The sequence below is a fragment of the Aulonocara stuartgranti genome (genome assembly GCF_965226115.1).
Source record: "Aulonocara stuartgranti genome assembly, chromosome: 20".
Lineage (NCBI taxonomy): Eukaryota > Metazoa > Chordata > Actinopteri > Cichliformes > Cichlidae > Aulonocara > Aulonocara stuartgranti.
This window is the reverse complement of record NC_138956.1, coordinates 20,098,326-20,232,189: the sequence shown is the minus strand read 5'-3', so window position 1 is coordinate 20,232,189 and position 133,864 is coordinate 20,098,326. Positions and strand designations below refer to the sequence as shown.

At 39.0% G+C, this 133,864-nt stretch overlaps 10 protein-coding genes and 1 long non-coding RNA gene across 14 annotated transcripts; 7 read left to right on the top strand and 4 right to left on the bottom strand.

Annotated features, from left to right (window-relative positions):
- The first annotated feature begins 8,432 nt into the window (after nt 1-8,432).
- Nucleotides 8,433-9,916, top strand: tcf15 (transcription factor 15). The gene is made up of 2 exons (XM_082517733.1): nt 8,433-9,215; nt 9,616-9,916. The coding sequence occupies exons 1-2, from the start codon at nt 8,736-8,738 to the stop codon at nt 9,676-9,678; spliced, it is 543 nt and encodes a 180-aa protein (XP_082373859.1). The 5' UTR covers nt 8,433-8,735; the 3' UTR covers nt 9,679-9,916.
- Nucleotides 9,917-20,936: 11,020 nt separating this feature from the next.
- LOC309697542 (uncharacterized protein) lies at nt 20,937-25,958 on the top strand. The gene is made up of 5 exons (XM_082519516.1): nt 20,937-21,036; nt 21,145-21,264; nt 21,359-21,569; nt 22,409-22,581; nt 25,703-25,958. Exons 1-5 carry the CDS (start codon nt 21,010-21,012, stop codon nt 25,751-25,753), a joined length of 582 nt encoding a protein of 193 aa, XP_082375642.1. The 5' UTR covers nt 20,937-21,009; the 3' UTR covers nt 25,754-25,958.
- Nucleotides 25,959-38,229: 12,271 nt separating this feature from the next.
- slc13a3 (solute carrier family 13 member 3) lies at nt 38,230-50,826 on the top strand. Its single transcript, XM_082519952.1, has 13 exons — nt 38,230-38,741; nt 39,345-39,610; nt 39,956-40,134; nt 40,756-40,825; nt 44,569-44,748; nt 44,849-44,974; nt 45,109-45,201; nt 45,306-45,410; nt 45,522-45,619; nt 46,885-46,997; nt 47,369-47,530; nt 48,987-49,124; nt 49,203-50,826. The coding sequence occupies exons 1-13, from the start codon at nt 38,634-38,636 to the stop codon at nt 49,383-49,385; spliced, it is 1,821 nt and encodes a 606-aa protein (XP_082376078.1). The 5' UTR covers nt 38,230-38,633; the 3' UTR covers nt 49,386-50,826.
- Nucleotides 50,827-52,862: 2,036 nt separating this feature from the next.
- ocstamp (osteoclast stimulatory transmembrane protein) lies at nt 52,863-56,202 on the top strand. Its single transcript, XM_082517732.1, has 3 exons — nt 52,863-52,909; nt 53,640-54,648; nt 54,732-56,202. The coding sequence occupies exons 1-3, from the start codon at nt 52,872-52,874 to the stop codon at nt 55,080-55,082; spliced, it is 1,398 nt and encodes a 465-aa protein (XP_082373858.1). The 5' UTR covers nt 52,863-52,871; the 3' UTR covers nt 55,083-56,202.
- Nucleotides 56,203-57,157: 955 nt separating this feature from the next.
- LOC309696330 (thyrotropin-releasing hormone receptor) lies at nt 57,158-62,096 on the top strand. 3 transcript variants are annotated; one of them, XM_082517517.1, is made up of 4 exons: nt 57,158-57,257; nt 57,728-57,825; nt 58,314-59,146; nt 60,009-62,096. In XM_082517517.1, exons 3-4 carry the CDS (start codon nt 58,370-58,372, stop codon nt 60,396-60,398), a joined length of 1,167 nt encoding a protein of 388 aa, XP_082373643.1. In that variant the 5' UTR covers nt 57,158-57,257; nt 57,728-57,825; nt 58,314-58,369; the 3' UTR covers nt 60,399-62,096. The 3 variants fall into 3 exon arrangements, with proteins under 3 accessions (XP_082373643.1, XP_082373644.1, XP_082373642.1); XM_082517518.1 differs by lacking the exon at nt 57,728-57,825 and having other exon boundaries at nt 58,336-59,146; XM_082517516.1 differs by lacking the exon at nt 57,728-57,825.
- A 14,289-nt stretch (nt 62,097-76,385) lies between these two features.
- Nucleotides 76,386-77,828, bottom strand: LOC309697716 (uncharacterized protein; the record flags this gene model as incomplete). Its single annotated transcript, XM_082519833.1, has 4 exons — nt 76,386-76,514; nt 77,306-77,398; nt 77,483-77,638; nt 77,790-77,828. The coding sequence occupies 4 exons, from the start codon at nt 77,826-77,828 to the stop codon at nt 76,386-76,388; spliced, it is 417 nt and encodes a 138-aa protein (XP_082375959.1).
- Nucleotides 77,829-85,868: 8,040 nt separating this feature from the next.
- Nucleotides 85,869-89,326, bottom strand: LOC309697898. The gene is made up of 4 exons (XR_014273956.1): nt 89,147-89,326; nt 88,096-88,129; nt 87,493-87,593; nt 85,869-86,935 (listed from the first exon to the last, which is right to left on the bottom strand). It is a non-coding gene; the product is annotated as an uncharacterized lncRNA (long non-coding RNA).
- Nucleotides 89,327-89,982: 656 nt separating this feature from the next.
- On the top strand, nt 89,983-97,241 carry LOC309696627 (transmembrane protein 198-like). The gene is made up of 5 exons (XM_082517921.1): nt 89,983-90,287; nt 91,546-91,857; nt 93,899-94,474; nt 94,582-94,709; nt 96,358-97,241. Exons 2-5 carry the CDS (start codon nt 91,704-91,706, stop codon nt 96,505-96,507), a joined length of 1,008 nt encoding a protein of 335 aa, XP_082374047.1. The 5' UTR covers nt 89,983-90,287; nt 91,546-91,703; the 3' UTR covers nt 96,508-97,241.
- Nucleotides 97,242-98,319: 1,078 nt separating this feature from the next.
- On the bottom strand, nt 98,320-102,305 carry LOC309696626 (matrix metalloproteinase-19-like). Its single transcript, XM_082517920.1, has 9 exons — nt 102,083-102,305; nt 101,559-101,647; nt 101,341-101,471; nt 101,050-101,262; nt 100,715-100,960; nt 100,529-100,630; nt 100,244-100,408; nt 100,003-100,130; nt 98,320-99,931 (listed from the first exon to the last, which is right to left on the bottom strand). The coding sequence occupies exons 1-9, from the start codon at nt 102,197-102,199 to the stop codon at nt 99,692-99,694; spliced, it is 1,431 nt and encodes a 476-aa protein (XP_082374046.1). The 5' UTR covers nt 102,200-102,305; the 3' UTR covers nt 98,320-99,691.
- Nucleotides 102,306-106,161: 3,856 nt separating this feature from the next.
- On the bottom strand, nt 106,162-109,307 carry pym1 (PYM homolog 1, exon junction complex associated factor). The gene is made up of 3 exons (XM_082520162.1): nt 109,034-109,307; nt 107,323-107,416; nt 106,162-107,202 (listed from the first exon to the last, which is right to left on the bottom strand). The coding sequence occupies exons 1-3, from the start codon at nt 109,062-109,064 to the stop codon at nt 106,692-106,694; spliced, it is 636 nt and encodes a 211-aa protein (XP_082376288.1). The 5' UTR covers nt 109,065-109,307; the 3' UTR covers nt 106,162-106,691.
- A 2,005-nt stretch (nt 109,308-111,312) lies between these two features.
- On the top strand, nt 111,313-133,123 carry spats2 (spermatogenesis associated serine rich 2). 2 transcript variants are annotated; one of them, XM_082519678.1, is made up of 13 exons: nt 111,313-111,422; nt 113,791-114,070; nt 116,401-116,480; nt 118,006-118,114; nt 118,624-118,673; nt 118,970-119,192; nt 120,003-120,182; nt 120,333-120,468; nt 122,907-122,965; nt 125,841-125,950; nt 126,183-126,285; nt 128,283-128,431; nt 128,515-133,123. In XM_082519678.1, the coding sequence occupies exons 2-13, from the start codon at nt 114,046-114,048 to the stop codon at nt 128,764-128,766; spliced, it is 1,476 nt and encodes a 491-aa protein (XP_082375804.1). In that variant the 5' UTR covers nt 111,313-111,422; nt 113,791-114,045; the 3' UTR covers nt 128,767-133,123. The 2 variants fall into 2 exon arrangements, with proteins under 2 accessions (XP_082375804.1, XP_082375805.1); XM_082519679.1 differs by lacking the exon at nt 113,791-114,070 and having other exon boundaries at nt 111,317-111,422.
- The last annotated feature ends 741 nt before the right edge of the window (nt 133,124-133,864 follow it).

Below are 133,864 nucleotides of genomic sequence, written 5' to 3'. Positions count from 1 at the left end.
TTTTCTTCAAATTCACCTCTTGAGGTGCTTCTGAGTACTGAGGAAGATTTAAATACACCTTCCCGGTCGCTGGTTGAAGTTATTTTTGTCTGAATTGTATCAGAAGGTCCCCGTGGATCTAGTTATAATTTTAGAATCAAATAGATGACTTTATGTTGCAGCTGCATATTTTCTTTTCAATAACTAAGAGACAATTACTGCAAACTGCTGTTTTTCCCTTTTTTATAAATCCCTGTAGCTCTGGTGTCACACAACCCTGCAGTTTTTCAGTCATATTCACCCACGTTGTTCATGCACAGTCAACTTTGATTTTGATGTTCCAGACAGCATAAGACAACGAGTTAATAGAAAGGAGCCTATAGACCAGATGGCTTGCCGAAGGAGTGAGGTGTTATGAGAACATCAAGCTGACAAAATGCAAGATGTTAAGTCTTGCTGAATCTGCTCATTGTGCTTGCCGTCAGTCTGTCTCTTTCTGTTGTTTCTTTTTTTTTTTTTTTTTTTTTGCCTGTCCCATTTGGTTCTTTAGCCATCAGAATTGTTGTCTGAAGACCAACAAGGATACCCAATGGATTTACTTTGCCAAATGGATCTTCGTGGCATTGCCGTATTGGTCCATTTGGTCGATCTTTGTTTTTATTATTTATTATATTTTATTTTCAGATGTTACAGATGGGACAGACATGAGTGAGGGATAGGAAAGGGAGAAAGAAAGAGGAAGGAAAGGAAAAACAGAAGGGGAGAGGGACAGTGAGAAAGGGGGGAGAAAAAAAATAAGAATCTCCTGGATCACCTGTTGAGAGAAGAATAAAAAACAAGCAAAAAAACAAAAAAAAACAAAGCAACATACTAAACACAACACCATCGCATTAATCTAGCTAAGTGTAAACAGCAGTAAATACTAAATATTCAATGTTGTTGTGCAGTACGCAGGACAGATGTGCTTCGAAGTAGTAGCCAAGAAAGGTGTAATTTAAGTCTACGAGCAGTGAACACCCGTGTGCATACCTGTGTGGATCAGCGTTCTTGTATTCCAAAGGTTTCTCCATGTAACGATCTGCTAGGGAGTGTGGGGGGGGGCATAGCCCCGTCCTCCAGGGTATGAAGCAGGTATGGAGGAGATCAAAACTCCAGACATCCAGAGGCCCCCAGAACACAAGAGACCAAAGTGATCCCCAGTGTTGTTTCAAAGTGATCCCCAGTGTAACCATCCAGATTGTGTTTTGACAAAGAAAGCGGAGGATCCTTCAACGTACTGGTCAGCTCGTATCAAATACTTTAACCAAGGCGATCTCAGATGCATACGAAAAATAACCCTGATTAGTTGCTCGCTCTTCAGGCTATGGTTCAGACTACAAATGTTTCTGTCTTGCCCTGCCTCACATAAATAAATGCACACCTCTTTTAACCACACAAACAAACAAAACCCAAAGAAAGAAACAAAAAAAGCAACATTTTACAACTTCAACCTAAAGTGCTCTATCTATGCAAGATAGCATGGGTGCTGTGTTTATTGTTGTGGTTGACCTTCAGGCAGGCCTTGCTTACTAAATCAAGCCAGACAGCAGTTCCTTTGCCTCAGTCTTAGAGGAAGGAACTGTCGTCTTACAGAATAATATAAGTACGCTATACATTGAGTCGTGGCCTTTCCAACATCAGCTGAGAGCAACCTGCTGATCTCCCTTTGTGGCCATCGAGGAAGTGAAGGGAGACCCGGTGCAGCTTTTACCGAGAGGCCCCTAAAGGACTCTAAATTTCACCTTTGAATCGTCGCGTGTGAGAAGATTTCCTGTGGCTCCCTCACTGTCTGGAAGTAACCGTATCCTCAAAGGGGTTTTGACACGCAATACTGGTATGAAAAAATACATTGCACCTGTTGCTTCAGGGGAGCGGTTTCCATGGGTGGTTCTGCACACTTTATCTTTGAGGATTTAAACAGATCAAGGGGATTTGAGGGTTAAGAAGAGGAACTGTTTGAGGCAAATGGATGGATTCTAACACACACACACAACTCACAAATGAATTTTGTTTTTGGGAGAGGTGGTTGGTGACGTTCTTGCCAATTGTTTGCCCGACTTGTGTTTCAGCCAATTTCCTGTTTCCGGGCTTAATCACATGTTGAAGGCTGTCATTATTCAGAAAGAGAGAGAAACGCCTACAGTTTATGAGTATTTAAAGAGCCTGCTCCTGTACCTGAGGAAATTGTTTTATTGATAAAAACAGTGCAACACATTGATCAATAAAACATTATGTGACCACAGCAGCGTGACGAGGCACCAGGATAGCACACGGATAAATTGAGGCCACGCCACTTCCATAGACTGGATTTCCATTTCTCATTTACTTTTTGGCTGTTTGCTGATGTATTGCTTTTACTGGTATTTACTTCATGTTTACAAGCCTTTTATTTGGTGGTGCTTTTTTGCACTGAACAGGGTTTGATGTAGTTACAAATATTTTAAAAAAGAAACACCGAAACAAATACACAGAAGTGGACAAATGAAACAAAAACTGGCTATTTTTGTATCAAACATCAGCATGAATAATAATGGAAGACTATAAAACAAACTGACTGATATTAAAATTGATGTTTTTGATGTGCACACTTATAAAATAGTTCTGACAGTATCTTAACTGTCTTTCCTTTTTTGTGCTATTTTGAGGGAACCCATGCAGATTGTGGGGCTCTAAGCAATAACTTTTATAATGAGGAGGTTAGGAAGAGTTAATAAGCATGTTGGACTTTAAAAGCTCTATTCACATTAAAAGCACTAATTAAGGAAAAGGTCATTAGATGAGTATCTTGTTTATGTAGCTGTTAGAGTGGCTTCTGCTTTAAAAATAAAAAATAAAAACGTTAGACTTCAGTAATGAATGGCTTTTGAACCTTTTCTGATTACAGCAGGCTTTGTGTCTGCAACACATAGACATCAAATATCTTGAATTCAATAAAAAAAACAAAACAACAACAACCAAAAAACATCAGAACATGTCTTTCATCTTCACTTTGTTTTCGTCATATCTGCTGGAAAAGAACTGGAGTATCATCTTCAGCATCCAAATCCTATTGAAAAACATTTTTATCATTGTTGAAATTATATGCCTGTAATGGTATAGAACTGTATGAATTAAAATGATGCAATTTTCTACAATACTAACCAGCTTATTGTTGTGTCAGATATTCCAGTAAAAATCTGTGTAGAAATCAATTTTTCTCCATGTTTGTGGATTTCATTTTTGTGGCAGATTCATCTTGAAATGCATTATAAAGTCATCAATCTTTATCTAGAAAGTGACTCAGTGGCGCAGTCAAACTGCTTACATACTATTAAGTTGATTCTGGCTTCCTTGTTTAGTTTGTCCACATTTTAAAATGAAGCTGAAAAATGATCTCTGGTTAGCCAGCTCACCCATTTGTTCCACTTGGGGAGGCATTACAGCCAAACCCTCTTGAAAGAGTTTAGGTTTAACTCCGTTTAAGTCGATGAGGACTTCTCACAGCTTCCTATCCGGAATTCCCTCAGACTGCTGGTGGCTGCAGGCGTGTAATTTGTGCCAGATTTGCAACGCCGTATCCACCCTCTGACCTAAAAACAGAGACACATTGTGCACAAACCTTCTACTCTATGTAGCTTTGTGAAAGTGTTCATGTGGCTTAATGACAATAGGCTGTATTTCACTCAGCCTGCAGAACTGTGATGTGGCTCTTTTGGAGAGTTTCCACTATAAATGATGATCAAAGTAATTGGAAAGCATTGTCAGTGATCAATTATCGGGTATTTAACATCTGCTTACTTCTCAAGAATTGCTCTGTAGACTTTAGTTGGAGGTGTAGGAAAAAGCCCAAGACGCCTGTTGTGGCATCGGCTAAATATGATACAGCCAGGGGACAAACAAAAACTCTATACAACATTTTTGCTCAGCTTGCATGTAATAACTTTAATGCAAAACAGAACTATTGTTAAAGGGAACAGAGTCTTTTCATTTTCAAAACCATATTTGCATTATTGGACTTCCTTAGAAAACCTACACTTTGGTACAGCCCCTCCATTCATTCACTTATGGAAACTTACTTTTGATTGGCTGCCCCTCATAAACTAACGATTGTGAAAAGGAAAGTGTGCGTTAATGAAAGTATGAATAGCAAGACTCATCTTCTCAAAACTTATTCATAAACCTATAATCTGTAACAATTTTATTTATACAGCGCCAAATAACAGCAACAGTTGCCTCAAGGCACCTTATATTGAAAGGTAAAGACCCTACAGTAATATATAGAAAACAGGGAAAACCCTAACAATTAGATGAGACCCTATAAACAAGCACTTTGGTGACAGCGGGAAGGAAAAATTCCCTTAGAAGAAATCTCCGGCAGAACCAGGTTGAGTAAGTCCCTTCTGAGGTTAGGGGAGGAAAACAGGACAAAGACACACAAAACTCAACGCATCATGGGAAGCCGCTGGCAGCCTCGGGGTATTGCAGTATAACGAAGGGAGGATTCAGGGTCACCTGATCCAGCCCTAACTATATGCTTTAGGAAAGGAAGCTTTAAGCCTAACCATAAAAATTAGAGATGGTGTCTGTCTCTTAAATTTGAGAGTTGGTTCCAAACAAGACAGGTCTGAAAACTGAAGGCTCTACCTCCCATTGTGCTTTTATATACCCTAAGAACCAGCAGTCTGAGAGCAAAGTGCTCTATAGGGGTAATACAGTACTATGAGCTCTTATGTGTGAACTACAATTTCAAAAGATCTTTGAATGGGAGGAAGAAGCACGATGGTAAGTGACACAAGAGAAACGAAACAGACATTTAGAAACCTCTTGAGGTGGGTGATGCACCCAAAATCTAAGGTCAAATGACCGTGAGCATCTTTTTCCAATGAATCTTTACCTAGCCTTAGTGCTGCTGAAAGAAAAAGTCCCCAAATCCTAAAAGACCCACAATAAATAAGTCCCTTCTACTGATATTTTAATTTTTTCCAGCCTGTCTGTGGCTGCAAGCCTTGAGCTACTGATGATGTAATTTGATCACAAATGCAATACATCATCTGTAAAATGGCTAGTTTCTTTCAGTGTACCCAACATCACTAAACCGGACAAAATACTGCATTTACTGGAATCTCTTTGAGCTCCAGATTTAGTGTTAAAATGTGTATTTAGCACAGCAGGAAAGTGTGTCCAAGGTCAGCTCAAAATAAACTTCAGAGCCCATGCTGATTGTAAAAAAAGAAACGTGTCACATTGTGCAATAGTGTTGAGCCCACTGATGTCTTTTTAATAGCTTTTGAACAACAATGGAGCTTGATGTCACAGAGGAATAAACTATAATTGCTAATACACATGCAACACTGGTTAGTAGGAACTATCCATTGTTGATTTTCTAGCATATGAGTGGATTTCTTGACAGCAGAACAAACACAGTATCACCAGACATGCCCTTTGAAGGGATGTATTCATTAAAAAGGGCATTAATCATCTGTTTTGTGTCAGCAGCACAGGACATCAAAGGAATGGGGCAGAGCACCAAAGTGGTGTTGTCATGCTCTGCACAGCCGTCAGTGACATAAATCAGAATTTAAAGATAGAAGACTGGACAATACTGTGCCTTTGCCACCTCAGAAAGAAATAGAGTGAATTTCTTTCAACTTTTTTTTATCCGCTCTAATTGTGGAGTTAATTAGACACTAGCTCTTTGAAGTTGCACTTGAGCAAATATCTGTTTTGATCTAAATGTTCATGTCAGCGTATTCAACTACTCAGAAATGTCCATTTTTGATGTACAGTGCTTAACAAATTTATTAGACCACCACCCAATGTAAGGTCTATGCCACAGCCGCCCTACAGTTACAGTACTGATAATTAACCAGTTCATTTTTCATGGTTCTGTAATGGTTAACTCACCAGTAGGCACACCTACCTAAAACATTTTTTTTAAATGCTGAAATGTAATTATTGTAATTATTGATTAATTTTCAAATATATTGTTTTACAAGAAGCAGAACAAGATAGTAAAGTACTTCATTATCATTATTATTATAAGTATTATTAAAGCCACTTTTAAATGACTAACCATTTTATGCTTTAGTAAATTTACATCTATTTCACAAAGTATATTTTCTAAGTTTTGTTGCAGTAGAAGTGCTTTTGTACAGGAAAAAAAATGCATGGTGTGACTGTAAGTAGCAGTTCCTGCACCAACCTTCTTAAAATGTCGGTGTGTGGCATTAATAACAGATGCAGCCTGGTCCTTGGTAAAGGAAAATCAATGGTTTATTTCTGTTTATCCCAAGAGTGTGTACTAAATGTCATGAAAGTCCAATCAGACGCTGTTTTAACTTAGCACCAGACTCATTAGACTAGATACCTCATAGAAAAAGAGAACTTGAATGCAGGACACCAGCAAAAGAAAAAAAGTTCAAATAATTTTAATTCAAGGATAGAATCATACAGGAAAGCGTAAGTCATTAAGATAAAAAAAAGGAACTGGCAAGAGGAAGACATGAGAAACACCTGGAAGGACTAGAAAGCTACGCTACAGGAAACAACAATCTGGCCTAAAACAAAGGCGTTGGTTACCTGGCATATCAGTTGTACCTAAAGCCAGAAATGTCAGCCTCACCAGACAAAAATCACAGGATCTTAGTCCCGATTCTCATCCTCTTTAAAGACCACAAATTTATATACAGAATTCTGCACCCCTGACAGCCATCAACAGAACAGCAAAATGTGCAACAGCTCACACAGAAAACCTTCATCTGTGTGATCTGCTGTTCTCAGAGATATCTAAAGCGCAATGATACAGACCTCAGTGGGTGGCAAACACAACATGCTTTTACTTCATCACTCTAGATAATTTGAGCTTCTCCTTTTTGCAAAGGCACAAAAGTCTATCACAGTTCCATGAAATGCGAGAGTTGTTCTCAGAAAGCTTAATCTTGGTGCCAAGTCAGAATTCTCACAAACTACTGTAGGGCACGCGAACCGGAGCAGCTGCAAATTCACATACTGCACAAAGATAATAAATTCCCGGCAAGACTTCCTGATAGATGTAATTAACCGTACAGCAATCTAATTTGTTGGTTAATAGTTGAGCGGCTTCGTTGACCTTTAATGTGTTATTACTGGATCATCAGATTTCAAAACAAATTAAAATCGTTTGGCGTGTCTTCTTCTAGCTCATAATATTTTTAATTAATTCAGATGAAGTTGAATCTCTGGAGAGAGTATCTTAATTCTGAAGCTGAACATTCACACAGCCTTTAGCTCTGCGGGGTCCTGTGTTTGATTCATTTTGTTTTGTAAGCCCTCCCTCAGCAGACAGTTTGGGTGTCTGACTGTTGATGCAGCTGAGACACACTGAAGTGGCTGAATGTGCTGCCGACTTGCCTCTGCTCATGTGGCTTCAGAGACACTGAATCATCCGTTTTGCACCACTTTGTTTTTATAAACTATGGGCAGCAACTGATTAAATTCTTGTGATTCCAGGATCATCTGTTCATTGTTTGTTTACTCTTACTTAACTTTCTCCCACTGTGACCTGTGATCCTCAGTAAGAGCTAAAAACAGCTTTCAATATGGGGACACAACAGTATTTACTCAAGCTAGTCTAAGTCTGTTGCTGTGCAGTAGATATAGTTAATGTATTCTCCCAAAGAAGAAATAAAAATAAAAATACTTTATTCTTGTTATCATTGTTACTACTAGTACTACTACTACCAAATATGACAGTGGAGAAATCACTTTATAAACTGCATGTGTATGCTTTAAGTTAATTTCGTCTTAGTGTTTACCGATGTGCTTCACCAGCACACAGAAACAGACCTTGGTGGGCGGCAGAAACAAATTTACTGTAAAATAACTAGAGAGCAAACTTCAGTACCTAAATGCCTTTAAAGCTTTACACATTGATCAGTGCTTTGAATTTTGAACATTTCTAATCATGCAACTTCTAATGAAGCATTTATTATATATTAATTAAGAATGGTTGCATCTCATGCACTGGAATGTAGTAGATTTAGTTCAGTACTACACCTTGTACTTTGAATGCTTCTGTGTGATGCTACTTTACAGTTAAAATAAGTACAAATAAAATAAAACAAAAATAAATAGAGCAAAAGAAGTAAAGTGTTTTTTTTTACCCCACTTCCCCTTTACTAACAGTTATTAGTTTGGTTTTACATACAAGGCAAATCAGGAAATTAAAAACTTTAATATTTTTAGACTTAATGAATAATTTAAAGTGGTTTAAAGTAAATAAATACAACATTGCCATGCCACTTAATAAATTCTACTATTCCTACTAGCTACTACTGCTATTACATTAGATGTCATATTCCCATATGCTCCACCTTTTTGGTGACCACACTGTGTTTGTGAGTCTCCAGAGATCCCTTTTTCTTCTAACAACTCTCTCTTGAGTCTCTCCTAACGTTTCCCCTTTAAGTGGAAATGACCACAGTTTATTGAGTCCGTTTCACTGGAGAGGCTAGTGTAACTGTAAATGTTGCTGTCAGCTCCTCCCATCCAGCTATAAGAGCCCAGCTGACCAGGTAGTCTGTGTCCATCCCTGAATAGGCCCTGCAAAACGGACTTATGAGAAATTGGTGAGCTTTATTAGAGCCGTACGTTTTTGGTTGTACGTAACAGACTTTTGAGATGTAGGTAGGGACGGTCCCTGAGGTTGTTTTCCGACTGGTTGCACAGCGGATCTGGAGTAAGGACTGGTAACTTTTTCAATGATGACTTTTGCCATGCTGCGGCCTGTGGCGACGCACATGATCTACTCGGACTTCACTGTCACCTCCGAGGACGATGAGAACCGCAGCGAGAGCGATGGCAGTTCGGAGCAAAGTTACTGTAGCTCCACCGACAAACGAAGACGGATTTCCAGCAAACTGGAAGGAGACTCCGCGGTGGTCGTGAAACAGAGGAGCGCGGCTAACGCCAGGGAGAGAGGCAGGACGCAGAGTGTCAACACTGCTTTCACGGCTCTCCGGACTCTCATACCCACAGAGCCCGTGGACAGAAAGCTCTCCAAGATTGAAACTCTTCGACTGGCATCCAGCTACATTTCTCATCTGGCCAACGTGCTTCTGATTGGAGACGGTGGCGCAGATGGGCAGCCGTGCCTCGGCGGGGTCCATGCGCAAGGAGAGTTTGGGGAAAAGCTGCCGCGGACCATCTGCACCTTCTGTTTGAGCAACCAGAGAAAAGGGGTAAATGTTTTATATGTCAGAGCTCGATTTAAAAGGCTTAGATTTAACTGCTGGGTTAAAAATGCCAACAATTTTATGTCAATAATCGTGCGCAATGAAATGCACCATGCCTATTACTTAGCAGTGCAGCTCATTTTTTAACCTATGTATTTTTTATGCTGATGTTTGTTCGCAGTATAACACAGTGTATTTCTTAACCATCACTTTAAATTCCTCACACATAGTGTCTTTTTAATTCTGCAAGAAAACCAGAGCTACGCAAAACACTTAGTTGTTGATAGGAACTACATTTATTCACGTGACATCGCTTTTGTAAGCCTTTATGGCGCAGATTTTTTGTTTTTTTGTTTTTGTTTTTTTGGAGTGCTTATATATGACCCAAGAATGTCTTTCTTTCCAGATCAAAGATGGAAAAGACTGTTTGAAAATGCGAGGGCTTGGTCCGCTGCGAATGACGCGCTGACTGAAGACCAGTGAATGACTGACAGCCTGAAAACCCTCAAAGACTTTCTCAGGGAAGAGTCGAAGCTGGTTTTGGAGAGCGTGCTCATCTACATGTACACATGCTGGATCAAATAATGGAACCAAAGAAAGGAATATTTATACTTGACTGGAAATTTACGCATAAGCCTTTCAAAGATGCAGTGCATTTAAAAAAAAAAAAAAGTTGTGGATTATTTTTTGTTTGGTGTCTTTTTTGTTGGCAACATTTTAAATAAAATATATTTTATAAAACAAAAACAATTCCCGTCTTTAAAAGAAAAAAAACAACAACAACACATTTGACTCAAACAAAATGATTTGAATCATATCATAATGTAGTTCAGATTTCCTGCACTAAAGAGGAGATTAATGGAGTGTATATATCTGAGACCAACAATCTGTTGAGGTCTTCTATTTCACCACCCACTTTAAAAAAAAAAAAAAGAGTACTTCCAATATACAATAAGCAGCTGCAGTTTGCAAAATTGCTGCTCTTTTCTAATAAACATTTGAAAACATTGACTCTAATAGCAAATTTGGAGGTATAAATGTTTTTTTATGTCTTTGCTGAAAGATGTCAGACATACAAACATTTCCACTGTTTACAGTGATGGTGCCAGTGTGTTGTTTATGAAGCCTTGCAGACCCACGGCAAAAGGTTCGGGGTTTCCAGTGTCACTGAGTGGTGTGTTTTTCCCAAAACTCATGATTGGTGTTTTTTTGAAGTCTGTTATCGATTAGTCACGGCAAATAGTAGCCCACACTCTGTTCAGAGCCCCCAACACAGCTGTTGGTATGTCAGAGGGATAAATCACTGCTGTGGGCCCAAAAGACAGGGAGATGGGGTGAGAGGTCAGAGGTCACAGTGTAGTATTGAAGTGAAAGCTAAGTGACACTTAGTGACTGCAAATGATGCAAATTTAATCTCAGAGCAGATTTTCAAGATATGTATCTTTTTATCATGTCATTTCTTATTAGTAGGAAACATCGCTGTATTTGATATTCAGGTTCTCACATCGCTATCAGCATGACAAATGATTACTGTTTTATTTATTTTCAGCTGCAAAAGAGAACTTTCTCTTGTGCTTGCCATCTTTTCGTGCACTCTGGTTTCTGTAGCACATAGCAAATTCAGATAGCTTTCACTGACAAATGCAGATAAAGTAAATGCTATCATAAAATGTCCCAGTAAAGTGTTCAGGCACCACATGCTGTCAGAAAAGCTCCAGTGTCCCTTGGCACTTGTTCTCTGAGCCCCTGAAAATCTACTGGAGGGAAGGAAGACCAGTCTTCCAAAAGATTTTCCCTCATTTGACATTTTGAGGATGATGATGATAATGATGATTATGATGATGGTGATGATGTTGGAGACCACTGTCTAACATGTTCGTCCACAATCTCCATAGCTATGCCAATATCAATCACATATCTATCACATTATCCCTTTTCAAGCATTCCAGTAGATATCATAATACTCCAGTGGAGGGGGCATTATCCTCCCAAAGGATACCTTTCCATGAGGATAAACAAGCTTTAAATGGATAAAGGTGATAATTCAGAACTGTAACTTGATTTGTAGTGCAGCTTTTCTCTAAGACACATACATGCACATCAGATAACTGGCAAGATGAAGAGTAGTTCAAATGCTTATTAAGTATTTAGTTTGATTTATGTTTGCAGTGCTTTTATTACCTATAAACACTTTTGGATTAATTTTTCCAATGCGTGGCCTTCAATAACTTTATCTAAACCAGTATGATCCCCTGAAAGATAACTAACTAACTAACTAACTAACTAACTAACTAACTAACTAACTAACTAACTAAATAAATAAATAAATAAATAAATAAATAAATAAATAAATCAAAATACAACCAGACTCAAATAGTGGCTGTGAAATGCTCCCCACAGCACAAAAAAGATCCCCTACCTGTAGGGGTCAAGGGTTCAACTTTTTCCTTTAATTTGCCATGTGTCTGTATTTCATAATGCTGCAAAGCAAAAGCCGCCCAGTCTCTGTGGGCTTCTTCTCCAGTCTGTAATGAAAGCTGTAACAGGCAGATTGCAGCTCAGCGACACACAGCTGAGCCCAAGTTCCCTTCTGGCATCTCTTTGAATAAGACTGCAAACTCAGTCCTCTGAATGACAGAAGAAAGCTCCCTGGTGAAACAGGAGGCTGTATGGAAAGTTAATTTTAAGGCAGCTAAAGGTGCATGCTGGGGGTCTGAGTTTCCTTTGCCGTCCCTCCCCCACCTGCTGTGTCAGGATAAGTCGAATTTGTCCTCCTCACCCAGGGACTGGGCCTCCTCAGATGGCTCCCTGAGGCTCCCCCCGGCAGGAAGATGTCACGTAGGCAGAGGAAGGGAAAACAACACGCAGCCGACCTCTCTGAGGAACTCTCTGTGCGGCGGGGCTTTGGGTCATCGCCAGTCTTGACATCATCCGGCACTGGGACCCAGATGTACGGATCTCTAGTGATGCTTTTCAGAGTGAGCGAACAAAATACTGAGTGTTCAATCAAATCAACAATTTTTTAGTTTTTACTAAGATGAAAGATTAAAAAAAACATGACGGAGATGATCAGAAGGAAAGGGCGGGAACAAAGAACCCAAGTAAAGTCAGTAAAAATCAGTCTGGATCTGTTTAACATGTCTGACAGGCGAGCGTCCAGAGGATCCACCTGGAGATCACTGCAAAGGTTTACCGCTTCACTTTGGTAAGTTTTTCCTCCTCCTCGGACATCCCAGTCCCAGCAGAGAATTTTAGCGGAGCTTAAATGAAGCCAGACGGCAGTTCCACCTCCTCCTGCCAGTTTTATGTTCTGTGACATGACGATAATAGATGGAGCTCTGCTGTCTTACCTAAAACTACTAGAAACAGAGCATTTTCTACTAAATTAGGTAAATTATTTCTGCTGTATCATGTATCTTCATCAAAGGAAGGTTTTATATTTTTCTTCTCTTTTTTTTTGTATGTATAGCCAACTGGATACTGGATTTTTCACATATTGCTCATTGCTTATTTTTCCAAACTTTCAAGCAAAAGCGTTTTGGACTTCCCCAAATAAGTGTTGCATGACTTGGGTATGAGATGCTACAATAATGTTTAATTGTGCAATAAAATGCAAAGCTCCAACTGCACTGTGTGTGCACAATGTGTTTCTTTGTAATTCTCATTGAGAAGCTCAGCGCTTTATTGTACACTACAGATTTATGGTACAGAGTTATTCATGAATAAAAGTAGAGAAAAACTGGTGTCATTTTAGATCTCGTTGTTCTTCTTGGTGATTGACAGTTACTTAAGAAGAGGAAGTGGCACATTTTGGAAGCACAATTTAATGAGTACAACTGAGCTCGGTCTATGAAAACACCTTTGCAAATGAGACACAAATCACGGTTCCGGCAGCTCAAAGTGTTCCTGTCCTTGCCTCACTAACATAAAATAGAAAAAAGTTAAAATAGATGATCCAGAAACAGGAAGGATGTAAAGCATTTTTCAGCATCATCTGGGAGCCCAGGACTGATTCCCACATGGGTGCTTAGCTTCATCATTTTGTAGTCTTGCCAGAGAGCTGTTGTTAGACATAAACCTGCACATGGTAATATTTTAATGGCTTTTGCTCTCAGAGTCTGCTTCAGCATGTTTCAAACACTCGCTGGCTGGAGAGATGGCCCCTGGCTCCACCTGCATGTCAAAGATATTGATAGTTGTGAGTCACTTAGTGGTTCCAGGCTGAGATGCCTTTCTTCTGATTTTACTGAACATGAATGCTTTCCCAAAAAGGAGGAAGAGGAGGTAGAGGAAGTCTGTCTGTTTGACCGTCAGCTGAGCTTCGGCGGGGGAGAAGCTCGCCAATGCAAGGAGACAGTTGTGTCTCCTCAAACATGCAAGAACAATTGTTTTCATGTGCCAGACAACTTGGCAAGGCCTTCAGAAGGAGAGGGAGGATGATGGAGAGTGAAGGGTGGGCGGGGAGAGCTGGTAAAAGGAAATCCCAGAGAAGAAATTAGGGAACAATGCACACCGTCTTAACACTGCTCTGTTCTGTTTCAGGCTCGGACAATCAAGCTTTAGGAGTCAGCAGGCTGCCAAAGCCCAGGGCTTGAGGTGAGAATCCAGCAGCACAGACTTGAGGGGTTTTTTCTTCCTTAAATAAACAATTGAACAGGCAGCATGATGCATCTCTGCAGCGTGTTGTGCCTCACAAAGACAGGATTTATTTCAGTCAGTTTCAAATGAACTGACCAAAAAAAAACAAGACATTATCCAGATCAAATGGGAGGGGAAAAAAAATCTTCCCCACCATGTGGAAGCATTCATTATTGGATGTTTAGAGGAAGTGTTTGTGTTCATGTAGATACATTTTCTCAGTTTCCCGCAATAAATTCTGTCCCACTATTTCACTATCTTCCCTTTTAAGTTTGGTTTTATTGCTTTTTCCTTGTGATTTTTTCTTGTTGGTATGTTTTCCTAGTTTATCCTGTTTTTATTATCCCATACTTGCTGTTAAATTTGTGGTTATCATGACATATGTTTAATTTTATCACTGATTTTAATTTGTTCTTTTTGTCATATGATCCCTGATGATTTTCTTCACATGGAAAGGACAGAGGATCAACTTCTGTCATGTTGCACCTATGAAACTTTATATAAATAAAGGCAACTTGACTAAATGAAAGAATTGTACAGAATGATTTTTTTTTCCTATTTAGAGGCTGCAAAAGGTAGCTGAAAACATGACAAACTGCAGAGTTTTTAGTTTCAAATTTTACCTCTGTTAATCACTTTGGAGCAGACAACCTGAGCTACACTAGAATGGCTGTAGGAACTTCATTCTTACTAATGTCAAGCGGGGGGGGCAATAACTGGAAATAATGTAACTGTACAGACATCTACAGGAAAATGGACCTTTAGCTCTCTTCATCTTTGACCTCAGTGAATACCTTTCTGATGAGTTTATGGTCTCATTTGCTAGTTTCAAGTCCTACTGAGCACAACATAGGGCTAATTTCATAAATTGTGGTCAAAATTACAGTCATAAAAGACAATGAAGCAGTCACATTTGGTTCTAAAAACTGTGTTTAAAACACAATTCATGTAGAATTAATATAATGATTATTTTCTTGATTTTAGGACCTAGAATTGTGAAATATTTGTTGCATATTTTCATGCTAGAGACAACCATAAGGCAAGAGGCAGAGTACACCCTGGACAATTTGCCAGCCTGTCACATGGCTAAAACAGTGAGGCAGACCATTTAAAATCACTAAATAACCTCATAACTGCATAAATTAATGGCTGTTTTTTAGGTGCAAGTTTTCAAAATACAATGTATTTAATAATTTTTGTTGTTTTTACATATAAACCTTGTTTTGTAATATGTATTCGGTTGTCCTGCTGTGTTTTATTGTGTTTATGTTTCAGTGTTTTCCCTCCTGTTGGACAATAAAATGAATTGAACTAAGAATAATATGATTGGTTTTAAGTGTCTTTCTCTTTCTTAATTACTGTTTCAGGAACAATGTTATCATGGAATAAATTAAAACAGGGTATTAGATCAGTCTATAACGTGACCCCCTGCTAGCACAGGATCACCGGTACTGTTATGGCCCATCAAAGAGCTATATATCTGTCAAACCCTAGTAAACATGCATGGTCTTCATGGGAAAGTCTCTGTGTACAGGGCCTGTGGGAGAGATGGCGGAACCATTGGGATGTTTCATTTCAGCAAACAGAGCAAACAGTCAGAGGATTTCCTCAATCAGAGGCGAAAGAGTTTGCAGTGAACAACCTCGCTGACAGAAACATGGAGACCTGCACAAGCAGCTGGGCGTGCTAACAACCTCTGGGATTTACTGTGGCGTGCAACACCCTTTAACAACAGGACTAAGAGGCAGAATCAGACACACACACACACACCATACATTCACTCACTCACATTTACACCAGCAATTAAACCTTCAGAGAATCACAACTTCGATGAATCTTACAAGTTTTTGTCACTGACTTTTATGACTGCACTATTTCCTTATAACACATAGTTTGCATGAACTTTAAGACTCCCTTGAGCTTGGTTATGACGCTTTTCTTAATCCAGCACAGGAATATCAGCACATCTGCAGCGCAGAGATATTTAAGAAATGTGGAGTAGCATGTTTTTGTATAAGCTATTTATTTCTCATGCTGGGATTATTCCCTGTCACAGATCTGAAACCGCTCGCAGCTGCACTTAATGGTGTCCAATAGGAAGTGGCCAAAAAAAAAGAAAGAAAAAAAAGAGAAAATCCTCATTTCCACCAATGTTCTGCCTTAACATCAGTAAATGTCTATGTCCCTTTGCCAGCTGCTGCTGAATGAGGTATTGTTTAATGCAGATGGTGGAATCCAAAGACCTCACGCTTCCCTTTTCCATAAAGCGAGCCTGCTATTAATAACCATATATCGACCTCCTTTGTCAACAAGAGCGACGCGTACAAATAATATGCTTCAAGGAAGACAATGGGGAGTTCCCTGTGTTAAAAACAACAGGATGAGCCAGACTCATAAGAGTGTGTGTGTGTGTGTGTGTGATTAATGTGAGACAATCTGTCTGTGGGAGAAAGATCTTACTGACAGACTTAAGATCTGTTTCATATCTAACATGTTTTGCATTCTTCCCTCTGGTCAGTGATACATTTTTCTCAAGGTGCAGCTGTACTGACCAACAAGACATTAGGTCCTGCACACATCTTTTACAGTTACGGCCACAATTGTTAGACAAAGACAATTTTTGTAATTTTGCCTCTGTGCACCACCACAGTGGATTTTAAAGCGAACAACCAATATGTGATTGAAGTGCAGATTTTCAACATTAAAACATTTTATATAAAAAATCTTGCATTACCTGTTTAAGTATCACACCCATTTTTATATATAGTTCCCCCATTTTCAGAGGCTCAAGGTTAACTGGACAGACAACATTTTACATATGAGCATTGTTTTGAACGCTGCAGTCAGAAGTCTGAAGTCTAGAACCACTGACATGATAAAATGCTCTGTTCGTTGAGATGCTCTGCTCAGCTTTTACTGCAGTAACCTTCAGCTGCTGCTTGTTTGTAGTTCTTTGTGGATTTAATCTGTATTTAATAACTAAAAAGCATGCTCAGTTGGGTTGAGATATGTTACCTTGATTCCTGGGTTGTTTTTGGAGTATACTTTAGGTCTTTCCCCATTTGCATTGTGCAGAGCTGTCTGGTCAGTTTTGTAGCATTTGGCTGGATCTGAGCAGTACAGCCCTGTGAATTCATTCTGCTACTCCTATCAGCAGTTGCATCACCAGTAAAACACTAGTGACCTGGTTCTACTGGCAGCCTTATATGCCTATGCCATAACATTGCCTATATGTGGCATGTTTCAGATCATGAGCTTTTTTTCTTCTTCTTCATACTGTACTTTTTTATCTCCATCATTCTGATAAAGATTCTCTTTTTTTTCATTTGTCCAAAGTTTTTGTTGTTGTTTCGTTTTATTTCTGAACTGTGCAGACTCTTCTGTAATTTGGCCTTCCAGTTCTTGAGTTTAACAACTGGTTTGGACCTCATCGTAAATACTCAGTAATTCCATTCATGAAGGCGTCTCTTGATTCTGTGGTCTTTCAGGTTTTTTGGGGTTGCTGAGCTGACCGGCCCATTCATTTATTTTGGCTACTCCTAGTAGTCCTAGTTCTTGCTCTCTGTCTCTCTGACAGGTTTATCTCATTTTTTTCATGTGACAGCCTTTTTTACTTACCTTAATTCTAATACTTTAATGCTTTAATACATTTTTTAAAATAAAAACTTTATGAATCAAAGCTGATTTAAGATCACCTTTAGTGGTGTCTAAAGGCAAATTGACAAAAACTGTCCCTTTGTCCAACAAGTTATGCACCAAACCTTTTTATGTTTTGTACTGTGAATGTTGTAATTACACATATAATGCTCATAAATTGGTTTCCTTTGTCTTATTGTATTATTGTTTGCTGTGTTTTCAGGTGGGAAAGCTGGTCAACCACAAATCCTTGTGTCCGCGTTTCAAAGTGTTTAAAGACAAACAGTGAAAGGAAACAAGAAAGGGTCTTACATGGTAGTTAGCTGCAGCAAAGTGTGAATCATGGAAAGTATAAAAGATTATCATGGCTTCTGCGTCTGAAACATGAAGCCGAGCAGGAGTACCCTAAATCTCTCTTTTTTTAAACAACCAGCAGGGGAGACACCTGGCCTGCAGCAGCTAGATTTCTTACTAAAATGAAACAAAACAAAATGAATAAAGTCTTTGGCTAATTACTTGTGTTTGACAACTCATAAACTCAACAGGAAAGTGTTAACAGTAGTCAAATCAGACATTTTACCACTGCTTTATGACTGAACATCTTTTTCCAGCCAGAATTATTGCCATCTGGTACCTTCATATAGAGTGCTTGTTTTTATGCACTCCTGCATTGTCCTAATTTTTCCGACCTGGACCTAATATTTTTCATGTCAGTTTTCTGAGACATGGATGAACACATCTGGCTTAACTAGAAAACACTTTGGAGCAACTCCTGTCGTTTTACGTCTACTAGATAAATAGAGATCAATAAATCTTTTTGTTTTGTTTTGTTTTGTTTTTTTGCCTGTCCCATTTGGCTCTTTTGCCATCAGAATTATTGTCTAAAGGCAAAGAAAGATGCCCAACGGATTTACTTTACCAACTTGACCATCCCAGCCTTGCCATAATGGTCCATTTGATTCACCTTTTATTGTTTATTTTATTTTCACTTGTTGAATACGGGACAGACTTGACTGGGGGAAAGAAGGGGAGAAAGAAAGAGGGAAAGAGAAACAGCTGAGAAGAGGGACGGGGGAGAAGGGCAAAAACCAAAAACCAACAGAATGAGCAGAAAAAAAAGAAAAGAAAAAAAAATGCATATATCAATCACCTGGATCACATGCTGAGAAAGAAAAAAGAAAACAAGCAGACGAGAACAAGAGTAATAGAATAAACAACATCACAATGATATATGGGAATATGACAGTAAATACTAAATATTAAACATTATTGTGCAGCACATAAGATCAACAGAACACAGTGTGCTTTGAGGTAGGAGCCAAAAAGGGTGTAGTTTGTGGGTGTGATCACCCGTGTGTACACCTGTGAGCATGGACGCGCTTGTTTTTTTTAAAAGGTTCCTTCATGTAATGATCTGCTAGAGGGTGTGTGTGTGTGTGTGTGTGTGGGGGGGGGGGGGGGCACAACCCCATCCTCCAGGGCATGAAGCAGGTATGGAAGAGATCAAAACTCCAGACATCCAGAGGCCCCCAGAACACAAGAGACCAAGGAAGACTAACAGAGGGGCAGCCGCGCCACTGTCCCAGAGAGAGCTGAGGAGAGTCCCAGATGAGGGCTCTCCTCAGCTCTCGGCCCCCGGCCGAGAGGCCGGGGGCACCCCACCTCCGAAGTGGCCCAAGCGAGCCCCAGGCTCCAGGCCCCGATATGCGGCCGCCAAGGAGTGAGCCGGTGTGTACCTGGACGCCCATCCCCGGACACAAAGAACCACCAACGCACCGATGTCTGAGGGAGTCCGCCACTGGCAGGGGAAGTGGTGGTAGGGGGAGATCAATAAATCTGCTAAACTTGACATAAAAATGCCCCACATTGCCTCAAATTATACACCTGGTATTTTCTTAAAAATTGCATCATCAAAAATGTATTTTATTCTAAAATGACTTGATCTGACATGAGAAGCTGGACTTTATATTTATCTCTGACGCAGGACAGCGTGAGAACAAAGTCTCACAATTTTTACAACCTTGTCCCCGACGCTGCTCTTTTTTCGGTACTGTTCAGATTTCTGGCCGAGGAGGTGGTGCTGCTGCTATTTTTAAAAATTCATTTTTATCTCAGATGATCTCTTTAAACTCCATTCAGATGGTGAAAACCAAAATTGGATGACTTAACCCTTTGTATGGTATTTTAACATATCATCCACTTGTGTCTGCTGCACTTTTTATCTTAGACTTTCAGGACTTTTTATCTTTGACTATTAAGTGAGGCAGCATTATCATTGTCTGGACTTTAACAGACAGCGATACCGAGTGTGAATGTGCTTGGCTCCATTCACCTTGCAGGACATGCTTTGGACTCTGCCTTCATAAATGCAGTCGCTTTCAGTGACCATAAAATCAGTCAAACACATTTTAATGTTACACAGAGATAAAACAATTAAGTACAAAATGCAGGTTTTGAACTGGCCTGGCCCTATCTGAAAAAGTAATTGCCCCCTAGCTGGTTGTGCCACTCTTGGCAGCAGAGAACTCCAATCAAGCTTTTGTGATAATTGGCAATGAGTCTTTCACATCACTGTGGAGACATTTTGACCCACACTTTAAAGAATTGCTTTAAATTATCCACCTGGGAGGTTTTTGAGCATGAACGGCCTGTTTAAGGTTATGCCAAAACAACTTAATAGGTTTTAAGTCCAGACTTGGGCCACTTCAGAACCTTCATTTTATTTATTCATTTATTATTATTTTTGTGCTGGTGTGTGTTGGATCATTGTCCTACTGCATGATCCAGGTGTGCGTGAGTTTCAGGGTGCAAACAGTCAGCTGGACACGTTTTTCCTGGTAGAGAGCAGAATTCAGGCTTCAATCAGTTCTTTAGTTCTGGCCACTCATAGGAAGGCTTACCACTTATCAAAGTTTTCTCCATCTATTAGTCATGGCTCTCTGCATGGTTCACTGAAGTCTCAAAGCCTTATAAGTGGCATTGAGACTGATAGACATCAATGACTTTGTTTCATATATGTTCTTGAGTTTCTTCAGATGGTGGCGTGATGTGCAGCTTTTTCCTTTTCCTTGAGTCAGAAGTTCTCTCATTAATCATACCTGGACATGGCTACTGAAACTGAACTCAGCTTTTCTAAAAAACAGTTAATCTACGATTTAACGAGAGTGGAAAAAACCATGTGTGCTTTTTCATAAAGGGCAAAATTTTTGGACAGCCTCTTTTCTTCAATAAATGAACTGTATTTACTGAGGTTATCTCTGTCTGATATTAATTTTGTTTTATGATCTAAAACATGTTAGTGTGACAAATGTGCAAAAAATAAGAAATCAGGAAGGCAGCAAAGACTGTGGTACACACACACACTGCACCACATGGGGGCATGCTTTTCCACTCAGTAAATACCTCCCATCAACATGCTCGGCTTAAAAAGCCCCTTTTACAGGAAACTGGTAAACTATGACTCACTTTCAAGGAAAATGAGAAACACTTGTTACAGTGAACTTAAGTGTTGACTGACTTGTAAAAGATGTGCAGGCTGACATTGGTCATCAAGGTGAGTTAAATCTGAATTTTAGAGCATCATCAAAACTTTTTGCAGGTGCTTCCAAATATTCAAACTGTAGCTCTCTTCTCTCTGAACGCCGTGGTTTGTTTATCTCAGCTGTTGCTGTTGCATTATGCGAGCCAGAGTAAAATCGATAGAAGCTGCAATGAAGATGTCTCACTTGAGTGTCCACTTTCTGAAAAGGACAGCAGTTTCCTCTCTGTGACATGGTACAAGGTTAGTCATTTACTTCAGGCTTAAAAGTGTAGATTGTATTTTGTAGATGCAAATTTTGTAAACATCAAAACTGCTTGTGTTTGTTATTTAACAGGTAAACAATGGGAATAAACATGGCATTATCAGGAGGAGTAATGGTGAGGATCCAGTGTACTACAACTTTTCTCGTGAGGTCACATTTGGGGAGAAGCAGAATCTACTTCTGCGTAAGGTTTCACCTGCCGATTCAGGCGATTACGAGTGTACCATCAGCGCAAATGTAGGGGGTCAAAACCGGAATCACAAAGTCAGCCTGATCGTTAATGGTAAGCTTTCAATTAAATATCGCTGGCAGAAATATGAGTTTTCGCTACCTCAGGTAGCGCACTGGAACTGAGCTACATATGAGCCTAGACAATGTATTGACATATTTGTTGATCCTGAGAGACAGAGTCAGACTTTATGATTAACGAGTTTATTATGGCAAAGCATCGTCTTCGTACAGGGCAATTAAAGCTCTGTAGGATATACAGAATGTTAAAGGTTTATCAGGAAATGTGAATATTGAACAAATGTTTGCTAATTTAAATTTATTTATTGATAAATGTACAGTGAGGTGTTAATGAAACTGTATATGATAAACCTAAATATACTGTAAAATATATATACAAATATGTCCTCATATGGGACAATGATTTTATAACACAATAAAGCCATCATTGCTTAACAAAGTATAAAACACCACTGAGCAGACCTGTAAGTGTAAGTGGCATCAAAGCCAGTGCATCATATAATTCTCACACAAGTATCAGGAAGTTAAATCTATCTAACAGTCTTACATAATTTAACCCCCGCCTTACCTCTGCAAACTGTCATGATGCCACATCAAAAGGCACGAAAAGCATTTCCAGAAATCACATTTTTTCCATTTCCACTGTGACATTTAAAGAGCATATTTTCCATCCAGGCTCTTTTATTAATTCAAGCAAACAAATTTCTAATGGGAAAATGTTTAATTAAACCACATTTGTAACCCAAATGCAGAAATTCTGCATAACTGATATCACAGTTTTTCAGGAAGTAATTTGAAATCAATTCAAACTGATATGTAAATAACCTCACTTTGTGCTATAGTGATTTTTTATTTTATGTCGTCTAAATACAGAGTGCGTGCCCACAGCTCCACTGACAACACTGAATTATTTGAACACAACAATGACAACTCCGACCAGTCCGCCATGCCCAACACAACTCGTGGACCTGCCGGTCACGTGGAGCATAGCTGGCTATGCAGCAGTGGCCCTGGCCAAAATAGTTCTGTCTCTAATCGTCATCTGGGTAAATATAGTCTTTTATTTTTCTGCACACAGAGGAGAAATTAATCAAAACATTTAGGGGATATTTTGGTACATGCAGCACTTCAGATACTTAAATAGTTCTAAGCCTATTTCACTAGCGCCTGATCACAGACACCATGGGGTAAATAGATTCAAAGATGACTTCTAAAGTCACAGCCACTTAATAATTTGACAGTTGCTAAGTCTTCTAAGTAACAGCTGAACCAAAAACATTTGTTCATGACCTCTTAATGACACATTAAACCGTTTCACATTGTTCATTTGGGGAATTTTCCTCAGTGTTTCCAGTAATGTGGCTTTTGATTTTTGGGGAAAAGAACAACCGTTGTTGGTAGTTTAAAAAACAAACAAACAGTGTTTTGTTGGTGCATACATCCCTGCTCCTTCATAAATAATAAAAATAAAGTTATTAATTTCCCCCCATTTCCTAGGTCACAGTCAGCAACCTGACCCCTTGCCCCTAAAATTGACCACATTTTGGTCTTGCAGTGCCTACCAGAATGACTAGTACTGTCTTTTTTATTGAGAAGACAGTTTCCAAATGTAAAGTAAACAAATTGAAACGAAAGCAAACAGAGAATTACACAGGACTCCAACTGTAATTTACAGGCTCATGATTGCTACCATAAATTGTTGCCTTTCAAAAAATCATCATAGACAGTTTAGAAAGGAACTATTGGTTAAGTTAGCTAAGTTTAATCAAAACAGATAGAAAAGGGATAAGACTTGATTTTCAACGCACTTGCAAAAATCAAACATCACGGTCTTTTCTGGTTTCAAAACAGAATCAGCGGTGAAGCTAAAATTTCTTCCATGTAAACTGATATTTAAAGTAGGATGTGTAGCCTGAGCTGAGGGAGCAAAACAATTAAAACATCTATGTCTTATCAGTTTTTATCAAGAAACATTCACGCATTCTGTCTGAAAACGTTGTGGTTTTAGGGACCTAGAAACACATCTGGTGGAAACATATGTAGGTAAAAACAGATAAGGCTGAAACTAGAACTGTGTGGAAAAAACACAGAGACAAGTAAAGAAGAAATTCAACTTTTTAACTTTGAAACTCAGATATGTTTTTAAGTGTCCTTACTTTTATTTACCAGCCCTAGAAAAGTTCAAGATGTGGTTAAAGTGAAGGCTTTCAGGTTCAATTCAAAGGGTTTAGCTGTTTCCTAATACCCCATTTCCAGAGGCTCACAAATCATGATGCAAAATAACAATGTCAAATATAAGGAATTCCTCTAATTATTGGATGAACAATTTTTTGTAGTCAACGACTGACAGAAGTATAGAAGCCACATCACTAAATCCTTGTCTTTCCACTCGCCATCATCTGCATTAAATGCTCTGCGTGGCCTTTACTCAAGCCGCCTTCAGTTGCTGCTCTCTGCGAGTCTTTTGGGGTTTGGTTTTGTATTAAATGACAGGTGTATTTAATCAGGTGACTGACTCGGCTCTTGAGTAATATCCAATTTCAAATTAAAAAACTCTTGGGGGTATTTTTTTGTATATGTTGGGTTTTAATCCATTTGCACTGTGGACCACAGTGAATCAGTTTTGCAGCATTTGGCTGATTCTGAGGGGAGAGTGTAGCTACGTACACTTACCAGTTACATCATCAATAAACACCCTGGCTCCACTGGCAGCTGTAGACTTTAACAATAATACGCCTACATTCTCAAGAGTGTTATTCACTTAGTTCATGTGAAGTTGCTCATCTTACCTAGAAAACGATTCTGCGATTTTTTACTTTAGTTGTCTTCATTGTCATTCTTCTTAAGAATGTACCAGATTTTTCCGTTTTGTCCTTTTCTTACTTTTTTTGCTGTCTTTTTTATTTTAATTTATTCAGAGGCCTAATGATGGCCTCCCTGCTCTGACATCTCTTTGGAACTCAGATTTTAAATTACAGTGAAAAACTCTATAAACATAAATTCAACACTTTAAATCTGCTTTAGATGATAGGTCTGCTTCATTTTGCAATGAAATATCAGGGGAACAGAGCTCACCTGTACATGAAACTTGTGCCAGTTGTGCAATTAATTTTGAGCCTCTGAAAATGGGAGATTATCTATAAAAATAATTAATCCCTAATCAGTTAATACAATGCTTTTGTTAAACCCCTTGAATTTAACATAGAAGGCGCCACTTCAATCTTGACTGTTTGATTTAAAAGCATGGTAGTATACAGATTTAGAGTATATTTCCCAGACTTTGTAGAAGTAAAAATAAAGAATTTGTATACAAGTCAAGAGAGCCTAAACAGACATTTTCAAGAATATATTTATGTTTGTGATTACGTGAACACAACAATGTAAACACCGCAACAGAAGAAACGACTGTGTATGGTATGATCACGCCCGCCGTGTTAAAAACACAGGGAAGAAGGGGTTGTTGGGTATTGTGGTGTGTTGCATGTGCGGCTGGCAGCTTGTGAGCTGCAGCCGGGCCAAATAAAAATGGTCTTTACCTTGCAACTTTATTGCAAGGTAAAGAGCAAGTACTTCATGAGAATCAGAAGGAAAAATTCCCCTTTAACAGGAAGAAACCACAAAACCACAAAACCAGGCTCACAAAGCCAGGGAAGTTTGATAATGACTAATGATTAAATGTGGAGTGGTGTATAAACATGAGAGTGAAAAGAGGTGAGTGAAGAAGAAACTAATAATGCCTAATTTCATTTAGTACAAAAATCAAACTAACTAATGAAGAAGTCCAGGAGCATATCTTTTAGTAGAGGACAGACATTACAGAGATAATTAGAGTAATGGCTTAACGTCACTGTTGACATTACCTCTAATATTCTAAATACTATGTAAATAACCCAGTTAGTGTGAAAACCCCATTTCCTGTTAGTCAAAAATGTCACTGCCTTCCTCCAGTTAATAATGTGCACCCATGCAACAGTTTGGTTGATGTGGTTCATGTTGTTGAGAAAATGTAGGCAAACACCCTCTTTCTCTGCACTGCATTTCCTGTTTAACTCTGATGGTATTTCTTCCTACAATCAAAGCTGACAGTCTTGTTTCCAGCATAATTCCCTCAATGTATCTTGTACGTACATATATATATTTTTTGTGTGTGTTTCTTTGAAAATCCAGGTTATTCGTCTCAGATCTTCAAGGCAACGATATAATAAGTGGCATAACTGAACCAACAATACAGACCCTCTACACACAGCCTTCCACGTGAGCGGGGAATTTTTTTCTTTTTAATTTATTCTATTTCTAAATGAGTTTTGTAAGACTCATGTATTATTTTTTTTACATGTAAATTGTAACACAGTTTTTGAGACCTCTACATAATGAATGTAAATTTTCAAATGTAATAAATAATAAACACTCCGGTTTTAACAAATTCGTATTTTCTGGCAGTTATTTCATGTTTCGGGCGTTACAGGTTTAAAAACACGCCTCGTCTTTTTATTGGTAACAAGGAGGTCAACGTTAACAGGCAAAGGTACACGATTCGTTTTGTTTCCTGTGTCCTAGTTCTTTTCGTCCACCACAATTAGTTTCAGAAATCAAACGTCCACAGAAAGCAAAAGTATTGTATCAACTCTTTAAGAAGTATAATCATTTTTATGCATAGTCCTTTATTTTACAAAAGCTCAGAAGTATTTCTAGCCTAGTATATTCTAAACTAGTATATGTTTTTCATCTTCAGATGAAAACCTTTGCAGCCTGCCTGAAATCTAAGACCTACAGACTTCTAGGGTTGCTTTTGCAGTATGCTTTGAATCATTATCGATTTGCACTGTGAAGCACTCTCTGATGATCTGAGCAAAGCCCTGTGCACTTCAGAATTCCACTTGCTGCTTCCATCAACAATCTATCCTCAATAAACACTAGTGACACAGTACTTCTGGTAGCCTTACATGCCCACACTATGACACTGCCTCCTCTGTGTTCAATAATGTTGTTTGGCTTGGGGTGCTGTTTCTCTCCTTCTTCATACTGATTTCTTCCTGTCCTTCTGCTACAAGTTAATCTTGGTTACATCTGACCAAATGTTTTTTTCCTAGAACTCTTGAGGTTCTTTTAGATGCTTTGTGGTGAAGTGTGATTTAGCCTTCCTGTTCTTGTGTGTGACCAGTGGTTTGTTCCTTGTTCTAAACCCTCTGCACGAAGATGTCTCTTGATTTTAAACTTTGATGATGATAAAACTGGAGAGTTCTTGACTTCATTAGATTTGTTTTTCTTAACCATGGAAATAACTCTGTCAGCATGCACAGTGGTCTTGGGGCTTTTGTGGTTGCTGAGCTTGCAATTGCATTCATTCTTTTTAAGTATGTACCAGACTGTTGATTTGGCCACTCCTGACAAATTATCTAATAGTTTTTTTCTGCTTTTCAACCTAATCATGGCGTCTTTCACTTGCATCAACATCTTTTAGGACGTCAATGTTAGAGTTCCAAATGCATGTTTAACACTTGGAATCAACTCCTGATGTTCCAGTTTCTCTTAGTTTGTCATGAAATAGCGAGAGAACAGACCTCCGTTGTTCAATTCCTCCTGAAAATGTGGCACTATACATAAAATTAGCTGGACATATAAAACTACTGCTATAGTCAGTAGTTTTATAGTTTCAGTTTCAGTAACGTACAAGAGGAAACCATTTTCTCTATTTTTTAAGTCTTGTTTATAAAAAGTTAAACACACCCTTACTGCTTCCATAGGAATTAAGAGGCCAAGTAACATTGAGGGGTGCTAATCACATTCACATGATTAACTGATCATCAGTAGGTGTAACCACCTTTATAAATGCAAAACATTTGGCAGTTTTCTGGTCTGGAGCATTCAGGTGTGTGTTAACACAATGCTACAACCTTCCCCTGAGTGGAGTTTTGTGCATATTGATCGATCATTATACAGTTTTGTTTGAAGAGAGAGAAAGACCAGAAAACAAGCTGGTGCTCTTTTATGAGGAAGTAACACCTATAACTAAACTTAGCACAAAAGGTAAGGAAACTTGTTCTTTGTTGTAACAATGCTTCTTGGCAAAAAATCTTATACTTTTGGAAAGCTTGTTTATTTCCCATCAAGTAGGTTGAGTTGAGTATGTGGGCTGCACCCATGAAAAGCTTCCCAGATCTTTTCTGCCAATGCCAAACAGGTTATGCTGTAATTAACTCTTGTTTGGTGTCATTTATTGACATGACTGAAGTCTGAAGAAACAAGATATATCATAATTTCACAATGTATTAATTTAATGAAAGCATGTAGCATGTGGAAAGCCATACACAGCCACAACAGCCTTGTTGTAAAGCACAGGCGTCGAACTCCAGGCCTCGAGGGCCGGTGCCCTGCAGGTTTTAGATGTGTCTTTGATTTAAATGGTTAAATTACCTCCTTAATATGTCTTGAAGTTCTACAGAGGTCTGGTAATTAACTAATCATTTGATTCAGGTGTGTTGACCCAGGGTGAGATCTAAAACCTGCAGGACACGGGCCCTCGAGGCCTGGAGTTCGACACCCCTGTTGTAAAGGCTCACCTTTCAGCACACTCACTTCACCAGATGCACCTTGTTTCTTTTCCTCACCTTTGATTGGGTGTGGTGCTTGCCCTTAATTGCATTCACCTGTCACCCGTTATAAAAGGACTGCACCTTATACTGCTGAGTTCATGTATTATTTTGAGTTACTTAAATCACACTTTATGTCTTTTCAGAAACAGCAGTCCATGTGTGTCTTTTCTTTTGCTCATTATTCAATAAAATGAGAAACTTGCAAGTGATTGCTGACTGTGCCAGTATTTGTCTCAACTCAGCCAGCGTGGTTTCATTGGTCAGTCTGGCAAGAACAGCACATCCAAGCAAATCCCACAAGTGTTCAGTGGGGTTCAGGTCAGAACTGCAGGTAAGCCATTACATGGACTCCCAAATTCCAGAGGTAGTCTCTGATAAACCCCACCCTGTGGGGGTGAGCGTTGTCATCTTGGAGGACAGAGCTTGTTCCTAGACTGTGGCGATATGGAATTTCCTCTGGTTGCAGAATTCCATCTCGATATTGCTCTACAAAGAGATTGCCTCCAGTCATAACGTGGAAAACAGGCCTGGCTGTGAAGGGCAGTCGTGGCAGGTCTACTGGAATGAGACCTATGAGACCAGAGATTAGCTGTCTTCAGTCTATTCCAGACTGTCTGGGTAGAGAGCTGCCAGCCATATCATCCTACAAACTTTGACTGAAAATCTGCAGGACAGCCTACAGTTTCCAAATCTTGACAGGGTGGTGAAGTTGCCCTATGGCATTGACCCTATCCAGATCAGTCAAATGTGGGCTGCTAGGTGAAGACACCAATTGACCACCGTAGCAGGTCCATGCTCATGGGTGCTGCTAATCAGGCACTTGGCTGTCAGCACCTCAGGTACCAGGGGGTCAAAACAAGAGTCAATAGCAGAATAACCAGTTTGGCATTGGCAGAAAACATTTGTCAAGTTTTTCATGGTTTAACCCACATACTCAACTCTGCTGCTCAAGCCACAAATGTACTTTCCTTACGAACATGGAATTGGTTAAGGGGGGAAATAAACAGGATTTCCAACATGTAATATTTATTGCCAAGAAACATTATTACATCAAAGAAATAAATCAGCCAAATAGAAATTTCCTTACTTTAAAGTTTTCAAAATTAAAATTTCAAAATTAATAGCATTCATTTTCACCCCCACAGAGCAGCTTCTTTTCGGTGTTATGACTGCAGTTTAAGTTGCAGATAATAAATATTTTAAACTTAGACACAGACTGAATGCTTTCTCCTTACATTATTTTTATCATAAACTCTGATAAAAAGCTCTACTGCTCCACTACAGATTCACATTTTAAAAACATGCTTAACTGCTTTCTTGCTGAAGATCAATACCCATCATGTCTGCCTGTATCATTATGATTAACTCATCCATTTTCTGGATCAGTAGCACAAAATATATATTTTTACAAAAACAGAAATGAGACTTCTGTGTTAAGAGGAACTAAACAGATTTACTGGCATTTCACAACACCGAGCTCTTCCTGTGTGTACCACCTTTAATTCCTGTTTAAGAAGTGAAAGTGTAGCATAAGCTTGTGCTCTACAGTCTGCACAGACTTGGACTATTGTTGGTGCAGGATTCTAGCAGCTAGAATAAATGGTTCACTCGGTAGAGTGGAGTAAATACCTACCTCTGAGTTCTCCTCCTGCTTTACAAAGTCAGACACAGGATACACGTCATTGTGTTTGTAAATACGGATTAGAGATTTTACAAGAGGTGAGGTGTCTCACTGGGAGCAGCATGTACAGTGTGGAAAATAATGTGCAGAGGCCACCATCTACTGGCAAATCCTCAGAAAACATCACAGTCTGGCAAACCGGCACATCAGCTGACTTTTTTTTTGTGTCCCGTTTGGATCTTTAGCCATCAGAATTGTTGTCTTAAGGACAAGAAAGATGCCAAGCGGATTTATTTTACTAAGTGGATCATCATGGCCTTGCCATATTGGTCCATTTGATTGACCTTTATTACAATTGTGAATTTATTTTATTTTCAGTTGCTACAAACGGGACAGACATGACTGGGGGATAGGACAGGGAGAAAGAATGAAAGAAAGAGAGGGAGAGAAAGAAAACCAAAGGGGAGAAGAGACGGTGAGAAGGGGGGGAAGAAAGAAAAAAAAAACACCTGGGTCACCTGTATGGAGAAAAAAAACAGAAGAGAAAGCAAACAACAAAGAGCAACATAATAAAAAAAACGGCACCATCACAATAAACTAGCTAGCAGTAGATATCAGTAGATACTAAATAATAAACGATATTGTGCAGCACGCAAGATAGACAGCGCACAATGTGCTTTGAGGCAGCAGCCAAGAAAGGTGTAGTCCGCGTCTGTGAACACCCGTGTGTACACCTGTGTGCATACCTGTGTGGATCAGCACGCTTGTATTCCAAAGGTTTCTCCATGTAACGATCTGCTAGGGAGTGTGGGGAGCCACAGCCCCGTCCACCAGGGTATGAAGCAGGTATGGAGGAGATCCAGGCCCCAGATATCCAGAGGCCCCAGAGTACAAGGACCCGAGGAGGACCACCTAACCCTAACCCACCAAAGGGGGGGGGGGGGGGGGGGGGGGGGGGGAACCGTGCCACCCTCCTGGGAAGAGCTGAGTAGAGCCCCAAGAGAGAGGTCACCCCGCAGCTACGGAGCAGAGGCCAGAGGGGGTTGCAGTGGCGTGCCTGCGGGCTCTGCCGGCAACCAGCTGTGCCAGAGAGGACCGAGCTTTTAAATAATGTATGATGTGGTCTAATAATACAATGGCATAATGGCCTATGATTACAAAATGTTTGGATGCACTTTCAAATTGTGCATATGTGCTGTGTTTAATGCACCTGAAGAGCATTCAACATGAAAATAGAGTCAGGGGCCACTAGTGCAATGCTACCATTACACTACCATTAACAAAAGTTATATACTGAACAGGGTGTTCAGTATATAAGTAAGTACATTTTTCCAGCTCCAAATTAGGTTAAACGGAGCAGAACATTTTACAAAGCAATGATAATGAAATTACTTTAGTCAACCAGTTGGGTGCTTAGTCAAGAAAGTAACTTAAAAAAAATAAACTTCAATGAATCTTCTAAAACAGACCCCAACAGCACATGCTGACTCACAAAAAATAGCACTGGAAAGAGGGTTCAAATGTAGGACACTGAAGCCAGTTAAATACACAAACAAAAAGGCAAGCCTTTGATGGCCAATGGAAAAACCAAAGATACAAATTCCAACAGGTGAGTAAATAAAACAGAAATTCACACACGGGGCACAAGAAGCTAGGGAAGGCCAGCCAGAGAGCAAACAGTGAACCAGTGTTATAAATGTGGAGAGCTAATTAGGGAATTATGTGAATGCAGGCACAAGTAGGTGGGTTTTAAGTTTTGTGTCTTAATGGAATAAAATGATTTCTATTTTTATGTTGTCATCACATGTAGTGGTTAGAAAACATTTCAAGAGTCTGCAGGGCGAAGAAGGAAACGGTTAACAATGTTTCTGTCTTCTACCCTTTAAAAGCCGGCAACCTTTGACAACTTCTGCACATTTCAGCCCATTTTGACCTTTAAAACCTCTCATTTTTATAATAGGGTTAATGCATAGAGGACTCAGACGACCTTCAAAAGGTGTTTACTTAGTTTAAAACCACAAATCTCTCAGGCAATGGAAGAAAGGGTTATGTCCTTTATGTTTCCTCATATTTATACTCTAATGGTATTCTTTGTGTGGCAGCATCATGAAGTAGTCACAAAGTTCTAGGGAAAACAAACTTACCCATGGATGCTGACACAGTAAACACTAAATACAACACAAGTGGATGATTTTTGCAGCAAATACATAGCAGCAAAATAAGTTTTATTTGATCTTTTTCAAGTCTTCTTTGAAATTACTGTCAACAGTTTCTGAGAATAAAAAGCTTTTCTGCACTTTGCAAATAATGTTTGATGTTTTTCTTTTTACATATGTTTTATGGATTTAGAGAATAGAATAGAATAGAATAGAATGCCTTTATAGTCACAATACAGACGTACAATGAGTTACAGAGCATCTCCTACTCAGTGCAAACATGTGGGAGGAGAAAGGGAGGTGAGGTGCACAGTTTCAGCACTATATACATATGAACAGTAGTTAGAAAAAAACATTAAATAAACAAGTAAATAAAATAGTGTTATGTATTTACAGTGTGGGTTATTGCAGGTAAAATTAAGTATTGCACAGTGGTGGTTTATAGAGGGAAGTCCTTGGAATGGGGGGTGGAACTGTGTTATCAGTGCATGTATGAGTTCAGGGTGGTTACGGTACTTGAAAAGAAACTGTTCTCGAGTCTGTACACCTGAACACTTCCCCTGAGGGAAGCAAGTTGAACAGGTCAAAACCAGGGTGGGAGCTGGGGGATACTACGATACCCACCCAAGCCTCTCACCAAGGGCAACTTCAGACTGAGACAGAGTCCAGCCCCTTTCCAGGAGAATGGTTCCATAGCCCAAGCCATGCGTTGAGGTGAGCCTCACTATATCTAGTTGGTACCCCTTAGCCTCATGCACTAACTCAACCCACCAGAGAGGTGATGTTCCATGTCCCAATTTCTAATCTTGGTAACCGGGGATCAGTCTGCCAGGGCCTTCACTCCTGGTACGGCCACCAGACACTTGCTCTCAGGCACCCTCCCTGGGCCTGGCTCTAGGCCAGGGCCTCGGTAACCCTATCCCGGGCCGGGTGAACTGTTCCCTTGATCTTGCACTCATAGGGCTCTTCTGAGTCGCTCTTTGTCTGGTACCTCACCCAGAACCAATTTGCCATGGGAGACCATACCAGGGGGCAAAAGCCCCCAGACAACATAGCCCCTAGGATCCCTGGGACACACAAACTGCTCTACGATAAGGTAGCGATTCACAGAGGGGTAGTGTAGTTACCTGAAATAAAAAAATAAAAGTTACATTCTAAGAAAAACAGCAAATTTAAATACTTTATATTTAAAAACTAAAAAATGAAGTAAGAATGCATTTAATGTCTTTCTGTCTTTGTTAGGTTTAATTTCTTTATTTTTTTTATTTTTTTGATGTACTGTATTTGAAAACTAAGTGTTGAAAATTGCTACAGTGGAATAGAAGGACCTTAAAGCACACCATCTTTATGACTTCTTAGTATGACATTTCTTGGTATAGTGTATTCATGTTTAGATACTTTTACAAGCTTAACAAGCAACTCTGAGGTAGTCTTGTGTGACTAGTTTGTGTCTCTCTGTCCATCTGGAGCACAGAGGAAACTTGCAGGAGGAGAGTGGAGAATGCACAGGTGTATCCTTTTACTCTTGAAGTATAAAAGAGCCATGGCACACAGCTGGAACACACACATCATTTAGTTATTTAAGTTCACCAGCAGCATAACCTGTTCTTTAACTTGTACACGTCTGAAAAATAAAGCTCACATTACCCGGGGTTGGGCTGGGAAAGGCACACTGTAGCTGCTTCCTTGGCTGGAGTTTGGCGTCTTGTCTTGTCCTGTGTCCTTGACCTTCTTGCTTATTATTGGGTCTTCTCTTTGGTTTTATGGTTGCTTATTGTTAAATTAGATTTTCAGATTATTTTATATCTCAAACTTTTGCTCCTCTTTATTGATACTTGTATTTTTGCTTAGGGCTTATTTCATATAATATATATAATAATAATATAATAATTCTTCAATAGCCTTGTTCCTTTCATCTGTGTGAAGTTTAAGTGGATTTTGGTATTTTATTTGTGTTTAGTAAGTTACTTCCTGTTTTATTTTGGTAGTAGTGATGGGATTTCCGGCTCTTTTTAGAGAACCGGTGTTGTGCCAAAAAGTGATTGTCTGCCAAAAAGTGATTTCCAATGTTTCTGTGTATTTTTTATGTGTAATATCTTTATGTATGTTTGTAAACAGAATTCGGTGAACAGGGTTTACAAAGGGGTTAGACATAGAATTAAAAAAATATCTGTTTTTCAAGTATCTTTACAACTCTGTGTCATTGTACTTACATTATAACCAATTCGGTCCTTTATCCCCACTTAAAATATTTTTACAAAACTATTGTAATAATTGCTGCCATTTCTGCTGTCCTCTTGGCCAGCTTACTCTTACAAAAGACATTTTTAATGTTAATGATATTTTTTAACTGCATAAATAAAGGTTATATAAAAGTCAATGCCAAAAACTGATTGCAGCTTCTACCTTGTTACATGAATGTTGTTTGTGGCTCAAGATGACTTTCTATCATCCATAAGGGATGCATTTGACATATGTTTCACATATTATAGCCCAGCAAGTTACTTATAGCAGTTTAAATACGAGCAATCAGTTTTTGGCAGACAATCACTTTTTGGCACAACACCGGCTCTTTCGGCTCGGATCACTAAAAAGAGCCAGCTCTTTCGGCTCTGAACTGGCTCTTCAGGTGGTTTTGTTGCTTTAATTAATTTATTATTAACAATAATATAAAATTATGCACAAAAGAAATTACTAATGTAAAAAAAAAAGTGGTTTTATTTATATATGTTTATGTATAAATATATGTGCTGGCCCCTAGAGACAAAGCACGTACAAATTCCAAAAAGCACGTACAAACTCCAAAACACATTCCTAGAGTTAACTGAACTTCCAAAACAGAGCTACCTAGATCACTTAAATTACACAATTGAAAGCATATGTGTATGGTTTGTGCATTTATACACAAGCACTCATATATATTCAAATAATTTAAAAAAAAAAGTTCATTTACCTGTTACTACCACACACCAAATCCGGTCGTTGGTACTTGCTGGCTTGTGTAGCCACTAGGTAACAAAAGCTCAACACTGCGCCCAGCATCCTGGAACACGTCTGTTGTGTTTTGTACGTGTTTTGGAGTTTTTACGTGTTTTGGAGTTTGTACGTGTTTTGTCTCTGTAGGGGCCACCGTAAATATACTTTTATTTATTCACTCCACATAAAATGTAATAAATAAATTATATATTACAAAAACCAACTAGTCACAGTTTAGCTTTTAACTATTTAAATTTTCAGCTTTTTCCTTTTAAACAAATTTAAAATAAAACAATATTAAACACTACAAACCACAACACAATTAAATATAAATTAAAATATGAAAACAAAAAGAAGATGCACATTCTCTGTCATGAATAAACTTTCTGAATCCTTTATCATCTGCAACTGAAAATAGTTGTGGATGATTACTGTACCTTTCTAATGTGACGTTGTTGTCCCTGGCTCTCTTTCTCTCTCTCTCCCTCCTGCTCGGTTCCTGTGCTACTGCGAGTAACTACCACCCCTCCCCCCTCTTCCCAGCGCAAAGCACAAGACTCGCATGCGGAGTGAAGTGGAAAAAAGTGCAAGAGAGGGTGAGAGAAAGAAAAAGAAAAAAAAAACCACGGCTTGCCTCATTCATGTCAAAGATCCGGCTCTAAGAGCCATTTCCTACACGTCACTATTTGGTAGTCTCGTGCCTTTCTTGCTTCTACTTTTCTTCCTGTCGCTCTGGTTTCACTGTTTTTGACTTACCTATTTTAACTTAAAAAAACAAATCCTGATAACGGGTAATGTGTGAAACAGTATAAATAGCCTTGCCCTCAGTCGTTGGGCATCTGTTAGCCCTCCCTCTTGTTTTGTTTTATTTTAGGTCACCTTTCTGTTTGTGTTGTGGACTTTGTATTTATTTACACTGCTTTAACAACTTTATTTAAGGTCGGTTTTGAATTTCGTCCTGCATTTGGGTCCAAATTCACCTTTGGTCTCCTTGTTGCACTTGAGCTATTTCTGAACAGCGCCCATTTTATTTTTCAAAAACGCAAAATCAGGCCAGTAGTGATCCACCATGTCAACTGCACAGTTTATTCAGATTTCACTTTTGTATTACAGGGATAAAATAATAATAGAAAAATGTCAAATGCTGTGTGAAACAAAAAATGTGGTCTGTTGTAGGCATTCAGTTGTTTTTTGACTGCGGGAAAGTGAGCCGTCATTTGTGAGCCGCGGTCAAGCCAAGGAAATTTATGCGGCGGATAAGAGGCGGCTGGCCACATAAATTTCCTTGCGCTTTTACACAAGTCTTTACAGTAGCGCCTTTTCGCTTTATATCCTGATTGAAAGCCTAGATCCGCGCGCACACAAATTACAATGGAACAATGGAAATACAGCCATCGTGACAGTCTGGTTGCATATTCAAAAATTCATTAAAAATCATTCTTAACAGTTGATGCCAAGCTTTCAACACAATCCTCTTCTGGAACACCTACTTTACCTCTGGGCCAGGTTTTACCCAGATTTACTGTAATATTAGTCAGAAATTACAGGAAATTTGTATTCAATGCAATACAGTTAATACACTACAATTATGTCTATTTCAGAAATTCATTAAAAATCATCCTGAACACTTGAGGTCCAACTTTCAACACATTTCTCTTCTGGGACACCTACTGTACCTCTTTACCAAGTTTCATCCAGATCTACTGTAATATTACTCAGAAACGACAAGAAACTTGTATTCAATTCAATACAGTCAATACAATTATGTCAATTTCAGAAATTCATTAAAAATCATCCTTAGTAGTTGAGGTCCAACTTTCAACACATTCCTTCTCTGGGACACCTACTGTACCTCTGGGCCAGGTTTCATCTCAATCCGCTGCATCAATAATTGTTTAATATTGATGGATCAAAAGTGCTGCTGAGAGAGTCATAACAGGGACTATAAAGAGACAGCATATTTGCTTGTCTTCACTGACTCGCTTTGAAATCCAGATTTTAATTTTGGAATATTAGGTGTACTTGTGGTTCCTATAGAATTTTAAGGTTGAACAGGAATCAGTCTTCATCTCTCAGGCCTCTCTTCTGTGGATGCAGCTTACATCATTCTGTACAATACGATAATTTTTAATTCTACAACTGTTTATAACCTGCATAGTTCACATTTCTGTATAGCTGTATATCTCATATTTCTGTATAGTTTTTTTTTCATATTCTGTATAGTTTTTCATATTTATATCCTGTTCATAGCCTGTACATAGCTTGTACTCACTACAGCCTGTACATACTTATAGTTATAGCATATTCATAACATACTTCATACCGTGTACATTGTAACATACCATAATAGACCCATTTCTGTAATATACTTACATACCTATATTATTGCTAATATATATTGTAATATATCTATATCATGGCTAAAGCACTTCTTGATGGATGCAAACTGCATTTCGTTGCCTTGTACCTGTGAAATGTGCAGTGACAATAAAGTTGAATTCTATTCTATTCTATTCTATTCTATTCTATTCTATATTAATTCAGAAGACAAACACCCGTCTCTGCTTTTGAGATTAGCATTAAAACCCTCAGTTTTGACAATTAATACAGTTATAGTGGATCAGGTGACCCTGAATCTTCCCTTATTTGTGCTGCAATAAGCCTAGGCTCTTGCGGGCTTCCCATCATGTATGAATTTTTTCCTTCTTTGCTCGTTCTGTGTTTATACACCTCTCTGCATTTAATCATTAGTTAGTATGTATCTCTTGCACAGTGTATATGTTGTCCTGTCTCCTTTTCATCAACCTCAGCCAGTCACAGTAGATGGCTGTCTCTCCTTGAGCCTGTTTCTGCCAGGTGTTTCTACCTCTTCAAATGGAGTTTTCCCTTCCCACTCACACTAAATGTTAGCACATATGGGGTACTTAAATTGTTGGGGTTTTCTTTGTATTATTGTTGTGTTTTTACATAAAGTGTCTTTAGGTGACTGTTGTTGTGATTTGGTGCTGTATAAATAGAATAGAATAGAATTGAATAGAATACTGTACTTCAGACCGGGAGATTGGCAAAATGTATAAATAGGATGGCGATTAGGGGAATTGGAGACAGCTGTGTAACACAGCAGGGATACATTGGGAATAAGAAGACAGTGGAAGTAAGACTCAACACAAGAAAGAGACAAGAGGCCACCAAACTAAAACACAGACTAAGACACACGAGCTTGACACAGACAAAACCATAAACAGACATAAATCTCCATTGTAATTTGTGTGTGTGCGCGTGCGACTGTTCGCGCGCGTGCACGGGTGCGCGGGTCTAGGCTTTCAATCGGGATATAAAGCGAAAAGGCGCTACCGTAAAGACTTGTGTAAAAGCGCAAGGAAATTTATGCGGCGGAGAAGAAGCGGCTGGCTTGACCGCGGCTCACAAATGACGGCTCACTTTACTGCGGTTATTATTTTTGCAGTCCGGCAGTTTCCAGTGTACTTTTTAAAATGAACGTATGAGCGGTGACATTTCCATCGCTGCCCCTGAAGATACCTCACTCCTGTCATGCAAGAGTCCATTCAATTGGGAAATTTGGCAGTAAGTCGACTATCCCATTTAACACACCATCACAGGAGGAGTTAACCTGTAGCAAAGCGTGTGGTTAATCTTCTCTGTGCTCAGCCACGGGCTTCAAAGTGCTGCCTCACAGGTTGCTCTCAGCCAGTCTGGACGTTTCCTAAACTGAGCACAACTTCAAGCCAGGGATGAGAATATCTGTACTGTCCAAGAAGCTGTGGTGCGTCCACAAACAGCTAATCCTTGTGCTCACTCCGCTCGTGTTTCTGCCTTTACTTTTTACTCTACCGGAGAAGGTGAGTGAATTTCTTTGTGCCACAGTTATGCACCCACTGTTTTCCAAAAAACTTACACACAGAAAGCACGGTTGTCCTATTATAAATGCATAACACAGGTGCAAGCAGGAGATTTATGTTTAAAATCAGACTAGTTCGCAAAGGGTTTGGTCCATCTTTATACTTGTTTTGATTAATCAGAAACTTACAGACATGCTTATATAAACTGAGATTTTTTAAGTAATAAATTTAGTCAATAATGCTAAAAACACTCATCTTCTACTGTCACTACAACCTCAATGCTTTTTACTCTTGGTTAAGCACAATAAAGCTTTTGCTGGGAGTATTTTCACTGTGCATACTCCGTGAATCATCTGATTCAGCCAAAGAGTCAATAATGCAAACCTAAAACTAAAAAGTGATTATTATGTTAATGCTTTCATGTTAACGATGTAAAAAATAATGTTGTCTGTCTGAAACACATATAATGTGAAGGATACACAAGTTACTGAAAACATAGCGTGTAATCTGCTTTCTTTTTTCTTGTTAAGTCTTTGCTTTGTTTTTTAGCTGTTTTTTTGTATTATTGCACAAATATTATTGACATGTTACTGATCTTTTTAGGAGGGAAAATGTCTTTACGTGGTGGTGCTCATGGCTATGTTTTGGTGCACGGAGGCTCTCCCTCTTGCTGTCACAGCCATGCTTCCAGTCTGCCTCTTCCCAACACTGGGAATTCTTCCAGCCAAAAAAATCTGCCCTCAGTACTTCATCGAGACCAATTTTCTCTTCCTCAGCGGCCTTGTGTTGGCATCATCGATTGAGGAGTGGGGCCTGCATCGCAGAATAGCCCTAAAGGTCCTCAGTATTGTTGGAGTAAAACCAGCCTGGTGAGAAAATAACTTTATCAGAAGGCAGTTTAAAGCTGATGAGGATTCTGTATTTATCCCATTTTAAGTAATACCTGGAACTTATTTTATTTCCCTGTGTTGTGAACCTCTGTGCTGTCCAGAAATACCTAAGTCACCCTACATGTCCTTTTCACGTCTGTTTAAATAACATTGTCACAAAATATGGTAGCTAGTTAATTCAGAAAATTCTGCAACAGGGAGGGATATAATAATAAAACATAAATGTCTGAATCTTTTGCACAGAACTACATTTAATTATATTTTTATTTTCATACTTAGGGTTGTTTACCGAGTTTAAGATTGTGGACTGAATTGTTTTTCCAGGCTCATTCTGGGAATGATGCTGACCTCATCCTTCCTGTCCATGTGGCTCAGTAACACCGCCACAACAGCCATGATGCTCCCTATCGCAAATGCCATCCTGGAGAGCCTGTTTGGTGATCTGGAAACCCTAAAACAAAAGTGCAAGTCTGTCGAGGATCACGAGAGTGCCATAATAAATGGTACGCTGTCAGTTTTCAAACTTATACTGATGACAAATCAAGGTTTTCTCTGAAATTTACATCTTAATATACTGAATGAAAGTGATTATCCTTTGAGTGAGAGAAAACGTTTGGCCAATTTTAAATCTTTTTTTGGCTGAACCAAAACATTGTTTAATTCAGTCTTATTGTCTTCATAGTCATTCAAGCAGCAAAGGGCATTGCTGTGACAGGGGCGAATGAACATTAAACACTTCATCTTCGAATGAATAGTGAATGAAGACAGGTTGAACGTTTATCATCCAACTGTGTCTCTTCACAAAATGTTTCATTCTTGAAAGATGATTGTTGCATTGTTTTAACCTTGTTCCCAAGAGCCTTTAATATATAATCTAATATGTGAACTTTGTGCAGCGTTTCCAATGCACTGTCTGACAACAAGTTAGTGAATCCTGAAGTAGTAATGGATTAAGGGGGCTTTGTTGACTCAAAGTCAGCTATTAAATAAAACAAAAGTACACCACTGTAAAAGAGCTGAAACTCACAATTTAACTCATGTTTGGACACTTTGAAGATTGAGTAAGTTAGTTTCACATGTAACCCTGAACCCTGTCAAAATCTATTTGATTTATTTTCTTGCAGGTCAGTCTACTGTAAAGCTGCATTCACTGCCCTCAGTGCCAACAGAAAAACAAATAATGGCAACAGAAGGGTAAGAAGCATTTGTGTTTTGTTTTATATTTTTATTTTAAAGACATTTCACTCCTCTGATGTCTTTGCTAAATCATTACACAAACAATAGATGTTGAGCTTTGCTTAGCTTATGTCATGGTTGGCTGTGTGGCAGGCAAGCAAGCAGGAGTGGTGGACCCAAAATGCAGAACTCAGACACTGAAGTGAAACTTAAAGCGCAGCTTTATTGCTGAAAATTGAAAAACCTCGTACTAACTAAACTCACCAAAAGACAAACAAAAGTCTGAACAGAGGAACTGAGGACTGAAACACTGGAAAAGAAATACTAAACTGGAGCAGGAGACTCCATAAAACAGAAAGAAACAGACAGACTTGACACTGAACGAGAGACACAACCTAAGAACTAATCGCTCACAAAGAATAACTGAAACATAGAATAATACTAACAAACAAAGCATGACAAAAGGATCAGACTACAAAGGAATATAAGAACTGAAAATGCTGGGTCAAAGTGACCCAGGACTGTGACAGTACAGTACCCCCCCCCCCCAAAGGGTCTGGCTTCTGACAGCCCTAAACAAAAAAACAAAACAAGAGCGAGAAAACAAGAGAGAAACAAAACAGAAGGAGCCCAAGAACAGGAATTACTCAAAACAAATCCCACTGGGTCTACCATGAGTCCACTAATCAAAAGGTTCAGGAAGCCGACAGCACAAAAGTCAAACAAAGGGTACTCAGGGGGACGGCCCCGCGGAAGGTAAATGGCCTATATTTATAGTATTTAGTATTTATTTATTTATTGTCATTGTCAAGAACAATGAAATTGCGTTTGGGGCTTCCATACAACCCCAAAAAAAGCGCATTACTAGTCCCTAAGGACCCCAAAGCGCTTTACATATCCAGTCATCCACCCATTCACATTTACACACTGGTGATGGCAAGCTACATTGTAGCCACAGCCACCCTGGGGTGCACTGACAGAGGCGACAGGTAGCGGAAGGCAGCGGCGGCGGCGACGACAGAGCTGGTCCGGAGGCCGCCCACGATGGCGACGACGCCCAGCCAGTGGCCTGGAAGGCGGCCGGCGATGTTGAGGGGCTGGACGTACATTGGACCGGGCGAAGCTGAAGGCTCTGAGGCAGGACCAGATGAGAATGGCGCTGCAGGCGGCGGCGTGGAAGCCGGAGATGAAGGCGCTGCAGGCGGCGGCGCAACAGGCTGGACGGATCCCTTGGACCCTTTAGCAGAGGGTGACAGCTGGGCAGGCTCTCCAGAAGCCCCAGCGTATGAGGTAGATGCAGGGCCAGAGGTCATTAAGACCACTGGTTGACCAGGTGGGTGAGAGTACAGCAGGCTAGGGGACTGAATTGAAGTCTGAACTGGTGGCCGTTGAAACGGTTGTGGTGAGAGTGGAGTAGGTGATGGAGTAGATGACTGCACTGGCGGCCAGGCGGGTAACTGGGCTACAGGCAACGGGGACACTGGAAACTGAGCCGAAGGTGGCGACTGAGCAGCTAACTGAGCAGAAGGTGGCTGCTGGGCAGGTAACTGAGCTGAGAGCAAGAGAGCAGATGACACTGGTTACTGAGCTGCAGACAGCAGTAATGATTGTGATGGAGGTTTAGCAGGCCGGGCGGCTAGCTGAGCTACAGGGGCTTGAGCTAGTGACTGAGCTATGGACTGGAAAGATGACTGAATTGATGGCAGGGTTAAAGACTGAGAATACCAAGCAGCGAGGGTTTCTAAGAGGGTGGCTGAGTCTACTTTGCCGGGGCCACCAATGCCAAATAATCCAAAACAGAGCCTCGCTCTTAGTTCTGTTATGATTCGAGACAGCTCACTGATGTCTGGAAAACTCGGGGGAAAACTTGTAGTTGACAGGAAATCATCAAAAAACACTACCTGAATCAGTCTCTTGGGAGTGTCCACAGCATGAATTACAGCCCGGCAATAATCCAACAGCTGCTCTAGCAACTCCTCCTCCCAGCCTAAAGGTGAGTCCACTGGGTCCATTTTGTGGTCGCGTCGTTCTGTCATGGTTGGCTGTGTGGCAGGCGAGCAAGCAGGAGTGGTGGACCCAAAATGCAGAACTCAGACACGGAAGTGAAACTTAAAGCGCAGCTTTATTGCTGGGAAAAACCTCGTACTAACTAAAATCACCAAAAGACAAAAGTCTGAACAGAGGAACCGAGGACTGAAACACTGGAAAATGGAGACGAAACACTAGAAACAGATCACACAGCCAGTTGAGGGTACAACACGATAGGGAACACAGGAAAACACAGGGCTTATATACACAGGGGAGTAATCAGGGAATGGAAAACAGGAGGGAGACACAGCTGGGAGGGTTTGGGGTAACGAGACACGAGGAGCAAAGCTAGACACACTGAGATGAGGATCAACCTTTCACAATAAAATGGAAAACAAGAAACAGACACAGACTTGACACTGAACTGAACTTATACTGAACGAGAGACTCAACCTAAGAACTAATCGCTCACAAAGAATAACTGAAACATAGAATAATACTAATAAACAAAGCATGACAAAAGGATCAGAATACAAACCATAATACAAAGGAATATAAGAACTGAAAATGCTGGGTCAAAATGACCCAGGACTGTGACAGCTTACTGCGAAGACTGGAAATGAGGTAGATGTAGTTCTAATGGCAACAAAATCCAAGAAACTATCCAGGTGCTAGTGCTATGAATATAAGGCAAGTTTAAAATACCCAGGATATATTTTCCTCTCTAGCATCATTTACCCTGATATCACGTTAGATGAGAGAGTGGTGTGATGTTCACGTTTTTGTGGTGTTATATGACAGAAGTGGCATATACACAGCCAGACAGAAGACATGTGGACAGGTCTACTTACAGCAGAACTGCAAAGACAAACTATAATATTAGAAAAGCTCTGTACAGTAGTGTAGTATTAAAAAGTGTTGCATGAATATGACGGTGCTGTGGAATGCAAAACTGAAAAAGTGTCATATAAATGCAGACCTTGCAAGTCAACAGACTTATAAGTAACATAATTCTGTCATTAAAATATGAGGACCTGACTGTAACTATAAATATGTTCTGTTAAATTAGCAGGCGATGCTGTTTCATGTTTTTGCCTTAGTTTTTCATCTTCAGCCCAGGCAGTGTTAACTGACCCGTAATGAACAGATGAAAACCAAAAAACAGATTTCAGATTGATAAATTTTCTTGGCCTTATGCTTAGGTGCCCTGTTTCAGTGTTGTAGTACTATAGTTTAGGTTTACAGAACAATACGGTTGCTTTAAATTGCTTATAGCAAACAGGTAAAAAGGACCTGTCTTGACTGAGGCTCATCATAGAAAGAAAAGAACTTTAGATGTTCTAGTCCTAGAACATGCTGTTACCGAAGCACTGAAGCCTGTGCATTTTTCAGGAATGGAGGCAGTGATTTTGTACATGATGATCTCTGATCGTGAACATGACCTGCTTTCAATCAGGCTTTCACAACAAGGTTAACCCTTAAGTAACCCTTCTAACCCTTCTAAGCCCCAAATCCTGCTTCATAGTGCAGGCATCATTCCCTTCGTCTGTGTTAAATTTATTTTTTAATTACTGAGCTTTACATTTTACAGACTGTGAAATACAAAACTAAGCCAACACATATGAAGTTTGCGGATTCATTTTGCCATACAAACTAAAGAGTAATATCCAGCTGTGCAAACTCTGAAGTTTGTGTAATAATTCACATTTTATGTAAAATAATGCTTCTGAAAGGACTGATACACCAGAACTGACGGACCCGAGGACAGCTGAGGAGAGCCGAGCAGAGGCGCAGTATCAGCTCAAAGTCTGGAAGGGGTTTTTGATTTGTATCCCTTATGCTGCCAGTATCGGAGGAACCGCCACACTGACGGGCACGGCACCTAACCTCATTCTGATTGGACAGCTGAAAAGGTAACTCTTTTGTTTTTGTGTAGCATTTAAACAATGCTGATTCAGACACAGAAGTGATATGTTTCAGTGTGTTTAACAGTTATAATTTTGTCTTTCACAGCTACTTTCCAGACTGTGATCTTATCAATTTTGGCTCTTGGTTTGCATTTGCTTTCCCACTCATGCTCCTCTTCCTGTTTTTGGGATGGCTATGGATTGCATTTCTCTACGGAGGATTGAATACAAGGTTGTGTATCTTTTCTTGCTAAATTTTTCAATAACACCATCAGCATTACAGGATACAAAAACTGGACCATTCCATGAGTAAGGTCTTTATTTTATGAAAGCCAATGTTTACATTATGTGTTCAATTTTTTGCAGATTGTGCATCACAAAACAAGACAGGAGAACCCAGGCAGAAGCCAGAGCCAAGGCACTGATAAAGGAAGATTACAGAAAACTAGGGCCCATAAAGTGAGGACTCGTGTATGTCTTGAAATCTCATGCAATAGATGCTGGATGTAAACTTTCTAGGACATAGTCTTTGACTTACTCTTATTCTGCATTCATGCTTTCAGCTTTGCAGAGGGAGCCATCTCTTTCTTTTTTGTACTGTTTGCCGTTCTCCTCTTCACAAGGGATCCAAAGTTTGTGACCGGCTGGTCTGTGTTTTTTAAAAAAGGGTAAGAGAAGCTGACTTTTAAAACCTTGTATGAAAGCTAGCACATTGTATTCTGGTTCTGTGCTCTATTAGGTGTCCATTTCAATTTTGTGCTCGTCTTGCTGTCCTTCAGGTACGTTTCGGATGCAGTCACCGGTGTCATCATTGTGTCTATACTGTTCTTTTTTCCTTCACAAAAGCCTTCCCTGAGATGGTGGTCCGACCCTCAAGGTTAGTGATAGCATATCTGCTAAAATGCCATTTATGAGGCATCATTGTCTCATTTCAGTTCTATTTGTTACCATATATAGGATTTTCTGTCGCAATATTACAACTTTGATAAGTCAAAAGTTAATATCTAAGACCAGATATTTGTGGAAAATTCAAAGATTCTGTGTCTCTGTTTCTAGAACAGCTTTTGCAAAACACAGAAATTAAGCTGAGGAATGTTAATAATATAGATTAGAGAGTCTGAGGAAAGTTCCCGTCTGAAAGTGAGACTGTAGTTTCTCTGTTTCTGTGATTAGAATAATCTCTTAAAGCTATGTGGACACACTTTGGGTTTTTTTCTTTGTGTGTTTGTGTACTTGTATTTTGGATTACTCGTGTTGTAGCTACATGCCTGAAACGTCCATTTAATAATCAAATTCTGGTGAATCTTTTTGTCTTGGTGGACAAAAAAAATGTCTTATGGAAATCATTTTATTGATTTGGTTAACTCCAAAATGTGAATACAAATGCGAATCAGCATCCACTAAAACGGAGAAGCGTGTGTGTATGTGTGTGTATGTGTGCGTGTGCGTGTGTGTGAGTGAATGCTTACGTTATGTTCAGCTGGTCAAATAAACAACTTGATGCTGGAAAAGAAAGCAAGCCATGTGGTTCATCTGTCACTGAGGGTCACATTATTCGAATAGAGTGGGTTCACTCTATGTCAAACAGAGTAGGACTTTTAGCTCATTAAACTAAAAATAGAGCAAATAAATACAAAAATATGGTAAAACTACAAAAGAATATTTGGTAGAAAGCACTAAAATGTGTATGTTAACATGCCAAATATATTATATGGTAGACTATATGGTTTGCTGCTAAGCAGTTTGGTAGTAGTTTGATTTTCAACTCATCCATATGTTAACGTGTTCTTCACCACAACCCTAAACCCAGAGATACTTCTTCCGCCTCTTTAAGATTCAAGATTTTTATTTGCCATTTGAGCACAGGACCAACAGTCCATGCACACTGGAATTCTTGTGCAGAGCTCTCCGGGTCAAGTCAAACTTTTTACAAGATAAAGACAAAGCAACTAAAAAAGGAAAATAGAAATAAAGTAAGGAATGGAGATGTTATACTGAGGCAGAATCTTTTACTACTCATTATAAGGTTAACAATTAAGTTTAAGGATTTTAATCTCACATTGTATCGGTGCACAACAGCCTTTACATTTTTCTACACATGATAAACATTTTCTAATTGTTTTATCTCACATTTTTCCTCAGCTCTAAACACTCCTTATGTGCCTCTCCTTTCCTGGAAAAAAGCCCAGGAATCGGTTCCTTGGAATATCATTATGCTGCTTGGAGGCGGCTTTGCCATGGCCAAAGCTTGTGAGGTAAAGATGTTACATATAATATGTATGTAATACATATAATACATCAACAATGTTTCCTGTCTCTGTGCTAAGTTAAAACTGCTATGTGGTGCCTATGGTGGCAGCCAACTTTTTAACAAATATTTTGGGACCATTTCCCCCAAAATACCAAAGGAAGCTGTTATTTTCAGTTTGCTTACTAATGTTTCTTTAAACCTCTATAGTTTAGAGTGGAAATGGAGGAAATTAAAGTCTACTAAGTCTGTTTATTAAAACGTGTCTCTGCTCTCCTTCGGTTGTCAGTGCTTTGTTTGATTCAAGTTCTCTGTTTTGGTTTCTTATGTTGTTATTTGATCTTCAACCTTTCACCTCTGTCACGTGGCATTCTGCAGGAGTCTGGACTCGCGTCCTGGATGGGAGGCCACCTCCAGCCTTTGGCTCAAGTCCCTCCTGCTGCAGCTGTGATGTTGATCACTGCTTTCCTGGCTTGTTTCACTGAGTTTGCCAGTAACACTGCCACCATTATCATATTTTTACCTGTCATTGCTGAACTGGTAAGGCTGGTCTTCAACCTAAATATATAAAATTTTGCATACAGTTTTAGACTGTATGCGAAATTAAAGTGAAAGTACAGTATATCATCAGATTATTTTTTTTATTCCTGTGTTATATTTTAGCTGAGAAAAATATCTTCACATATCAGTTTACCTGTGTGAGGTACAAACTCATTGCACCATGTCAGTGCAATCAAACTGACACAGATGACCATCAGGGAAACAAACTGGACGACTGTCTTACAAGATAAAGAAGTCAAAGTGAAGGGTGAACACGTTTTGCTGTCGACCTTGTCCTTTATGTCACTCAGAGGTTTAGTGGTCTTGTTAAACTTTTGCAATAGATGTTCTTATGTTTGTAGACTGTTGGACATTAACTGTTGTTAGACAATTATTATCTGGAGCTTAAGTACTCCAAGACAATGGCTACACAGGAAGAATAACCACTTAATAGCATGTATATAGGCTAGGTTTAAACTTTAGGATACTAAGCTGTTATTACAAACACAAACAGGCACAACACACATTTTGCTTTTACTGTATTTGAAGTTGTACACGCGCTAAAATAATAATTTAGTTTATCTTCTGGAGCTAACAAGTGAATGGCATTTCCTATATTTTTATTTTTCTCCCATTCTGCAGTACCTTCATTAGTGGTGTTATTATTTGTTATTTAACTGGTTACTGAATTCCCATCCTTGAGCTGAGTATTTTGGCCATCATCATCTTGTTTTGAAACTGGAAGTTACAAACAATGGGTGGCGCTGACAATAAGACTTAAAACTAGTGATTAAGACCACAAACCCATCAACAAAGTGTTAAAATAGTTTATAGATCGAGGGAGACAAACATCCATTTTCACACAGATCCCAATACAATTGTTTTGTAACTAGCAAAGTTGCCTCCATCTTGGTATACAGTCTATAATTATATAGAGTGAACATGTGATCACGTTAACACTAGCATTTAATAAAAAAAATAAAAATAACTATTCTGTACATAGTTAGTTCATATAAGTACTGTAACATGATTTTTCAGAAATGTAGTCAGTGATGATTAAGGCTTTAGGATTTAAACAATTTGTAGGCTAGGGTCCTAAAGCACACAATAAAAGAATTGACTGATTGACCGTTATTGCATTTACAGCCCATATTCGTTTCTTAATTAGTTTCTTAATTTTTTTAAATTAATTTTGTATATTAAATGTTAATTGGACTCCAGAGAGCCATGCAAACCCAACTCCTGTATTATCTGTTTTTGCAATGTATTGCTCCAAAATGAAGTATATAAAACTTTTATGCTTCTGTATTTTGCTGCCTTTGCCAAATGATAATGAATGTTCTTTTCACCTTTGTCCCCTTACTGTACTTTAAATTTAAGATTCTGGATTTTCACTCTGAATAAGCATAATGGGCCTTTTTATACATCCTGTCATAAACATCTTTTCCCTCCACAGGCTATTAATGTCTCAGTGAACCCTCTGTACTTCATGATACCTGCCACAGTAGGATGTTCATACGCCTTCATGCTGCCAGTGTCCACACCACCCAACTCAATTGCCTTTGCATCTGGACACCTTATGGTGAAAGACATGGTAAGATCCTCATTGGCTCTTGACGTTGAAAATATTACACAAAATTACAGCTTATGTTTTCCATTTCTGGTTCCTCAGGTGAAAACTGGCTTTGTGATGAACATCCTGGGTATCCTGTCAGTCACTCTGGCAATGAATACGTGGGGCATTGCCATGTTTAATTTGAATACTTACCCTGAATGGGCTCTCCCATTTAACAAGTCTGCTCTTGTGACCAATGCGCACTTATCTGTGGCTCAGTCGCTTAATGCCACGTTGTGATCACACACCAGATTTTAGCAAGAAGTTATTATAGAAGAAGTACCAGAAGAGTGAGCAGGGAGGAAAAACTGAAGTAGATACAGTTGTGATCAGAGGTTTACATGTACTCATCGTGGGCATGTGTGTCTCTGTAATTTAGGGCCTTTAATGATTTCTTTGAATTCGAGATTTTAATGGGTGGGATGATTACACAGCATACATGTTTCATTGGAATATTTGGGATTTTTGGTCATTAGACATCTACCAATGACAGTGAAGAATACTGTTGATTGACATAAATAAAGTAGTGGGTCACCTAGGCAACCAGGACCTGAAATGTCCACAAGTGACTAGGTGGCAACTTTAAAGCAATATATGCCGTGAAAATTGACCCCTTCCAACTGTACATATATTTCACATACATCACATTGGGAAGACAGGGAGAAAAAAGAACTCCACCCAGACTGAGCTCCTACAGGCAGTTTGAGAACAGAAAAAACACAGCAACACTGAGAGCACATGAACACACCATACAACAGAAAGGACGGGCATCGGAGGCATTTGGAGGGGAGGAGGGGGATTGTACATCTGTCTGTCTATATATTTGAGCCTGTACATATACTTTTGACTTGTGGATTAGAGAAAATCCAAAGTAAATTCAAACTTAAGATGAGATAACCTTTATTAGTCCCTTGTGCACCTAAATATTTTTTTAAGTCATAAAAGACGCTGTAAAAGTCATTCCACCCATTAAAAAGTCTAGTTCAAAGAAATCATTAAAAGCTCAAAATTACCATGACATTCATGCCTATGATGAGTGTATATAGTTCTTCACTACAATTGTTTCTGTACTGTCACAGTCAGAAAACACATTTTTCCAGCTGTTAATGATGCTTTGAAAAGGTTATCATATATATATTTGACTGCCTTTTTAGGGTCTCAAAGGTCTAGATTTTAAGCTGTGAACAGATTTGGTACAAAAATGTTAAGTTTTAAAGACAATGAAGCAATACATGAACTCAGTTAATGAGAGTTGATGTATTGCTAAGTTTAAAAACTGCTGAAGTATTTTACTCTCTGCTTTCTTAAAACTGAATTAGAGCAACATCTAACCTCAAACACATGCTTTGAGCACTGAAGAGTGTTTTATATTTTTTAAATAATCAGTCAGACTGCGGAGTGTGCTGTTTGTATCGTTACTACAGGCTGACCTCTGCTGGAAGAAGGAATGAGACTGTGAATAACACTTTTTAAAGTATATATTATGGTTAAAATCACTAAAAGATTGTTACTTGTTTATGTTTCACATGGCACACTGCTAAAGCCATACCACATAAACAACATTTTAAATCATTTTCTTTATTATATTATGAATCTTGACTAATGAATGTGTAACTTTTGTTACATGGTGATCTGCACTCATATATTGTGCTGTCATAAATAAAGCCAGTTTATAACTTGATGTTGTTTATGTATTTGTTATGCACAGTTTTGTTTTGTTTTAAGTGAGTTCCCCTGTTTGTATCAGGAAAGTTTTTTAAACTCTTGCTGGAACATTGCGGCCCCTGCACACACACATAGACACACAGTACAAAGCACAAAATTCCTTATAATGTTCTCTTGGTGTTCTCACATGCCCCAACAATTGTTAACTTGTGCAGTAATGTGCTGGTTATTCAGTGTAAGCGTTGCCACAGCAAAAGGTCTGTAGTGTTTAAATGTGAAATCAGAAAAGTTATCCAAAGCTAACAGACTGTAACCAAATGTACTAATTTGTACAACAAATACAAAGGTTACAGGCAAATAACCTTTGACCCAAAGCAGATTCATAACTGTGACTTGATGCTTTTATTTATTTTGTGTGTTTGTTATTCATAAAATTTGAAACAAAAACCAATTAGTATTTAAGACTCAAAATAAATAGGCCTACCTTTTTACCACAATAAGTAATTAAGTATTTTGTGTATCTTCTCTAACAACTCACACTGTGTTCACAGCCGACAGGTTAGCTTACTTGAATAAGTTAAAGTAGGCTTTGAGGAAGGCTTTTAGGAGCCATGGGTACAGCTTTCATTACAAACAGATATGCCAGCACCGAGTATCCATCATAGTCCTGAGTCCTGACTCAGTTTTGACTTCTTATGATCTTTTTAAACTTTTATTGTTTTTAGGGTGTCTGTCTGCCTTTGGGTTTATTGATTAGAATTGAATTCATTTGTGTTAGTTTATTCCTGCCTACTCAATTGTTTTCTGCCGATTACCCCTGTGTATCTTTCAGTATAAATAGCGTCAGGTGTCCTTTATTGTGGTGTCTCATGGATTTGTTATTCTTCTTTGGATTTTTGGATTTTAGGTCCCTTTGCCCATTTAAATATGACAGCCCCTTAAACCTGAATTCTTTCTGATGTTCACCTGACTCACTTGGTTCCAACAGAAGTCTAAGGAAAAATAGCTTCGATCTCCTTCGAATGTTTGACCTCATTAAATTATTTCCGTACGTGTTTGTGGTCTCAACACTAGTTTAAACTCTTATTGACTATAATAGAGTGAACATCACAGTTCCTATTAGAGTCCAAAAGGGAACTAAAACAGGGTGTGCTTTCCTGGAGCTGGTGTAACAAAAGTAAGCCAGGATGTCCAAGCTGTTATGTAACAAATTAACAATCCCAAGACACAGTGCCAATAAACTTCCTACGTATTCAAGACCTGTGTGAAAATTATAATCCATTTGGTAGGTAAATAAACAAGGCTTTCGGATTGAAGATGTAACATTAGCTTGTCTGCAGTTTTAGGGTCCTCCAAGGAACCTTGTGATTTTTTTTGGCATTGCTTCCACCAAACCGAGTAACTAAGGACACAGTGGACAAAACGTAAAACACAAGGTGGTTACTGAATGTCAGCTTTTATTTGTTTAAACTTGAAGCAATTCTGATGTTTTCTGATGTTCAATTGGACAGAAAAGAGAAAACAAACCCACCTTCATGGATTTCTTGCCTCCATTCAAGAGCTAAAAAAAAAAACATGTTGTTGCTAGATATAATTGCCTAATATAGCTTATTCTCAATTATATTCTTAATTCTTAGCACCCAAGCTCAGTTGACACAAGACAGAAAGTAAATTTCAGTGGGGAACGTAACAATGACAAACCAGAGGAAAGATGACACACAAAAGTGTTATGTCATCTAAACTATTTTCAGTTTAGAAGAGGAGTTATAAGCAAAGTGCTCTGTTACTTGTATTGTCAGTGTCACCATCATCAAATCATTCTGAAAGCGCACTTTGGTTAGTGTGACCTGCCACATAGGGCTTATGAGTGTGTCATGCTCTCCATATGATTTTGTGTCATGTGTGGTTTAGATGCAGAGGGACTATCTTTTTTATTTTCCCACGTGGAACTTGTAGGCAACCAACATGACAGTGACTGTTGCGCAAAGTTCCCCTTTTTAGCCTTTACAGTCCACCAACACTTCCTGTTTATTTTCTCAGGCTCCTAATTTCTTAGAGAGGATGAAGATGATCACAGAAAATTTTGTTTTGCTTGTCAGGTAGGAGTTGATCTATTTTTTTGTTATTTAAATTATTTATATTTAACTGTTATTATTATTATTATTATTATTATTATTATTAAAAAACTTTTGTTTTCCACTGTGTCTTTTACAAACCCAGGCATTGAAAATGCATTATTTGTAAAATAACACGATAGGGAGAAAATAGTTGCATGGTTTTTTGTAACGTGCAGAGGGAAGAAAAAAATAATGTTTTAGTTTAGCATATGTTTCAATACTTTAGCCTTATAGATGTTGTTGTTTCTCCTCTGATCTTGAGTTTCTATAGATTGAGCATAACGTGTTGCTTTTTTAGATGTTTTAGCCTACTTTCCTTTGTCAGACAAGTTCTACTTTAGTGATTTCTTGATTCAACTGGACTAACAATTCAGGGCTGGTGGGAGGAATTAAGCTTTCCAAAAGAGTTAATTTGTGATTTAGGGGGAAATTACTTTTTTTTACATAGAGCCAGGTTTGAATAGCCTTTTTTCCTTTAATAAATGAAATTATCATTTAAACTTGTATTTTGTATTTGTTTGTGTTGTTTTTATCCAATATTCAGATTTGTTAGACGATCTGAAACATGAGACAAATATGCAAAAAAAAAAAAAAAATAGAAAGGGACAAATACTTCTGTACTGTTTAGTGTTAATAAGAAATGCTTAGAGCCACTTCTCTGTTGAATCTTTAAATATTCTAAATATAAAGTGTTGTATTGTTTTCTCCTCAGAAAGAGAGCAGGATCTTGCAGACAGGCCTTAACGTCTCTGCTGTCATACCTCTGGGAAGTTTACTCAGCACCTTCTCCTGCAGGCAGGGACATCCTCACTCTGCTGTCTCTCTGTTTCACACTTGCCTGTGTTACTGGTGGCTTGCTTCACCACTGGCTGTCAAAGAGTCTGAGATATGATTACGAAGCGTCGGTTCAAACTGTCAGTATCTACAGCGTGAGCATGTTTCTGGTCTCCTTCCTGTGTCATCCCCTGCGCTGTGTGCTAACAATGATTCTTCCTACAGTCTGCACCAAACAAGGACGGAAACTCCTCATCACGGCCTCTGTCATGATTTTGGTGCTGAATGTCATCCCTAATATCACAGTAAATGTGGGAGCAGTGGCACGCATCCTGAAATGCACTGCTGAGGGTTTTGCAAAGACTTTATTAAACTCATCTGAACCTTTGAACAAAGCCAAGACAGACCTTGTTGAAGAAGCCATCAAAGTAAAGTGGGAGGACTTGAGCATTGTTACCAACTTAAGGACTTTGGATCATTACACACATATTGATGTGTCAGATGTCAAAAGCATGTTTACTAAGATAATTGGGAAGATAGAGGTCAACTTCTCACATGCCAGGAACCTCCTCAGAGAATACAAACTGCTGTCAAACCGGATTCTTGCTGCCGTCTTTGTTGCACTGCTGATCGCTGAGTCTGCACGCTACTTGAAATCTTATCTGACATCAGTTCATTTTGATAATGGGTACATCTCCAAAGAGCTCTTGCAAAAAATGCCAGTTAATGAAAGGCCAGCTAAAAATAAAATCAATCTTGAAAACTGTAAAGTAATAAGTCAGGAATGTTCCTCTTGTTTCGTATCACTGATTGTGGTAACTTTATATTTCATTGCAATAACCCTAATAGTAGTTTTGGATCATGTTGTGTACTGCATAGTTCAGATGATTGTGCCATGGTTGCTGGATTTTCCACCTACATCTGCTGTTATAAGTGTCAATTATAAGGTAAGACAGCACTCGCTCAATTTAATCTTTTTATTTTCTTTTTGGCTTTTTGGAGTCTTTTATAAATTTGTTTTTCCTTTTAGGTTCAGTGGTTCCCCCCTGCGTTTTGTATTATCCCACAATCCTGCATCAAACGGGAGCTGGTAAACTTCCACAGGGATTACAAGTGGAATTTCAGCCCTGGGCCATCTCTCTGTGATGTGACAACTTCAGCTCCAAACCTGGGAGTCACACTCCTGCTGGGATGTCTCTGGCTGATGAGCTACTTTCTGGTTTTCCTCGAGGTTTACGCAAGGCGGTTACGCAGAAAAATCTCTGCATCCTTCTTCAGAAAGCAGGAGGAGAAGAGAATAGCTTACTTGATGAGGAAAATGCATGTGAAGCAAAATAAAAAACACAGAAAAGGGCACATTTCTGTTCATGTGCAAGTTTGAATGACATGTAACAGCTAATGAATAGACTGCTATGGCAATGGGTTGCATGTTTAGCCCATTTGGATCAACTTATCTAGTGGTACTTTCACTTTGTGATGTAACCAAAGTCGTGTGGATGTGTAATTTTGTATATTGGTATGATCTGTCCTGTTAGCCTTTTAATTCCGAACTCTAATAGAACAGCTTTGCTTGATTCACAGTTCAAAAAGTTATCTTATACTGGGCTTTGGTGCAGCCCCTCTCTTTATTCTCTATCCCTACTCACACCCATCAAAGCCAACTTTAGTTGTTTTTTTTTTATTTGAGGCTTTTTGCAAACAAAAGGTTCATGCCCACAGAGCTGTGTATTTGTGTCGTATTAAGGCTGTTCAACGACTTCATACAAGAGTAGAAATAACAGAGCTGTCTCAATCCTGACCTTTTGGCTCACAGGGCTCACAATGTTTCTTGTTTCATTCGGTGGTCTTCGTTGTTTCTGTTTTGCAAAATGTAAACTGAATACAGTGCATCCTGTGTATGAGTCACAGTTATAACACCTTTCCTCTGTAAGTGAGTCAACACTCAACATACGCCTCTTCAAACCCTGTGGTTCAAAGCGATGCACCAACACTTCTGCTGAATCTGCATCTTGTTTTGGACAGAGACTCGCCTGGTAACTTTTCCCCCCCATGATATCATCACAGAGCAATGTTTTCTGTGTTCTCTTTTATTTCTTTTATTTCTCTGCAAGTTAGCCTTTTTTTGTTTTGTTGTTGTTTTACCATCCAGCCCCACTAGATGCCACCATGGTGCTTTGGACAGCTGGGGACAAAGACTAATAAGAGGTGGTAGTTCCTGTCAGGAAATGAACAGTAACAGGTCGGATCTTACAGTTTTTGGAACACTGTACTGACCCGAATACCTTTAATAGATTAAATGAATCTGTTTCATCCACATGTTCAATGATTCGTCAGCTTATTTTAATCACAGTGCCCCTATTTCCTTTCTCTTTTGCATATCAGTATGCTCCTGCTTAAAATTCCCATGAGGCTGTGAGGGTTTATTTTAAGACCTCATCCCAGAATATTAATAGACTTCTTCATTGTCTATTTTTACTCCTGACTTTTGGCCACTTCACAATTGTCTCAGCAGTGTAGAGATGATAATAATAAATTATTCATGTTTTGTCTGATATTATGAGTTATTGCTCCTGTGTTACCGTATAATAAATAAAACAAAATAAAAGAAATCACTTTATCATCCTTTTTATGTATATTTTTCATAAACTCTGACTGATACCTTTGACTTGACAAATAATGTGGCCTTCTAAACACACTAACTATAATCCTCATTAAGCTTTCATAACATGAAGCAGTTCAATCAGAAAATTACCTGTTCTGTAAGTTTTTTTCTTCTTTGACACTGTTACATATTCATTACACGCAGTCTGCAGACTGAAAATCCAAGAATCTGCGTGCATTAGTATTCTCAGTGACAGCCTTGTCCAAAGACAGAGGGTCAAAAAGCTTTTTAATCTGTTTTCAATCACTTCTGATTTTGTGGATGACCAGTGTTATCATTTTTTCTGCTATGGGGAGCGCAACTATTTAACAGTATCAGCTCTACCCTCACATGTATAATGCCAGAAGCTGTAAAAGCGTTCCCAAATGTGCATCATGGGAATAGCAAGACTCTTAATCTTAGGATGTCTGTGTCTGTTTGTCCCTCTGGGGAGAAGAATTATTCTAATTCTACACACTTTAGAAAACTGGAGAATTTAATGTAAATTATACAAGGAGAAGAGTTAACTAAATTACATCTGGTGTCCACAAAGGCTGTACTTAATACAGCAATTAGTGCTATTTTAATTGCATGTTCAATCATTCCAGTGGATGGTGTGTTGAATTGCATGGTGCCTGCGCTGTTCTTTCAGTAATTACAGGGTTATAGCCACAGAAGCTGACATGATGTTCAGGGCTTGGATGGTAAGATAAAATTGATTTGTACGTGGTGACTGTAGGAGGTGGGTTTGGATATAATGGTGTGAGATGGAGGGAGGAGTATATTGGGAAAGGAGAGAGAGGGAGAGAGCGAGTGAGACAGATGTGGGCGACTGGAGCAACTCTGAAAGAGGATTAAGCAGTCACTTATATTTCCTGGGATACTGCACCTGGGTACTGCCTTTCACAAATGATGGTAAGCTGCCAATTTTTTCCCTTTATCATCTCATTATTTTATTTCCCTGAACTAAATCAAATCCGAACGTGCATTTTTGTTCCTTCCCGAAGAGTCTGGCATTTGTAGGAGAACTGGGAAAGTCTCACATTTTTGATCACCCTAAATGTATATTGCAGCATTACCTTGTGAGATGATTTTAAATGGTTACATTGCTGGAAATTATAGATTTAGTCTGCATGATGGCTTTTAATGCAGAGGAGAACAATCATTTCAATTTTGAGGGTTACATTTTTTTTTATCACATCCAAGCATTGAATAAAACCAGTGTTTAATAATGAACTGAATGAAGACAACATTAGCATTTATGAAGATGGGAGTTTAGCTTTTTAGAAGCATAATTGTAGCACCTTTTTAAATCAAGTTGCTGCTATTAATGTGTGCATTGATGGCTGTTAGGACTATTTCTTAAAATCTATTATCATTTACAGAGCTTGCTACAGTTATTTCATGAAGTGTGACAAAGTGATGTTTTCAAGCCTTGTGCCAGAATAATTGCAACAGGAGTCCATATAGGGAGGAGATTAAAGTGAGTGAATGGATCAACAAAGCGCTAGACTAAACATTTCACACAGTATTCTTATTTAAAAAGTGTAACCTTAACAAAATGCCTCATTTAACCCAAACTAGCTTGAACTTAATTGGCTAAGGTTATTGTGTGGGTCATTGTTTAACAAAAGCAATTTGTCAATGCTCATGTTTGTTCATCTTATAATGTATTATTATATTTTGTTGCATTTAGGCTGTCACACCAGAAAACCTTCAGGCAGTCTCTGTTGTTTCAATTTGACTTCTTGTTTATTTATTTACTAATTTTAAATTATTCTTATGATATGCCCCTTTTAATCAAGGCGCATCCGTACACTGGTTTTAAACTGTAGCTGGGAGAGGGAGTATTACACTTTTTTAAAATCTAGACAAGAATTAAAGGCTTTTACGAAAAGAATTGTAATATTGAACACCCTGCAAGCAAAACTGCTGTCTAATAATTTTGTTTCTCCACATTTTTGCCTTGAGGATTCCCATTTTGCCCCTGAAGATTAACTGAATTTTGGCAGCTGGACTTGAGCAAGATGGAGAACAACACAACCACCTTTCAGGATGTCAGTCGGGTTCTAAATCTGACAGAAATGCCTCTGAACCCTCTTGAAGAACAAGTCATAACGATATTTTTGACCATGCTCATTTGTGGAGTTGGGATTGCTGGGAATATCATGGTGGTGCTGGTTGTTCTGCGCACTAAACACATGGTGACCCCGACTAACTGTTACCTTGTCAGCTTGGCTGTCGCAGACCTCATTGTGCTCCTGGCTGCAGGCCTGCCTAATATCTCTGATGTTGTAGCCTTCTGGATATATGGCTACACGGGATGCTTGTGTATAACTTATCTTCAGTACCTGGGCATCAACGTGTCATCCTGCTCCATCACAGCGTTCACTATTGAACGATACATTGCTATTTGTCACTCCATAAAGGCACAGTTCATATGCACTGTTTCCCGAGCCAAGAGAATCATAGCTGGAGTGTGGATTTTTACCTCGCTCTACTGCACGATGTGGTTCTTTTTAGTGGACACAGATGAGACCGTCTATACCAACGGGGTGGTCGTCACCTGTGGCTACCGTGTCTCCAGAAGCCTCTACATGCCAATTTATTTCCTAGATTTCACTCTGTTTTACGTGATCCCTCTCATTGTGGCCACTGTGCTGTATGGGCTCATTGCCAGAATTTTGTTCATGAGCCCTCTGCCTTCGCATCTTAACGACCGAGCCGGAGGCGGGTCAGTTCACCAGGGGCACTCCAGTACCACCAACAAGGCCAACAAGGGTGCAGTCTCTGCAAGAAAACAGGTACTGCTAAGGTTATAAAGACAAGAAGCTTAGAGCAAAAAGGAAATAAAAGTAATAAAAGGGTTTTTTCTGAGTGGTTCTGAATAAAAATCCATAAACAGATTTAGGTTCAGTCCTAATAGGGTGCTTGTTTGGGTTCAAAGTGGCTTTGTGGATGGGTTTGACTATACCACAGCTAAATAACTCAACAGCCTGACAAGATAGTTCATAAACACGCTGAGTATTCCCAGAGGAGGAAACCAGTCTCTGCCATCCCCGCTAACCTGACCTTTGTAGTTTTGAGTGAACTAATAGAAAACTATTAGAGTGTTTGCCATGACATTTGGATTGGCCACTCACATCCCCCTCAAGGTGGGCTGTAATTGTTTTGTTCTTCAATTATGTTTTCATCTAGCCTAAGGAAACAATTGATCAAAATTTTCATTTGTCCAAATTATTTGTTCATAGCCAAAAGGTACCAACAATTCCCGTCAGCTTTCACTGATGAGACTAATTAACAAATGTCTTCAGGGCTAACTAGCAAAAGTAAGCACTATGAATGTCTTCAAGGACTTAAACTGAGTGCTATGATCTTCATATCAACGTATTATTTATCATTTGGCTCTCTGTGATAGCAGACTTTCTCACTGTGGTTGACAGGGTCTTTTATTCTCACTGCAAGCATGTTTGCAAACTATCCTGTCCTTATGTACAGCCTTAGAGCTATTTATGTGCGTCATGGATTCATATTGGGCATCCTCTACAACACTCACTTGACAGTAAACTCTGAGTCACGGCATGCAGTATGTCTGCTGAGATAATTCACATAATTGTATTCTTCCTCATTGTTATTCCTTATTTCCTTCCTCTGCTGTCTCAATAGATAACAAAGATGCTGGCTGTTGTGGTCATCCTGTTCGCTCTGCTCTGGATGCCTTACCGAACGCTAGTAGTGGTCAACTCCTTCATTGACCCGCCGTACCACAACACCTGGTTCCTGCTCTTCTGCCGGATGTGCATCTACACCAATAGTGCCATCAACCCCATCATTTATAACCTCATGTCGCAGAAGTTTCGTGTTGCTTTTAAAAAGCTCTGCAAGTGCCACTGGGGCCACAGGGAGGCCGAGTACAATGTGCCGATGTATTACAGTGTGATGAAGAATTCGACCCATGAGTGCAATGAACCGGTCACAGAGCAAGAAGAAGTCAGTTATCACATCACCCACAGGTCCAACATGACAGATGATGAAGCTCTCAGCATTTCTTCATGAATTTTCCTGAAGAAATGAAGCGTTTCAGTGATTGTGCGTGTTTTATCGGTCCATTGTTACTGGCTGTGGGTGCATGATAAATTAATTATGACAATGTTTAGGTTTTCTGTTATTTGCACCTGTTAAAAAATAACTACTGTGAAATCATTTTACGTGTGGTTTAATAGTTGTGGTACTTTGTGAAACAGTATTGTAACACCTATGTTGTAAATATCAGTAGAGTCTGTTAGTCCATGCGTTCATGATCTCAGTTACCTCGCCAAAGGAGGTTATGTGATTGATTCAGTTTGTTTGATTGCATGATTACTCAAAATGTTATAAATGGATTTGCATTTTACCAGAGGGGGGCAAGGCCCAAATGAGAAGTTATTAACTTTTGGAAATGCTCAAGATCCAGGACTTTTTGGAAGGATTCTTTATCGCAGCACTTTGGATCATATCTTCATAAATACATATCGAATTGAGTTAAGAAAAAAATGGGAGACACTGTCTTGATGTTATCAAGAAAATATCACAAAACATTTTGCAGCCACATATCCTTCAGTGATTCGTTTTACGCATAACGTGGAGGAAGTTTTTAGTCTTGGTGGAGCTATGAAGTCTCCAGCTGCTCTTGTTACAATGTGCGCTAAACAAAATGTATTCGTTCTTCCAAATGCTTTGTTTTAAGACACACTGGGGATTTTATGTAATGCATGCTTTGTGTGCGTAGCTTGCCTCAAGACATTGTCCAGCCTTTGTAACTAGTTGTGTCAAGAGCTCGTTCTCTACAGCTAAGCCTCTGCAATACATGGCTCTACAAATGTTAATAACAACTGAACTTCTGCTCTTAGTGTGCTGAACAGTCTGAAGTGGCCTATACTTTGCGATAAATCACACTTTTTACCAACACCAATGATCCACACACACCACAGTCCATTATTTTTCTCTTTTTTTCCCCACAAAGGACTACATTTACTACATGGAAACAAGATAATATAAACAGCTTAAAATTTACTTTATCTGTGGGCACTGAGCATTTCAGACTGTGCAAGTATATCTTCCATTGCATCCTAATTTCAACATGACTAGAGGTCCATGAAGCGAGAATATTTGAATTCCTGCACAAATATCGACAACTTTCAGTGTTTCAAGTACATAGTAGCAAATTCTTTTTTCTTTATATCCCATTAACCCTCATCGTCTCTTCCCTGAATTTAGACTAACGTATAATGCTAAAAACTAAGCAAATCTTATCCCCTCATCCATCCACCAAAATTATTCCAGACTACAAAGGATTTTTTTTATGCAGGACATGTTTGTATCATTACATTTTCAGTCCTGCAGGAAAGAGGTAATGATCACAGAAAGCCTGATGGCAAACACATCCGTTTTGATTCGAAACATTAAAATACAGCCAAAGGAGATCTAACAACAAGCAACAGTATTAAATAAATATTGTGATGCTAATTGGCATCAACAAGTTTGCACTCTCCCTTATCTTCTTATTGTTGTGGTGTGCTGCCAGCTGTATCAATGCGTGTCTTTGCACCTAAATATATGCAGGTCCATTTGTCACTTAGTATGTAAAGAACCAGTGTGAGGCCCATGTATTAAACATTTACAAATGTTTTGCATATATTGCAGTTATCTATTCTGTACTTGACTATGGAATTTTGTAAACAAGCTTGTGTTGCCCTGTGAACTGGGATTAACAAATCCCCTTTACACATCTAAATGTATTCATTATCTTTATGACAGTTTTGTGTGTTGAATTAAAATAAATCCCTACCATATTATTCAGGCATTTCTTTTAGAAAATAGGGATTTAATGTAGATTTGCTTTTGTGAAGTTGATTCACAAGTACAGTGGGGAATTAATTATTTGATCCCCTGCTGAATTTGTTCTGGTTTGCTCACAAAGAAATGAACAGTCCCAGAAATGCAGTAGTTTCAGTAGTTTCATTTTAACCCTCTCAAGGCAGGCGTTGCAGATTTGCAACAGTTAAAAACTAACAACCTGATTACCCCACATACATATTTTATGAGGTTTTTTTTACTCAGAAGTACCACTGCAGGACTTGGTTGTGCATTAGCAACAAAAAGTTCAATTTGAGCCTGAGAGGGTTAATGGAGAGAGACAGAATATCAACCAAAAATCAAGAAAAAATGCATTACAAAAAAATTTATGAACTAAAAGTGAAATAAGTATTTGATCCCCAAGCAAAACCCTACTTGATGGGGAAACCTGCATTGGCAAGCACGGCGGAAAGATACTTCTAGTAGTCGGTCACCTGGTTTTCACACATCACAGGGGGGATTTTGACCCACTATTCTTCACAGAAACTCTCTAAATCCTTTATGTTTCTTGGCTGCCATTTGCTAAATGGCAAAGCTTCAGTCCTATCCACTGATTTTCAAAAGGTTTTAGAATTTCTTCTTCTTTAGCCACTTCTTTGTTACCTTGGTGGTATGTTTTGGGTCATTATCATCCTGGAAAGACACATCCATGCCCCACCTTCAGTGTTCTGGCAGAGAGAAAGAGGGTCTCAGCCAAGATTTTATGTTACATGGCACCATCCATTGGGCCTAAGTGTGAGAGCTGATGTTGTTCGCTACCCTTAGAAGAAAACAGCCAAAAAGCATAACGATTACACGTCCATGCTCGGCTGTGGGGGTGGTGTTCTTTGGGTCATAAACACCATTTCTCTTTCTCCAAACACAGCAGATCGAGTTGATCCCAGAGAGTTTGATTTGTGTTTGAGCACAGTATTTCCTCCCACGATTTCTGTAAATCATTTAGGTGTTCATTGGCAAACTTGACAGGCCATATCTGTGCCTTCTTCAGTAGGAGGATCTAGCAGCACTGCAAGACTGTGTAGCCACATAATGAGTTGGAGAATCTGTAATTCACTGGCTTACTGATTGTAACAGGATCAAATAACAATTTCCCCTACTATTGTTCTACAGGATATTTCAAGCAGCACATAGCTATTGTCCGTTTTCATCACTCTTAATAACCTATATCTGCTCACAATATGAATTAATTCCATATGCAGAGTTTCATAGTGAAGCACCACAAGAGCCTGACAAAGAGAATGAGGACGGAAACCTACAGCACAGAGCCAAAGAGAAGCAGCAGAAGCTGTTGACTGAACTCTAGGGTGTGAAAAAAGGAGCAATACTGTGTGTGTAGGTATAATAATAATACCACATGATTTATAATTCTCTCACATTGTTGTGGAGGACTTCTGACCCACTCTTCTTCACAACGTTGCTTCAGTTCATTGAGGTTTACAGGGATTTGTTTATACACAGGGCTCTTAAGTTCCTGCCACAGCATTTCAATCAGGTTGAGATCTGAACTTTGACATAGTCATTAAAAGAACTTGATGATTTCTTTTTCAGACATCCTAAAACAGATTTGCTGGTGGGCTTGAGAGCAAGCAGCTTGTCCTGTTCCATGACAGGATATACTGTGATAGGTCTCCACCAAACATGGTGCTCTGTATTATGGCCAGACATGTCCATTTTGATCTTGTCTGCCCAAAGGATACTGTTCAAAAAGCCCTCTGAACAAACCACCCAGTGACTGGGCTGTTTAGGTGCAGCTTTGCAAACTGTTGACATGTAGTTTTTAAAGAGAAGAGGCTTTCAGTTCTACACAAGCCGTGCTTGGTTTTGTTTCTCAGAGCCTTTCACAGTCTGACATTGGCATGAATTTACTGGGACATCACACTCCTGAGAAAATTGTAGCAGACCAGACCAGAAACCTGCCAAAATTGTTTTTACAAAGACAAGAGTACTGTATGGGTGACGTAAGGGTGTAGACATTAAACTGTGTACAATTCTGTGAAAATTACACTTTCTTTAAACTGTAGAGTAAATACACATAAAAATGTGTAACATACTCGATCATTTGTCATGCATTGCTGTTCTTACGAAGTGTGTCAGACTATATCACTTTTTTTTTGCTACAAGAAAAACAGGAAAAAATACATCAATTCCTGAAATAGATGAAAGGCTGCAGGCTGCTGTTTCAACACCGTCCCCTGTTTGTTGTCAGTTTTCATAGAAACTGCCCATGCTAAAGAAATGACTCAAAGTAACGCAGACCAAATTTGAAAGAGATCTAATTTCTTTTAAAGCAGCTAGTCTGACTAGTCTTGGTTACCACATGTTGAATTGTTGTTTAAAAACATGCTGTGCTTCAAGCTGACAGTTGTTAACATGGAGTTGTCTGGCTGTAGATTATTCAGTCAGAAAATAACTAGCAAGGAGGTTTACTGAAAGCAGCCCTCTCCATACAACAATTCTTTAACCTTTAAGGGACAATTTAGTATTTTTATTTTATTTTAATTTTCCTCTAGAGTTTTCTTTGTCCCAACGATTCACATCTGCGATCCTAAACAGATTTGTCAACTGTCAGTTTTCATGTTAATACTGTTATAACCTTTAACAACATCAATGATTCCCAAATGTCACCAAAACAAGAAAAACATGCAAAAAGCTCAACAGTTGCCATTGTTTCACATCAAATTGAAATGCTAATTAAAAGTAGCTCATTTGAAATTTAAATGCAACTGAGAGAAGAGTGAAGTGTTTAAGGGGTGAAAATACAAAGATCAGATAAAGCAGAGTGCGTTTATACAGAGTCAAAGTTCCTGACGTGTTTTACACAGTTTCTCTAACTTAGTGGAATCTCCTATTCAGTGTTTCTTTTATCAGTCTTTATGGGAAAAACAATTATCTGCAATCAGAAATTAAGACATTTCTGTTAAAGGGCATTTACTTTTTAATCACAGAACACACAAAACACAAACCACAGCTTGAATAATGAAAAACAAAAACTGGATAAGAGCTGAGTATCTCTTCAGCAGACAAATATGCACAAAAAAAATACGAAGGATATGAAGCCATTTTAACTCAAATTCTAATATTAGAATATTTTAAAACTCTAATTAAGTGGTTTTGATGGTTGAACTTAGCCAAACGGGAAATTAAAAAGTTCTACCACAGGGGTCAAACTCCAGTCTCGTGGTTTAAAGTCATGTGTTTGTGCAACTCACCCAAACAGTTTCATCAAACTGAAAATGTTCAAGTTACTCTAACATAGGCACACACATTGACAAGAGTGAAATGAGACACAAGGTGATATTCTTGGTGGTTTTATGTCATATTAGTATAATGTTGACACAAATGCTACAAAAACATAAGCTCCTTGGCAGAAGTAATAATTTGACTGGCTTTTAATGATTTGTGAAGTAGTTCTGATGCCTGTCCTTCTCATTACATGCACAGTCATTAATAATCAGGCTCCATCTTATCTTAAAGATGCCATAGTACCATATCACTCTCTCTATCAGAATGCTGTTCTAATCTAAGGTCTTTAAAAGTAGAACAGGAGGCAGAGCCTTCAGCTTTAAGGCCCATCTTCTGTGGAAGCACCTCCCAGTTTGGATTTGGGAGACAGACGCCCTCTCTGCTTTTAAGATTAGTCTTAAATCTTTCCTTTTTGACAAAGCATTGGGGCAGGATTGGCTGACCCCAAATCTTTCCTTAGTTATGCAGCACTGTGGGCTTCCCATGATGTGCTGAGTGTTTCTTCTTCTCTCACCATTTTCACTATATTTTATGCACCACTCTGCATTTAATTTTTAGTTATTAATAATTATTAATACCTATTAAAGGCTCTCTTTCACAGCTTGCCTTTGCCCTGGCTTCCTCACTTTACCCCTAGTTGGTTGCCCCTCCTTGAACTAGTTCTGCCAGGGCTTTCTTCTAGTTAAAAGGGAGTTTTCTACAATCATAAGGGGCCCAAAATGTGAAAAGAAAATATTCTTCACACATTCTTCCCACCCAATAAACCAAGACCAGCAGTGATATGTATGTTGATAAAATGTAACCGTATGGCAATTATAGTGCTAGCATTGGAAAATACATTTATTGAACCGAAGGCATTGTGTATTATTGTACCTACAATGATCATTTCCAGGCCCCCAGTTTTATCTTTAGCCTCCACGGAAGTATCTATGCATGATTTACAGTTCATAACAATCCCATGTTTGTGTTTAGTTTACCTTCTTTAGCTCTCCATTAAACCACATTTTTTTTTCTGATTGGCTGCCCCCTGTAAACAGACGCTTTAGCCAGCAGTTGGGTGTGGGGTGCCTAGATAATAGGGATAGCCACTCTTAGTGACATCATACATATCCAAGAGTGGAGACTGGTGTCTGAAACAGAGCAGTCTGAAGCCTGGGATTTTGGTTTATAGGTGTTACTTGCACATACACCATTATTTAATACTTTGGAAATGTTCACTATCAAGGTTCTGAAGTAGGATTTTTTTTCAGTGCACTGATTCCACATTTATGGCTCTCCTAATTTACAGCCCTTACATTTGATAAATGTAACAGATCTGATGGGAATAAAGCCTAATGTGATTAAGAAATGAACCAAATTGTGTTTTATTTGTGTCACAGATGAATCTCAAAAAGCTCCTCTCAGCCTTTTTGTAAACATCATGCAGATGATGTTGAACATAAAGAAAAGAACAGGCAGCAGCAAATATTTTATATTTTAAACCCTTTTGATAACGGAGAACACGAGAAGCTGCTCTTCTGTGAGGATGAATAATTTGTTCATTTGTTATTATTCATTTATTTAATAACATGCGACTGTCGAGAGCTCTTGTCTTGTCAGTATCAACATAAATAATCAAAGGGCAGCCAGAGTGTTTGGTGTTGAACAGGAAGCCCATTACACTGTAATGAAGAGCCTGCTTATTTTTTCTTATCCATTAATCCTCCCATGTTTGAATGAATTAGTCTCTTAGAAGGTCCTTTAGCAAAAGTACAAAATGCTAGAGAGCCGACTTTATTGCGACATGAAGCTGGAAGACAGGGGATGGGTGAGCACATCTCACACTTTTCAGTACCCTCAAAGCAAAACTTTTGCTTTTGTTTTGTTCTTCAAAGGAGTCTGATGCGCACAGAAATAAACACCCTGGAGGTCTTGAGGTAAATAATATAAATCCATAAACATAACTCAATTTTTTACTGACCTTTAACTTAAAAAAAAAAAAAAGAACAAAAGCTCTTCGTGTTTTTGAACGCGGGCACCAATTTTGTAAGATGAAAAGGGAGCTGAACTTAGCCAAGCTGATACTTGATGTATATGCACACACGTTCAGTTTCGTTAAAGTGTGCAATACAGTACGCAAATATTTACCCCATAACTGCTGTCATAGTAATCTTTCTTACACCATTTATATAATTTCTTTAACTTTTTCAGGATCCAGTTATTTAAGTTGCATCTATAATGTATATGTTTGTTTTTAGCTCAACTTGTGATGCTTTTATTCTGAAGGTTTGAGTAACTCCTGCAAGCAAACAGCAAGCATGAGCATGTTTTGAAAGTCATGCTAATCAAAATGCACTTTAGCAGGATATTTTTAAGAAAACCTTTGATGAATGGACACAAATTTTTGTGCATATGGCCAACAAGAAATTTATTAGTTTTATCTTTGTTATTACTTTAGTAGAATTTCATTTTGCCAGCTGTGTCTTATATTAACATTCTCCATCTTGCTATTGCAGTGCATTTAGTTTTCAGCATTGCTTTTGAGACAAATCTTTGAATAAATCAGTTTGTCTGCCTGTAGTTCAAGAGAACAGTCATTTGACAAAGAGAGCACACCCTCACATTTGGCATTTGACAAGTCCTGTGGGTCTGAGATCTAGCTCCAAGAATATTGGACATATTAAAACAACTTAAACAGCCAACCCTATATGGGATTTACAACCTCATGCATTGAAATGTATCAGTTGAGCCATCAGCTGATGTGTCCTGGCATTTAATTAAAAAATTCATTGAATCTTGTTTTGACTTTATTTTTACTCCTTAATTAATTGTCCCTCCCTTTGACTTATCTCTGTGTTTATGGCTTCATATTCCTGGTTTGTTCTCCCCCACCAAAGGCAGGGAGTGTGGTCAAATTTTGTGTGATTGTAAATGGTAATAAAGGCTCGAGCTGATTTAATTTTGATGAAAATCGGGTCAAGCAACTAGTCCCAATGTTGACCTTGAAATGAAATTTTATAAAGCCATATTGAGAATAATATATGATATGAAAGGGCATGGAGAGAATTATACAACACTATTTTTATTTTTTCAGTACAATTACCTCTCTATTATTCCCTACAATAATACCCTAAACCCACATTGTATGAATATATCTTCAAATCTCAAGTTTTTCTGGCTTATAAAAGCCAAAGACTTCAGTCAGCTCTGCTCCCTCACATGGGTAAAGATAATAAAATATACCATTTAGTATGTAATGCTTTAGTGTCATAAGTCAAAAGTTAGACACTGGCATGTTGTTATAAAAACAGGCTAATGTCAGCATGTTGAAATAAAAACATCATAAAACATTAAAGTTTTAAGATAAGATAAGATAAGATAACCTTTATTAGTCCCACACGTGGGAAATTTGTTTTGTCACAGCAGGAAGTGGACAGTGCAAAAGTTATGAGGCAAAAATTAGAATACAATAAGAATAAATACAGTACACAACTGTACAGAATAGAATAAAATACTATATACAGTAGAATAGAATAAAATAAATATACAATAAGATAAAAATAGAATACAAATACAAATACTATATACAACTGAGTAAAAATACAAAGATGACAGAAAGGATTATTGCACTTAGTATTATTGCATATGTATGGATGTGTGTGCTTGATCAGTTAAAGTCTTTATTATGGAGTCTGACAGCAGTGGGGAGGAAAGACCTGCGAAATCTCTCCGTCCCACACCGTGGGTGCCGCAGTCTCCCACTGAAGGAGCTGCTCAGTGCTGTCACAGTCTGCTGCATGGGGTGGGAGATGTTGTCCAACAGGGGGAGTTGTCTTCTCTGGCTGCTTTTGTTATAGTAACTGAGTTTCCTTGTGAGTCTTCTGTACTTTTACTTCCTTTATCTGAGTTTACTCCTTTGTGAGTGGTTGTTTGGCTTTAATTTTTTTCCAACCGAGCCCTGTTCCTACATCTGTATCACTGTGTAATTAGTCCTCCATGTATACAGTCTTGTCTTTTCCTTTGTCATATTTTCTGTTTTCCCTTTGGAATTCCACTTTTTTAAATAATAATAATAATAATAATAATAATAATAATAATAATAATAATAATAATAATAATAATAATAATAATAATAATAACAATAATAATAATAATAATAATAATGTTTAAATTCTTTTTTTTGTTTACTTTTCCTTGTATGAACAGATTGAGTACTCAATAGGACTCGTAAAAATTTTCAGTGTGATATTTTGCACTGCTTTTTACATCAAACAAATACACAGGCTGAATCTTTCCCTCATCTCTGCAGCTCAAATAAAATTCATACTGCTTGGATATATACACTGAAAGAATATATCATATATCCCCCTGTGAGTTTTCCTACCATGTGATGAGCCTCTCAGAATCAGGGTCTGATTAGCATCAGAGACCTGACTGAATGTGGAGGTTGTGGGTGAGGTTGCTATGAGACGGCCTGAACTTCATTCCTGGACTATAGATTAAAGTAATGATGGGTAAGAAGTATGCAGCTGTATCGCAGCTGTACTGTTTGTTCATGTTTACAGGAGCTGAACAACTCTTTGTGTTTGTCTGTGAAACCCTCTTCCTTCCATCTATGACTGTATCATAATCACAGTCAACATGTTTAAGTTGTGCTTTAATTTAATGCCCTCACTTGTTTTAGATCAAATTCTTCCAAAACTGGCTTCACGGATTTACTGGAACTGGTACATTACAACACATTTCACTGCACCTGTGGCAGGCAGTGGCCATTTCATTATAATGTTACCAGATACTGATACATATATAGATACTGTTGGTAAAATAAAATACTAAAATAGTGATGAAAAGTACCTACAGTTAGGAAAATTTGTTGAATTATGTAGAACCTTTGGTATGACTTACCGTATTAAGTAACACACAATAAGACACATAAATGTTACTACAGTAGATGCCAGATGTTACAAGTCTGTGACTTTTATTGCAGTCCTCTTGCACCAGGGGTTTGGTGAAGGTTGAAGTAGAATAATGCTTAATTTGAAATATCACAATTGTGTCCATTTATTGAGTCATTTGCCTATCGAGAGCCTACAGAGAGAGGTTTGGAACCAACGCAAACATACTCATGTGCAGTCTTCCAAACTCACAACTACACAGCGAAGGGAGTGGAAGCAGGTTTACCAGGAAAGGAAGAAGTGAAAAGAACAGTCATTGACTGAAGTGAATCATTTTCACTCAGTTTCACTTCATCTTTTTGTATATTATAAGATGGTGTGAAAAAAATTTGCATCCCTTCCAGATTTCTTTTTTTTCTGCATGCACTCAAAAAAATAAGTCATTGGATGAACTCAATTGGACTGATGGCAGGTTTTCCACGTAATACATCTATTTTGGTCCAACCTAATCTACATACATCATGACAATTCAATTAAATTGAGTCAGTAGAACACAATTTCGTAAATACTGCTAAAATGAAAAAAAGTACATTAAAATGATGTGAAAGGTTTTGGTTGGTCCAACTCAATACAATGTCATTCACTTGAGCTAGATTTTCATTGCATTGAAATCATTATTTTGAGTTCAACTAAATCATAATTTTCATTACCAGAAAACTAATTTAATTATTAAAATAATGACAAAATGAATTTGTTTTTACAACTCAGGTTTATTCACTTGAATTAAAAGCAGAAACAGAATATTTTGTAAATAAACATACATGTCACATGGTCAAATCAACCTTAACAAAAATCAAAGTGCTCACAAAAAAGTGCTGACGTACATTTGTAATGAATGTCAAATCTGAATAGCACACACCTCTGTACTACTAGGCAATACTGAAAACAAACTGGAATCTGTAAAATCAGATTTCACTTCAGAATCATTGTATATATTTATAGTGACACTTGCAAATTCACAATGATAACCTACTAAACATTGCAATTCACACCATAGTATGGCAGTCACTGAAGATTTGAAACAACCCAACAATACATAAATACACACACATATACATAAATACACACACACACACATATATAAAAAAAAAAACACCCAGCACGCCCCTGCGGGCGGTTTATCCTTCAAGCTCGGGTCCTCTACCAGAGGCCTGGGAGCTTGAGGGTCCTGCGCAGTATCTTAGCTGTTCCCAGGACTGCGCTCTTCTGGACAGAGATCTCCGATGTTGTTCCTGGGATCTGCTGGAGCCACTCGCCTAGCTTGGGAGTCACCGCACCTAGTGCTCCGATTACCACGGGGACCACCATTACCTTCACCCTCCACATCCTCTGGAGCTCTTCTCTGAGCCCTTGGTATTTCTCCAGCTTCTCGTGTTCCTTCTTCCTGATATTGCTGTCATTCGGAACCGCTACATCGATCACTACGGCCATCTTCTTCTGTTTGTCTACCACCACTATGTCCGGTTGGTTAGCCACCACCATTTTGTCCGTCTGTATCTGGAAGTCCCACAGGATCTTAGCTCGGTCATTCTCCACCACCCTTGGGGGCATCTCCCATTTTGACCTCGGGACTTCCAGGTTATACTCGGCACAGATGTTCCTGTACACTATGCCGGCCACTTGGTTATGGCGTTCCATGTATGCCTTGCCTGCTAGCATCTTGCACCCTGCTGTTATGTGCTGGATTGTCTCTGGGGCATCTTTACACAGCCTGCACCTGGGGTCTTGCCTGGTGTGATAGACCCCAGCCTCTATGGATCTTGTGCTCAGAGCTTGTTCTTGTGCTGCCATGATTAGTGCCTCTGTGCTGTCTTTCAGTCCAGCTTTGTCCAGCCACTGGTAGGATTTCTGGATATCAGCCACCTCCTCTATCTGCCGGTGGTACATACCGTGCAGGGGCCTGTCCTTCCATGATGGTTCCTCGTCTCCCTCCTCTTTCTTGGGTTTCTGCTGCCTGAGGTGTTCACTGAGCACTCGGTCAGTTGGGGCCATCTTCCTAATGTATTCTTGGATGTTCGTTGTCTCATCCTGGACTGTGGTGCTGACACTCACCAGTCCCCGGCCCCCTTCCTTCCGCTTAGCGTACAGCCTCAGGGTGCTGGATTTGGGGTGAAACCCTCCATGCATGGTAAGGAGCTTTCTTGTCTTTATGTCAGTGGCTTCTATCTCCTCCTTTGGCCAGCCTATTACCCCAGCAGGGTACCTGATCACGGGCAGGGCGTACGTGTTGATGGCCCGGATCTTGTTCTTACCATTCAGCTGACTCCTCAGGACTTGCCTGACCCTCTGCAGGTACTTGGTGGTTGCAGCTTTTCTAGCGGCCTCTTCATGGTTCCCATTCGCCTGCGGGATCCCCAAGTACTTGTAACTGTCCTCTATGTCTGCAATGTTGCCTTCTGGTAGTTCAATCCCCTCAGTTCTGACTACCTTCCCTCTCTTTGTTACCATCCGACTACACTTCTCCAGTCCGAACGACATTCCAATGTCATTGCTGTATAGCCTGGTAGTGTGGATCAGTGAATCGATGTCTCGTTCACTCTTGGCATACAGCTTGATGTCATCCATGTACAGGAGGTGGCTGACAACTGCTCCGTTCCGTAGTCGGTATCCGTAGCCAGTCTTGTTAATGATCTCACTGAGGGGGTTCAGGCCTATGCAGAACAGCAGTGGGGACAGAGCATCTCCTTGGTAGATCCCGCACTTGATGGTGACTTGTGCTATGGGCTTGGAGTTGGCCTCTAGTGTTGTACGCCACATCCCCATTGAGTTCCTGATGAAGGCTCTTAGGGTCCCATTGATCTTGTACAATTCTAGGCATTCCAGTATCCAGCTGTGGGGCATTGAGTCATAGGCCTTCTTGTAATCAATCCAGGCAGTGCACAGGTTGGTCAGTCTGGTCTTGCAGTCTCGGCTGATTGTTCTGTCTACCAGTAGCTGGTGTTTTGCGCCTCTGGTATTCTTGCCAATTCCTTTCTGTGTCCCGCTCATGTATTGACCCATGTGCCTGTTCATCTTAGCCGATATGATGCCTGACAGGAGCTTCCATGTAGTACTGAGGCAGGTTATTGGTCGGTAGTTGGAGGGGACCGGTCCCTTCTTGGGGTCCTTGGGGATCAGGACCGTCCGGCCTTCAGTTAGCCATTCCGGGTGTCTCTCGTTAACTAGCAGCTGGTTCATTTGTGTTGCCAGACGCTCGTGGAGTGCAGTCAGCTTCTTCAGCCAGTAGGCGTGAACCATGTCGGGCCTTGGTGCTCTTCATACTGGAGACCCTTTCTTGGATATCTGCCACTGTGATGGTTACTGGACCCTGTTCAGGGAGGTCGCTGTGGTCAGCCCTCAGATCCTCTAGCCACTGAGCATTGCCGTTATGGGTTGCATCCTTCTCCCATATGCTCTTCCAGTATTGCTCCGTCTCCAGCCTTGGTGGTGCTGTTCTCTTATTGTTCCCTTGCCACTGAGAGTACACCTTTGCTGGTTCTGTGGAGAACAGCTGGTTTATTCTCCTGCCTTCTATCTCTCTGGTGTACCTCCTCAAGCGGCTGGCCAAGGCTGTGAGTCTTTGCTTGGCAGTTTCCAAGGCCTCAGGTATGGACAGCTTGCTGTATTTCTTAGGCACCTTATTTGTCGCACCTTTCTGCAACTCTGTTAGTTGGCTAACCTCCCTCCGTGCTACTTTGATCTTGCCCTCTAGCCTCCTTCTCCATAGAGGGTACTGCCCCTTGTCGCTGTTCAACTTGTAGCCAAGCATCTCACTGATCACTGTTGCCGTATTGTAGATCAGCTTGTTAGTGTCGGTAATCGTGGTTGTAGGTATTGCCCGTAGTGCTGCATTAACATCATCTAGCAGACCTTCTGAGGGAACTTCACGTAATCTTGGTAACCGGCTACGCGGGATCCAGGTTTCAAGCTTGGCCATGATCCTATTTTTCAGGTCAGTTCCTCTCGCACTCAACGATCCTTCTCCTATCGCACTTGGGGCTATGTACCCAATCTCGGGTGGGGGTGATGATATCTCCCCCCTGACCTGGCGTCCTGACTCCTCCTTGCCGTAGCATTTGTGTTGTACCTCGTCAATCTCTAGCTATGAGAGCAGTCCCTTCTTTCGAATGTTGGAACACTGAGCTACTAGTTGTTTCGCCGTCATTGTGGATGTTGGGTATCGAAGAATCCATAGGTCCCTCATCCTATTCATGTAGCCCCTTCCGCCGGGGTTACTTGCGTAGTAGCATTCCAACAACGCCCTGTTTTCGTCCCTTGCCCACCGATGCCTTCTTGTTCCAGTAGCCCACTTTTCGTCAGGGTGCCCTGGTTCCTCAACACCTGACGCGGACCTTGTTGATCCGGGCGACGTCCGAGCCGGCATGCCTTCATATTTATCTGTCTCGCTCATGTCTGCGGTAGGCTTGCTTAGCATAGGGGGTCTAGCCTTAGGACCCTTACTGGATACAGACGCCCCAGGCAGGAATCGAACTTGCGATCCTCTGTTCCAAAGGCGTGTAGTTTAACCACTACGATATATATATATATATATATATATGTGTGTGTGTGTGTGTGTGTGTGTGTGTGTTTTCATGACGAACATTTTTCTGTTACCAAGGGGGAGGTATTTTAATAAAAAAAAAATCTTTCAACTTTACTTCTCCAAAACCAATTACATGTAAACATTTACAAGCTGTGGACAGCTACAGGTACCTTGGTGTTCATCTGAACAATAGACTGGACTGGACTCATAACTCAGACGCCCTCTACAGGAAAGGGCAGAGCAGGCTGTACCTGCTGCGGAGACTCAGGTCGTTTGGAGTGGAGGGCCCACTCCTGAAGAAATTCTATGACTCTGTTGTGGCTTCTGCTATCTTTTATGGCGTGGTCTGCTGGGGCGGCAGCATCTCTGCTGGGGACAGGAAGAGACTGAACAGGGTGATCCGAAGGGCCAGCTCTGTTCTAGGATGCCCTCTGGACCCAGTGGAGGTGGTGAGTGACAGGAGAACGGCGGCTAAGCTGTCATCCCTGTTGGACAACATCTCCCACCCCATGCAGCAGACTGTGACAGCACTGAGCAACTCCTTCAGTGGGAGACTGCGGCACCCACGGTGTGGGACGGAGAGATTTCGCAGGTCTTTCCTCCCCACTGCTGTCAGACTCCATAATAAAGACTTTAACTGATCAAGCACACACATCCATACATATGCAATAATACTAAGTGCAATAATCCTTTCTGTCATCGTTGTATTTTTACTCAGTTGTATATAGTATTTGTATTTGTATTCTATTTTTATCTTATTGTATATTTATTTTATTTTATTCTACTGTATATAGTATTTTATTTTATTCTATTCTGTACAGTTGTGTACTGTATTTATTCTTATTGTATTCTAATTTTTGCCTCATAACTTTTGCACTGTCCACTTCCTGCTGTGACAAAACAAATTTCCCAAGTGTGGGACTAATAAAGGTTATCTTATCTTATCTTATCTTATAAGAACGGGAAGACCAACTTTAAAACACTGGAAGACACAAAACTTGTCAACATTTTTCTATTACCTTTGCAAATCCCAAAAGCAATCAAAAAGAAAATGGTGGTTACAACCATGAAACTTTTTCTGAGCTAAATCCCCAGTCTTTTCATCCATCTATAGTAGTACAGATTAAAGGTCACATCACTCACAACATAACAGCAGACAAAAATAGACAACTTCCATTTGGCCAAAAAAAAGAAAGAAAAAAAGGTCACAGTTTGAACAAAAGATATAAAAAGGCCAAAATCAACTTTTGTGCTGGGTCTTGTTTGCCTAAGCAAACATCTTCATTTTCATTTGCTGCATCTTTGTACTGAGCCTTTGTCCATCCAGATTCATCAAAATCTTCTGACAGAACTCAAAAGTGTACTTGTGGTCATTTGGATAGCTCAGATCAAGTGCATAAATCAGTCCAAAGAGGACGATGAATGCCATGATGACACTACCGAGGTTATTCATAACTGTAGTACCTTCAATGACAACTCCAACATCCTCTGGCTCCTGAATCCCTTCTCTTCTGATGGTGTAAATACAGTGACAGTTGCTGCAGTGGACCTCAACCGTTCATCCTCAGTGGAGGAGGTCTGAAAAACAGGTTGTTTCAGGTTTAAGGGCTCTGTCACTTGGAAGGGGACATATTATGCAAAACTCAGCTTTTGTATCCTTTTGTGCTGAAACATGGGTCTCTACCGCCTCTATAAACACTCCAAACATAAATAAAACCCGTCAATCTGTTTCCTATCAATAGTTTGGGTTCAGGTATTATGTACCTCCCTTTGGGAGGGGCTTGATATAGAGCAGGAGCTCCTCCAGTGTCTATCAGTGTGTGTGTGTGTGTGTGTGGGCTGGGTCAATTTCCCTTATTTCATCACAATTGGGAACCTTTTGAAACAGCTTGTTTTATGCACATTATTCCTGAAACCAGGAGATTGCTGTAATGGCAGTGACACTAGTTAGTGTCTTGATGCAATCTGCTGTGTTCCTTATAATGAAGACTTTTTACTAATTGGCATAATAAACTGAACTCCACTGGAGTGTTTACTTTCTGAAGTGCCTTGAGATGACTGTTGTTGTGATATACCGCTATATAAATAAACTGAATTGAAACACTGACAGAAAATGGATGAATGTTTTGTCCACATTTACTGTGTTTATAGAGGCAGTAGATACCTACATGGCAGCACCAAAAGAATGAACAATTGAATTTTTGCTGAAACTGTCCCCTTAAAAAGTGCTCTCCAGTGCAAGTTTCAACAATGACTATTAAGAATAATACTATTTCACAATTATATTGTCTCTTTTGAATATATGAGGATTTTGTGTGCGATGAACCTAACTCAAATTGAATCTAGCAAAGAAGGTGTGATAAGCGTACCAGATACTCCTTGAACAGTAGGTCTGGATCTTCATTAAAGTAGATCACCAGGCTTTTAAGAGTATGCTCCCTCTTTATGTCGATGTCATCATACTAATGCAAGGGTGGAAAAAAAATGGTGAAAAAAATGGAATTGATTGATTGCATTTAATTGATGGGTTTATCATTAGTACCGACCAAACTACTGATCGCCATGATATCCTTGATCTTTTGGCCCTTTGCTCCTTTGCTCCCCTGAAAAATTTGCATCAGCTTGTCTGTTAAATTGTCCAGCTGAGCCAAGAACTTCGCCTGCAGGGGTTTTGTAGTGATCTGCAGGAACTCTGCATTCACCTGGAAATAAAACATACACAAATATAATAAACTAGAAGTTTAAATACAGACTGCTGAATCAACACACTGAAAGTTGCTAAACATTTGAACCATCAGTGAAGTTTGTCAAGACCTAAACTGTTTTTAGCTGAGTTTAGGAATATATCGCCACCTGTTGCTTTGGCATGTTCCTAGCAGCGTTTTCCTTCATTTTTGCGTTTACCTGTGGACGGGATTATTTTTTAAAACGAAAATGGAAAATCTCCGTTTTCAAAAATACCTGTGTAAGTGTGGACGTAGCCGAAATCTTTTATAATAATAAATAGGTTTGAACGTCATGGGAGTGCGCATTGTGCTGCCTGCAGTTACTCTTCCGGCCACATGGTTCGCTTTTGGTAGCACCCTCAGTAAACTATGTAGTGCTTTTAAAGACACCTCAAAACGATACTTTCTACTAGAAAATGGCATATAATAATAAACACAGAATACCATATTTTTAGATTATAAAAAGAAAACAGTAAGAAAGAAGTTAGCTATAGGACATCATCTTTCATTGAGCACAATGGCTAGCTGCTAATAAGCTAGCACACGCTCCGACTTAAAAGTTGGCAGCTACACAATTTCTCCTCTAAAACAAGGCACGTTTGAAAAGACCTGGCTATATTGTCAAAAAAAAAATAGTATTCAAGCAGAGAAGAGAATGGTAGCACCACCAAAAGTTCAAAAAACAACTGTTACAAGCTTCTATGATAAATAGCATTATAGATTTAGCTGATAAAGAAATACACAATTGGATATATGGAAAAATAATATGTTACCTTACCTGAAGGTGTAGTTTTATCCAAAAAGTACAGAGAGGCCAAGAGCAGCTGGATTCATTTAGGTGATCCTGAAAGAGCGCAAAATTTTCAAAGAAGGCGGACCGTTGTGTAACTCAGTAACTTTGTGTTCTTGTGACAAAGACTGCTTTGAGAGAAAATAATTTAGGTTCACCACACGAATAATAATTGCAGTAACGCTGGAGTGCTACATTTGCGTTGAATGAGATTAAAAATAATGTTTAAGCTTAAAGAGGGGCTTGAATTGATTTCTTTGAGTTTACAAATACTTAAGTGCAAAAATGTACTCCTCCTACCCCCAGTGCCCCAACAAACTCATTCATTTTGTGTTCAGAATCAGCCTCTGCTGGTTTTGAATAATTTTAGGTTTACACAAAGAAAATCAAATTAATTTGGTATTTTTTAATTGCATTTGTGAACAACTAACATAATTTGCATGTGTTCTTTGAAAGGAGGACCTGAATCTGTTTTTTGAGTGTGTTTGTCACACAGGTTTCAGATCAAACTCATTTTAATATCACACAAACATAATCCATGTAAATACAAAATGCAGTTTTAAATGATGATTTCATTTATTGTTTATTTTTCATTTATTGTCTGGCTCTATGTGAAAATAGAATATGTAATCAAGCATTTGTGATAACTGGTAATGAGTTTTTTTTAACATCACTAGGAACAAATTCTAGCCTTGTTTGCAGAGTTGCTTTAATTAAGCCACACTGGATGGTTTTTGAAAGTATGAACAGCTTGTTTTTGGACAATCTGATTTATGTCCAGACTTTAACTACAACGCTTTCACCTGGGATATTTCATAACATTTTGCTGCTGCATAACAAACAAGTATGGTTGGGGCACAAAGTGATGTCTGGACATTCTTCTTCAAGATTTTCTGGTAGAGAGCAGAATTTATGGCTCCATTTGTTACAGCAAATCATGCAGAACCTGAACAACCCCAATCCATCACACTACCACTATTGTGGTTTTTTTTTATTGTTTATGTGATGTTCTTTTTGCAAAATGTTAGATTTACGTCTGATTTAATGGGACACAAACCTTCCCAAAAGTTAAATTTTTGTCTGATCACAACAGAATATTTTCCCAAATAATCAAGATGCTTTTTGGAAAATATGAGTCTAAACAATAAAAGGTGAATCAAATGGACCATTATGGCAAGGCTGGGATGGTCAATTTGGTAAAGTAAATCCGTTGGGCATCTTTCTTTGCCTTTAGACAATAATTCTGATGGCAAAAGAGCCAAACGGGACAGGCAAAAAAAAAAAAGAAAAAAGAAAAAAAAAAGTATCTCATATATGTTTGCAAAAGGTTTAAACTGAAAAAGACCCAATTACTTTTTTTTAAATTGACATTTAGGAATCACTGTACAATACCATCAACTTCAACAATTTGTCACTACGTGCATTTTTCTTTTTTCTGTATTTAAACAACTAAAACGTTTCCCTTACTCAGGTTAGCTTTCACTAATATTTTAAAAAATTTAAAGAATACAGAAAAATACGTAATCAGGAAGGAGGTAAATTTTTCACAGCATTGTAACGTCACTCTCCTCCACAGCTCGCTGATGGACCAAGAAGAGCATACGCATCTCTGCAGGTACATACATTAGATACACATTTCAAAGCTGCCCATGGAGTAGTAGCAACATGCTACCACTACTGAACCATCATTTTTATGATATGAATTTTTATTACAAGTCACCAGCTGCACATATGGCCCAGGTTGTCGACCCCAAGCAAAGAAATACAACAAGAATGACCACTTGACTGTTGGTCTCCAGCTATCTGTGTCTGCAATGGAGTATAATCAAGACTTGATAGAACAAATCTGCTGAAGAGGTCAATGTGAAGAGCTGTGGAGCATGTGGGAGGACAGAGGTCTGATGGAAAAGGCAGAGTGGCTGAAGCTGAGCTGGAGAAGGTTTGCTTGGCAAAGATTGGATGGTTTGTAAAGACGAACTGATTTGGTATAAACAGCAGACACTAAAGCCTTGATTATACTCAACTGCCGACATGGACAGCTGTAGACCTGAATCCCGAGTAGACTTTCCTCTCATACTTCCTTCTTCACTTGAAGTTCGCTTGAAGTCTGCTGCCTGGGGTGCATGTTTAAGTGATACACTACAGCATAAATTCTCTGTAGCCAAGTCCAGAGGATCACAAAAAAAAGAAAAAAGGCACACAGATCATCATCTGATGGGGAAATTTACATCACTTGCACCTGAGTGGACAAGAGTGGAACGAAGCGGACTCGCCGTCATGGAAAGTGTGATCGAAACTTAAGTGCAAACTAAATTGCATCAGAACAAGAGGCCTGGCATGGCTATCAGTAAAGTAGTGAAAACAATGTAGTAGAGAAGAGCTCAAAAACCAGGGTAGCTTTTCTGCATGATGATGAGTAGGTGAGTCACAGGTGTGCATACTGATTAAGAGGAACTTTGAGAGCAGGACATCAGGATGCCAGACTACCACACACAAGAGGATGAATAGTGTATTCCTGGGCTGTGGTCAAATGGTTAATTTTGCATATGAACCTTCCTCAAATGAGTGAATCAACCTGGAAATATCTGAACAGCAGCCATAACAACAACTAGTTTTAATGTCTTTTTTTTCACTTCATGCCATAACCTGATGACTTGGGCTGGACCTTGAATAACAACATATGTTAAATCTGCAACATTAGGTAGCCAATGATAAAATCTGCTTCTAATTAGGGGCATTTCCAAGATTTGTTTTAAATGCAGTGACATGGGAGGTGTCTAACAACCTTTTGCAGGCTCAAGAGAAATCAGAAAATTTACATTCATGCATAAAATCCAATAAAATTTCCTGAAAACTGGTTGAAAATTCACACATCTTTTTTGTACAGTTCGGGTGAGGTTTGACACACCATCCAAACCCCACCCTTAGCCCCGCCCCCTTTAAATAAGGTACTCTGTAAGCTCTACGACTATCAAAATGATCCGAGTGAATTCAGTTAGAATCAGGTCTGTCTGTTGCTTTATTGCCAGCCTTCAGGGTTAAGATTAATGACTTTTACTTCAGACACAGAGAGCCATTATAAAGGTATGAGTCACATTTGATCATGAGCAGCTAATCAGTGTGACAAGCATTTCATTTCACTTTACAGGCTAGATATTCCCCTTTCTTTAAAAATCAAACCTGTGTAGGAAATTCATGACTATCACCGATTCTCTTTTATTTGATCTGCATGAAACAACACAGTATTAACACGTTGGGCAAAGTATCTACAAAGATCTTTGTGTGATCTTTCTGTAGTTTTACCACTGCAATAATAATAATAGATTGCATTTATATAGCGCTTTTCAGGACCCCTCAAAGCGCTTTACAATACCACTATTCATTCACTTGCTCTCACATTCATACACTGGTGAAGGTAAGCTACAGACTGACAGAAGTGAGGCTGCCATATTGCGCCATCGGCCCCTCACCAGTAGGCAAAGTGTCTTGCCCAAGGACACAACAACCGAGACTGTCCGAGCCGGGGCTCAAACCGGCAACCTTCCAATTACAAGTCGAACACCCAACTCTTGAGCCACGATCGCCCAACTGCAGATGTACATTAATAAGCAGCTTTGTAAGAGTCTGGTCTGAGCAATGCTGGTGCCTTTTCCTCATGAGCTGTCTTTTTGATGATTTCCTTTGAAATTAAAGACAAATGTTTAGAAATTGTAAGACTTTTTTTTACTGCCTTCAAAAAAAAAGAAAATTATATGACGTATATGATGTTTTTTTTAACATGTCTGAAGATGTGCATTAATATGTGAAGATACAGATGTGGCATTGAACATGGCACACTATGAAAGCATACAGAATGCTTCAGTTGATGTGCTTTCACCATGATTGAGTAGAAACATTTCAGTGTTGATTAACGGTATTTAAGGTGTTGTAATGTGAACTTTAATGAGACCCTGCTGTATGTTCATATTTATGTTTGAGACAATATTATTGCGTGAATTTATACATAAAATTCTAAAGCACACACAAACGTGAGTGAAGCAGGTCATTTAACCTAGATAAGAATTTCAGAATCAGAATCAGAATCAGAATACTTTATTGATCCCTGGGGGAAATTATTTTTTGTTACAGTGCTCCATTTTAAACCAACATTAAGACAAGACAGACAATACACTAACTAAGAATAGTACAATATATACATATATATACATACATACATACATAAGTCACTCATAAATAAATAGTTGGAAAAGAAACATGTGTAGCTGTAGCAGCAAACAGTGTGTTAAGTGGATGCGTTGTACAGGGAGATGGCCACAGGCAGGAATGATTTCCTGTGTCGTTCAGTGGTGCTTTTCGGTAATCTCAGTCTCTCACTGAACGAGCTCCTGTGGCTGACCAGCATGTCATGGAGTGGGTGGGAGGTGTTATCCAACATTGGTATTTTAAAGGTAAATTAAAATATGCAGTAGTTTGTCTTGTAAGTGCATCCGCAGTTCTGCCTAATGCTGCTTCACGTGAATATCCATCAGACAGACAATGTTTTCAACCAGCTGACAACATGTACTTTTACTGATTCCCTGCAGTATCAAATAAAAACTGTCCATAAATACCTGTATATCAAATAAAACATGACAAATCACAATAATGAAATCCATATATATACACACAGGAAACATTCTGTTTGTATGTGCAATATCTGTGATGATTCAACTGAAAGGTAGATGTTTGCGATTTAGTGGTGTCTGGATGTGCAGGGTGTTGTGCTGTGGAGTCTGATGGCTGATGGCACCGAGGATCCCCCTGAGCGCATTAAGACACTTGTCTGGATGAGTCTGCAGCCAAAGATGCTCCTGAGCTGTCTCAGCTCGGCTACAGAGGATCAGAGGATGGATATTCTTCAAACAGAGCGGTCACGCATACTCTGTCAGTGTCACCGCCACTACCAAAGTAGATCCATGATGTCCACATTTATACCTAAAACTGTCTGATAGTGTTAGACCTACACAAAAAAGCTGTGTGTTGATGTAGTGTTGATGAGCTATTATTATTTGAAGTGTTAAATAGGTTCTAGTGTTCTTATATATAATTAAACAAATACTGGTTTTCTATTAAAATGTGTGAACACTGATAATAAAGTTTGAAAATGATTTATACTCATGATTTAGGTAAAATAATAGTTGAATATTTTCTTTATTTTTTTTTCAGGACATTTTGGGGCCTGAGGCAACAACGCAGAGCGCATAGAAATTACAAAAGTAGGCCAAACTAAGTAATGTTGCATCTAAGGGTGTATTGTTGTTGCCTGATGGACAAAAAAAAGCAGTTAGCCTTTGGAACAGTACAATAAAGTGTATGACAGCATTAGATACTGATGAATATCACATGCAAAAGAAGAGTGGAGTCGTCAAATCACATCCAGAATCAAATTATATATGCTTTTTGACCACAGCTTTTTGTCTGCCAAAATTCATACAACCAGTAAAAGCTAGTTCTAATGGGTGTTCAAAGCACTCCGGGTACAAACACCGCTCTCTGAGAAACAGTCAACCCGGATCAATACATCTTGCATTGCAATCAGAACAGTCTTAAAAAACACACACTCACTCTGAAGTTTTTATGAATCGATTGATTGTATTTTTTTTTTCCTTTGGGACCAACAGAAACATCAGTAGAGTGCTATAAATGAATATTTTATATGTGCCTTGAGGGGAGAATTTTTCACTACAATTCTTCTCTTACCTGTATCGCTGCTTTTTACTCTTCACTGTTGCCAAATATTGCTCACGGGGAATTTTTTAAATCACTGGGTTTTTCTCATATCTTGAACAGCAGTTACCTTGCAGTGTAAATTTCCTGAAAAGACTTTTGTTTTTATTTTATATTATGGTTTGTAATCAAAGAATAGAAGTCTGCTTTAATGCAAATAAGCCAACATTATCATGAGTGTGCAATTTGCTGACATATGTGAATCCTTATATGGAGGCTATAATTATTATTCCTTATACTAAAGCAATACTTGTTATTCTGTCACTGATAAATTCAAAAAGTGTGAAAAAAGAATCGAGCTGAAAATGTAGAGGTACTGAACTGAACAGTACTGAACAGGCCGATCACAATATTTGTGGACTACATCAATGAGGCAGTTCATTACTCAGTAACTCAATGGAGAAGCTAACTTTTTAAACTACAAGTTACATTAGTTTTGCATTGCCCCTTAAAATGGTCTGAAGTGCGTTTTCTCAAAAATACCAGTTAGTGATGTAAACCTGAGGTTATAGTCTCACATCTACACAAATCCTTGTCCAAATTAGGACATGCATACACTCTTTCTCTTAGTTTTTATGTATGAACACAAAACTTGATGATGGCTTGAACCCAACAGAGTTCAGTGAATGTTTTTGCAGATGCTACAAGGGTAGATGAGTATATGGAGGATCTCAGGAGAGCTGGTGCTAATGGGGGTGGGCGGGAAAGAAAAAAAACACCTATCATGTGGCACATGAGAATGAACAGTAGTGGCTGGGTTATAGCAGAAGCCTTGAGGCAGAACTGAGGTGCAGATGAACCAGGTGTTTGTTCCCCAACAATGAGACCTTAAACATAACAAACCACATTACAAACACAGATCACTGCATGTGGCATCTGGTTTCAGCAGCCCCTGCTGCTAATATGCAGCTTTTCATAGACAGCTACACATTAACCTGCAAGTCAAACCAATGTTTGTTAAACTTTATTACTTAACATCAGCCTAAAAAATTTGTAATCAATAATATAATATAAGTTTTTATTGTCATTGCCATTACAAAATTTGCTGTGTACACGAAAAACAATATTTCCACACACCCACACGCTCATGCTGGAAAAACAATACATGCAAATAACAATTAGACATCCTCACATGCTTGTGTAATCACGCCAAATACCAATATGTCACACCCATTTCCACACTTACACATAAATCACCCACCTCTGTCTACGATAACTGCAAAGTACTCTGATAGGAGCATCAAATCCTGTGCTGTAAAAATAAAATAATAAATACGACTATTGCACCTGATGTCTACAGGTTATTGCACACGGATACGACATGACATGCAATACTGCACATACTGTTACGAAGCTGTTACACCTGAGCCTGACCAGTGTGATGTAAATGTTATAGTCAGTGGTGTAGTCCTGAGATTATTAAGATGCGGATGCTTGTAAAGTGCTGAGCGCTCTTAGCAAGAAGTGTCTTCTCGATGTCAGACAAAGTCATCACCTTAGCCTACAGGTTATCATTTAAAATAAAAGTTTGTATACCTAGTTTATTGCTGCGTTAATTACTCTTTGTGCCACCTGGGACCTTTAAAACATGTTCAGGATATCTGGGAATCTTAGACTGAACACCTTAAGGAGTAAACTAAAATCCAGTATTCTTACAGATTACTTTAGGTATCTCTTAACTTCTATTCTATGTCTTATTCATCAGTACAAGATGGGAAGCTATGGCACTAAATACAAATTGCAGTTGTGGCTTTGCTGACATTTGATTATAAAAGTCACGGTAGCTCAACGGTGGCTCAAGGTAAAAATGTCTGATTAATCAACCACTCTGAGAGGAACAGAATGACAAAGGTGCAAAACAGCAATCAATACCTGGTGAGACATTTCACTCAAAATTATCATAAATCATAAATGTCAGTTTTGTGGTGGCTCTACAAGACACCAGAATTCAATATCTGGACAACATAAACATCTGTACAAGATTTCCCTTTGGGCGAAAGAAGGCGACAAACCGACCGACAGATCATCAATACCGTCTCTAAAGCTGAACCACTATATCGGCACTGCTAAAAATAAACAACCTTCCATCTTTTATCACCAAGCTCTTTTGTCAGTTTTCATCTAATCTCTCAAGTTTTAAAAAGCATGGTGTTGTTTGATCTGCCAAAGCAGACAAAAGACATATAAGACCAATGAAAGCATGACAAGCTGGTACTGTCCTTATTAGACGTCTCACTGGAGGAACTTAATTCTGAATGACAGCTCCATTTCACTGCCTGTGTCAACCTTATTGCATCTCAGTGTCCCGCAGTTGTATGGCCATGGCTGCTGTCATGATTAATCTGCTCCATCTCCCCTGACATCTGATTTTTGTGCCATAACTCAGCCGCTGATTTGAGGTGAGTGTTTTTTTCACACTCTGCTGTTTCTGCTCGTGTGTCTATAAATAAGACTTTTGCTGCACTGTAAACTGCCCGGAGCAGATCCCTGTTGATTGAGTGCTAACTTACTACTTAATCTCACACTAAGTACATGCTCTTACTATGCCAGCCTGTGGAGGGAAAATGTAATAACTAAAACGTTATACTCGGCGAGACTGTCTTTTGAAAATAAAGGATTATCCGATTTGACAAGTGTGGCATCTTGTTTGTCTGAATTTGTTGCCTCGGCCCAGTTCTCCCACAGAAATAATGAAATAAACTTGAACTCAGTGGCATCTGAAAGCAGAAGAGACATAAAAATAAACCCACTAACTAGTCGTGCTTGGACTAAAATCCTTCTCTGTATATGTGAAAATGAGCACAGCTTCATTTTGATTTGTTGCCGAAAGCAAAATGAAAATATTATTACTATTTAATAAAGAACCAGTTATGCAGACCAATCTTAGTACTAATGAAAGAATAAAAAATATACTGAGACTATAGCTTCATAATAAGCCTGTGCATACATATCGATGTATACAATTCAGGTTTGATAACAATAAAAAACAGCTAAAATATATCAACTTACTTTCTGCACTTGCCCTACAGCCTTAATTTTTACTTCACTTGACCTCCTCAGTAAAACGCACCTGCTCCCCTACGTCTTACTCTCTTCACTCCCTTTGTTACTGTTTACTTTTTTCCCCCTCTGTCTTATTTTTTTTTATTTTATTTTTTTACAGTACCTTGATTTCTAACTGAAGTATGAAATATTTGCCTTAAATAATTTCCCTGATCATCTTTGCACTGTTCTCATAGATTTCAAGCTGCATCATTGTTATGGTTGATTTTACCTCCAGTGCTGAACTGCCTCCCTTCTCTCTTTCTCCTTCCATTTCGCTCGTGTTGTCAGCACCTCCCCCCTGGAGGCATAGCTTCGACCGGTCTCTTCTGGCTTCCTGGTTGGTACACCTGCAGTTGGTCACTCATCATCTACTTTTTGCAAGATTTTTCTGCCAGTTATGTGGCACTGACTGTGTGTGGCAGCATTTTTTCAGGCCCCCTCGTGGTATTTCCTGTCTACTTTTAAAAGTTTGAAGTGTGTTGTCCTAATATCTCAGATCTTCTTTCAGTGCATCAGACAGTGACCAATGCCTCCAGGCTCCTCTGGTTTGGATATATGTCTGCCCACTCTGCACCTGCCTCCCCTTGGACCGTTCATTCATTCATCCATCCATTCATCCATTCTTTCCCCCTTATCCAACTCAGGGTCACAGGGGCTGGAGCCTATCCCAGCAGCCATAGGGCGAGAGGCAGGGTACACCCGGGACAGGCTGCTAGTCTACTGCAGGGCTAACACATAGAGACAGACAACCATTCACACCTTTGGGTAATTTAGAATTACCAATTAAAGTAAACCCACTAAGTGCATGACTTTAGGAAGGAAGTCAGATTACCTGGACAGAGAACCCATGCAGACACAGGGAGAACCTGCAAACTCCAAACAGAAAGACATTGGATTAGAAACCAGGACCTTCTTGCTGTCTGCCAACAATGCTAAGCACCATGTTGCTGTGCTTCCCCCTTAGACCATTATTGTGTATTTGTGAATAAACATTTTAAACTATTCTTTTTTAACTACCGTTTACTTACCTGCCTCACAAATCTTCTTGTTTATGTTTTTTATATTTATGCAGAGCGCCTTTTAAAGGAGACTGTTGTTGTTTTGCTCATATTAAAAATGGCCAAAATTTCAAATAATGAAGCCACTGTCTGTAGTTTAATTTTTTCTACTCTTAGACATCAGTTTGCAGATATCATTAAATGATCATCTATAGCACAGAGCCCTGTCTGAGCGCACGGAAGTCCTACATCTTTCGTTTATCAGGGCAGGTGATAAAAAGAGAGCTGGGTTGAAGGGAAATTGATAAGCGCTAGAATGAATTGTTTCAGGCAGTGGAGTTTTCTGAGAATCATGCAAATGCACACCAGCAGAAAGCACAAAAACAAGGAAGATACAAAGCAGAAAAATAAAACGACAATTCAAAAAATGCACGATAAGTCTGAGAAATCGATAAAGGTAAAAAGGAAAACAGGGCAGGTTAGTCGTCATTAGGCTCAGGTAGGAGAGAAACACAAAGGAAAGCAATGAAAAACAGTGACAGTGATGACAGCACAGACAATCCCAAAGGAGGGAAAGGAACAAAAGCAGACAGTGAAACCAAAACAAGTCAAAAGAAAAAAAACAACCTTCAAAGTAAAACAGGAAGTAGCTAACAAACAAAGAACTATCAATGACCCATGAAGACAAGCCCTGATGACAGAGACAAGGGCACAAGGAGGGCACAAACACAAAGAAAGCAACAAATATAACAGGGAACAAAATACAACGAGCACATGTAGGTCCCCTATGTAGCATGCAGCTTTGAGATAAAACATTAATTTTAGCAATTGCAGTCCAGATGTAGATATGAGCTCAATAAGGAAGTTCTCTGGTCATTCATTTACCTGCATTCACGCTGCTCTTTTTTCTGCATTACTTCCTCTTTCCCACGCAGTCAAAGATATATATGTTGTCATCACTCTGGCCCAGTCTTTTTCTCACCTGCGTTCTGGGAGCCAGTCAGCCTCTGTTCCACATAGTTTAAATCTCAATGCTCTCCTGTCATTCTGCCTTTCAGACTTTTACTTCCTGCCTCCTCTACATCTCCACATCATCCTGACCATTTCTGCCACCACCAGCGTCTAAACTCCAGGAGGGTCCTCTTCTATTCCTTGCCATTGTTGGACTCCACTATGCTATGTGGCTTCATTGCAGTCTAATTACCAAATACATTATTACTCTAAATTTCAATAACTCATGCTCAGTTCCTTCAAATCTTGACTTATTGAGATTTGTAGGCATAATGTTGCCTGCATGCTACCACCTTAGTTTAGCATGCTAAGATTCTGATTAGCACTAAAAACAAAGTATAGCTAAAAGTTGTTGTTAAATTTCAACCTCATGGTGGCAGTAGAGGAGAAGCTCAGGGATCACTTAAGTCAGTATGCATCATCCCTTTAAGACCACAAGTACCTTCACAAATTTTAATGCAGGTTCATATTATATATAGCACTAAAACTTTAAAGGCACCCACTTTAACATGGTTAAAACACACACACACATTTAGAATACTGTTTGCAACCCATCATGAAAAGGATTAAATTACATTTTTGTGGGGAGATCCTATGAATAAACACAAATCAGAGCCTAAAACAATATTGTTTTGGTGCAAACTGAATTTAACCTTAATGAAAAGTCACACTGACTGAAATAAACTCTGAACTGTGCTGTGGCTCCAGCAGGATCCTGGGTAGTGAGAGTTGAACTCTCAGCTGGTCCGGCCTTGGACTTGGTAGCAGCTTTGTATTGACGCTGGGGGCAGATGGTCTCTCTCTCTCTCAGAGTCAGGCGTCAGCTGTTCACAAGCACAGATGAGGGACTTACTGCGGTGGACATTGATTTCACACACAGCTCTCAGAGAGAACAACATAAACTTTTGACAAACTATGGACCTCTCTCTTCTTCCCTGGGGTTAACAGCTAATGAGGATATTTTGTTTTTCGCAGAAAGTTTACTTCTACAGTGTGAAGATATGTGGCATTTGAGGTAGGTCACAGAATTTTTAAAATTATGTTTTCATTTAAGAGACTGTGGTTTCTTTATTGTTTGTAGTTATTCTGTTCAGCTCTATAGATAATCATACTGACTGTTTCTGCAATGAAAACAAAACATTTTTTTGTCACTGAATCTCACAAACTAGTAGAAAAATAATTATTTTAGTGGCTTTTCCTGTATTGAAGCTGTGATTTTTTTTTTATGTTTTTAATGTTACAAGGATTATTTAGCTGCTAGAAAATGTGTTTATGCTTTTATCTATATAAGAGGACACAGGAGTTGACAGGAGGATCCCTCACCTGCTAAAGCCCCTATAATTCCATTTGCTGACTGTAGGATCTGCCTGAACAGCTTATAAAGTCTTTACAATAATACACCCTGTAGCTAGACAGCTGCACTGTAAGCCAAGATGAAGAGTGTGTAAACACGATCTATGCAGTTAATAATGAGTGTATAAAATATCTAACAAAATAGTTTTAATTTAGCTGATAAGTAATCCTATTCTGTTTTTCTAGTGGAGGAAAATAGGTTTATGCTTTGCATAAATGTCTCCATCTTTGAGTGAAATGTATACCCCAATTTCACTCAAATTAATCAGGAAATATTTTTCTTTTGAATATTCATAATAACTATCCACAACATTAAAGTGATGCATCGTTAATTATAAGCTACAGTCCTTCTCCAGAATGCAAACTTTTAAATCACTATGTACTTAAAGGGTTTTCTGAATGCAGAACTCATTTGTTTCTGTACTGTTTTAGCTAGTTTTACTTATGCTAGAGGCTAGAGTACATCTATTCCACCATATAGAATATACTGTATTATTGTTGAGCTGTTTTTTTTTCATTATCTTGTGCACTAAACTTAACCATACTTAACCACATGTTCAGGACAATACATACGTATTACAATGGCATCAAGTCACAAGGTCATTTCCTCATCTGTATCCTGTTCTTGAACAAAAGAGAAACTCAAGGGGAACCCCAGTTTCCTCCTTTGGTTCCTGAACAGGGAATTGGACATGGGAAAGAGCAACATCCTCTCATAAATTCACCCAAATATGACTGATGCTTCATTTAAAAACTTTATGATGTCTCATATGGAATGGAAGTTGTGTTTTCATTGGAGAAATTTCCGGGATAGACGAGACTTGATGTTTAATAAATCTCAAGTTAGTGCAGGAAAAAATAGAACTGGGTCTGTGTTTGTCTTTGCTGTAGAAGTCATAAACAGTCTTTTCTTTCTGCAGGTGCACAACAGGAAACAGTTTAGTACATGCTCTTGGTTCAGGAGCTTCCTCTTTCCCTGGATACAAAATGCAGGCCGTTCCAGTTTTGTCCTTTCAATGAGCAAAACAGATTCACGTCCACACCAGCTGCTCACCACCAGAAGTAATAACCCTCCAAGATGGCACTCACTTCACTCTATGTTACTGAGAAACCAGGAGCTGGCTTAAGTGAAGTGGACATATGTACACTTGAGATTAATATGAAGTATGAAGTCATCCCATCTATTGTGTGCTCTGTTTGCCTTTCATTTGGCCTCATCTACTGCTTTTCCGGTACGTAATCATAATGTTATTAACGTCAAATTTAAGGAAAGACTACTTAAATTTTTTACATCTAACTGTCCACTCCGCTTTTAAATGTTTCAAGAGCTCACCTGATGGCTTAAAGCCTCAGTGGCAGGTGTCTGCAGGCTGCCAGGGGTTTAGGGTGGATAAGCCCAAAGCTAGAGAAGGCAGATGGGTAGTCCTGTGTCTGAATTTGACAGAGACAGCATATATGAAGTGCTACCTGTTACACACTCATGGTCTAAAGTTAAAGCTGAAGTCTGCTCCTGTCAGCACTGACAGTGATTTGTTTTTATGTAGAGCTACACAGGGAGAAAATATACTACAGTATTAAAACCAATATTTATTTGGTATTACTGAGAAAATATGCAGAGAAAAATTCAATCAACACAAAAACTGAGTGTGATAAAGAGTGTTGTGTCACAAGGACCTGCAGCCTAAAACATGTGACATTACGCAAACACACATGCTGCCAAAGTCTGTTTTTCCAGTAACACTAACGCACTGTGAGGAAATGTATAACTGTCAATAATTAATAATGGGGAATTTAAAAAAAGCAGTTTTAGTGGTGCAGACAAAGAGAGTGCTGTCATAGTTGTATTCACTTATGCAACTCTGTGGTTAGTGATTGCCATGCACATGCAAGTGGCCTGCCCACAGAGACTCAAAGGACACCAGAATACAAATGAGTCATGTGAAGCATTGGGCAAATGTACAGCAGAATTACACTGCAAACAATGAGCTTTGTCTACTATCATCCACAACCATCCACCCAAAAAAATTCATCAGAAATCTAAAACATTGCCATAACTGTCTTCACCATACGCCTTTCCATATCACAAAATAAATATCTTTTGTATTCATAGACACTAGTAAACATGTCTCTCACTATAACTAAAGGTAACCTGTGGTATTAGCCACAAAACTGTAAAGGAACGAGAGCAATCACTGTAGTCTCCCCACCTGGAGCTGGAGATGAATGCTGGAACAAATTTGTGAATGAAAAGGTATTTTAGTGTGTGAACCATCAGCATCTGCAGAGTCATCCAATCAGCTCTTATTGTTGTGGCTCATATAAGGTAAAAAAAAAAATAGTGGACCTAATATTTCATCTACCTTGGATAATACACATTTTTAATCTGTTTTTTACAGATTCTTTTATTGTTTTTGTTTTTGTTTTCTTAAACATCTGTCCTGTCCTTGTAGCAAGCAGAATCATGGTCTGAATGCTTTGTTGTGCCAAACACATCTGCTTTCCCAAGAGGAGCACTATGGGCTCTCTGTAGGCTCCTTTTGTTAATCTTATTGTTTTATTTATTTTATTTTTTATTATTCATGCTATTATCTATGTGGATATTATGCTGAAGCAGAAAGGACATGAAAGATAGAAAAAGAAAAGGAGAGAGAGAGAGAAAAGAGTGGGTATGGGAGGGAGGAAAGCTGGGAAACAGACAGACATGCTGGGTCTCCAACTGCTACATCTAAAACAAAGCACATTTAAAAATCCCACCAAAACTACAATAAAACTAAAATAATATTATTATTATTGCTAAGTTACAGTGCGTCACTTTATTTCTGTTCACACTGCAGCTGTAAGAATGCGACTTTCCCAACTCTGAGACTAATAAAGTTTATTTGATTTTATGAAGAATAAAAACATGTTTGTTTGATGTGTTTTGGGCACAGTTAACAAAAGAATCTTTGCAATGCAATTTTTTACAATTACATAACTGTAACTTTAATATAACAGTTAAGGGGACATAATAAATGACTGAAGTGTGGTGCTTTACATTATTGCATTACTAACAAATAAAATGTAGTTACATTAACACATTACATCCTGCAAAATCCTGAAGAAACATGACAAAAATATTAGGTGATCTAAGCACATAAGCTAAACCTAAAACCTACAAATACAAACCAATATTCCTTAATTGATCCAGTGATGCCTATGCTTTGCCTGCTTATTAATCAGTATTAAAACTAACACTGGAGCTGGTTCTAACCTTCTTTTATTACCCTCCCCCAGGATACCGCTGCTTCAAGATGGTCATGTTCTTCTCAGGCTTCCTGTTAAGCTCGGCAGCCATGCTCCTCTTGTACCATAAAGAACCTGCACTGAGCACCCAGCTGCAGGCAGAGACCAAGGCGGGCATTGGCCTTGGTGTGGCTGTGCTGTGTGGACTGTTGACCATGTTAATGACAACTGTGGGACTCCTCATCAGCGGCTTACTTCTGGGAAGCCTTCTCTCCCTCTCCATCTTGGTGGTTATTGGACAATTTCACAGCCTTACTCCAGTTTGGGTGCCTCTCAGTGTTGTTCTAGCTGCCAGCATGGCCGCTGCTGTCTTTACACTCCAGTGGCAGAAACTATTCAGCATAATCTTCACTTCTGTGTTTGGAGCAACTGCAGTCATGCTGTGTGCAGATTACCTGGTGGGGGCATTTGTATTGCCAGATCAAGTGTATGATATATTTTCTCAAGCTGCTCCACGACCACTCTGCTGGTTTGACTGGGCTGTCACTGGAATCTGTCCTGTTTTGAGTCTCACCGGAGTGCTGGTGCAATGGTGGTTTACTGCCAAAGGAATGTCACACAATGGAAGTAAGTTTAATTCAATCTCTAACTCAAGGCTGTATTCACAACCTCCCTATTTGATGTTGTGTATTCATGTTTTATGTTTTTTTGTTCTCCCCTTTTAATGCATCCAGGTGCACATAAAAAACAGAAGAAATATGCAAAAAAACATGCAAATAAAGAGTCAAGGAGAAGACCTCAGCATCACCGCCAACGGAGGCCTCCACCCCTGAAACGCTATGCTGGGGATGTCCTGGCACCGGTCAGTGGCTGAGATTCAAATGGTTGATGTGCTTTTTGGTTCATATTTTATTTATCCATTCCAGATAATAATAATAACAGATGCCAAGGCACTTGGTTGTTTATCCATATCTACATAAGTCAAAAATGTAAAAAAATCTTTATGTTTTTATTGCTATTTCCTTGAATTATAAGAATCAAGTCAGTAATGTTGTGAAGAGCATTTTTACCAACTCTAAGTCATTAATAAATATTAAACTTAGCTATGTACCTAAAGGATTTAGTTATCCTTTGCTTTATTGCCTCCCACCTTTACTACTGCAACTTCCTGATATACAGTGCAATTTCCCAATTTGCATAGCCTGAAGCAACAATATAGGGCTACCTTCTTGTGGTGTCACCACCCAGAGGAGGGGTCAGACACAATGTGTGTTGGATGGCAATCAAGGGCTGCCAAAGTGCTTCTGGCAAATTGTCAGGCAACTCAAGAGGAGAAAGCAGTATTATACTCAAATGGTGCATAGTGCAGGTGGGAGCTGCAAACTTCAACTCAGCACATAGGCAGTGGAAGGAATACCTCAAGGATCACATCAATCCCATCGACATGGATGGATGAGGGGGCAACTTGGCCATCACTAAGGTGAGGTCACCATGATAGTTAAACCACTCCTTCTTAAGGCACTGGATGTTGTGTGACTGACACCCACAACATGCCTTTGGAAGGTAGAGACAGTGTCTCTGAATTGGCAAACTTGGGTGGTAGTTCCTCTCCTCAAGAAGGGGGACTGGAGAGCATGCTCCAGCGTCATGGGGGATCACACTTCTCAGCATCCCCAGAAAGGTCTTTGCCAGGGTGCTGGAGAGGATAGTCCACCCATAAGTTGTGTCTTGGATCCAGGAGGGGCAATGCAGTTTTAGTCCTGGCCGTGAATTCCCGATTAGCTCTTTGTCCTCTCAAGAATATTCAAGAGTGAGCAGGAGTTTGCCCAATCAGTTTACATTTGTTTTGTGAAGGCAATCGACTTCATCCCTCGGGATATGCTGTGGTGGGCACTTCTTTTTATGGACAGAATTTCTAGGCAAGTGACAGAAGGCTCCCACTTTGGTGGTTTAATGATCTCATCTCTGCTTTTTGAAGATGATGTGGTTCTTTTGGCTTCATCAGATGATGGCCTCCTTTCAGGAGGTGGTTAGGGTAAGAGAGGTCTGGGCTTCTCTGCTATCCCCACGACCCAACCAGGGATAAGCAGTGGAAATGGATGGATGGATGGATTTTATTTATCATTTATTCTTGTTTTTGAATTCTTTTTTTTTAAGTATACAATTGTTTATGTTGCTCTGTTGCTGTTTTATTTATCGTATTTTAATTTAAGTTTTTAGGTAGTTTTGGGTTTTGAAATTGGGTTGCTGGAGACCTTGAATGTAAATACGTTTGCCTGGAAATGATTTGGGTTATCTTCTGTCTCTTTCAAAATATGCTAGATAAATAAAATTGACATGACACAAGTATACATTAGTATTAGCACACTTTTCATACATGAACTGGTAAACAAGGCCCACTGCAGCTTTGTGGAGCACCAGAGTGTTCTAGGTTCTCACTGTGTATAATTTGTCTCCATGGTAAATGGCCAGTTTAACAACAGTGCATCCTCCTTTTGTTTGCCTTGCAGAGTTATCTTCAGAGCCTTCAGGAGCGTCAGATGGGAACCGGCTCCTCTAAAAGCACCGTCAGCACTATCACACACACTCTAATTGACTTTGACTTTGAAACAGGCTCCATGGTGCCTCTGACCACTTCCTCTCCAGTCTTCACAGTTTGATTAACATGGCTTCAAGCAACTATAGGTTACATATGTCTGAGGAATAATTAATCATTTGAATTTTTGACCATCACAAACACCTTTCCACAGTTTCAACTTGTGGTTTGAATCCTTATTACTGGCTTCATCAGATAACAATCAGCATGCTCAGACTGATATGAGGTACTTGGAGATCATCCCCTGAATGATGACAAGACAAATTAATGCAACCTCAACACAGCATCAGGCCCATGACTACTAAATCCTTTGAGCAGTTTAACTCTCAGATGAGTTCTTTTGTTTCATGCAATATCATTACAATCTTAAACACTCTGCTTATGTCACTGTGTACATACATAGATCAGTAACACATCTAGATTGCACTGAAATGTAATCATTACAGCTACAAAAGATAAATGTGTGCCAGCACATGCAATGAAACCAAGGATATACATAAAACATATAATTCTGAACGGTAGACCAATAAAATGTTGATCAGACAGCTTCACAGTCAGCTGTTTTGGGTATTGTCTTATGTTAAGAGTCATTAAATCAGCAACGTGATGTTTATGCAATCATACCAAAGATAAGAATGTCAGCAGCATCGAAAACACTGATGGTATTAAAACTGTGAAGAGTGTGTTTAGTTGTTTATGAGTTCAAGTTTGAATTTGAAAACCAGATGATGTGTTATTTCATCTTTGAAGGTTACATCCTTATTTTTAAGAGATTAAATAAAACATGCTTTTCCTCTGCTCTGTACTGTTATTAATCCATCTATACTCCTCTGGTGTGTTGTCCTTCTTTGAAGATATCTGTTCTGGAGAGGCTAGATCAAAATTCTCCTATTTGTAGGTCACAAATACATTTGACTCAGAAACTGTATCTCCTCCAAAAAATCATGACTAGGTCACAAAAAAATCCACACGCCTTCTTGGAGTAATTGTACAGCTGTTTTCTGTACACCATTTTGTCACTGCTATAAAAGAAGAATGCAGCTGGCCAGCATTACAGAGCGAGATGTCATTCATGTTTACATTCTCTGACCTTTCACAAACAAGAACCTCTTGTGTCTAAATGTTAAATCCAGTTTTAAAGCTTTTACTTCAGCATTTCTTTAGCATGTTGCATGTTTTGGAATCAGAAGTGACCAAATTTGGACAAATGGGCTGAGTTATCTACTAATATTACCATTAGCTTGATCCGTAAACTGCATGGATGCATCATGCAGACACAGATACCTTATAATTAGTGCTAAGCGAGCCATGTGATTTGGTATATAAATGTATTAAAAATGCTCCAAAAGATACAAACAGATTTGAGAAGTTTTTCAGAGTTGATAATAGACAGCTACCAGCCTTGAAAGTTTAAACAGTTCAAAAAACCTGTAATTATTATGAGGGATTTAATTATAGAGAACAAAGCCATTTTTGTACTAGACTGTAAATATGCCATAGCTAAACTTTGGCCTTTTAACACTGGAGTCTCTGAGTACAGACTCACTTTACGGAGCCAGCCTCAAGTGGTCACTTGAGGAACTGCAGTGTTGACTTCGATTTGCAGTCCCTTCTGGATGTTGCCACTTAGTCAATGCACTTTGTTCTATACAGTTTTATGGTTGTGGGGTTCAGGTTAGCAGAAAAGAAGAAAACAAGAAGTCTATGAACACTATGAAAATGGGTCCAAGATTTCTGGAACATTGTTTTAATTATAATTTAATTTTAATGTATGAATATGTCAGTTTTGTTCTTAACCTTCCCTTTATTCACACTTGTTTAAATGTTAATTCCACTTTTTTCCCACCCTTTGTTTTTTCAGTTAATGTCGCTACTGTTCAGCTATGTTAACTTTGCACTTTACGTGCAAGGATTTAGAATAGAATAGAATAGCCCTTTATTGTCCTTGTACATGCATAATGATATTATGGACATTTTTGTACAGAATGATGTTTATCGTAGCAAAAAACTTCTCCACAGACATTTTAAAAGAAAGTGGAAATGACATTTTTCACATTTTTGAGCCGTTGTCTTCTGTCTGAGTAAATACAGTTTCAATTTTTTTGTTCCTTCTAATTTTCATTTCATTTTGAATTAAAGTTTTCATTTCAGTGTAGCTTCAGCTAGTTTCCGCTGGTTTGCACATTTCACAATTGAGCTTTTTATGGTCTGACGATGTCCAGTTTTAATACAGTCTTTTTTTTTTATGTGGGTGGTATTTGTTAAGGGCAAGTGCTAAGAAGTCCAGAATAGATATTAGAACACAACAGTGTAATCGAAAAATTACGGTCACGGAAAAACACATACAACAAAGTCTTCTGATGTTTCCAATAGAACCACACGGCAGCAAAATTAATTCTTAGTTTTCTGAATGCACAATATAATTTTCAATCAGCCTATTCAAAGTCTGATTTTTATTTCAGTTATTTCAATTGTTCACATCGAGTTGTAGTTTTTAGTTTCATTTTAATTAATTATAATAAACTGGTGCCTAAATAAAAGTGAACACAGAAGTTAGGTATTTGGAAGATCTCCATGTGGTGAAAACCGCCTGCTGATCTTGTTCACGTGTCTGAAGTTGACTTTCTTATCATGTAAAGTGACCTTATCCTTCAAAGACACTGCATGCACAACTACACAGGTGTTTTCCACCTGCTCTGACTTCTTAAGACTCCTGCTTTGTTAAGAGCAGCGTGAGCTTCACAAAAATCTGTTTTGGTTTTATTTGATTCGTTTAGATTTTACCAAGACTCCTTTATCTGGCATTTGTGGCCAGACGTTAAAAAGGGCACCCTAACAACATTTGATATAACTCATATAATATACTGACATAATGTACACATACACCAATAAAATGCAACCGGGGGAAGGCTACAGAGAAGTATTCCTCACGTGTTCTGTGATTAATGTCCTCTCCTCTGTTATCCTGGTTGATTGGTCTGTTTATTTAATGTTAAAGTGGAAGAGAAGCAGAAGTATGTATAATTAAAGATAACTATTTTAACTAGTTACTAGTTTATTTGTTAGTTTAATTAGGTAAGTGGAAGCTTTAGTATTCCTTTTTTGCTCAACATGACAGGACTGAGAAGCAAATATCATTGCACACACCCACATAACCAATACCCATACTGTGAGCTTGTTTCACTGTTATTAAATCAAGTCATTGTGCAGATAAGGCTAATGTTGAGTCCCCAGTGGCCTCTGGTGGCTCAGTCGTCACACTGCATCCAGCGCAAGGCAGTGTTGAGAGGGTAGGTCTTCTCCACTGCTTGGTAGTTTTGGTTTACACGCCAATACTCGGTGCCTTTAAATATGTATACATAACCATTAGTCCACGTTAGTGCAGCATCAGTGTTGCTGGGCATCCCTTTGAAGAGTTGTCCAACTGGTTTAGGGTATGATTTGAAATCCGTCGGAGCAATTTCATCCCATTGCCAGTATCCAGAGCCCTGAAATAAAGAGCAAATTATTGACTGAGTTCAGATATCAAAAACAACAAAAAGACTGAAAATCATCTTACTTTGAAAAAGATAATCTTCTGGTTCTTATTGAAGTAAAAAGCAGAGTCAATATTTGCAGGGATGTTGGACAAACGTTTGGGGAAGCCCTGGTCAAGTTTGAAGCCTGTGTATCTCCATAATTTGTCTCCTGTGAAAGGATGTTTGCAGAGGAAAGACACTTGAATTCAGAAAACACACCAAACAGAACACACAGCTGGAATTAAACATTCTGAACGCTGCTGATAAAACTACTGAATAAACCTTTCAGAAAGTAGGATTTGCCAGTTCGCGGAGAGTGAACAGCTGCACTGAGACTTCCTGGCAGCTCCTTCCACAGTGCGGAAATCTGGGAGGGAGTGTTGTAGTCAGAGTTGGACACTGTCCACACATACTGCCCACTGAAAAAGTATGTCTTACGCAAAGGACCTGCAGGGGCAAAATGTAGGAGAAAAAATATCTTTAGAAGCATCTTCCTGTTTTGTTAAACAAAATACAGAGCAAAGCATATATAAAGGAATTTGTATTAGAGCATCAGAGTCTCTGTACCCAACATAACTGCATCCACAGTGGCCTTGCATGGATTTGGAATAACTCCTCCTGGCCTTGACTGTCCTGGATTTCTGGATTCAGGAATCTTCTCTGGCTTTCCTGAAAAGGGATAGCATTGCAGGTTGCATAAATAGTACTTCAAAGATATATTCATATGGTGCTGTAATAACATTTTGGCAATACCGTATAAAGCTTGGATCCCTTGTATGTCATCTGGATGAAGCTTGAAGTCAGAGCGGTATCCATTGTAAACAGGTCCCATCAGTGCATTGTAGTACTGTGAGTGGCCCAGGCCTAGAGCGTGGCCAATTTCATGAGCTGCTACAATCCTCAGGTTGGAGCCAGAACTCTTCCCTTCTGTCCACAGTTCATCCTCATCGAAGTGCACAATGCCAGACTCGGGGGCATCAGCATGCGCTAAAACACGGCCTAAAGATGAAGCAAGGATTCTAATTAAATACCAGAAGTCACTCAGATCACAAAACTTTGGAGTTTCTTTGTTCATATGCTGGTCCTACCTCGGCCATCAAAGGGTACTGGACACGTCTTGTCTTTTCTGTGAAATGAGATTTTGATGTCTGCTCTTCCTTGATCCAACTCTCTGAACCTTAAAGGTGACACATCACTCCAGTACTTAAAAGCATTCTGGATGGCCATGCGAGTCTTTCCCTGACCCAGATCAGGAGTGTAATTGTAAATGCGGTACGTCAGCATTTTCTTACGCCAGTAACCTGTGAAATTATAATTCTAAATCCTTTATATGCACATAAACTACACATTAAAAATCCAATATGTATACCGTTACCTACCCAGGACTCGATATTTGAGAGATTTGTTATCGAAAGAATCCTCGAGGCCACATCGAGGTTTATTCATCATTGCCAGCGTGGCTAAATCCAGTTTTCCTGATACCTGCAGGTTGGTCACTTTCTGAAACATTCTGACATTAAAAAAAAAGTTTGAACTTTCAATTGAAATGAAGTCTAAATAGTAAATGAGGACAATGTAAACTGATAAGATGGTTAACCTTAAAGCTTCCGCCATTTGCTCATGTGAATAATCTTGAACTTTACTGTCCAGTGGGATGTGCAGGTAGCCATACTTCTTTAAGTAAACCTAAAAGAATGGCAGACAGTGTGAGGGATATTAAATTATTGATCTCTACTAAACAGATTAAAACAATTGTTCTTTCTTTTTTGACATGTTACTTGACTATTTTTGGTCACTGAAACTAAATAATCTCAGCATGGGTGAGGTGAGGTTGACTGAATATAGATGCTCCATTACCAGCTGAGGAATTACTTCCATTTGTGCCAATTATATAGAGATCTGGCCTTACAGTGACATTGGTGAGCTTAAGACAATTAAAAATCCAGTTTCTGCTGATCTCTGTGGAAGTAATGTTAAAACTGGACAGCAGTGCATGCTCCAAGTATTTCTATTTTAATTCTCAGCGAATTGTATGCAAATTCTAGACTCGGAGACTGTGATTTTTACATTAATATTTTAGATTATATTCCAGCAGATCCAGCTTGTTTTGTATTTTCTTACCATGGCTTCTGTGGTATCTTTTCTGCTCAGGGCGATAGATGAAGCTGTTATCAACAAAACAAGAAGCACCATTAACTCCAGTCTGTATTCCATTTTCCAGTTTGGGTCTTTTTCCATTACTAGATAGAAAAAACAACAACTTTGAATCCAATGCGGCAAGTTGATCTTTTCAACTGATAAATAAGCTGTGTGTCTTTCCAAACATCATTTTATCCATCTTCTCTGTGTTCGTTCTTCTATAACTGTGTCAAAGTTGGTGTCTTAGTATTTATACTGTCAAGTGTCTGTTCAGGACCTGCCTCGAAACCACATAATAAATATTTACAAGGAATGTGATGTGTCGACTGCAAAACACCAACACATATTTCAGATGTTAACCACCTGATCACGCCTTCTGACACCATCATTTAGAGCCATTTGTCTTGAAGGGTGTAAGAATAACTTCAGAGTAATGTTGTTTACGTCAAAGGAAGCAAATAAATTAAGAATGAACTTTTTTTAGAATGTGGATGAGCTGCCCACTACCTAATAAAGGTGCCGTCTTGCGACTAGTTATGTCATTGTGGTGGAAGACAAGCACTTTCTTGATTTTTAATTAAGCTGTATTACTTTATAACGGATGTCTGTGGTAGATGTAACAGAAATGCTACCGAGTTGCTCACATGTGATTCATGTTTGTGAAATCTGCACTTTATTCCACAATATCTGAGCGTTCTTTATCCTGTGGTTGCCGTATAAAAAACAACAACAAACCACACATCCTCAATGAGACAACAGCTAATTATATTGTTCTCAAAGTAGGAGCCCATTCAAGCAAAAACAATGACACCCCCGTGTAACCATTGCTACAAATCGTGTCTGAGACAGAGTACGCCTCCTCCTCTGCTGTTTCATTGTGGAATAAAGGCTCATAAAAACCGAGACGGCAAAACTCCTGGGGTTTAAAACATTTACATCTCCTGGTGAGACCATCCCTGATTCCTCACCAAGAAAGAGAATTTTTATCTAGCCTCTCTGGCTCTTTAAGGCATAAGCTTTGTCATTGATTGACTAATTCTAATGGAGGAAAGCAAACATATTAAAGTGGATCTATCATGATTTTCTTGTATGCACCATCAAGATGGTGGATGCCTCTATTAAACACAAAGTTTAAAAAATGAGATCAGTGTTATTGTGTGGTTAATAGCTTACATACACGCATCATGGGCATGAATGTCAGGGCAATTTGGGGTTTTTACTGATTTGTTTGAACTGCTTTTTCCAGGGTGGATGATTGTGCAGCATACACCTTTTCTTTAATCCAAGTGGGGTCAAAAGTATACATCCAAACTGTCACCGTCAGATGAGAGGACACTCATTAGGATATTCATGAACAACACAGGAACCACCAAGGCTCAAACCTCCAATCACACATCTGGACCCATCTGGCCGCAATGACTTGGAATGGATAAAGCAGGCAAATATTAAGCTTCTGAAATGGCCTTTGCAAAGCCCTGATCTCAATCTTACTGAAAATTTGTGGACTTTGAAAAAAGCCAAGTCTGTGTCAGGAAGCCAACCAATTTAAAAGAACTCTGTCAACTCTGCCAATAAGATTAGTCAAATATCAGCCAGAATTATACCAAAGTTTGTTGATGGCTACCAAAAGCATTTGGTTGAGGTGCAACTTGCTAAGGGACATTTAGTCAATTACTAGAGCAAGTTTTATGTAAATATCTGAGCCTGTATGTTGTATACTTGTGTACCCTGTGTGGATTAAAGAAAACCCAAAATAAATCCAAACTTGCACACCTAATTGTATGCTGTACAATCATTCCAACCTGGAAAAAGAACGGGTTAAAGAAATCTTTAAAAGCCCCAAATTACTATGGCATTCATGTCATATGAACATTTGGCCACAACTGTACAGGTAATCCCTGTGAGCCTGCCCAGGTTTCAGACTGGAAAACAGCTACCAGTATAGACATTCAAACATATTAATAATAAAGATAGCCTATATAGGGACTTTCCTGCTTATATCAAATACTGGACAATCGTCAGAACGATGACTTTGAAGTTTTTATAAGTGGGGTTTAATTTATTTAAGCTTTAGGTACATTTTTATCAAATGACTAAACATAACAGAAGAATATATCGACTTAAGTTAATACAGACCCCTTTGCCTTGACTACATGTGGATGACTCATTCTTACTTTATGTTACATCCCAGCGGTCCATTTTGAGCCAGAAAAATCATTAATATAACATCCTCATCAGGACCACTCATCCCTCAAATATAGGCTATCAACAATTCTACAACAGCACACTTTTTTTTTGTTAGTTTTGACCCTATGCCAAACCCTTTGCATGAAAGGGGTAGTCCAAATTTGTCTGGCCTGTCCAGCATTAAGTGTCTCTGTCCTGGTGTTCCTGGTGGCTCTCTAGATCACTCAATGTGCTTCCTACCCTCTGTATTTTTTAATGGTTTTTTTTTTTCATATTAAAGCAAATGTTACTCAAAAGGATTAGTCAGTGTATTTGTTTCAGCTGCTCCCGTCAAGGCTCACTATGGCATATCATCTATGCACTTAGTGTAATGGTAGCAAAGCTGCACAAAGGCATACAAGGAGTAGAGGAACATGTCAAAGACATGGCTCATGAGTCTGTTTGTAAAGTGCTGGAACAGCAATGGAGCTCTTTGGATACATTTTTGTTTTTTCAATAGGAAGAGGGCCATGTGACACATCAAACTTATTGGTAATGTCACAAGAAAAACAATGGTGTGCTCGGTTTCAACGTAACTTTATTTTTTCATGAGTTATTTACAAGTTTCTGACCACTTATAAAATGTCTTCAATGTGCTGCCCATTGTGTTGGATTGTCAATGCAACCCTCTTCTCCAACTCTTCACACACTGATAACAACACCGCAGGAGAAATGCCAACACAGGCATCCAGTATCCGTAGTTTCAGGTGCTGCACATCTCGTATCTTCACACCATAGACAATTGCCTTCAGATGACCCCAAAGATAAAAGTCTAAGGTGGTCAGGAGACATTCAACTGGCCCACGACGACCAATCCACTTTCCAGGAAACTGTTCATCTAGGAATGCTCGGACCTGGCACCCATAATGTGGTGGTGCACCATCTTGCTGGAAAAACTCAATATCCAGTGGCCTTGAGGTTTCCATTGATGAAGAATGGACCCACTATCGTTGTACCCCATATACCACACCAAACCATCACTTTTGTTGTTCCAACAGTCTTGGAGGGATCCATCCAATGTGGGTTAGTGTCAGACCGATAGCGGTGGTTTTGTTTGTCAACTTCACCATTCACATAAAAGTTTGCCTCATCACTGAACAAAATCTTCTGCCTGAACTGAGGGTCCTGTTCCAGTTTTTGTTTTGCCCATTCTGCAAATTCTGGGGCCGATCTGGGTCATCCTCGTTGAGATGCTGCAGTAGCTGGAGTTGTAAGGTTGCCATTTGTGAGTAGCTAATATCCACAGAAGGGATGTTCGACTAATGCCACTCTCCAGTGACATGCGGCGAGTGCTACGCTGTGGGCTCTTGCTGAATGAAGCTAGGACAGCCACTGATGTTTCTTCATTAGTGACAGTTTTCTTGCTTCCACATTTTGGCAAATCCAACACTGAACCAGTTTCATGAAACTTAGCAAGCAGTTTGCTAACTGTAGTATGGGAGATGGGTGGTCTCGTAGGGTGTCTTGCATTGAAATCTGCTGCAATGACCCGGTTACTGCGTTCACCAGATATCAACACAATTTCGATCCGCTCCTCACGTGTTAACCTCTTCGACATGTCAATGGCTGTGAACAAAGAGAAACTTGTAAATAACTCATGAAAGAATAAAGTTACGTTGAAACCACGAGCACCATTGTTTTTCTTGTGACATTACCAATAAGTTTGATGTGTCACATGGCCCTCTTACTATTGAAAAAACAAAAGTTGTATCAAGATGGCCGACTTCTAAATGTAATTTATAGATAAAAACAAAAATATAGATCATCACCCCTAGTCTTATTTTCTGAGCAAGTAAATGCTTTTTAAAACATATTCCACTTTAAAAACACAAAAGCACTTTACACAGCTTGTATTTTAATAAAAGTAGTGACTGTGAAGACTCAACATTAGTGAGACTACAAGAGGGCATCCAACCATTGACAAGAATGTTAATTTCCAAAACAGAAATGTTAACAAACCAGATTTTCTTTGACAAAAAAATTATTTTTTCCATGTTTATTTTTTTCTGTAAATGAGTCCTCGTGATGTGATGAAAAGTACAAAACGGAGAGGACAGACACGCACAAAACAATTCACAATTATCCGTTTAAACATATTTATGGATGAAGAACCTCTCCTGTACAAGTATATGAGGAATCACAATGTTATTTATCAGAATCTATAAAACAACCTTGTCCGTGGTTAAGATGCGACACCTGCTATGCAGACGGTGCTGGGGCTGTGTTCACTTCCCAAGTTCATAACAAATATCAAATAGGTACAATATGTTTAATGGAATCTATGATCACAAAAGATGCAAGGGTCCCTTCTTGTGTGTAGTTTGTACGTTGAGTTCATCCAACTCTTCTGCTGTCTTTTATTGCTTCAGGAATCCTGCTCCAGCTGCTCTAATTCCTCTTGTAAGGCCTTTGCCCGACCCAGCTTCTCCAACTGATCCTTTGTTGGCTGTTTTATTTCCCCTGAGTCCACTTTCTGCTGCAACTCCTCAACCTGTCGCAGCTTCTTTTTTACGTTTTTGATCTTCTTAGCCTTTTCAGCCGCCGCTGCTGAAGAGTCAATGGAAGAAGCCGCAGAAACAGGCGCCGCCGTCTTGTTTGCAGACTTGTCGCTCTCTGAAATGGACACATTCTCGACAGCGTTGCTCACCGACTCCACGTCCGCATCTCCATCCTGGCCCTGCTGCTGCTGCTGTTTTCGTTTTTCCTTACGTTTCATGTTGCGTTTGGCAGACTTTGAGAGACCAGCTGTGTCACTGTCCCCACACCCGGGGATCTTCTGCTGCTGCTGTTGTGTTGGTTGTGCTGCATCAGTTGGGTTCAAACCAGGGGGCAGATCTGGTTTACTCTTAAAAAACTTGACATACTTGTTTTCATACCTAAAGCAAGAGAAATGCAATTTAAATAATAGTATATGAGTAATTTTTATTAACGATGCAGCCCTACAAATGCACAAAAAGAAAGTGTGTACACTGTAGGGAAAGAAGAAGGGCGCTTACACAGGGACTTCTTCCTGGGGCACATAACCGTCCTTCACTCGCCTCGGCTTCCTCCAGGTTCCATCAGGTCGCTGAGTAGCAGCGATGTATTTCCCTGAAGCGAAACAGGCAAAGCATTTTAGAGATGACATACACCTTTGTGCAGGAGTGACCTGAAAATGTCTACTGCTTCTATTCTCACTGGATATTTTCCATGTTTTCCCAGAAAGGCAACACTGATGATTTAAAAGAAAGACTTGGACAGTGTGAGATTCCTGCAGCCCCAAGGCCCCGACCAACTACATGTATTAACTGTGAATCTTACGTTAATACAGTGCTTTTTATGGATTTCCATACATTTTAGGCATTTTAAAACCCATAAAATGTGATACTAACATGTTCCTACTTTGCAAGATTATTTTAGCAAATCTCAAAAGTCCACCATAAACCAAGGAGCTAACTCTAACTTTAAAGGTCTCTAACAAATCCTTATGCTAAGAGAGGAAAATAAAGACATTTTCAGCTGCATTTACTTTTTCCCCAATTTGTGGACTCTAAATTGGTTTGCATTGTTCGGTTCAGTTCAAAGTTACATACCAAACTTTGGACAGCTTAATACAAATAAGCACACTGCAAGTCATTATATTTTTGAGTGCATGGAAAAAATGTTTCAAAAGGCACTAATACCACAAACAAAGCCAAGGTCTAAGCAGTGAACCATGAAGCCTAGTAAAAAATAAACAGGTGACTTATAGCAATATACATTCCCTTTAATGTGTTTAATATGTGCATCCAAGACAACAACTTGATGTAGCTGAAAATAAAGAAAAGAACATTAACCAGTCAACTTAGTTTACAAGTATGTGCATAGAATACATTCTTCATGTCACATTGTGAACCACTTAAAAAGTTGTACACATATCAATCGAACGACCCCACAGTCACAGAAACTTCACACCAAAGCACAACACATGCAGAATCATTACAGTGAGCAAGTGTGAAAGTGGCTTTACTGCAGATCATCTCAACAACAGTGCTAGAGTTTTCTTTAAATGCAGGGACATATTTAGTTTATTGCACACAGAGGTAAAACTTGTTTAAGGACTGTTATAAGGTTTACACACCACTAGATGTCACTGTGCTTGTTTGGAAAATAAGTGAATAACAAATCAAATTTATCTGCTTTTATTAATTCACAACTCTCCGTTATTTTTAACAATTGTACAGTCAAAAAATGTTTTTTATTTACTACAGATGTTCTTTGGATTAAATTACAGCCTCTAAACGGACTTAATACAGTGACAGTCTAAGACAACATCAGCTTAATTCACGGCATCAGCAGCGTTAGCTCTAGCTGTTGCGGCCACTAACAGATTATCCCTCTACACGGAATTTAAAGTCAAATATCCAGATGTTTTCCTAAGCACCATGGAAATGTGTGTCTGACACTTATAAGCGTTATGTTAAACGGTGATTTAACTCTAATAACTAAAAAGTGCGCCTGGAGTGTTTAGCAACACGCTAACTAGCTTTACGGAAGACTTAGCCATTTTTAGTTACTAGCATTAGCTAGCTGCAACATAGAAAACCTTCAGTTGGCGGTGTCGGGGAACTATAAACGATGAATGCTGCAAAGGCGAAAGACGGGCTATCTCTCCCCTGTAGCTGTAAGATTTAAAATGTAAGATACATTTTCTTTGAGACAAAGGTCTGGCACATGCATCAGCCTTACCAGATTCATCTGTCACATAGGGGGTTGCCATTTTGGTGTAGTGAGCTACTCCGCTCCCCTCGCTCTGGATTACTATCTATCGGTAATGGTGTACCCAAAGGTCCCCTCCTTTACCTCGCTCACTCACAGCACCACACTTACAGCTTTTTAAACATCTGCTTTAAAGTTATTTCGCCGCTCGATGTGTGCCCGATCATGACAGCACATGTGTATGGCTGTTAAAGAGGCTGGCGGGCGGTGCAAGGTAACACAACGAGCGTACCCTATTCTTCGACTTCGGAAATGACGACGTGGATTCTGGGTTGCCAGGTTTGGACAGTATGCGTATTGTTCTCACGTTAATAAAAAAATACAAAAAGAAAAGTCGTGTTAAATTTGTTAGTTCTTAAAAACCTCCCTTCTTTCTATTCCAAATGCTATTTTTTTCTTCTTTCTGTATTTTTTGGAAGTCTGTCCTTTGGAGATAAATCTAATCAGAATCAGAATCAGAATCAGAAAGGGGTTTATTGCCAAATGTTGAGCAGGTTTACAACATTAGGAAATTGCTGCGGTGCTTCAGTGCAAACATAGTGTAATAAATAGCACTTAAATAGTGTCATAAATAGCACTTAAATAGACATGAAAAAATAAAAGTAGGGATAAGAATTAAAAGTGCTACGTAGAAAGATATGTGCATGAGCTATACATGAGATATATACATGAGAATAAGAATTAAGAGTGCTACGTAGAAAGATATATACATGAGTGCAGGTGGTGATCAGTGCCAAACATGGAATGATGCAGTGACACAGCGTAGGGTCATGTGTTAGTGGTGGGAACAGTCATATGGTTATTGTTCATGTGTCCAACAGCAGAGGGGAAGAAATTGCTGTCAATATCAATTTGATTAAAAAAAAAAACCTTCTCTATTTTCTCTCTATTGAACTAACAAAGATCCAGATTATACTTTCCAGTATGTACTCGTGCTGTTTTTTTGTTGCCCGATCTTGTACACTTAATCTTTTTTAAACCAAAAGAATAACTCCTTTTGAAAAGCTGTTAAACGATAACAGATTGATATTACATTGATAGATTATTAAACATTTGTATGGCAGAGCTGCCATAAATTAGTCAATTGTTCACTTCGTTGATTAAAAGAAAAGTAATTTGCAATAGTTCTGAGTTATTTTCATGCAAAGTATAAAAATATTCATTTTCAGCACAAATACCATTTCACTATGTATTATTCTGTAACTGTTAGAGAGCCAGACACAATTGGAATTTATTAGCTCAGGTAACAATGAATTGCTTCATCCACTGATGGAAAGGACCCTGGATGTGCCTGTAAAACTTTTAATTATTCTTCTATTTATTTTGTTTACTATTTTATTATGTTGTTTTGACATAAGCCTGGGCATCAAGTGTAATTACAATGTACTGGGGGAAATTAGTCTGAAATATTTTAAAGTTTCACTTTGAATTTTGCACTTTTTCTTAAATGCATTGTTCTTAATTATTTTGAATAATAACCAAAAAATGCATGAGTTTATTCACTAATGCAGTTCCATGCAGCTGTAAAAAGAATTGCGGTAAAAAATAAAAAAATAAATTTTATATATATATATATATATATATATATATATATATATATATATATATATATATATATATATACTAAAACTAACCTAAAAACTAAATGTACTAGCGAAAAAGTAAACTCAATGAAACTATATATACTCATAAAATGAGTAAAGTTCAAACACAGGAAATGTGCGTTTGTTGACTCTACATGTGAGTTAACTACTAGTTAATACTTTTTTGTCTGACTGTAATATCAGGGTCTTTAGGGTCCACACGACTGCTCTGCATGTCGTGCAAGACACTCAGCTACGTTAACCTAACCCTACTAACTGCATGTATGTGGATGGGGGGGGGGAGCTAGAGTACCCGAAGAAAGCATGCAGTCTACGCAGAAAGGCGCTTGGCACATGATGGATGGTGGAACTCAGGACCTTCTTGTTGTGAGGCAACAGTGCTAACCACCTCGCTAAATATAGATAATAACTCAGCATTTTTATTTACAAAGGAAATCCTACATAAAAAAGTAAAACCAAATATTCTTGTAGAACAAAAACTAAATTTAAGAAAGTTAGTCGATCTTGCAAAAAAAAAAAAAAAGCAAAGCGAAATAATACAAACAATCCTAACTACAGTAACTATGCTGTAGCACATTTCACATCCTGTTTGAATGTTATAAGGGGCGTTCTTTCAATCCAATCTGGCAACCCGAAGTAGTCTGGTCGAGGAAAATATTGCCCACAGCAAGACTACTTGGCATTAAAGACGGCTGGTGGTAGGAGCTGCGGACACTCGTTTCCAGAAGCTACTGTTCACTTGCTGCCGCCAACAAGTACGTATTCGTGATTTTTAGATCATATTTTTGTGCTATTAGACTGAAAAAACATGCTTTAACAGCAGCGGAGTATTTAACGCTAAAGTTAAGCAGCCGAGTGATGGCTAGACTTACAGCACAAACCCGACTAATAAAAGCCAAGCGGTCTGCTAGCTGCGCGCTAACGTTAGCCAAAGCGGCATCCAGAGGACCCTCCAGAGAGGGGTTGTTTGTCTGATGTGCTGTATTTAGCTATGCATACATTCTCCGTGTTTTTTTTGGGGAGCTAATTTAATGCGACAGAGATTTTTTTTGCGGTCAGCGAGGCAGAGCCTTGCAGAGATGCTATAAACGTTAGGTAATGTTAGCACGCTAACGGTAACGTAACCTCCGGACTTCAGCCAAATACGTGCAGTGAGCTGCTCTCTGATGAAAGACTGGACCGAGACCCCCATTGTGCAAGTTGCTTTCAGTCAAGAGTTTGCAAAAATGCGTAGATATTCATTAAAAGCGAACAAATAAAACAGTGACATTACATAACAGGCTGAATTGAGCGGATCGTTCCGCTACAATAAACGCGAAGTTCGGGGTTTTTTTTATGGCCGATCTTTGTCGTGAAGGTCCTTTCACAAAAGATTGGGATGTTTTTGGGGGTTGTGGGGAAGCCTTTCCGCTTCTGTAGCGATCCTTATTACTCAGGCTTTGAGCTGGAATATAATGCAAGATGCTAGTTAAGATGCAGCAACGGATGAGGGGGTATTTATCTCTCTCCCTGATTAGCCAGCTACACTTAACGTCTTATAATTAAAGGAGGTAGTCTAGGTTTTCTAGTCATGCCCGACAGGTTTAATTAACTGTGAACCTAGCGATCACTGGCTTCTCTGGCAGCAATTCAACAGAGATTAAATTACAGCAAAGAAGAAAAAATAAAAAATAAAAAAACAAAACTACCTGGTGATTGGATTGTGTGTGTGTTGTTTATCAGTGCTTTTCCTCTTAAATCTGCCACACACGCATGTACCTTCCTTGAAGCCCAAACTTTTTTACGTCATGAGTGCTGTGTTGGCATTTTCTTCTTAATGGCATCACTCAACAGGAGTGCACCTGGCATTCTTGAACGCTGGAGAACCATCCCTCTTGATAAACACAGTACATCTCGGTGCCTTTGCATGAGTGGCTTGTGCAGTGTCACTTGTTGATCGTGCGTGTATATGTGAGTTTGACGTCTGTAAAGGTGTGGTGGAACTGGGACTATGGCATGCCAAGTCCTAATCAAGAGGGTGTTGGCTTCTACAGCCTTTTAAGTTTCCGTTTCTGGTGAACCAGGATCAGAAAGGGAAACCTATAAGCTACAAATAGCTGGTCCATAAAACTGGATCCAGACTACTGGAGGTCTGACTGAAGCAATTTTAAGGCTAGAGTGGGCATAATTAAATAAAGTTCACATAAAGCAGCAGTGAGACGGGCAAGAGAATGTGTCTGCTATATTGATTACTAAGCATGATGACTGTAAAATTTCCAAGAGTGTAATAGGGATTTGCAGATGCTTTTTTTTTTTTCCCACAATGAAGAAATTGCAAAATTGTACTTTCGGTAGTTTTGTCTAAATTAAGAACCCATGTCATTATACCAAAACCAAACCTTATGTAATTTCTGACATCACTGACTCTTATTCTTCCTGTTTAATTTCCAGTAAAGAAAATAAGTTGTAAAAGTGTCCAAAGGTATTTTAAAAAAGAAAAGGAGAAAAAAGTCATTTTAGACTTCAGACCCAGTGTAGCCGTCATAGAGACTGCCAGAAAACTTAGAATATTCAAAGTAGTTTTAAATCACACACACAATTTTTTTTTTTTAAATACACTTTCAGATATTTGCACACAGTTGTCACCAGCCCAATCAAACGCTGCACACTGCAACACCATTGCCAGCACAGCATTATCACCCACCACTCCTGTAGACAACCGAGAAAAAGGAAATACCCCTAAAAATGTGTTAATCTGAAACCCTGCTAAACTTTTCTTCCCAACTATATGCAGCTTTTCTGCCAAGGACAATATGAACTGCAGATTTTTATTTATTTATTTATTTATTTTTCTTGAGGACTCTCCGCCAGACAGACAATTTATTGAAATCTGTTTTTCATTCATATTTCATAGCCAGAGGAAATGGATTTAGTTTGCATTCTTTTTTTTTTTTTTTCTTTTTTTTTCTCAAATCATCGAAAAGGGAATGGTGGTATCTGCATTTTTACTTGGTACAGCATGACCACAGTTGGGGTTTCCTTTTATTTTTTTTAATGTATTTTATTATTCCTACATTTAGATACTGACACGAAACCACTTCTTTATCACTAGTTCTGAGTTGTTCTTTTTCTTTCATTCCACAGATTTAGTGAGGGTAGAGAAAAGGGGAAAACTTAAATCTTTGACTGAATGGTGACGGTCTGGATCTGAACCTTGTTCTTCCAACCCTTCTGCCAGCTCTGAGCTTCATTGAGCTCTTCCCTACCGAAAGCAACTCCAACTGAAAGTTTTGTCACATTTGGACCTGTTAGCTCTGCATCAGCTTGAATATATTTGAAGGAGTATACACTGTAGAAAATAAACAGCAGAGATTTTCTTGGATACTTCTGTGTGACAACATGGCAAAGAAAAACAGCCAAAAAGGTAAGGGTTAAGACAAAATATGTAATGTAATCTATTGTAAAGTACTTGGAAAGTTCTTGATTTAATCACATATCTTTATAGTTTTCTTCCAAGGAACCAGACTTTGTTATTTATTTTAAAGTGGTTTTCAGGAATAGCTCTCCAGGTTTTCTGAAGGTCTTTCAAACTTTTTCTTTGGACAATGACTGCTTTTTCACCCGTTTTCAGTTAAGTCTTTCTACCTGACAATTTTCAGAGGAATGATGTGTTTGTTTTTCAAGCCACTTAACACTGTCATATGAATCAAGCATTAAAAGGTGCTTATCTGAAAGGAGGAACCAGTGTTGTGTCCACATATACCAGAAAAGGTTTGCAAAGAACCAATTTTATATTGCATCTTTAGGAACTTTTTTTTACTAGCAGCCTGTTGCAAAAGCACATCATTTGTTCCCATTGTTTAGTTCAGTCCTTGAAAAATGCCAAGGATAACACATTTAAGATGTTTTTTTCACCACCGAGGTGATTTTGTGCTATTAGCTTAAACCTTGGCATATCTCAGGAGTGTTCTTCTTTTAAAATATTTTTTTTTTTTTTTTGAAAATGAGGAAACTTGAGAAGCAGATGTCAAAAGAACTGGGAGGCATTAAAAAAAATCTATCTACAGCAGATGAACAGTGTCAACGACAGAAATGGTCTCAGTAAAAGGGTGGCTGTTAAGAAGCCATTCTTAAGGAAGGAAAATGGCAGAGAAACAGCTGATGTATAGCAAATTACACGTCTTATAGACTGATGAATTCAAATTTGAAAGTTTTGGTTCAAATAATCATCATTAGCCATCTGTAAAACACAATTGAGGTTCTGTAACGTTTTGGGGCTACATTTCAGCCAGTGGTGTTGGGGACCTTTTCAAAATTGGACTTACGAATGCAGAAAAGTACAATCAGTTTTTGAAACGTCATACGATGCCGTCTGGAAAGCATCTGATTGGTAGTAGCTTCATTCTTCAGCAACACAATGATCAAAGATGTTGTTAATGCTGTAAAAAGGATACCTGGATACAAAAACAACCCCAGACCTCAACATTATTGAAGCAGTGTGGAATCTATTTGATAGAGAATTGATCACAACATCCAGACAAGAGCTTTGTCTTTCATGAAGCCTGGAGAACTATTCCTGAAGATGACTTAAAAAAACAAAAACAAACCTTCTCTAAAAGAGTTCAGACTGTGTTACACAATAAAGGTGGTCATGCTAGTGCTGACTTTCTCTCAATACGATATAGCCTTTATACTGCATTTCCATGTACCCGTTTCAACGAATTGCTATGTCCATTTCCCTAGCAAAAGGGACACGAAGGATGGTGCAATACTTTTGCACAATACTGTATCTCTATATGGTGCACAAGAATTGAGTTACAGATGGGTCACAGCAATAAATTATTCAACAAATAAATGTATGCATGATTGTTTTCAGCTAGAGTCTAATGGAGTTGTCCTGAAAGTACGTGCAGATGGCTGTACTTTTACAGCGAATTGGAGCTGTGGATATTTACAGTGACATTAACCTACTTCCATGCATGAGAAAAACAACTTTTACAAGGGCTCAGCAGTTTCCTCCCTCTTGTGTCTTTCAATGGCTAGAGATTAACTGTGGACTTCACTCTGACTCTTCGCATTCAGCTGAAGGCCTTTTGTTTATCATTTTAAAGATTAGTGTCATCTGACCTTACAGGAAGAGATCTCATTTTACCTTGACTCAGCTGCTTGTCTCAGTGAGCCAGATTTATTCTCCTGCTAGAAGAAACTCTGAAGTTTTTCCTTCTTGAAAGAATGTCTTTTTGGATGCTATCATTGGTTATTAGTCATTAAAATGAGATCCGTGTTCCAGACAGTTCAGGCACAGATGTGATGAAGTCTTCTTTTTTCTTTTTTTTTAAGCGCTTCCTTTGTGCTTGTATCTGAAGTAGTTGTGCTTAAATAACACATCGTTCCACCTCCACAGTCCTGTGAGGCTGGCATCTTCAGTTTTCATATTTGTTTATTTGCATACAGGAAGCAAAATCTATTTTCTCAATTTCATATGTAAATATTTTGTTTTTTATCATGTAGATTAACATGTTACGTCACATGTCTGTTTCACAATAATAATTCTGCTGCTGTAACCTGATTAGTATATTTATAAAGGTGGCCAGCAACTTTGTTTTTTTTTTGTTTTTTTTGTTTTTTTTCCAGGAAATCTCTAAAGATGTCTGCTGGTGGTTTTGTTTTGCAAATGATGCTCTACAGAGGTTTGCAAGTACAATTGAAGGGTTAAATGGACAATGCAGTTGAGTTTCTACTATATTTTTCCAGATACATCCGGAGTGGTGTTTGATACCCGTTCAAAAATGGTCATGTCCCAGGGTGGAACGGCTGAGAGGATGAAGGAGAAGGTAAGAAATTTACACACTCCTCAGGAGTAGTGCTGCAATTTTCTTTTTTTTTTTTCCTTTTTGTTTCTTTTTTTTTTTTTCCTTTTTGTTTCTTTTTTTTTTTTTTTTTTTTTTTTGGAGGCCTTAATCTGAAACATCAAATTGCAAAATATTTGTTCTCATTTGTGGATATGGCTGTAGATGGAATTAAGATTAGAATGAAATTATAGAAGAATCACAAAATACATTCAAGAGATTACACGAGGTTTTAAATTGCTGAAATTGCGTCTTTTTTTTCTTTCTTCAGCAAAAATCGGCACAATAATTGAACACAGTTATGAGCTTTATATTAATTTAAAGATAATGTACACTGCATAAAAGCTCAACTGAAACAAAATGCAAATACCTGAGTAAACAGATATCTGTAGACCTGCATGTGAGTCAGTGCTATGAGCTTGACGTCACTGTCTTGCAGTAGATCAAAAATAGCATGTCAGCATTGATAAATAGAACTGATAACATTGGAGGCATGATTTTGATGGATTGTACTATCTCAAACTAGTTCTCTATTCCCATCTCTAACCATTGGATTCTTATCTGCTGCCAAAGTTGGACGCTTCTAAAGCTTGACATTCAGTTTCATTTACTGTGAGATGTGTACAGCAGGTTCCTGGAAAGTAGCTTTTTGGCGACAGTAAACATGAGAGGGCAAATTGTCAGAGCATGATTTATGTTGAAGTAGAGCAAAAATCAGATTCACCAGCTTAACAGATATCTTATCTTGAAAAATGAGAGCTATATAGGTATGTATCACTTAATCCCATGCCAGGAAGCATCTTTAAAGCTGTTAAACTATAATTTAACAGTTCTGGGGAGTTTTATATAGGATCCCAAAAATTATTTTACATTTTTGTTAAATTAAATGGTGAAAAGCAAAAATATTTCATTAAAGCGTCCGATAGATACACTCACTGGCCACTTGGTAGTCCCTACTTTAATTCTTTGTGGTATTGGTTCAGCAAGGTGCTGGAAACATTCCTTACAGGTTTTGGTCCATATCAGCATGATGGCATCAGACAGATTCTGGTGTTTGTTTAGATTTAGATCCATGATTGCGTTATGCTGACTGTGGAGGCTTTTTGAGTGCAGTGAACTAATTGTCACGTTGAAGAAACCAGTTTCAGATGATTTCAGGAACCATTCACCACACTTCTCCTAAGTCACCTTTCTTCCTCATTCTGATGCTCAGCTTAAACTTCAACAGGTTGTCTTGACCTTGTCTACATGCATCATATGCTTGTCTGATTATATAGTTGCATTAACAGTCGAATTTTCGAACCAGTCGAACAGTTGTATTGACTAAAGTTGCCATGGAGTGTCATTCTTTCACTGACCAAAATGAAAGCTTTGTATATTTCTACATTAATAGTGTATTATTAAGAGTATGCATTCATGTCCTACAGCCACTTCTTACTTAAAGTGTATTTTCAGTAAATGTTTGAGGGCCCTTATGCTTGTCAGTGCTAATGTTCACTATGCTTCACAGATCAGTGCTGTCAGGGCGGTTGTCCCCAACAAAAGCAACAATGAGATTGTGCTGGTGTTACAGCATTTTGAGAACTGCGTCGATAAGGCCGTGCAGGCTTTTTTAGAAGGTATGAGGACACCAAATCTCTGAAAGTTACTGTGATGTTGTGTGACTGGATATTTCTGTAAAAGTGAATTTGTAATTTGGTATTTAATGGAGCTTACTTCACTCACTCCACAAGTAGAGTTGTGTTTACATACACAGGTCGTGGGCATGAATTTCACTGTAATTCTGTGCCTTTAATGATTTCTTTGAACTGTCCTGTAATTACAGTGTACATGTTAACATGTACACTGAACTTTTTTTTTTTGTCTTTAACCTTAAATTGTTTTCACCATCATGCCTGCCATGCTTTGCATTCTGTAGTTGCGTATCATTTGCATGCCTTTGGTTTGGCAGGTTTAATTATAGCAAAGGAGCGTTGTGTCTCTACGTCAGACTACTCTTTTGTTTCCTTAGTTAGCCGTGTCTAAACAACGCCTCGAGGCATTCATATGTTCAGATGGTATTACAAGATTTTCAATCTGCCATGTGTCAGCGTGTACCTTCGTCATCATTGTTTGGTTTACACCGCAGGCAGTGCAGCTGAGATCCTGAAGGAGTGGAATGTCACTGGAAAAAAGAAGGTGAGAACCACAAAGCCTACGTCTTAAACATCTCTTTGTTGAGTTGGCATATTTATGTCACTGTTTCTTAGTAAAAGATTTAGTTTCAAATCATTGATGACATTTTAATCTGCTCTCATTGGTTCTAAAATGCATGGATTTGTTTAGTAAATTCTTCTGCCAAAAGCTTAATTTTCATTTAAATCAAAGCTTTCTCTTTTCTGCATGCACTGAATTAGTTGATATCACTGCACTGATACTAAAAAGATGATTAAAAAAAAAAAAAAGAAGGCTAACACTGATATCCTACTGTTCAGCCCAAGAAGAAAAAGAAGCCCAAACCTCAGCCAGAAGCCCCAGCAGAACCTGCTCCACCTGAGGCCACATCGCCCGAAGAGGGCAAGGACGAGCTGAATGGCTTTCATGCCAACGGCTCAGTAATGGACGGAGAGTCTCTTGATTCGCTGAGTGAACACTTGGACTCTGCCTCCCTGGATGCAGCCGAGCTGGACTCTGAACCTGCTACATCCGAAACCACCGGTAAATGCAACTGTTCGGCTAAAATGTGATGGATGGATAGAGTAATTTATGGCCATGCAAATTGCTGCTCTTACAACCTGAACCTTATTTGACCCTTTAAAGTAAATCTGTTCCTGGACAAATATTTTTGTTATATGACTTAACTGCAGGAAGGTTACCTTAAGTGAGCCAAGGACACAGTGTGAAAGTCTCATTAGATTTTTATCAATGAAACTTAGATTAGAGCAGAGCCTGTTGCTACATGCTGGTAAAGAGTTATTTATTACTTAACTTGAAGAAATTAATTTGGTGTTATCTATTCAAAATCAAAGTTCAGTGGGGAAGTGTGTACTTGTAATCTTAGTGGTTTAAAAATGTCCTCCTGAAATGTGTGACTAGGCAGTTTTTTTGTGGGGGGAGTTAACTTTTAAAGTGAACCACATGGTCTGCTGACTTAGCCTGAGTGGGCAACTTGCTATTTTATTTTATTTATGATTTAGCCACAAGCTCTTCAGGCCCATTTGACTGTTTCCGTGTGCTGGTCGTTGGTACAAATGCAAATAAATCTTAAAGAGAGAATTCTTAATCAAATTATATCCAGAGGTCTTTCAGTGTGCTTTGGTGAATGCCATCCCTCATTTCCCTTCATAAGAGTTGCATGCAACCAAAGCATGCTCAAATGCTGTCAGAAACCAGTGCAGCAAGTGCTACAAGCGTACTACAAATAGAAAATACCAAGAACCTTGTCCCTAATAGATTCTGCTTCTTCACATGAGGGTAGTTTTATAATTATTTACTTTGTGTCCTGACAAGTACTTTGTTTTCTCACAGGTGCAGAAGCAGAAAGTCAAGGTAGTGCTCCAAGTCCCACCTCTCAGCCAGGAGGAAGAAATCACCAGGCTCCCAGAGGCAATAAGTCACGACAAAGGCCAAACTCAAATTCACATCATCCCCCTGCCTCATTAGCATCTAACACAGATGAGCAAGGATCATCAGGAGTAAAGAAGATGGGTTAGACATGGCTCTTATTTCCAGAAGCCCATTTTATTCTATCCATATTGTTTCTTTGTGCCTCACAACCAAGGGCAAAGGTAACATGAAAACAAATGTGTCATAGCCCCAAAACTCTTGCTTAACTTTTCCTTATTCTCTCCTTCTCAGCTTCCAACATTGATCGCTCTGTGAAGGACCTGCAGAGATGTACTGCATCACTGACTCGCTACAGGATGGTGGTCAAGGAGGAGATGGACTCCTCAGTAAAGAGGATGAAGCAGACATTTGCTGAACTACAGAGCTGGTATGGGAATTCATTTTAAATCTGCCTGTTGTCATACAGTTGATGTTGAAGTAAAATTGTTTTTTCATTTAACAATCAAAAAGTATATTGATATTATATTGACAATATTCTGTGCTGTTAATAGTATATTTATAAACACTACTTCCAAATAACATAAAATCATAAAGCTAGTCTGCAGGTCTCTACAGATGTCTCAGGTAGTTTGATCTAAAATTAATGTCTGAAGTTGTAAAAACACTGCTTTTAATTTTGTGTGAACTTCTTTAAACTTTGTCTTGCTAAACAGGACCCACAGTGGGGTTTTTTGTTGGGTTTTTTTTTTTTTAAAGTAAGTGAGTAGAAACAAATCAGGAAATAATTGTCACTCCTGTGACAGTGTCAACAAGCCTCTATATTCGTAAGACAACCCTGAAATAATTTAGAATCTTTGAGTCTAAATAGACCTTGACGAGAGATGCATTAAGAAGAAAATTGTTTCAGAAAAGCAAAGAAGAATGTAAAAATAGATCTTTGTTCCAATTTGATTTCTCAGATTTGTGTTGCATGTTCACTAAAGCAGTTCAGACATTATTGCATTTTTATAGGTGCTGCTCAGTTACCTTTGTCCTTCTTGGTGGTGCAACTTTGCATAATAGTAAAAGAGGTCCATGTGTTGAACCTTGGATTGCTTTCATAGAGCCTCTGGTGTGTGCAGAAAAAAAGACTGATTTAGAACACTTTATTAAAGATAATAACAAACTAAATATTTTACATATTATTTCATTGTAGTAATTTGTCTTTAATCCCTGGATTTACACTTGCAGTTGAATTTTTTTTTTTTTCACATTAGGCATACAGTTCATGTTAACTGGATTTACAAACCAGTTTAATTGTCCAGTTTTAGTGGTTTGTCTACTTTAGGGTGTTCTTTAAATGGCTTACAAACTTCATAGGTACTGCTGGTCTGAGCAAGAAGAAAAATCCATGCCCGTTAAGCCCCTAATAATTCATCTGGATAAGATGACTGTCGTGATCATTCTCATGAGACTTTAGTAAATGCTGAAGTAGCTGGCAGTAGATTATGAGCTCACTAATAACTAATTGGTTGAAGATTATCTGGGTTTAGTCCAAGCTGGCAATTACAGAGTATCGTCTACAAAACCTCAGGTTATTAGGTCTAACTCGGCAAAGCAAAAAGATTAACTGAAACATTTGCACGTTGATAAAGTGTATTCCTTATAAATTCTCATAGAGCGCAGCCATTGTTCATCTTTCAAAAGCTGAAACCTGATGCTGTGGTTGACTGTGAGGATATCCATTCAGCTCCACTCTTGGCTCCAGACCACTGCTGCCACTGACTTATAAAACTTTTAACAGTTATTCACTTTTACAAAGATAAAAGACAGATCGGTTTGTTATTGTTCAACACCTACAACTCTTAAGAGGCTCTTACTTCAATTCCGTGCCTAAGACTTCCACTTCTGTGAAACACTCATGAAAAAAATTTTTGTTTTATTGTCAGTAAACTAGAAGATTGTATTGAGGCAGCCGGTACAAAAGCAGGTAGTTGGTTATTGTCGAAAATGGATGATAAGCACCGCTGTGTCGTATTTCAGCTTTTTAGAAAGAAAAGCTACATTGTGGCTTTCTTTTATTTGTAATCTGTGAACAACCATCAGCTGAGAAACAAAACTGAAGCGGTATAATTAGATTTACAAGTGTGGACAAGAATTTTAATTTCTATATTTGCTTTGTGCGTTTTATTATGAGTAATGATGATACCATCTATCATCATTACTCAGACACTCAAAGTTTGCCATGGGTGTAGTCTAATTCTCGTTAGTATCTCACAGCAACCTTTGAGGCATACAAGATGGCCATCTACGTAACGGCTGACTCTGTAATGCTACAGAGAACGGAGCAAGATGTCCTGAGTGTAAAGCTCAAACTCCAGTAAATGTGTTATCCCATCAAGACTGAAGCGTTTATGCCAGCAGTTGTGTTCTCAGGTTCGGGTTATTTGTTGTCTAGCAAGATTACTCAGTCATGAACAGATTTACATGGATATTTTCTCAGAGGTGGAGCTTTGTCCAGTTTAGAAGTAATCAACTTTTGGAGTCTGGATCCAGGAATTTTGGAAACTATTCTTCACCATGAGAGGAGTCAAAATTGTGCATTTCCTTTGGTGTCTCTATAAATGTATGCTGAATTAAAGTGATAAAAATAATCATTATTGATGTTCTTAAAATATTAAACTAATCAATATTCCAATATCCTTCTGGCTTAATTTGTGCATGGTGTGGAGGAATTTTCAGCCTTGGCAGAAGTCTGCTGTCCCCAGTGGTCTTATTGTTTAACCATATTGGTATTTTGCTGCAATATTAGTGCAAAGTCGGCATGCACAATCTTGTTTTAGAGAAGATTCTAGAAAGTTTACCCTCTTTTCTTTATTTTTCTAGTTTAATGGACAGAGAGGTGACTCTGCTGGCAGAAATGGACAAAGTGAAAGCTGATGCCAGTAAGTATTGTATTTTCCAGTATGCTTGTCACATACCACCCTGCAGCTGCTTGTGTTCTTCTCATGATATGATCACCTGACTCAAAGGCCCCAAGACTCTGACCTAAATCACTTCTGGAGGTTGTAAAAGAAATCTTATGGAACAGCAAGTCCCAGTTTCTTCTAAACTGCAGTGTTGCCTTAAGGTCCTGATACACCTAGAGCGTGCGTACGTGCGTGCGTGTGTACGTACAATGTAGGCCTCATATTTGTACAACTAGGCCATTCTCTCTTATTCTGTCCTCTCAGTGTAGAGTGTTGTGTGTTCCAGGCCTGGAAAAAGTGAATAGTGTCAGGTGTCAAGGGAGACTCAATGCTGTCTTTGTGCAAGGCGTGTGGTGAATTGAGAGAAAAGCAAAGAAACTCTAGTCCTCATCCGATGTTACAAAAGCCAGGTTTTCTCAAAAGTTACTTTACTCTAAGAATCTCTTCCTTCAGGAGAAAGTGATACAACTGATAATATATATGTATATTTATTTTAGATTATATGTTTCAAATAGAGAAAAAAATAAGTATTTGTTAAACCTCTTTCCTGGCTGTGGGACTGTATCAGTAGTGCTAAGGACCAGTGGGTACTTCAGATGTCCTCTTTAAGATTAGTCTGAGTGGGACATGTCATGTGCTTGTTGAAAACACAGGTGTATGATTGTTGCTTTTACAGCCGTGATTGGACACTAAGGAAGGAGAGGAAAAGACTTGTATCAATTGACTAAGTAGCGAGAGCAAGCTAGAAAGGATTGGGAAAGGTTAAAGTGATTAAGGATAGAGATTGAAATGTGCTAACAAGTGAGCAGACTATGTTGAGAAGATGGAAGGACTTTGAAGACCTTCTGAATGAAGAAAATGATGGAGGAAAGTTGGGTAAGGGAGTTCAGATGAGAATGAAGTGAGGACAGCCAAGAAGATGATGATGAGTGGAAAGAAAGCTGGATCAGGCAATATACCTGTGGAGGCATGGAGATATTTAGGAGAAAGGGGCTATGGAGTTAGTAGATGATGATGATGATGATATTAGTAGTAGTAGTATTAAGTAGGTTAACAGAATCTTGGAGAGTGAGAGCATGCCTGAGGAATGGAACTGTACTGGTACTGATTTTCAAGAACAAGGGTGATGTGCAGAACAGTAATAACTACAGAGGGATAAAACTGGTGAGCCATACCACAGAGATGTGGGAAGGAATTTTTGAAGCTAGATTAAGTAGGCTAGTGACAATTAACAAGGAGCAGTATGGCTTCATCCTGAGAAAGGCCAGTGCAGATGCAATGTTTGCACTGTCTTTTTGGATCTAAAGAAAGCTGGTGAGGTGGAGGTGGAAGAGAGCCTGGAGAGGTGTGGGTATGTGTTTTCAGCCCATGCTTTGGAGAAAAGAGAAATGAAAGTTATTAGATGTAGTTAAGATACAATGAGCAGAGGTGGACAAGTTTAAGTACCTGTACTAGTCATTCAAAGCAATGAACAGGGTGGACTGGATGGAGTAGGTGGAGAAGAATGTCAGAGGTGATTTGTGACAGAAGTATAGCAGAAAGTGAAGGAGAATGTTAACAAGATGGTAGTGAACACCTGCTGATAGCACTAACCAGTGGCAGCGTGTAAGATTTTCACTGATGGTGACCACCAGGTTGGGCAGATTGAGCAGTTTAGAGAGAAAATTTAAAAAAGCAAGGCTAAGATAGTTTAAGCATGTTCAGAGGAGGGATAATAGATATATTGGGGGGGAAAGGATGTTCAATATGGAGCTGCCAAACAATAGAAAAAGAGACTGTACTGAGAAATTTTGTGTTTGGTGAAGATATGAAGAGATGACATGTCTTCAGAGGTATGTTATTTTTCTCACAGAAGAGAATGCTGGGGGTGGGATGTGCGCAGATGGTCCGTTGTGGTGACCGATAAAGGGAACAGTTGATCAAATAAGAAGCTGTATTAGTGCAGAAGCTCAGAGATTTAGACCAGCGTTTATGTAGAGTGAGTGGAGATGCGAGTGGTGACGCCTATTGTTAAAGACAGTATTGCAGGTGAATACTGCCATACCTCAGCACCAGTATGAATGGAGTCAGGGTTGTGGTGAGGTCACAGTTGGCAGCCATCATAATGGGCCCTCAACTGAAATCTTTGTCATTTTCTTTGAACTGGGGACCAATTGCATATTTCTGCAGGGCAACCCATTATTCTAGTTTGAGCTTCATATTTTGTTCTTTGATTCTAGTAGAGCAGCTTTGGATGAGTCATTGTTCATTATCATCCCTTTTGTCTTATACTGGGCCCTGGTGCTGTCTCTCAGGTTATCATTACCTGAAACAACCTGTTTTAGTTCCCATCCCTTCCTCTTTAAGATGCTGTTCTTTTGATTGGCTGCATTTCACAAACTGACGGAGTGATGAGTATTTAGATGAAACTGAAAGATTACGAGACCTCTTTATTTTAAACTTAAGCAAAAGAAGAGGGTCGATTTTGAATGTATTTTTACTTTTTGAAGAAAGGAAATTCTGTCTTGTCTTTGCTTCCTAACACACAGGACAGTTTGTCTTTAAGAGAAGGCACAGTTTTTAAAGTAGTGGGTGGCCTCAGACTTATTCTGTCTGCCAAATTTCCAAATTGGCTGCTGGACGTGTCTCACAGTGAGCGCTAATGCAGCCAACTTTGGACTGACTAACTGAAATGTTCCTCCTAATTTAAAGTTTAGAGTTTAACAGCTCAGAATCACTTTAGGTGCAGCTCTGTTTTTAAACTTTTGCTTAAATGTGTGGAAGACATAATACAGGCAGACATTTGACTGCATAATAAAAACCCTCCTTAAATTCTTTCACATCTGTTCATATTTTTGCTGCTACGTTTCAGTGATGATCTTGGACGCCCGGCAGAAGAGAGCCGAGGAGCTCCGGCGGCTGACAGATAAGTCGGCATCCATGTCAGAGGAGCAGCTGACTGAACTGCGTGCAGACATCAAGGTACCTGCACAGCACAGCTGCTCCACTTTGATGCTGTCTTTCAGCATCAAAGTGGTGTTTTATTTCATAACCGACTGAATGGGAAATTGGTGTTTATTTTTAATTAATCTACAACTCAAGGCAGATTCTCCTACTTATGCTTACAAAAGTAGAGATGAAAACAACAAATTTTGAGACACAACGTGGGTGGGTTTTTTCCCTGACTTTTATTTATTTATGTTTTTATTTGCAGCACTTTGTGAGCGAGCGTAAATACGATGAGGACCTTGGAAAAGCTCTAAGATTTACATTTGATCTTGAACCGCTGAAGACGAGCATTGCAGGGTTTGGATCAGGTACAGTATCAAAGTCATCTCATTTATTTCTCTTACTGACCTGTGTTCAGCTATGCCTCACGCTCGACTGGGACACACCTTTCCTTAAATCACAAAATACAAGACCAGCAGGCTAGAAATGACTAAAGCAGTAATTATTATGATATGGCAAGCATGCAGTACTGAATGAGCAGAGCGCTATTTTTATGGTTGGAAACTATAGTGGAGCAATAAGGAAGCTTTGATAATATTGTTAGCAGCTCTGTTTATTAATTAACCTCTGAAGAGGAGGATGTCAAGTTGGCTGTTATGAGGGAGAAAGAGGTTTGTGCGTGTTCTTTTTTTCTTTCTTGGTCTCTGCATACTCGGACCGGTCTGCAGAAGCTGCTGTCCCATCATGTCAGACATTTGGTTTATTTGTATTTTGACCGTGACTGTGCTAATCAGAGCACTCTTTAAGCAGTCTTATCTGACTCTAAAATCTTAACCCAAAAATTGTGATTTCATGCTATTTAAGGTTCTGAGAATGCCTCTAATGTAGATCTGTCTAAAACAAGTTTTTAACACTTTATTTTATGCAATTAGCACACTTTTTTTCTGCTTGGTGAGAAAGGTTGCTTGGTTTACCATTTTTGACCATAGCCTATATTTAACAGAGGGACGTAGACACCATGACTTCACGTACAGGTTTTGGATTTCACCTTTTGAAGACTCAACTTGGTGTTTTTGCTACTGCCGTGTTTTGTGCTGTCAGAATTTGCCATATTTAGACCATTGGTACAGTGTTAAGTTGTCACCTTAGAGCCCAGTCACACAGGCCTGTGCAAGACCAGATGGTGACCACCTGACAACCTCTGGTAACTAGGAAACGTATTGCCTAACTTGCTGGCAAGTGGTTGCTGTTGGTGGGTGAAATTAGTCAGAAAGAGGTGCTGCACTGAAACCACCTCGTGACCACTTTGGTTGCTAGCAGTTTGTTGCAGTTTCACTGTGCAAATTGCAGTTTTTTGTAATTTGTATAACGTCTGTAAAATGCTCTACAACTACTCACCAAGTGGTAGTGAAACTTTAAGAAGTGCAACAGCTGAATGTTCTCCCCAGAGAAAAGCAAAGGTTTCTCCTTATGAAACGTCTAGTTTGGAGATAAGGCAAAACTTTTACTTTGAAGGTGAATGCTGCTGTTTCTTTAATCACATTGCACTTTTTCCAAGTTTTACTACAGCTCAGTGAAAAGTTTACAGCGTTTGCAGACAAGCTGGAAATCCATCATGGCAATCTACTAGCAACCGAAATCATAGTAACCAGATTTCTGGTGAAGCCTCCTCTTTGCAACTGTTTTCACCAATTGGTAACCACTCTCTAATTTGTTAAGAATGCACTTTTCTTTCCCTAGTAAGCAGTGGTCACTTGGGGTCACTGACCATTCATGCCTCTGTGACTGATGACTAAGGCTTGTAAAAGCTTTGTTAACAAGTTGTATTCATAAACTGTACAAGTGCAATGCACTGGGACAGATCATTCATGATGTTCGATGTTCATTAGTGTTACAGAAATATAAATACTAGAATTTCACTCACCAAAATTAAGGCATAAACTTGTGGGAGGGTTTTTTTTTTTTTTTTTTTTAAAAACCTCACAGCAAGCCATATTAATAATTAGATAAGGCATTAAAGTACTCCAAAAAACAAACACAGTGGAGTGGTCCAGTTCAGTGACTGTCACTGGCATAGGTGAGGCCTATTAGCTGCAATTTCCTGTTTTAAGACACACCTGTAAATGTAAGTCTCAACAGTTAGAAAAAAATGAGTCACTTTAAATATCTTTTCAAAAGGAAAACTATTAATAGATCCCAAATAGTTTCTATAACAGGGTGTAAATGTGTTTTTTGATGCTGCCATTGACTTAGTTTTAAGTAACCATTAGAGGAAATGTAGATTTTGGCACTTCTGCATTTGCTTCATCTTTGAGCCCCAGAGGTTTCCGCTGAGTGTTGACTCACTATGTCGATTTTCTCACAGTTTACCACCCACGTACAGGCTACTCAAACCGATCCCGCTGTAGCTCCACATCATCTTCTGTCGCCAGCCCCACCCTGCCGGAGACGCCTGCTCCTACCCAGATCCAGAGCAACCACCCAAGTGAAACCCGTCCTCCACCAGCCAAACAGGTCAGCTGGAAAGCTGTAGTTTGTCAGACATTAGACCAAATGCTGGTTTACTTCACTGACAAACTTTAAACTCTCCCCCTCAGATTTTCCAAGGAAACAGGCGTACCTTCCACGGACAAGGTTATCACACAGGTGGTCAGCGGTATAACGGTGGTTCCTACAATGCTGGTCGTGCAAACCACCGCCATCAGAATGATGGTGCCTCCTCTGGGCCTACATCACAGCACTCTAACAACTCAAGAGGTCCCTCGCATTCCTCCACATCCTCTCACAACCAAGACCGACCCTCTCACAATGGGCTTCCCCAAAGGGTTCCACGAACACATGGTCCTTGACATTTAAAAAAAAAAAAAAAAAAATCACAAGCTCAATCAAACCCATCAACTAACCCTTGAACTCCTCCTTCTCTCCACATACCCTTCCCCAACCCTTCACCTCCTCCCCACCTACTAACTCCTTTTAATGAAGAATAGAATACAAGTTTACATATTTCTGTTAGTTGAGCTGTAGTGCCGCCTCGCCACATCAATCAATTCATCCTTCAAACTTGAAAAGCGCTCACTGTTCTATAATCGCTCTTCCTCTTTCTTTTCTCGCTCCTGATGACGGTTAACAGTTTCTATCTTTAGGCCCCTTTTGAGAGATCTTACTGTCATGCTATTGTCAGTCTCTGATATTAGTTTTAGCAGTTAAAGCAGACTGCCAGAGACTGACATGATTACCTGCAACAATTTGTGCACTATTGAAGTTGAACTCTTAGTACTTTTTCTATTTTTACTGTGGCTTTGTCAGCTCTCTGATTCGAACCTCAGATCTTATTATTCTGCTTGTCTCCCAGAACCATTTCAATGCCTTCACCACGGAAAGCGTTGTGAAAGTGTAAAAGCAGTTCTAGCATTAGCTGGGACTTCTGAAGAGTAGACATGCAATCAACACTACAAACTGTCATTAATCATTGCAAGGTAAAGAAAAAAGAGACATATCAAACTGTAATCCAGAGCTTTTTGTACGGCTGCTACAAACTGTAGGGAACTTGTTAACGCTAGGACTTGGCTGTATTAAGAGTAACACTGTGGACACAGATGGTTACCCTTTTGAAAGGAGTAGTTTAACATTTGTCAGTGCGCTTTCCCTCACTCTTTGCTCTGAGTTGCATAAGTAGATTAACACACGTGTACACTAAATATGAATCTGGCAGCTGATTAGATTAGCTTGGTGTGAAGGCTGCAGAAGGAGAGTAACTGCGTTGGCTGTCTTAATGTGGCAAACTGCACCTCTAAATTCACTAATTCACACAATCTTTTCTGGGGTTTTGCACAAAACTGGGATTTTTCTGGGGGGTTAAGTTTGAGGCTAGCTGTTACTCATTTCTGGCTTTAATGCTGAACTGATTGGCTGCTGCTTGTAGTTCCTTATTTAATGTAAGCACAAGTGTGTTATCTACCTCCTCATCTGACTGCATGGAGGTGATAAGTGCCTATCCCAGTGTCAAATGTCAAACTACTCCTTTTTAATATTGCCTAAGGCAGTGATGTATCGCCCTCCCACTGGCCGCCGGAGTTATCATGTGTGCTGTTTTTTGTTTTTTCTTAGCTAGCTGTCCATTGTTTTATAACAAAGAGGGCTCATTACCTTTTGTAGAATAATGTTAAATATGTAAAAACTCTCAACAAAGGCAAAGTCCTTTGTGGTGCACATGCTTTTTCATAGTTCTGAACATTTATTCACAGGCCGTTTGTTCTTTGTGTTTTTCTTGTTATATGCACACGAATGGCATATTAATGTCGTGCTTGCCTTTAGTCACAGACTTCACATTTGCCTTTCTAGAAACATGGATGTCTGCATCATGATGGCTTTGTAAACAGACGGTACTCATAGAGCAGATATGTGATTTATGAATATGTGCAAAAACAAAGTGTAGGATCTATTCTTCCCCTTCTCCTGCCTGACTGATATAGATATCAGCCATTCACTGATTTATGGATATTGGCATGTATGCTGTGTGATACAGAAACTCTTTTTTTTTTTTTTTAAACAACATAATGCAGAAAAAAGATGCTTGGGGTACTAGAATTAAAAGTTTGTCCAGCAGTGTGACTCCATTGTTTACAAAACTCTCAGCAGTGCCTGCTGCACCACTGAGAAGATGGAGGTGTGGAGTCGAGAAGTGTCTCCACATTAAGTTACGACCTAGTTTGTGAAATACATTACTGGAAACTTAATAATGACCCCTGTATTTTCAATTTCAGTAGATCCCATATTTTGTGTGTGTGTGTGGGGGGGGGGGGGGGGGTATTGGCTGATATGTCGATATCTAGCGTCAGTTGGCTCTTCTTTTTATGTCCACTCTGTGCATCTATGGAAGTAAAATTGAGTAAACTGATGAATGCATTAGAGGGTTGTATTGATTTCTTAGATCTTTTTTTTTTTTTTTTCCCCTGCCAAGTAGCTGCTGCTGTTGGGGCTCAATCTCATCGTAGTGTCCAGTTTGTGAACAAAAGGCTGGCGAGTACCTCGTCGCTCATCCTTCGACACTACCCGTTTCGAAGTCGTTCTCTCACAGTGGGCTCTTAGTTTGGGACATGGACCCCCTGGTGATTCCTCCTCTTATAATCCTGTAGTTAATGTACATATGAAAGGCTGTAGTGGAAAATCGGTTGTTACATTATTGCTGCATCTTCTTCATAACATATTGTCTTCCTTTGAGCAGATTTTTTATTTTATTTTTTTTTTAAAGGGGGGTTTTTGGTTCTTAAAAGTTTCTGGGCATATGGAGCTTTTTTTTTTTCTGCCCCATTGAGATTAACACTCTTTACGTAGTTAAATTAGTGAGTATTTGTGTAGAAAAGAATGCAAACTGGTTTCTGAACTTTGGTAAATGTTTTCTAGCTTGTCTTGAAAGGATGATTTAGCGTTATGGGAAATGAGCTTTTAGCTTGTTACAGTAAGACAAAACTATCTGGAACAATGAGTTAGCTTGGTCTGGCATCAAGCCAGGAATTGGGTAGATTCCTTTCACATTAAACGGGCCCAGATTGTGGGGGTTTTTTTTGTTGTTGTTTTGTTTTCCCTCCTAACATTTTTTTTCTTTTAAGACAGCTGCTTCAGAAAGAGAAAAAACTAGCAGTTTTTGCTTTTCATGCCAGGTGCTTCTTTTTTTTCTTTTTTTTTACTTTTATTACAGCATTAAGGTTGCTTCTGTGTCTTTTCAATGATATTTCCATTCTTGCTCCTTGGGACCACTGGGTGGAAAAATAAACAACCACTGCAACTGTGGCCCTGTGCAGCAGCAGTAGTTGCAATGAGTGTTTCCAGTTTTCTGGTCTCAGGAGGGCAGTAATGAACCACCCGTCTGTTTAAAAGCAGCTCTCAGGTGTTGTGGTTTGTTTTTGGGGTTTTTTTGTGTTTTTTTTCTTTTGTTGTGGTTTGGGTTTTATTGTTTTGGGGGGGGGGTTTGTTTTATTTTTACTTGTATCCATCCTAGACTACAGTAAAAAACTTTTCATTTCCAATGTAACTAAATTGTCTGCTAAGCACCTCAATAACAGAAGTCACAGCTGCATAGAGCTGCAATAACAGAGTCACTGGATGCATCTGTCACACTGCTTGTGAGCTATCCTATTGCAGCTGTGTAAAGTAACAAACTAGAATCGTTAAATGCAGTAAAGTTATGAATCTAAAGTTATTGTTTTTTACAAATGTTGTAAATCTTTAATTCGGGAACAAATTCACCCCTTTTGAATATGGTTCTCTGGCATGCAGCCTGACCCTGCAAAATAGTCACATGTAAATTTAAAAAAAAAAAAAATCTTCAAAACATTTAATGTGATTTATGGGCGTCGGATGTGCTGATTAGGTGCATTGTGTTACAGCTGGATAAAGCCAGACTGGCCTATGCTAAGCAAAGCTAACCTTGTTCAGATAGGCAATTGCTCTTCTCATCCAAACTTGCTGGACACTCCATAAGACGGCGAGCGCATTTCCCAAAATGTTTCCTTTTAAGTGCATGCACAGCTGGTAGGGGGGTTATATCATCACAAAGATCTGTATAGACTGAAGTTGTACCAAAATCTGAGCCAGCTCATCATCGACGGGCTGCGGTATGAAGTGATTTAAAGCTGCAGGACAAATGCTAAACAATTCATTAATTATCTCATCTGCAAAGTTGTTTGCCTTCCTTCAACCACCCTTTGTTTTACATTCCTAACTGTAGGGATATTAAGTTATCGCCAAAGAAACTATTGTCCTGTGCAACTTTTCTGCCTGTTTTTTTTTTCCTTCTTTTCCTCTGCCTGTAAAGAATTCCCACTGGGATAAATCAAACAATTCACATTCTTTTTTTTTTTTTTTCAATCCTTTATTTGTTTCCTTACTGTATATACATATATGTAGGTATATAATTTGTGCTCACATAGGGCATTTTGTATGTGATATTCATATTAGGCCTAATGGAGGTTAAAACATAAAGTTCATTAATTTCTTCCAGTAAACCCTTTGTCCATCTTCTCAAAAACCTTTCTGAGACAACTGTAAACTCAAGTGCCTTTTTCTCTTTTCCCACTGATTTATCAAAGTCCCCTCCACCAGAGTATGGACCAAAGACATCAACCGTCCCCAACTACCCAGCCCTCTTTCTCCCTCTCTCACTGAATGGCACACTTTCCATTTACTACAAATAAACAGTTTGCAATACTGAGTGTGTATGCTTTGTTTTTTTTTTTTGTTTTGTTTTTTTTAATTTATAGAGTTGCATTATAGAGTTTTCCATTACTCTGTCTAACCAGACCAGGACCTTGTGGCTTAGATTTCATGACTTCATAAGAAAAAGAAAAAACCATACCCAAGGATATCATGGTGTACATCTAACACCCTTCACATGCTACAAGCTGTTAATCCCTTAAATATGTACCATTAAATCTACAAGAGTGACAAAAGTTGAATAATGTTCCCTACTCCTTTGTTGGTAAATATGGACAGAACGGATGGCAAACAGATAAATGACATCTCCATGCAGTACCAGAAACATCAGGTAGAGGGAACCGTTACATTCAGAATAAATAGACATGATTTGGGAAGGTTTGAGAGTCATTGTGTGATAACTGAGAGCCGTGAACCGAGTATCCTGAGCTGATATCTGAAGGGCACTTATGCCGAATTAGTGAGAGGGTAACTTAAAGAGAGTTTTAAAAAGCTGCACGTCTTCTGGCTTCCTTCAATGTTATTCACTTTCTCCTCTTGCCTTAGCAGTGCAGGTTTTTCTCCTTCAATTTTATCAACACTTTGTCTGCAGTAAAGGTATTTCCTTATCTACAAAAATTGGGGTTAAAGGTATGAAGATTGTGTTGCGAGACCACATGGCTGGTTCCAAATTATTCAGATTTCCTGTGTGATATACTAAAGATTATTTTTTTTAAACAAGTCAAAGGTTTCCAC

What these genes read in the sequence shown, in the direction of transcription:
- slc13a3 (XM_082519952.1), top strand. Translation starts at nt 38,634, where the DNA reads ATGAGAATATCTGTACTGTCCAAGAAGCTGTGGTGCGTCCACAAACAG. An exon ending in TCTGTGTTTTTTAAAAAAGG is followed by an intron (nt 45,411 to 45,521) that starts GTAAGAGAAGCT and finishes GCTGTCCTTCAG; the next exon opens with GTACGTTTCGGATGCAGTCA. An exon ending in ATGGTGGTCCGACCCTCAAG is followed by an intron (nt 45,620 to 46,884) that starts GTTAGTGATAGC and finishes ATTTTTCCTCAG; the next exon opens with CTCTAAACACTCCTTATGTG.
- LOC309696626 (XM_082517920.1), bottom strand. Translation starts at nt 102,199, where the DNA reads ATGGAAAAAGACCCAAACTGGAAAATGGAATACAGACTGGAGTTAATG. An exon ending in AGTACCCTTTGATGGCCGAG is followed by an intron (nt 100,961 to 101,049) that starts GTAGGACCAGCA and finishes CTTCATCTTTAG; the next exon opens with GCCGTGTTTTAGCGCATGCT. An exon ending in TGTGGATGCAGTTATGTTGG is followed by an intron (nt 100,409 to 100,528) that starts GTACAGAGACTC and finishes TTGCCCCTGCAG; the next exon opens with GTCCTTTGCGTAAGACATAC.
- LOC309696330 (XM_082517518.1), top strand. Translation starts at nt 58,370, where the DNA reads ATGGAGAACAACACAACCACCTTTCAGGATGTCAGTCGGGTTCTAAAT. An exon ending in CAGTCTCTGCAAGAAAACAG is followed by an intron (nt 59,147 to 60,008) that starts GTACTGCTAAGG and finishes CTGTCTCAATAG; the next exon opens with ATAACAAAGATGCTGGCTGT.
- LOC309697542 (XM_082519516.1), top strand. Translation starts at nt 21,010, where the DNA reads ATGTGCAGGCTGACATTGGTCATCAAG. An exon ending in GGCTGACATTGGTCATCAAG is followed by an intron (nt 21,037 to 21,144) that starts GTGAGTTAAATC and finishes TGTTTATCTCAG; the next exon opens with CTGTTGCTGTTGCATTATGC. An exon ending in TCTCTGTGACATGGTACAAG is followed by an intron (nt 21,265 to 21,358) that starts GTTAGTCATTTA and finishes GTTATTTAACAG; the next exon opens with GTAAACAATGGGAATAAACA.
- tcf15 (XM_082517733.1), top strand. Translation starts at nt 8,736, where the DNA reads ATGATGACTTTTGCCATGCTGCGGCCTGTGGCGACGCACATGATCTAC. An exon ending in TGAGCAACCAGAGAAAAGGG is followed by an intron (nt 9,216 to 9,615) that starts GTAAATGTTTTA and finishes CTTTCTTTCCAG; the next exon opens with ATCAAAGATGGAAAAGACTG.
- ocstamp (XM_082517732.1), top strand. Translation starts at nt 52,872, where the DNA reads ATGAAGATGATCACAGAAAATTTTGTTTTGCTTGTCAG. An exon ending in AATTTTGTTTTGCTTGTCAG is followed by an intron (nt 52,910 to 53,639) that starts GTAGGAGTTGAT and finishes TTTTCTCCTCAG; the next exon opens with AAAGAGAGCAGGATCTTGCA. An exon ending in TTATAAGTGTCAATTATAAG is followed by an intron (nt 54,649 to 54,731) that starts GTAAGACAGCAC and finishes TTTTCCTTTTAG; the next exon opens with GTTCAGTGGTTCCCCCCTGC.
- spats2 (XM_082519678.1), top strand. Translation starts at nt 114,046, where the DNA reads ATGGCAAAGAAAAACAGCCAAAAAG. An exon ending in AAAGAAAAACAGCCAAAAAG is followed by an intron (nt 114,071 to 116,400) that starts GTAAGGGTTAAG and finishes ATATTTTTCCAG; the next exon opens with ATACATCCGGAGTGGTGTTT. An exon ending in CATTGCAGGGTTTGGATCAG is followed by an intron (nt 126,286 to 128,282) that starts GTACAGTATCAA and finishes ATTTTCTCACAG; the next exon opens with TTTACCACCCACGTACAGGC.
- pym1 (XM_082520162.1), bottom strand. Translation starts at nt 109,064, where the DNA reads ATGGCAACCCCCTATGTGACAGATGAATCTG. An exon ending in CTATGTGACAGATGAATCTG is followed by an intron (nt 107,417 to 109,033) that starts GTAAGGCTGATG and finishes GTTTCGCTTCAG; the next exon opens with GGAAATACATCGCTGCTACT. An exon ending in CCCCAGGAAGAAGTCCCTGT is followed by an intron (nt 107,203 to 107,322) that starts GTAAGCGCCCTT and finishes CTCTTGCTTTAG; the next exon opens with GTATGAAAACAAGTATGTCA.
- LOC309696627 (XM_082517921.1), top strand. Translation starts at nt 91,704, where the DNA reads ATGGCACTCACTTCACTCTATGTTACTGAGAAACCAGGAGCTGGCTTA. An exon ending in CCTCATCTACTGCTTTTCCG is followed by an intron (nt 91,858 to 93,898) that starts GTACGTAATCAT and finishes ACCCTCCCCCAG; the next exon opens with GATACCGCTGCTTCAAGATG. An exon ending in CTGGGGATGTCCTGGCACCG is followed by an intron (nt 94,710 to 96,357) that starts GTCAGTGGCTGA and finishes TTTGCCTTGCAG; the next exon opens with AGTTATCTTCAGAGCCTTCA.